This window comes from Anguilla rostrata, chromosome 6, assembly GCF_018555375.3.
Source record: "Anguilla rostrata isolate EN2019 chromosome 6, ASM1855537v3, whole genome shotgun sequence".
Taxonomy (NCBI): Eukaryota; Metazoa; Chordata; class Actinopteri; order Anguilliformes; family Anguillidae; genus Anguilla; species Anguilla rostrata.
In genome coordinates this window covers 42,861,812-42,967,710 of record NC_057938.1, presented here as the reverse complement: position 1 = coordinate 42,967,710, position 105,899 = coordinate 42,861,812, and the positions used below count along the sequence as shown (strand labels likewise).

Here is a 105,899-nt window from a genome sequence, read left to right as displayed (position 1 = left end):
TTAGCGCCGCGGTTCCGCTTGCCGTGCGGCCCCGAGACGAGCTCCTATCGCGAAATGTTCCCGTCGAGGAACTGGCTGTTCTGTGAAATGAAGAGCGTGATTAAATTAAAAGGCACGGCTCTTCGGCTCTTTTCCCCACCTGGTCGTTGAGACTGACTGCACCGTAAGTGCTCTTTACAAAGCCATGAAAAGCGGCTTCCCCCCTGTACCTCCAGTCCCTCTTAGTGAATGGTACATTGTAGCTGTGTGAAGCAGGCCATTTATGAATTATTTGAATTATTTGACCTAATTTCTTTCGATGGGTATGATGGTGTGAGCTCTGGTCTCTTAACTTCTCTACTGTAAACAGGCCTTAAGGCCCTTTATTCTTCTTTCTGCCCTCCTTGCCTCCACCAACAGGCCTCTGCAGCTAGTCCAGAATGCCAGCCACTCGTGTAGTCTACAACCTCTGGAAACACTCCCACGTAACCCTGCTCCTCACTGCCCTCCACTGGCTACCCATACCCGTTTACCTCAAATTTAAAACATTGGTGTTAGCCTACCAAGAGAAATGCCCCTTAATGGCTTCTGAAGATCTTCAGACCATACATGCTAGCACACTTTAGCCAGCCCCCTCTGTTCCAAAGCCTAGGCCATTCAACCCTGTTCCTGGAGATCTACCATCCTGTAGCTTTTCACTTCAACCCTAACAAAGCACGCCTCATTCAACAGCTAAAGATCTCATTGAGTTGCTAATTAGTAGAATTAGGTGTGCCAAATTAGGGTTGAAATGAAAACCTACAAGACGATTGATCACCAGGAACAGGGTTGTGCAGTCCTGGCCTAGGCATTTCTGGCTCCTCACCCTCTCCGAGCCCGCGCTTCACGGTCACGTGTGCTGTCTGTTCTGGGCCCTCATGGTGGAGTGTCCTTCCCATGGTGGTAAGAACAGCCGAGATGTTGGCCATCTTCTTACACCGACTAACTCACCTATTCAGACTGACCCTGGGTTCCTCCACCCTGACCCTCCAGTACTTTTACCCATCCCTAACATCTTATTAGGTCTCATGTATTGGCTGTTTTCATCCTATGTTTTTTGCTATTGTGTGTATAGTGTTGTTTAATGCATTTTAGGATGGTTTTATTCTTGTTTATACGACTTAGTTTAATGTTCAGTGGGGTTGTTGACAAGTTGTGAATTGAGCCTACACTTATTGCTCTTGCTGCCTCCTTTGGGATTATGTGCTGCTGAATTAATTAGCTTCGATCCCTGATCTTTTGTGTTTGTGTCTAGCAGATGCTCTGTGTAATGCCATTAAATTAAGTGATGGCGTGTTTGTATGGAGATTGGGGGAAGTAGATGAAGTTCTGTGGCTGTCCACAAGATGCCAGTGTGGAGCTGTTAGTGTAATGCCTTGTGTTTTTATGTCTGTTGCTCTCACCTTTTGAGTTGCACTACTGTTCTGTATCTAAAGTTTAAAAAGAAATTACAGAGAAAGCAGGAATGTTATACCATCTGTACAAACATTTTCAGGAATAACGCACCATTATGTTAACTAAAGTCACTTGGAGGGTTTATGGGAAAAGCTTCAAAGCAAAAGTGTAGATAAAGACGAGCTCGCTGAGATTAGATATAATCTCCAACAAAAACTTCAATAGCCAGATGCAAGTGTTTTTCAAACTGACAGTTACACTGTTAACAGTAAATGTGTGTGTGCATGCCGGGTGTGCCTGTGTGTGAACGCCTGTGTGTGCGTGTATGAGCATCTTTGTGTACGCGTGGCTGAATACGCGCAGTTGAATTGAATGGGAGCCCATCGCTGAAAGGGAACCGTTCCCACCTCCTTACAGCGGAGATTAAGCGAAGGAGGAGGTGTAAACGTTTCGAGCCTGTCAAAGTGCCAGACGCAGATGCCGCCCAGAGGACAATTACAATGCTGCGAAGGCCGTGCCAAGCCAGGGCAGAACGTGTCCCGTTGTCTGCTGTTTTCCATACGGGAAAGCCATCTCCATCTCTGTCTCATATGCTGAGAATGTAGGAAGATTTGAGGTACACTGAAGACTTTGAAGAGCTGGAACGATCTCTTTGTGTAAACGTACCACGCAGCGAAAAGGAATTCTCATGAAGAAATGTCAGTGTAAAAGGTCGCGCCGCTTTACGTGTTGTGTCTCACACTGGGGCTTAACTACGCTGGCAGGGGTGCAGTTATCTCCTCAGCACAGGCGGGCACAGGCAGGCACACGGCAAGGCAGGCATCACCGGTGGACAGGATGAGTCATCCCAATCTCGGCCCGCTGATAAGACTTCTCACATCACAAACATTACATTTAGCCAAGCACGTCCAAGATGTGATCTTAGTTTGAACCCTGCATGAGTGCAGACTAAGGTGCACAATGCCAGAACAACCACATACTGAGCAAGAAGTTTACACCACTTTTTCTTTCTGCTACTCTCTGATAAGGGGGGCAATGAGGTCCTAAAATGTATTGGAGGATCCAAAGCAAATATCTCAAATCCACCATGCCGGAAGGTATGCTGCACCAAATTTTGTGCATCCTAATTTAATCAATTTTCTGGTGCTTGGATACATCTGAGAGAGAAACTCTTTCTTGGGGGGCTTACCCATAGTTGGCTGGGACAGAGTCCCGGAGCATCTCCATACAAGTATATCTGTGTGATGCCACTTTGAGTTAGAATTGGATTTGCTTTAATGGTTACAACACGCACCCCCACCCCCCACCCCCCTTTGCGAGCCCACTTAGCAGCAAACAGAGGCTGTGTCTTCAAAAGCAAGTAGACAAACTACATGCTCATGCTCTGTGTTGTATGTACTGTAGCACATATACATCATTAAGTAAGAAAACGCTCAGTAACATGTCCAGTGTTCATTTGACTCTAACAAAGTACGTATGTGTCCAGAAGGGACCACAAGTGCTCTTTAAGAGTTGTTTTAACACTGAACATTTTATTGTGTGCAGTATGAGCAAAGGTGCTTCAATTTAAAATGCATTATCTCATCATCACTGGCTGTTCATGTGCGTATATCTTGAGAAAGCTACTTTTATTGAACATCCTGATGGAATTCAAATGAGGCCATTAATCTCTAGTATAATTTCTTGACAGGTATGGAATACTTCTTGATTAATTACATTTAATTTAAAAAATGCTTAATTGGTTTTATGGAATACAAGTAGTCTCTCGTAGCTCTGTCTTTGGGAAGGGCAAGTATGGATAAAGTACACAGTAGATCACGCTACAAGTTTTGTCCTTCCAAGGACATGAGAATTAATCGGGGGAATCTTGCTGCCACAGACATCGGTCGTGAAGCGCTCTATGTAGTATGCACGCTTGCACTTCAGAACAGTCAGGCATGAAAAAGCACCCAGGAGAAAATGATTTAATGTATCATGAATTTCTGCCCTCCTGCCTTACCCCTTTTGTCACTATTTTATATCGCTCCCTCACAAAATGAACTGCAGTCAATAAATGCCACTGAACATAAAGCATCTGCATTGTGGCTCAATTAATAAGGCTCAATAATAATAAAAAAATATCTAGGAGAAAACTGGTTTTAAGGTTCAACAAAATGCCTTTCGCTGTATTATTGCCATGTCCAATGACACATAAATAACCTTTAATGAAGGATACCGCATAATTTAATGGTCGATGATGAGAAAATGTCCAAAATAACTTCATTCCTGCCAGCCAAACCACTGCATGTCATGTGAAAGGACCGAAGGGAGTGAAACAAAAACGTTTCGAAACAAAAACTCTGCTGTTTTCTGCAGAGGGCAGCTGCTAGCCTTACTGCTAAAATGGAACTGGAATCGCTGTTGGCGTCAGGTGACACTCACACACACATTCCGTGGAGCGTCTGTGGTTCAGGAAAGTGTTATCACATTTACAGAGGATGCCAACGAAATGCTAGATGACACACCAGTTATTTTCTCTCTTTCTTCTTCTCACACACAATTAATGGGAGCGGGGGATGGGGGGGAGGGTGAGAATAGCACAACACTCTGAGATGTGACCATCTCAAAAGGATTCTCTAGGAAAATGTCAGTCTGTCTTCTCACGCAGATGCATTTTGGGTAACTTGCATGATTGATTGTCAGCACAAAGACAAATCTGTCAAAAACCCTTTGTGGATGAACCAGTTCTAGTTTTGCTATGTATTTTTCAGACAAAGAACTCAACTCAGTCTTTGACCGAAAGGCTCTTATTTTTGTTGTTTCAACCGAGAATGTGTGTCATTTTCTTTTTGTCAAACAGGCAAGTGACTGCTTTAGCAATCATCAGGTTAAGGACCATATTTCCTCATAGTGGGTTCCAGCCCTAAACAACAGTCATAACAGGGTTTTAAAATGGTATCCATTACCTTCCTGCTTATCTGATATACAGAATATGCATTTTGGCTGGGGAATCTGCACTACATTAGGACTACTGACATGGGGACAATGTGCGGCCATATCGGCATTGTGTCCTATGTATCCATGACTGTCAAATGAGTTGCGAAAATATTTGCCAAATATAAAAACTCTAAACCTAACTGTGAACTCAGCTGTCAAAGTCTGCAGTTAAAATGGCATGAAAAATCACTGAAATCGCAAATAACTACAAATATTTGACAATAAGGCAGGTGGAAAAAGGCGTATCCCACAATCCTCAGCTCCCTCAGAAACCACCCACCGTACATTGCTTCAATCTGGCCTAATCTATATTGTCAATATTGTTCTGCTTTGATGAGGGAGAATAAATATTAATGATCATGCATATCAACTGCCGACAGGCAGTTTGGTCCCCTGTGTGCCTACCCATCGCTGTCTTCCCTCCCTCATCTTCTTACAGTTTTGAATAATTGTATTTCTCGTTAATTTAGGCCGCTAAAACCCATTTCCATGTGCAATGAGATTAAATGGCTCAAGATGGAAAAGGGGGCTTGATAGGGGAAAAGCCAAACCGCTGAGGGCCGGTGCCAAACTCTCAGAGGGACAGCGGTAATGAGACAGCGCTGGGCTAGCATCTGTGACACCGCCGCTCACGCCGTGGGGTTAGAGCAGAATTTAGAAGACAGAAATATGGTTGAAAACACGCTGAGGACGAGACGTACTGAACAATGAGGTGGAGCAAAGTGCCTCAGGTAAAGAGGGCCCCAAACGTGTACCCCAGAAATAACAGAAAAATTTTTGTTCAGACTATCTTGTTTCTCCTTATTGTATGCATCATAGTAAAGGCTTTTTATCTACATGTTGTTCAATTGGACTTAAGCGGACTTGATCCTGAGTTTGGTTACTCTGTTGTAAGTCGCTCTGGATAAGAGCGTCAGCTAAATACCTATAATGTAATGTAATGTAATGTAACAGAGCACCCTCCCCCTCCAAAAAAAGCATGATGCGCCACAGACTACAATTACCCCCTCAAGACCCATACACGCGGCCCAGTAGGCCAATTGCCTAGAACGCTCTGCCCAACGATTCCCGAAACTGCACTCTGCTGGACTGCGTCTCTCTCCGAGCCGAAAACGGGGGGAGGCGGGGGGGATTTATGTGCACAAGCGTTCTGTCTGACCGCACGCGCGGCTCGCGTCCTCGGGGACGCCGCAGAAAATGAGAAACATGAACCCGGCGGAGCGCTCCCCGAGATTGAATTTCACAACTAAACGCAAGCGAGAACAGCTTTAGCCGCGTGTGAAGAGCAGCCGGAGAGACGTGGCTCCGTGCCAGAGAGCTCACAGAGGGGACATTGTGTTACCTGGCCAGCTGACGAGACGAGGCTTCGGTCTGCCCCGGCGAGATATTGTTCCTATGTGCACTCGATATCGGCCCCTGTGAATTTGGTTGTTTTTTAAAAAAAAGGGCGGGTAAGTTTTGGAGGAGACTGCTGTTTTATCAAGGATACCTCTCTCTGTTTGTCTTTGTCGCATACCGAACATTCAGCATGAACGTAGCAACCCCCTCCAGATTTATTCAAATACCAGTCATGTCAGGCTAGCCTGTAAAATTTAACAAAATAAGCCAAAGCACATGACCTGTTATTCTTCGAACATTAAGATGTTCATGCTGTTTTTATTGCCTTGTGGAAAACAGAAAGCACAATTAAGTGTGTTATTCTTTTTATGGTGTTTTGTACATGATGGATCTCTACTGCACTTCTTTTGAATGAATAAGCTCAGCTAATTAATGTAGCTTCATTACCCTGATGATCAGCAATTATGTGCAAGTCCTTTGCAACTAAGTATGTGTGCGTTAGTCTGTGCTCCAAAACAATTAATTTTGACCCAAAGCTCTTGGGCTTGTGTTTCTGAAACTACATCATCCAAATTGGATGTAAAAAGCCCAAAGTCAACATACTGTCGGTACTGGTTATTTTACAACCCGTGGGAACAGATCACATAATATTATGAGCACACATACATTGAAATACTTAGTCCTTAGCTTACTTGACACACCAACTGCCCTTGAGGCACCTACTGTTATGAACTTAAAAGCTGTGATTTGTCTTTGATTTATGTGGGAAGAAGAAGATTGCAGCTGAACATTGGGTCAAATCTTATTCAGTGTATTCCTTAAAGCCATCATGCCTTACATATAACACCTTCATTAACATGAGGTAACAATTTAATAAATCATTTATAACAAAATACAATGCTGTATGAAAAATGACTTATGTCAAGTTAAATGCTGGTATAACACATGATTTCACCTGAGTCAACTCTGCTCAAAATGCGTTCAAATTTGAATGGTAAATGGACTGCATTTATATAGCACTTTTATCCAAAGCCCTTTACAATTACAATTGATGCCTCTCATTCACCCATTCACACACACACTCACACGCCAATGGTGAAAGGCTGCCATGCAAGGTACCAATCAGCTCGTTGGGAGCAATTAGGTGTCTTGCTCAGAGACACTTTGACACGCCCAGGGCGGGGGATCGAACCGGCAACCCTCGGACTGCCAGATAACCGCTCTTACCTCCTGAGCTTTGTGAACAATTTATAAAGATGTGCTGTTGTTTTGAAATTGTTCTACATGCTTCATAATGGCTGTTGGAATGCATTTTGTGTAGCATGAATGAAACCTGCATGCCTAGATAATGACTTGAAAGTCGAAGCCAAATGATTCCATCCTGTGTTTAATACTAATACTAATGTTTAATGCTAATTATTTTTAACGAGACACTGGCAGGTGCAATAGTTTTCTTTCACTTTAGACTTTAAGATTCATATGTGTACGGTATAATAGACCACTCATGTTCAGTTAATAGAAATCAGGTCTTTCTTGTTACAACGTAATGATATAGAATTTCTTAATTGGTGATGGGGACTTTCCTCTGTACGAAGACAAGAAGCTATGCATGAATTCCTCATGTAATATACTTAACTTGTTTCGCCGTGCTGTGAACTATGGAGTCCCGTTTAAATGAATTGTGATCCTTTGTGCTTGAATCACAAGATCGAGAAATGGCAGACACAAGCCGCCTCAAATTAGCGTTTAAACTCTTCATGCGTTATGATTTGAAGGTCATTCCCCCACCGGCAAAATGGCATCCTTATGGAATTATGGTCAAAATATACAATGGAAAATCAGTCTTTTGAGTTCAGTTGAAGACAGAATGTGGGGGCTTAGCTTTTCCTACCTCAAAATGTCATCTTCATTTTTGAATCATTTCAACAGTACCAGTCAGTCGGTGTGCAAAATTATACTACACGCACACTGTGCAATATTTTCCATAAAATAAAAACCTTTGTTTGACAGCTGGTTTGAATGCCCAGAACTTTTTTTTTTGGACAGAGACCTGAATGTGTCCACAGGGTTTTATATATTGTGTCATTATGCCATTTTGCTGCCACAAACCAGGCAAGTTAACATCCTTCTTGGCCCTGCGGCCATTTCTGTACTGCCAGAGACCAGTAGCGAGACTAGCAGTGTCCTCCAACTGGAAACGTTATACATTTTTAATGGTCAGAGCAGATTTACCTCCAAGGCCGGACCACACCACATTGGTACTTGGAATGTAATGTGCTTTGAGATGGCAGGAAATGAAACAGGGTTTTGATTAAGTTCTGGTCCAAGGAGGAGTTTCACATGTTTATACCATGACTGTACAAACGGTTTCCCTGCAAACATTGTTCCTGTTTTTATGTTGCCTGTTTATCACAGTCTTAGCGAGAGCTACACTGTGTAATTTTACATTGTGCAGCTGCTATTTTAAATGTGCTCTTTTTGGCAAACACAAAAATGCTGTATTGTGCTTTGAACTGAAATAAAATGCTGCTTTTTGAGCTTTTCATGCAATGCTTGAATCTCATTGTTTACTGTAAATTGCTATGGATAAATCTGCTGCCAAACCCTGAATGGAAAATTTCAAATAAAGTCATAAATGACCATGTTCTTCTTCTTTGTGTGGTTATTTATAATATTACTAGCTGTGGTAACACAGGTTGTAATATTACACACAGGTAACCCTACACACAGGTACACAGGTTCTTGTGCTTGGCTTCCTCTGTCACCCTGGCCTTTGCTACCCTGTGCAACAGCACAAAAATTCTGCACAAGGCTCCTCCACTCCCCCAGCAGACAAAAGCCCAGCGTATCTGCCCCCATTATGCTCCACATGACCAAATTACCACAGCTATTACCCCGAGTGAAAGGGCTCTCTCTCCCTCTCAGTGACAGAGTGTGATGAACAGTGCCGTGTGATAATGGCTAGGCCGTACTGTACAATAGCTGCCACGGGGATTTTTTTATTATTTTTGTTCGAGAAGCATCCTTATCAAAGCTGACTCACAAAGCTGAGGTTTTTTTTTAAAACGCATTATCCATCTGTACAGCTGGATATTATTGGATACAATTCAGGTTAAGTAGCCTTTTGACGTGGACTCCGTGCCTTGCCTTATGACTGAACCTGGGACCCATAGAGTTCAACCTCGGTTTCACAGACTGTCCCTTATGCACATCTCATCCCCACCTGCAAATCGGCTTGACTGTAATTACCCCCCACCCTTAATATTAAAGGAGCAATCATTGCAGATTACACCGGCAGTGTAAATGTGAGATATTAGAGGGGATGCAGCCCGTGGGCTCTATTAAATGATTAGATCTTTGAATGGCATGATAGTGATCATTTTGACTATGACCCTGTTTCATAAAGCAGTTACAGGACAGTCTGTAACGGCAGTGGTATTTCAAAACCAGCAAATGCAGAAAATCCTTTAAAAATACAATTTCTTCTTCTAATTAAATATACCATAATATTACCACACGCTGATGAAATTGGTCATTAATCGCTGCAAATCGAGTGAAGGGCTTAAAGAAAGCATTGTGAAACTCTGTTATGAATCTCGGGATTCAAGGCAGAGCTAATGTGTGGTGTCAAATGACATTTCCTCATTCCCACCCACAACTGCCCAAGACATTTTTTTTGGGGGGGGGGGGGGGGGGGGGGGGTGTAGTATGTTCAAACATGGGATAATTGCAGGCTAACTGGCCACCCCAAGAACAGCCACATGGTAAACAAAGACCAGCTTATGCTCGCTTACGTTGTTCTCTCTGGTTATTTTGATCTCAGTACAGGAGCCAGCTAAATACTCTTCAGAGCTCTTTAGAGCCCCGCCCTTATAGAATGTGTTTACATTTTCATCAAAAACATTTTCCACAAATGCTGTTACTTCAACCATTGGTTAATGGTGCGCTTCAGGGTTAAGATGGCATACGTTAGTGATAGTTTTTGTTCTATTTTTCTTTGTGAGAATGCCTACATTATTACACCAGCGCAACAAGTAGCTATAAGATTGAAAGTCATTAAGGAGTAACACCATTCATTCAAAATAGAATATATTCTCTCGCAATTTCAAAAGTTACACTCATGTTTTGACTGGTAGGTTAAAACATAAAGTTTGTTAGTTTAAAGTAAAAAAAATAAGAACAGCATTTGTCAACAATGTTGTGGGTAGTAAATGAAAACAACAATATTCGTCAACAAATTTGCCTGACAATTGCATGTTTAACCCCCCTGTTGTTGCAGTGATGGCAGGTTGTTTGCGTGTTTAAAAGGTTGCATAGCACTTTTTTCTACCAAGCAATAAACCCCTAGAGAAATATTACCCTGTTAATGGAATTAACAGAGCATTTAATTAACCCCTCGGGGGGAAGTATGCAATGGTAAAGGACTGAATTTCTGATCTTTCCCCATGTCAGTTTCAATTTGACTCCAGTTTCAAAATCATCCAACAATAACATAAAATCTATTTTATCTTTACTTACTCTGTGTCTTCAACAAGAAAACGTATGTCACTAGTGCACTTTTAGGAACTTATAACGATTCTCTAGCGATTTCATTCACAATCATTTTGTTGTGACTGACTAACTCACACCAGAGAAAACCTGAAAATATCCCTAATGTTCTTGGAAAAATTTAATTGCTAAATTGTTTGTATGAAGAAAGTAGCAAAAGAATGTGTATGTCCATTTACTGCCAAAAAAAAATCACCATGAATAACAATCATAGCGCTATGTTTCAAGTTCCCCCTGACTTTGTACGGGACGTGAAGTAACACAAGTGTTCCGAAAGAATGGCCCATAAGCTACGATCAATGGTTTTAAATACATATTCAAATTAGATCATGCTCGCGCTCTTGTGATAGATGGATAGAGATGTCTGTCACATAGAGGTGTGGCTACCAGCAGAGCAGCATTGTCTGAGAGGAGTTGACATGGTAGTAGAGCTTGCTTAGTTAAGAAATTGTTGAGCATCGTCGTCCAGAACAGAACGCATGAAACTGTAGGGAGTGATCTGGAGCAAAACGAAGATAGACTTCTGCTGAAACAACAAAGCGAAATACTTTTTAGAAGTGAATGGAATTACACAAGTGTAGGCTACGTCACCGATCACCTTTTAGAGTATTCTTCAGGATAATTGTCTGAAACCGCTGGTAAGTTTGGGAAACGGGTGGTTTGCTGTTATAAGGATATGCAAGTAGAGATAATTTAGCAGTGAGAGCACATAGGTTATAGCTGCAAACGTCCTGCTTAGGTATTTAGATATAACTTGTAAACTTTTCGCTCATGCTTATCTAACACTTTTCTACGTTAATCGTACTTTTATGTGATGTAGGCTAGCCTATGTGGAATTACGATGCCAGTAATGTTTTTGTACTAGGCTGTTGCAAGTCTGCCGGATTTTGCATCTCAGGATCACAGCTGTTGCGTCTCTTCCCAAACAATAACATTACCATATCAATAGCTAATAATCCAATCTCTTTGCTTGGCAGAGAAGTTTTTACTTATTTAGCCGAAGTTAGCCTGACTCGAAATTTCTGAAAAGCTTAACGTTTAATATTATAACATGCAACATTATATTTACAAGTAGCCTACCCATACCCATATTAAAAACTTTTAGGAAAAGCATTTTGCTTGACTTCTGTTGTCAAAACTGATGATGAATGGGAGGCGCACTTGCGAGATTGAAAAGCCACCTGTGTGCCGAATGAGTTATTGCAACTTAGCGACTTTATGTTCGGAGAAATTGCACTAATACATTTCAGTAAAATCAAGAGGCGTCTAGCGAACACCGAGTTAGTATTTGTTGCGAAATAGCGTTTTCATGTCCAAGTTACTATTGCTAACGCTACTCGCACTTTGAACACAGGGCTTGCGTCCGGAAAAAACAATGATTCGGGTGTGTTCTAATGACAGTTGTTTATAAGGTTTATGATTGTTCTAACTGGTAGTCTCCTGAGTATAGCCTGCAGTTCGATGTATGGTCGCACTCTGCCAAACATATGCGCAGTGTTTGTCTTGACTCGACTCGGCTCCACGGCATTTTCAGTGCAGGGCTTTTTGGATTGTAATTATAGAGCAAAGCGCTTTGGACAAGACTTGTGGATATGTGAAACTGCCTTTTGAGGAAAAAGACTGTACCCAGACATGATTTTTAAAAAGTCTGTATATTTCGTCTGGAAAGGGAAATTATCGCATGCTTTTGTTCTCGATTTAGACTCCAACGTTGATAATTTGACGCCTAAGCATAGTGAGCTCACACGTTTACATCTTGCAAACTTGTAGCAAATTATCACAAAAATGAGCAAAGTGAGAGTAAAGCATTGTGTTGGAAATAGGCTTTGGGATTGATTAAATTCAGTTTAATAATGCTTTCCTAGAGCACAACTACTAGCAACACTAGGCTTCCTCAAGACGGAAGGGTATGAAGACTTGTAGGAAAGGTTTCTGTTCGTTCTTTCTCCAGGCTTGTAAAACATCCCCATTAATTACATACACAGCTGCTCTTGGCTGAAACCCTTTCTGTCAGTTAATTGTTGCCATACCAGTGGAGGATGGATGAAGACAATACAGAGATTATCAGTCAGAACCATTAATTGTGCAATTGACTTTTTGCATAATACAAAATAGGCCACTTGAAAGGTGTGTTGTTGCTTATCTGTTTGCCCAAGAGCCTTTCTGTTACTGAAAAGGCAACATGGTTTGACATGGTGTGAACCATCTCTAATCTGTGTTTATACTTACTGGATCATGGCTGTGAGTTCTGAGGGAAAAATACATGTCACCTGTGTATTCTTAAAGAAAAACAGAACTCTGAAATGGCAAATGGTTTTGTTTGGTAATTTGGAGTTTTTGATGGATGACAATAATGTATATTTTTCTCATTTAATGCTTGTGAGTTTTCGCAATTATGCTTATTTTCGTGGGTGACATTTACTTAAAATTGTGATGCGGTTATCCAGCATTGCTTGGTAACAATGTAGGCCAACAAAAAAACTTGTGAATGCCCTCCTGATAAAAGGAAGTACACCTTGTTGTATGACTATGGAATGTAACTTCCTTCCCTGCAAGCAACTAACTGATTCAGCATTTCCACCACCTGCCCCTTGGTCTTGTTCTTCTCCAAAAATGTCTCTGCTTTCTTAGTCTCTCTTTGTGATTTGGTCAAAGTAGAGCTTGTCTGATGCTTCCCTCCCTGTTTTTCTCTTGGTGTTTTAGTGTAGTATTGTCACGGAAGCTGTGAGTCACATGAGGGTGCAGCAGGAATGATTTGTAATGTAAAAAATTCAAAAATATTCATGGTGTTGACCAAAATTTTCCTAAAGAGTCTTTCTTTTGCTATGATATTGCATAATATTATGAAAAGAAGGTGTCTTACAAATATCACTGACCAATTTGTATCTTTATCCCAATTTTTTTCTGGAGTGACTAAGATAATATATTTTTCTCAGGGAACAGCAGCTCTGTCTAGCTCATTTTATGGTCAGATTTTCTGAGCACACACTAGTTCACCATCTGCTGATCAAACACTTTTAAACTTTTTAAACTGTTTAAGGCTGTTTTGTGTACTTTCCCAGCAAAGGCACCACATTTCATGAATGAGTCGGTATGCCTTACTTTCACAGTCATGAGCAGAGACCATATTAAAAAGAAAACATAATTTATATACTTGCCCAAAGAGGGAAAACTGGAATGGAAGTCAAATTAATTTTCGTATTGAATGCACTGACTATAGCCTAGTGCTTTGAATTAGCCTAAATGTAAATTGGTGTCTCAGACGCACATTACAGTTTAATTTCATTCAGATGGAGCTACAAGTTCGGCTGGGGACTTTTCCTAGTCAGAATGCGTGAGGCCATTTGTTTCTGCCAACAATGGCTAACACCCCTAAGGACTGTTCAGTACTTTTTATAAATTCATTATGACAGGACTGCCCCCTGTTCAATGTATACAATTACACTGCAGCTCGATGGGAGTGCGTTCAATGGTGGAGTGAGTATTCAGTCTGGAGGGCATTATGAGGTGTGTATCCTCTCGACAATATTGGTTTTCCGAGACTTTTATTACAGTTTTTTTGTTTCTTTCCACTAATTTATGGTGCAAGAAATCCTTCTAATTCTCCCAGTAAGCGCCCATCTTTGTGGCCGTCTTGTTTTTAAGTGATTTAACAGCCCCGCGTCCCTCCTTTCTTTGTTGTTGTGGAAACGGTGCAGCCGTCAGGGCGAGTGTGGGGGTGCCAGAGGCATAAAGTGCGCACAAAAGGACCTCTGGAGCCGTGGAGGGTGGAAGTGGCCAGAGCAAACAGTGCAGTGCGGCGGGAGGGCCCGGGCATGCCATTGGGCACGGAGCACGCTCTGCCATGGAAACGGAGCTTCGTGGTACAGCCTCACTGACGCGACTCCTTCAGGCCTGAGCTTCGTACTGGACCCTGCATTAGCCGCAGGGTTCTGATCTACAAAGATAATTCAAAGATACTTCACTCACTGGCAAGCGTATGTTCTGGCAGGTACCTCTTAAGCTGCAATGTACTATTTTCTTGGAATGAGTAAGCAGTGGAGCATTCCAGCTCCTCCATTATTTTCAGCACAGGAAATTTCCCTTGCGAGGCGGTCGATGCTATCTCTTGAGTGCGGCCAATCTGACTATTGTTTGGCTCAGATTGAGCGTGAACTTTTGCTGGCTATTGAAATCTGGCAATCACGGAAATGTAGCTCATTCGACCTGAAATCTCACTTTCGGTCACTGACATCAGCTCGCTTGATCGTGACTGTTATTATTGTAAGATTGCGGGCAAGCATTGCGCCGCAATAGTGCAGGAGCGCGGTTCATATTTCGGTAGTGTTTGGCTGTTGTCCAGGGCCGTTCAACCTTGTTTACGTTGCATGGCTGAGTTCTTTCAAATTTTCGAAGTTTGACTGAGAGTCAGTCTTTTTCTCGCGTCTGAATACCTTTTTTCAGAAGAAGGGGCTTATGGAACTTTGTTATTTTCTGTGTAAGAACGAGGGAGCCTTTTTATTATTTCTCACTGCATCGTAAACCAAGCTGAAAAAATGTGATACTGGTTTCTGCGGGCTGCTGTAAAATGCTTGTCTACACAGAGCAATATGCTCCTTTGTTTTTACTAGTTAAATTTTTTTTCTCAGAGAGAGTCAGAGTCAATATTGGGCCTTCTCTCTGCTTTTTTGGTTCACCATGGAAACTCTCCTATACAATATTGTTCTCTATAGTCTCCTTACATGACCCCCAGCCAGCAGTAGATTAGGGCTTTGCTCCTTTTCTGGTTCCTTCCATGGCCTCCCTGTTTGCGTTCAATCACTACAGAACCGCAGAGAACAGGCAAACGCGCGGCCTTCTCTTTCTTTAATCCAAAAAACGCCGTTGCCGCTTTCATAAAAGGTTCGCCGCAAGGTCCGAAAGCAGAGGAAGTTTTGCCTGGCGGACACGTGCCGCCTGTGAAAGGAGCGGGCGATTTCTCCCCCGGTTGCTCGGTGACAGTAACGATCGCGGTAACGAGGTTTCCCCGGCGATGCGGGGCGCCTCCTGCATGCGCCAGCTGCTCTTTGTGTTCAGAGGGCCGGGATGAAACGGGGGAGAGGGCTGCAGGAACCCCTGATATGCCTTCGGCTCTGGACAATGCTCCCGTTCCACGTTGCCAGTGAGGGGGCGGCGACCTTCTTTACCGGGGCATGAAGGCCGAGAGGAAGCGGACTGTCAGGTGTGCGGCGGTCATCTCGGCAAATCAAAGGATCTCTTGTGCCTGCACTTAATTGGCGTAAGGCTCATTGTTCCCACGGAGACGTGTGGTCTTGTACAAGTATTCACACAGGATTTAGTGATCTATTTTTATGGAATCTATTTATTTATTAAGAATTAAAATTGGTCCCTACTGACCAATATTCATCCAAGTACTGTTTGAATGTGACGTACCTACTTTCAATTGGCTTTCAATTGATTTTTTCATGAAAAAACACACCGCAACTCCATGACTTTATTTTTGTTTGCACTGCTTTATAATGTCTGTATCCTTCTAGCTTTTTGAATGACTGGTTGTTGTAATATACAACTGTATTCAACTGTGATGTTGAGACTTCTAGATCACGTACAATGGTGACAAATAGACTATATCGTTCTCTGTGTGTGCCTAATAGGTCAAAACACCTTTTAATGGGTTTTTTTTTGTTGAGATTTTGAAACGATTGCAGCCTTCAATTGTCTGAACACCTGTGGGTCTGAGAATTGGTTGCAGATAAAGACCGTGTTCATCTGGAAGATGTTTCCCGAGCGAACAGATGGGGGGAAAAAGGTTCATTTCGGGTTCAGTTCCCTGGGACCCATTGAACGACACGCGGAGGTGTTTAAAAAGATTAATAAGCTGCTTTTAAATAGTTTTATATCCCCTCGTGTCACGGCCGCTGGACAGCTGATGTGGCTTGTAGAAGAAAGTGCTGATTAAAAAAAGGGGGGGGGGGGAGGCGAATGCAGCTGACAGGTGCTAATGAGCCGGTTATTAGATTATGAATCCGGGTGATAAATATCTCAGATTTGTATGAGCATGGGAGTCGCCCGTGCGAGCGGAGGGTGTCTCTCTCTCTCTCTCATTTAGCCTTCTGGCGACCGTTGACCTCACAGCGGCCGGCCGTTGCCATGGATACGCTCCGGGCCAATTTCGGCGAGGTGTTCTGTTCGCCCGCCGTTTGTTTACTGCGCTCGAACACCCCGCTGAAGGCAGTCCGGTCTCCACAATGCTTCAGGACCCTGTCAGAGGGAGTCGGGGGCGAGATCCCAGGTCTGTATAGCTTGCCGTTTCTTCATCTGTAAACAGTGTGTAAACTTAGTAGTGACAGCTTATAGCAGGTAGGCCAGTTTATGCGATTTGTCACGTACAAGGCAGTAGATAAAACTTTAGGTTTATGGTCATGGGGACTGGAGTGGTTTTATACTGCTAGTACTGAGCTTTGCAGGATGCCAGCTTGTGTGATCGGTATTAGTGTATGATTTTCAGGATGGTTTTTTTTTCCCTGAAAGAGGCCAATTTTCTCCTCCTCCTCCTCACCCCCTGTGTTGAGCAGAGATGCCTGGCCCTCGCGGTTCTGCAGCTCTCCGGTCAAGCAGCCGGGTGATTACAGGTGTATTTTTATCCCGGCGATGTAAAATTAGCCCTGCGCCGTGTCTGCATCCGCTTGCTCGTACATCCGGCCTTATCCGTGAAAATGCCCCGCCGTTCCGCGGGCTCCGAGCGGCAGGTAATGCGGGCGCAGCTGGAGTCGTTCTGAACGTTCGAACGCCGAGTTCCAGACTCTGCCGCTGCTAAATTTGTTATCGCTCAGACACAGGAAGCGTAGGACGGTTGTGTCGTGTGCGCTTGCTTGTGCGTGCTTGTGTGTGTGCGTGTCTGTGTGCGGGCTTGCATGTGCGTGTGCATGTGTGTGCGTGCATGTGTCTTCAGCCCGAGGATGGGTAAGAGGAAGTGGAAGCGGTCAGGTCACGGGTCAGGGCTGTGCACCTGCGTTTCTTGCTGGTGTTTGTTGAATGAGTTAGCATCTCGCTAGCGGCCACGCCTGCAGAAAGCGTGATTGATTCACTCGGCTCTGTCCAGAACTGGACTGGAGTGTCCATACCATGGTCTCCTGCCTCCAGCCTGATGTAGTTAATCCATCTCCAGCAAAAGCCCATTGGAAAAGCAAACACAGCTGCGGGGGGAGCAGCAGCTGCTGTGGAACCCGCCGACAGCGCTCTTACTACGTTCTCGCTACGTCGCCGGGGAGTTTTTCTAATGTGAGAACATTGCTGCGACGTTACAGAAACTTCCCAGTAACATTATGAGAAGACTGTATTTTTGTCCGAGTTGGTGTGATGAGAGACGTGTGGTTGTTCTGAGATACAAGGAATTCAGCTTGTGTCATCGCTCTACCTGTAGCCAATCATTTGTTTGCTATGTCGCTATAAGGTGGCCATGTTTTCTAGCAGATTAACGCACCTATCATTTTTTCTGCGTAGAGCAAAAACTGTTGGGGGCGAAGAAGGACTGGAGCAGTTTGCGGAATCGAAAGGGTTAAACCTGCTTTGTTCCTGCAGTGCAGTGGATGTGGCCACAGGTTCGTAGGCCAGCTGCAGAACGCACACCGGATTGAAAGAGCCCTGGAGTCTTTGTAGGGTCGGCAGAGAAGAAGGGCTCTCTGTTTGGCGCAGCCGCCGCGGTGTGGAATGTCTGTGAGATTTTCCACCCAATTAACCTTCATTTTCTCGTGCAAGCAGGCTTTTCCACCCACCCACCCACCCCCCACTCCCCACCCTCCGTTTTTTGATCTAGGAATGCGATAGGCTTGGCCGTCTTGGCTTTTGTAGCTCTCAGCCAGCCAGGCTCACGCCCGGCGTCTGGCGAGGGAGGGGGGGGGGCCCATTGATTGTTTTTGGGTCAAAGGAAACGTGTAGCCCGAACGGGCGAAAATACGCTCGATTAGATTCACCGAGGGGCTAACGCCACAGAGAAAGTCGGCGCTGTGCTGATACGGTCTCCGCGGGTTATTCCTGCTGGAAGCAGCCTCTGATACGACTGGCTGCCGTGTTCCGAACGTCCTGGTACGGTAAGGTTTTGGTGATTACACCCAGGTTCTCCTCCACAGAATCCGCCTGTCGCTGAATCTGCCTCAAATTGAGTATGAATGTGCACTTTCTTCGGCCTCCGTTTTCACTTGAATGCCGGAAGTTTTCGGTTTTTTTTTTGTCTCATTCAACTAGAAGAACAGTGTCAGTGTTACCGGGCCGAGATAAATCATCACGGATTTTGCGCATCTGAGAAATGTGGGCAGAGTTTACTCTTTGTTTTTTCGTAACGGCCTGCTTCCTTGTTCCCTCCTTCAGAAAACTTTGTGTGAAGATCCCATGTCTATACGTGACCGGGTCACACATAGACACGCATTTTGACCCGCAGTCACATGGCGGTCAGTCAGGGTGCCTTTGCACATGAGTTTGAGAGAGTGGAACATCATGTCTCCAGTGAGCATCTTTGTTACACTGGTGATGGTGTGTTACCATGACCTCCAGTGAGTCATAGATTAAGAGCGGAAAGCCGCCATTTTCCCGCTGCTAAAGGGCCATTATGTCCATATTAATTATAACGCATGTTATTTGTGTAATGCCTCTCAGGTGCAGCCTGAAAGTGCTCAATATTGAGAAATTGAAGATGGCGTAGCCCCTGCAAAAATAGCGTGTTGCCAGTATACTGAAATCACATGCAGTATCAACATTTAACAATAGATAGTTAAATAGGCAAATTACCTCTGCTTTCAGATATTGCCATGAATATTTTTTTTATTGCATTTTTGTGAAGTGTATTTACCACTACATATTTTCCACATATTTACAGGATATTGCAGTGCTCCATTATCACAAGGGACTGGCAGCTATAGGTTCAAAGACTCCCAGGGGAAACCAAAAGGGGTCTGAATGACTTCTGCCATTTGCTTCTCAGCCATTTGCTTAGAACTGTTGAAGGGCTGAAGTGTTTCTTGTTACTGACCAGCAGCCTAAATGTCTTAAGGTTTTTAACAGTGTCATATTGTGAATTTGCCCTGTATCTTGTGTTTTCCCTTTCAGCTGTAACACAAAAAAATTAACATCAGGCAGTTTTTGATCTTTCATCCTGAAATTAACGCACAACTAATATACCTATAAAATACATTGACAGAAAAATAGTAATTGTACTCTTTATCTATTTATATTTTGTGTCTAGCTCACATAGTTATGTATGTATGGTAATCTGATTTATATGCTTTTAGTTACAATTGATGTCTATTGCAGAGCTTAGTTAGGTGCTTCGACACCAGGCGGTTTGAAGCACTCGTGCGACATCGTTACTCTGAGTTGTGCCATGTTGAGCTCGGTGTTTTGTGCTCAGATAATGTCTGACTTGGAAGCAATCAGCTACTTTATTGAAATAAGAAAGACATCCTAGGTGCTGTTTGACACAGAGTGCTCTGTTAGCGTCCGATAGCATAGCACCACTGTCATGTCTTGCTCTCAGTATGTGGGCACGTTAATGACTGAGAATAGAGCTGCCAGGAATGACTCATAATTATAACCACGCCAACCATGACATGGTTTCAGTTTATTTTTACGCAACAGCGCTACAGTACGTTAGCCTTGTGCACATTGTGGCCTAACGGACATTTTTGCGTTTACGTTTTTTCCGTCGCATGACAATGATGTCCAGCCCTCCCAATCCCACAATTCCGCAGCAGTCACTGCACCACCGCTCTTCTTTCACGCTCATGCCTCTGAACTGCCGGAACTCAAGGCAAACCAGGCAAACAAGAAACAGGACATTCAGACTTTTCAAAAACTGGAAAAGGTTGAATGAGGTGATCAAGACCTGACGGGCGGCCATTTTGTCATCCAGGCCCGGCCAAGTGGCTCTATTGGTCGGTTCCGTCCTGTCAGCGCAGGACGTGCACCCCCTACATATTGCCCGATATTTCCACATAGGAAAGGTTTACCGCACAGCTTTTGATAATGCGGATTATTATTTGCCCGCGAGTGTAATTTGCGAAGCCGTCCGTCTTCCCGTGCGGAGAGAGCGGCTTTCCCCTGCGGAGCTGAGGGAGCGAGAAGGCCCGGTTAGGCGCCCTACGGTCTGCCCGACCGACCGGCGAGGGGAAACCACAGCGGGGGCCCCGGGGTCTAATAATGATGCTTTACAGTAAATCTGATGGCATCGGTGGTCCCGTGTAGGATAATGACCACCCAGCAAAAACCCGTGCGCCAGCGCGTCGTCCATTTCGGATGACGTTATGGCGGAATTAAATGGTGGCCCGCTCCATTTCCTGCTAACGCTATGGATTCTCGTTCAGAACTGTTCGCCATAAGATTGAGTTTGTATAGTTTTGTATATGATAACCATTAATGAGCCCTTTGTGCGGTCGGTGTTCCTGGTGACCGCTGTGCATTTATGGTCGCAGTTAGCCAGAATGACATCATGACAGTTCCAGCGGTTAATCAACGCAAGAAAAACACGAGGGAAGCTCGTCTTCCCCCCCCACCCCCGAGACGTTGAAAACACAGTCTCCTAAATACAGTCTGTCTCGCTCAGTCGCTAATTTGCGGACAAAGAGCTGCAGTTATAAGGTGGTTGTTAGCAGTTGCGTATCCCCGTGTCAGCTATGCGGCTGTGGTCGCGCGCTGGAGAGAAACAATGCTAAGGAGCGGCGGACTGTTTTAAGAGCACGGTTGTGTGTAGAGCGCGGGCCCCCTCCCTGAGCTATAATCCCGTCAAACCCGCTGCTTTTTCACAGGCTTCCCTTGATTAGCAGAGGCCCTGCTCTGCTCGAGGCCCATCCCCCATTTCCATACCATAGTAGGGAATGACATCTTAGCCTGTCACATGCTGTGCCAGAGCTTCCTTTAATTACAGAGTCTTATATTCTGCAAGCCCCCCCCCCACCCTATTCCCCCTCCCTGCCTTTTTTAAAATAATGATCAGCCCCTTAACACCCCACCCCACACACACACACTCACACACACAGACACACACATTCACACATCTTACACACATTCTACGCAGTTTCACACAACATTGCATACACACACAGCACATATGCATATAACATTCATTACCTATCCTATGCACACACACACACGCAACACATGCATGTTTACACAAACATTTGCATAAACACACACAAGCACGTATACTCATATACACACACATTCATATGCACCTATTCACTCACATGCATACACACACACACACATTCACACGCATATGTACACACATTCCTATGCGCATGTTTACACACACATTTGCATAAACGCACACAAGCACGTATACCCATATACACACACATTCATACGCACCTATTCACTCACATGCATACACACACACACAAAGGACACTCAGACATGCTCAGACACTCAGCAGTAGGGCGGACTTGGGGCAGGGAAGCGAGCGCACGTGTGCACGCGTACACACAGACAGACCCGCACGTGGACAGGCACGGCGGCGGACTTGCGTGCGTACAAACACACACGCACACACACACACACACACACACACACACACACACACACACACACGCAGGCCGGCCGGCTGAGAGGAAACTCTTCGGGGAGACTTCTGGCAGCGCTTCGCCGTGGCTAAACGGTCCTTCTCCTTTTTTTCTTTTTTGTACTCTTTGTTTTTCAGACGGACGTTCCCGGCTCTGAGAGCGGGAACAGTAGAAATGAGGAGCAGGTGGCGGTGGCGGGGGCCCCGGTCGCGTTTCCTTGTTGTGGGGGAGAGGACGGCTCTGGCCCCCGGCCCGCGCCCCGTGTAGTCGCTCCAGACAGAGCTGGCCTTTGTTTCCGTGGAGCCCGCGGGGGTAAAAATGGCAGAGCCCCAGTCCCTAAAATCCTTAAGATTAAGGAACTTATACAGAGAAAATTGGGCTCCGCTACCCCTGCGTAGGATCAGTGCGACCTCTTCTGACCCCAGAACTTCGGTTTTCGTTGGGATTTGTCTGTTGTTTCTGGCGGATTCCAGGCTCGGTGCAGGCCAAGTTGTAACGGGGAGGCAGTGGTAGTGTGTGTGTGTGTGTGTGTGTTTGTGCACGTGCATGTGTGTGCGTGTGTGTGCATTCTGTATGCCCTCCCCATAGCACTGTAGTCCGATATGCTACTCAAGCCTTTGTGATTAAAACAAAGCCTTGCTCTTATGAGACGATGGTTCCTATCCCATCCCTCTTTCTCCCTACATTTTTCCTTTCCTCTCCCTTCCCCCCAAAGTTTCCTTTCTCTTCACTCTTCTTTTCCCTTTTGATTCTTCCTCCCTTCTTCCCCCTTCCTCCCTCACTCCCTCTCTCTCTCTCGGGTTGCATAAGAGCTGCTGTTGTGGCTTCCCGGACTCCCTTTGGATGGGGATCCGATTTCCTTCGGTTGCGACATTTCCCCAAAAAAGTTTTGTTTCCATTATGCTCTCCGTTCCCGATCCTTCTATGACATCGCTTTGCAGTTCCCTGTTACGTAACCACTTATGTGGATCTGCCCTCAGATTCCTTTCCTCCTGCAGTCTGCGGATGGCGGTCTGTCTCTCCCCGCTCTTCCTGGAACGGCACCAGCTCTGAACCCGCTTTTATCGAATCGTTCAGTCGGACATCGCTGAAATTCTATTACGAATATGTCAAACAGCCATCAGCAGCCCCTCTCTTTTATCCTGGCCCGGGCTGGCTGAATCGCTCGCTTGATCCAGAACATTCCTCCTGCCATTTTTCAGTCTTGCCCAATATGTTGTGTAACACAAGGCTGGTGTGTTTTTTTTTTCCCCCTCCAAAATTCCTTGTGGTCCCCAGTGAAATACACTCTTTGGCCTCAGACTCCCTTACTCCTTATATAATATTATATAAGCAAGAGGGGCTTGTTTGGGATTTATTTTACTCTCTCAGTCATGGACACTCTGCAACAGCTGTTTTCCTTTCAAAATATATTGCGAAATATGTTTGCATCGGGCTTACAATGAGATAAAATGGCAGGTTTGGGTTTCTTGTCTGCCATCGTAACATTCCCTGCAACAGAAATGAATTTCTACACTCAGAAAAAGGTAAACAAACTGATCATCGTTGTCTTTGTTGCTTAGGAGCCTGTCGGTCAGGTACGTCCACTTCTCCATTTCCAGCTTTTGTTGGCTTGAAACCGAAACTGCCAGCTGGTTGCCTTGGAGATCGCATTTGTCGAAGTTTTTGTAGCTCTTAAAAACATACGAATTTAGAATTCAGTTATGGGAAATGTAGTTGCGATGACATGAACTCAGGCCATGCGCTGTGTCTGAAGTTAATGTTGTGGGGCCCCTGCAGTTGGAACCAAAATGGACGCCTGCTGCTTTGCAGAGCCGGTCTCTTGTCTTGCAGTGGTATGCTTGGAACACCGTGTGTGTTTTCAGGCCAACAGTGGTCACATGGTTTGTCACCTGGTAGAAACCAGATTCTCATCTATATTCAGTGGGGTCTTTCCTGTTTCTTTGGCCAGGAAGCGGCTTGGTAGTCGAAGCCCGCAACGGGGTCGAGAGAAGGAAGCGAGCGGTCTGGGGGCCCACGGCGGAACGCGCCCCGCCCTCCCCAACAGCGGGGGGGGGGGAAGGGCCCCCTGTTTCCTGACCCCCCCTCTCCCCCCCGTCCCGTTTAAGGCTCTTTTAATGCTCCCAGTGCAGCGCGCTGACTCTCGAGGCACGGTGGCCATGTGTGACCTCATTGTGTTGCAGAGTCTCCCCCCCTGCGGAAACTTTAAAAAAAATACACGCGTAACATCCAACGCTTTTACTCCCACACCCCGTAAGAAGCGAACCTTTCAAACGGGGCGACAGGTCAGCTGATGGGAAGCGGCTGGCGATTAAAAAAAAAAAGAAAAAAAACGAGGCTCCGCCCGTTCTCTCGCGGGCCTCGCCCTGCCGCGCACACACAGAGAGGGACTGTGTTCGGCGCGCCGTGTGTGTGTGTGCGTGCGGCAGCGCGCACGTGTGTGGAGTCCTTCGTCGGGGCGGCCTCTCGCTTCCAGGAGAAGGAGCTCGTCAGCAGAATTCCTGAGTTTCTTTTTCTGGGCTCCGCCTCTGGCGCCGAGCCACCCCGAAAACCCTCGGCTCCGCGGGGACGCGTTATAGATGTTTAATCGCGGCCGACTGAACGGGTCGAAAAGGCCCGAGCGATCCTTCTTTTTTTAGATCCGCGTCGTTAAAACGACACCGACCCACTGACTTCAGTCTAGGCCTGCTGAGAGAATATGGTACAATCAAAAAATGATGATAAAATAGAAGCCCAAGATTTAGTGTGGACCTGGTCTGATTGTGGGGGAAATGGTAATGTTAAGGACACAATGCCAAAGTGTCTTTTACACCAATCCTTACTTGGCAAGGTTGAGCGAGGTTGCTTCGTTTCAACCACCCGGTGCAAAATACATAATTAAACTGACAGAATGTAAACGATGAGAGGTCATCGGCAAGTAACACAATAACTCGCTAAGAGAAGGGAAGTGCTAAAGCCATGCAGGAAGTAATGTTAACACGGTGCAACAAAGACCAACAAAGTTCTGCGGTGGCAACCTTATGTTTCCCGGACCTAGCAGTGTATATTATCACTGGCATCTGAATCAGTGATGGATTGATCCTGTTCAGGAGAGCCAAGATAAGCGAGCAGTAAAGAGATACCACATCAGCGAAAAGTCAGCGATGAGAGCGACGTGTTTTCCAGGTGTTGTAGGCCATAGGTACTTCAGTGATCTTCAGTGCTCTTTCATTTAGTAATTGTTATACAGTGCATTTGCACTTTCCTTCGATTATACAAAACATTTTATTACAAATGCACTTTTGCCCTCGGTTTTCACCCTTGATAAAATGGCGACTCCAGTTCCTTGAGTGAAAACACCTGTTTTATTCCTTTAAAATCCCACTGCCGCGTTAAAGCAGTGCGTTTGTACCCAGAATGGGGGTTAGTTCGAATGAACGGTTGGGGTCTCTGGAGGAGGCGGGACTTAGAGAAAGAAGAGAGGGCGGATTGATTTGAGCTCTCCAAGGTTTGCACGGAGGAGCTGGGCGTGTTTACACAAGCTTAGCCGCGAACCACCACATCCTGCCCATTAGTGCGCACGCTGCCTGCGTGTAATGTTTGCGCACATGCACATTAACCAGGTGCGCCCCAAAAAATGGGAGGACCTCGCCCGTTTCTTTGGGGGAAAAGTAAGCGGGGGTTTGAAGGGCGGCCGTGAATATGGCGGTTGTACCCGGCGTCTCCCTGGGGTTGTTTACCAAATGGAAACGGAACTGAACCGAAGTGGAGCTAGCTGGCGGTCGTCGGAGGGAGGCTGGCACACAGTTCTGTGACCGCCAGAGAATGCGGTGTTGACCCACTGTGCCGAATATGGCCAACGGAAAGCCCGCGGACCGCGCTCTCAGCCGGGCGTGTCGAGAATGAGCGTCCGCACTGAGAGACAGTCCAGTTTCTGAAGACAGGCATTGGGACAACCACTGGAAATCGACCATAGATTGTTGAAGATCTATGAACCAATTCACTGTGACATCATCCATTGATGGTGCCGCCATCTTGTGCAAATTGGAGCCAGAGATAGTGCAGTAGGAAAAAGGGGCATGAGGCCCAGCCGAGTCTGGTTCGTACAGTGACGCAAACTGTCCACAAAATATTAGAATATTGTCTAAATAAAACAATGACTTGGCACATGGGGAGACATTAGACGAATCATATGGTGTAGTGTGTAACAGAATTCATTAATCCACTTCAATTGAAATCGGTTTTCTTATTCTGCACTGGATAGTTTATGTGTTTAAGTGTTCTATGGAGTTTAATTCTCAATGTGCTTGTCAGATGTAAGCATGGCAGAGACACTCCAAACATTTTCACCATATGCTTTCTTTAGTCTGAAAGAAGCAGAGGAATGACTTGAACCTCATTAATGTCATCTGTGCTTATGTGACCACACATCAGCCATACCCCCACCCTCCCCCCCCAAACACACACACACACTCACACACAGCCACGTCGCTCTGTTATTAGCGCCGTTGGGTTCATGTCTGGGGTGTCTGAGTGTGTGAGTGTGTCAGGCTCTTCCTGATGGAATTCTGTGTGTAATGGTTCTTATGGGCTGTGATGGATGGGCCCAGCCCCCGGGGGAGGGGGACGGTGGGGGTTTGGGGTGGGGTGCGGCAGCATCTGGACGCTGAGTATAATGGCCAGAGCTAGGCACTCGCGCTGCCTTTGTGTCCCCCGGGACAATGGCGCATAATTTGATGTTTTGTGCGCCCCACTCGGCCAGAAGAAGAGGGCCGGGGGTGTGCGGCTCCTGGCAAGAGGTCCCCCAGTGAGGCGGTTAATGAAGGCGACTGAGCGTGAATGAAGAGACCCCCCCCCCCAATACAACCGCACACTCATGCTCGCACACACACACAAACACGCAACAGACACACGCATACGCAGATGGCACACACACACGCAACAGACACACACCCACACACACCCACACACGCAACAGTCACACGCACACACACACATACGCAACTGGCGCACGCACACACACATACACAACAGACGCACACATACACACTCAGACACACTCTCTCTCTCTTTCTCTCTTGCTCTTCACTTTTCTCAGTTGGAATATCACTGCTACGCTTAGTGGCACGCAGCTAATTTTCAAACAAAGTCCAAACTCGCAAAGAACAAAAACACAAATGCTAACTTATGGCTTCAGTTCTGGATCTCTTTTACAGCAGTGCTAATGCAGCTGAAGGTCGGAGGTGTGCGTGGGGAATATGTTAAACCTGCTGTCCCAACCCTTCTTTTAGCCTCCTCCCCTCTCCTGCTCCCCTACATACTAACTGGTCAATTTCACTGATGGATTGCGAAGAGGGCGCTCTAATTATTCCCCAACAAAACCCTGCCATATGGTAACAAGTGAGCCAAACGCTAATTTTATTAATCATTACACTTTCACCGGTGGCGACGGAGACAGAAGGGAGTCGACCTTATTCAATTAAGGCGCAGATAACGCATTTGTGCTCCTGTCCGTGCCCTTCCTGTCAGGCGTTATAAATGAGCCGGACCAGAGCGGGCGAACGCAGGGAGAGACCTACTGTAGCTCCTGGCTTTTAAACAAACCCGACCGAATTTTGTTTGTCGCGTCAAAGCGAAAGAGAGAGGAGAGAGCCAGACCAGAGCAGACGAGCGCAGCCGCGTGGATGAAAAGGGCGTCTCGTCTCTCTCTGGAATGTCTCCCGGGCGCGTTCTCTTTTTTTTTTTGGGCTCTGCCAGATCGGGGGGCCCCGCCCCGAGCGAGCACAAGGCCCTCCTCTGTCCCGGGGAGGAAGCGGGTCAGGCTTCCTGGTCCCGGAGCCGCGGCGCTGCTAGGTGTGGACCGGCGGCTTCCTCGCGCAGAAAGCGAGTCTCTCTCTCTCCGCTCCTTGGCGCCCGGCTCCTGTTTTTTTCGCCCCCCTCCCTCTCGCTAATGCTTCTGCCGCGCTCTGTAATCTCTGCTTCCCCGCTGCTTTCCCATGAGAAGCGGCTCCCCCCCTGCCCCCCCCCACCCCTCCACCTCCCCACGTCCTTCTCCTTCGACCTCCGCCAACCCCAGTCACTCCTCAGAGCGGCAGAGAGGGCTCTTTCTGTCTGGCTGTCGTCCTCGCGCGTCGAGCGCGTGGGAACGCGCTCGAACCGGGGGCCGTCGGACGCGCTGCGCGGCCCTCCTTGCGCCGTCTGGGTTCGCGCAGCGAGTCGGGGAGGGCGAACATTCCGAGCAGGCTCTCCTGGGGGGCGGAATATACCGGAACACCGAGAGCAGAATGACATCACCGACACACAAAGTAGTAACGACCCGATGACCGCTGCAGTGACTTGGCAGAAGCGCGCTGCCAGATCGGTGGCTGTTGGGCTGTCTCTTCGTCCAGGCCTGGCTGCACGCCGCCCTCCCCTAACCTCCCTCGTTGGGACAGCCCCGTTCCTCCCACGCTCGCCGTTACGCAGTGTAGCACAGTGGGTAAGGAATTGGGCTTGTAACCGAAAGGTCGCAGGTTCGATTCCCGGGTAAGGACACTGCCGTTGTACCCTTGAGCAAGGTACTTAACCTGCATTGCTTCAGTATATATCCAGCTGTATAAATGGATACAATGTAAAATGCTATGTAAAAGTTGTGTAAGTCGCTCTGGATAAGAGCGTCTGCTAAATGCCTGTAATGTAAATGCCTGTAATGTTACGGAGTCGATGCGATGGGGAAAGATGGCGGCTTTTTTACCTCGGGCCTGTAACGTCAGAGCAGGTGCGAAGGAGCAGGAGAGAGCGCCAAGGCTGCCGCACAGGCCCTGCACCTCGGAGATGAAAAAGAGGACAGAGGACGCGGGGGGTCATTACCAGGGCGGGGCAGGGGGTAATTAGGGAGGGACGGCACGATGTGGGGTCTGACCCCTCCCCCTTCCGTGATGCTTAATCTCCGGCTGGATTTCGAGCCAGACGCCGGCATATCAAAGGTCCTGGTTTAATGAAGTAATCAGCGGTCGTTCAGAAACTCCGGGAGGTGATAAGATGTAATATAAAACCAGAGCACATACTGTAGGACTCCTAAGTCGGGCCATAGGATTGTGTGAAAAGAAGATTGTTCCCGGGCCCCCCCGACACCATTAATTGCGGTTGTCACTGGCGGAGGGTTTGCGGAACAGGCAGACACCTGCTCTGTTATTCCCTTTTTTTTTTACCTCCCCCTCCTCGGGGGGATTTGGCCCGTCCCCTGGCAACCGTAGAACCCCGGGCCTCCTCCTGATGGCCGGAGAGGATTTAGAGAGAGGTAAATCCGCAGCGGCAGGGCTGAGGGGGAAGGAGTTTCCTCGCTGTCTGGCGCTCTTCGATCGCGTGCGGCGGCGGCGCACCCCGGGCCGTGGCGTCAGGGAGGCACGCCGCGGACACGGTTCCCTCTCAAACCTCAAATATGCGCATGGCAGGAACGTGTGTGGGGGGGGGGGGAAGGGAGGCATGGAAACCATAACATTTGGTCACCGCGTGAGGGACGTCAGTACCACAGAATGTCCTCTGCCTCCTTCCCTCCGTAATTAGATTTCTTGGCTGAGGGCTGAACACCGCAGTGCCACTGTGGCTGACAATACCATCTCCCCTCTCTCTCTCTCTCTTTCTCTCTGTTTTCTCTCCCTTTCTCCTTCTTTTCCTCTGCATTCTTTCCCTCCCTTGAGTTTTTCTGCCGACTGTGCCCCCCCCGCCATGAGCATGCTGTGTGGTGCGGTAGTCTTGCTCCTGGCTCTATGGTGGCATGCGGTGTCAAAGGAGAGCAGCAGTCTGAGTGCATCTCCCCGGTGGTCTGCCGCCATTACGGCTCCTAGTCTGGCCCAGTCGTTTCATCATTTCCCCCTGTGGAAAACCACATTGGCTAGGCCGTCGCAGTCCTGTTTTAACCAATGGAAGGAAATTGTAAAGGTCACAAGCACTGAATTCTAAGGGTGTGGATTACATAAATACAAAAAAAGGACTCTGAGGGTGTAGGTCACAAACAAAACACACAGCATGGGGAACTTTCGCTAGTGACATCATAACAGAGTAGTCATGCAGGAAGTGTGGAGCTGCTTAGTCCAGCCAGCTTATCCTGAGGGTGTAGCCAGAAAGCACAAGAAACGAGGGAAGCTTTGACTTTTCGACCTGTCTCTTATCCTACACCATCCGTCTCTAAGCTTCACACGAGGGCAGTCACTAACCCGGCGTCTGGATTGGTGAGATGTGCTTCCCCCAGGAGCGTTGACTGTGCCAATTTGTGTGTGTGTGTGTGTGTTTCAGCCTCCAATTAAGTCTGGGTGTGTGCGTGCTTGTTTGCGTGTGTCTGCATGTGACACTATGTGTGTGAGTCTGCATGTACAGGTCTGGGCATGTGGCAGTGTGTGTGTGTGGGAGTGTGTGCATGCGTGTGTGTGTGTGTGTGTGTGTGTGTGTGTGTGTGTGTGTGTGTCTGACTGTGTGTCCGAGCTGCGCTCAAGCTCTCAGAGTGCAGTGTGAGATTAGAGGCCAGTGCACTCTCCATGCATGCACTTCTGACACATGGCAGATGAAAGCTCTGTAGTAAGGTGAGGATCTCTCTCTCTATTTCCCTCTCTCTCTCTTTCTCTGTCCGTCTGTCTGTCTCTGTCTTTCTCTCTTTATCGCTCTCTCGCTCTCTCTCTTTGTTGGATAGTGTAGCAGGGAGAAGGATACAATGTGTTTGTTTGTTTTATTCAAGACTGCAGGTAGGGAACTGATACCTTTACATGGCTTCTTGGTTTCAGACTATCAAATTATGTCTTTGTTTGCATATTTCAGTCTCCAATATGCATTGCTCCTTAGCAAATGACAGCCATTTTGTGAATTATCACACTCTAATATCCTCTTCCAAGCCTGCTTTATTACTGTCTGTGGAATTTATTGTGCAGCTAGACGTATCTTCTCAATGAATCAGTCCAGACCAAACTGATTTTGTGGTTATTTATTTGAATGTGTCATGAGGGCATTAGTTACTGCCAGTTCACAGTGTGTGGAATTTTTCAATATTCTTATGCTGCTTTAGATCGAACAGTCTGACACTTGCATGGTATTTTTGGTTGTTTGCTGCTTTGAAAGTTGAAGGTGACGGGGGAAGAGAGACAGATTTGATACACGCCCTGCTAATTTATTTATTAGCATTAGCATTATTTATGTATTATTTTGCTCAAAGTTCAGCATTACTGCGGTGCTTTTTGTATTCGGCTGAAGAGAGATTAGGATTAATGACTTTATGCCCAGGAGACTTCCAGGTTCTTTTGAGAGGGACATAATTCTGAAGCGGGGTTTTAGACTGACGCTGTGGCGAATTTAGCGGCATAGAAAACTCACTGCCGAGGTCCAGGTTTTTAAACGTAAACTTTTTTGACTTGGCCGCAGTCTCCTAAACGAAACGCTCGAGACAGAAGTTAACCCAAACAGGGGCCTCTGTCTGTGTCGGCGGCGGCGGCGGTGGTCTGTCTGGGTCGTTGACGCACGCCACCTCTTCGCCTCGGTCTTTGTGCGGTTAGAAAGGCGCGGCGGTGCGATCGCGGCGCTCGCTCCTTTAAGAAACGCCGGCCAGGCGAAACAGGAAAGCCGGTAGGGAAGGGGTTTTGGGGGGGGGAAGGGGGGGGTGGGGTAAGGAAATCGTAACCGGGGACGGTGGCGTCATGTGATTGTGTAGTAATGTCGCCATCGCGGAGCACACTATTTTCTTTCTCAGCGGGGAAAAAAAACATTTAGCCGAGTTTGTGTTGGCAGAAATGTGCTATTGCTTCTGGGTAACTTCTGTGCAGACACACAACACAGTCTTTTGTTTAGCAAGCGTTGCAGTTTCTTATGAATGGCTACAGTGATCAAAAATGAGGATATAAGTATATTGGCTTTACCCCATAATGTCACATTTTGCATGCATGTGTTTCCCTAAACAGACACAGCAGTATTGAGGTGGCTGCAGGTTTGAATTTCAGGTGGGAAAATGCTGATGCACAGCACTCTCGAGTAAGGCGCTTTAAACAGATTTTGCTTTATTGAACGTCCAGCTGTTTAAATGGATTCCATGTCTCACATAATAAACAAGTGCATCAGTCTTATAATAATTAAGTCCACCGTTCCTCCACCTCGTTTTTTTATAGTTCATAGTTTGTCATAAACTTGATCCAGTTCATAATTTCACGGACTAAGCTCCTTTTGATGAGGTCCTGTGCTTGCTCTGCGTATGGCCGCGATTACAGTCCGTTGCCTGCTTTTAATGCTGCAGGAAAGCGCAATGATTTACGGCGTTACTGTACTTCTCCTGATTAGGAAGAATGCTGACAGGAGAGCGCTGGCTCTGACTCATAAAAGCCCCTCGTAAAAGCTGTTAATCAAGATCGCGGCGGCGCTAATGGTGGTGTAAACAGGTGGGGATTGAGGAGAGCCGCTTTGGAATGATGCGAGAGAGAGAGAGCGGTAGGTCCTGACTGAAGGGCATTTCCTGTCAAGCAATCTGTTTTCAGCCTGAGACAAATGCATATTTATTTATTATTATATTTATTTATTTTAAAAAGTTCAGAACAGCAGGCCAGTGTCCTCCCAAACGAAGAGAAGAAGGGCTTGTCCTCAGCCTCATCAATGATTTGTTTTTTTAAAGATGTGGTTCCTCAAGTTGAAGTTCAAGGACTAGGGTCTGTTACTCAGAAATGGCTAATTCAACAAGTGTTTGGATATATGGTCACACACACACACACACACACACACACTCTTGCCACAGTGCTCCAGTTGTATGCGCAAATGCACCATAGACGTGTCGGTATTGAAGGCAGGAGAGCCGCAGCAATCCCTCCCCCCCCTCCCTGCTAAACAAATGCATTCTGGTCCCCAAAGTGTGACCTCTCTGCTGCCCTGAAGCATTGTGGGAGTCTGTGTACGGCCGAAGAAAGCCGGGATAGGGGGCCCCCCTCGCAGGGAGCAGATGGCCTATAGGAGAGACACACAAAAGTCGGCTGCAGATGTTTGTGCGTGTGTGTGTGTGTGTGTGTCTGTGTGCGCATGCATGCGTGAGGGTTTGGGGGGTTCAAATCGCACCTCAGCCTTTCACTACAGCTTGTCCGAGCGCAAAGGCGACAAACGTGTGACAAAAAAGCAGCTCCGCCCCCCGGCAGGAGCCGGCTGTCTGGAGCTGAAGAGGCGGCGGTGCGTTTAAACCCCGCCCCCGGCCCCGCCCCCTCCGAAAGGGCCGCTCGCGGTAATGACACGGCCGTCCCGCGGCCTTTTGTGAGCCGGCCCCGGGAGCATATGACAGGCCCGTTTGTTTGGCCTCTCGAAAAAAACTCTCCAGAAACTTGGGAGAGAGTGACGTGCGTGTGAATGCACTCGACCGGCCCGCTCAGTGTTTTAGGACTAATGTGGTTCTGAGAGCAACCAGTTGTAAATCTGAAAGTCTCTAGGTCAAGAGAGAGAAAGGGTTTTGGGGGCTGAGGCTTTTTTTTTTTTGGTGTTCTTTTTTTTTTGGAAGACCTACTCTATCGAGGAGATTGTGTGGCATTAACTTCAGTTCTTTGGGTGACAAGATTATTCTTATTCTTCTGCCTAGTTTGGCTTTGCAGATGTTAGACCAGGATAGTGTTCATTGTTCTCGGCTAGAAATAGCTGTACAAAATAAGTAATTGTACCTTACTGAACCCGTGTTCAGCAGTTGTCTACGATCATGAAAATGCACTTTTGTACGTCGCTTTGGATAAAAGCGTCTGCCAAATGAATGTAATGTAATGTAATGTAACAAGAGCCCAGCTACGTTTGTAGGGCTGTTCCGATAATTAGTGGTCTTTCTCAGAGAGACCCAACGGCACGTGTAGGGAGTGGTGGAACTTGTTGACAGAGGTCGTTGGAATAAGGGGTGTCACTTTTTTATGGGAAACACTTTCCTTAGTCCTCGCTGTTGGCTAAATTTAGCAGTCCTGGGGAAAAAAAAAGATAAAAAAGGAAACTTGTAATGGAATTCTTGAGTTTAAAAATAAACAGCATACCAGCTGAAGACTGCGATGTGTGGCGGAGCAGGGAAAACCGTTGTTAACGTTTAGGCTCGTGCGCTGGCAGTTGGGCAGGGTACGGACGGGCAGTCGGACTCCGGCCCACCGACGCCGCACTGGCCGAGTGTCTGATACCTGGCCTTCGCCCTTCTGTGTCCCTGCAGGTGAGCCGAGGGAAGGGAGGAAGACCATGCATACCGCTGGCGTTCTCACTCAGGAAAAGCGTGGAAACTGGTAAGGGACCGCCGCAACGCCGTACCGCACCATACCGCACCATACCGCACCATACCGCACCGTACCGAGCGTGGCTAACCGCCGTAGCCAGGAGCAGAGCTCCCGCGCGCGCAGCGGGAGTAGCCGTTAGCATCCGCGTCCGGCTTCTTTTGTTTGCGTTTGCTCTGCTCATTAGAAGCCTGGGGTTACATCACAGACGCAGAAAAACATTTTTGAGTTCTTACACTCGGATGAGAGCGAACGAGTTTGACAACAAAACGCACTGTTTTACCAGCCTTCTGAACCTCCATTTCCAGTGTTCAGTTGAATGTGTTCTTTGAACTTAAAGCGCATAATTATTGACAGACGTTTTTCTTCCTTTGTCTGGAAGTCATTTAATGCTGCAGTCATAACACCTGTGAATATTTAAAGATTTCAGTCCGTCTCTGTATCTTCATCCTTTTAGTCATGTAAAAGCATAACCCTCAAAACGTCTGCATTACATTTTTTCCTCTCCACACTGCAGTTGATTAAAATCATAATGTGCCCCAGAATATGTGAAATGTCAGTAAGTTTCCATTTTCCTTTACAGATTGAGATGGGAAACTCTGATAGCATATACAGCATTCCGGGGCCCAAGGGTAACAGTTTAATCTTCCCCGGGAAGCAGAAGTCCTGCTCTTTAAGGTTCCGCTCAGCCAAAGAGGAGGCCCTGTCCCCCCACAGCTGGTGGAAGACCAGGGAAGGTTACAAGTCCCGGGCCGCAGGGAGGGGCTGCCTAACCCAACACAAGAACAGCCAGCCCTACGCCTCCCATCACTACGAATACGTAAGCAATGGGAGCAAGGCCGCAGCCAATGGCAGGCCGTGGGCCGGCTGCACCCAAGGGCGCGGCTCTCAGCTGCGTCCCGAGAACGGCTACCGCCACGGCTGCGACCAGCTGTCCCAAGGAAACGGGTACAAGGCGGCGGTCAACGGCCACGCCCTGAACAGGTACGGGGCGCTGGAGCGGACGTGGGAGCCCGCGGAGGACGAGAGCAGCCCCAAGGTGCTCCTGAGCGAGGACGGCAGCCTGCGGGTGGAGTTCACCACCAGCGGCGGCTCCAAGCCGGCGCCGGACGGCTTCTGCGGCTGGGGCGGCTCCGAGGGCTCGGAGGAGTCGGGCGGGCCGGTGCAGCTGCTCAAGTACTCCCCCGCCCTGGAGATGGCGGCCGCGCCCGGGCGCCCCGAGGCCCCCGCCGACTCCGCCCTCCGGACCAGCCAGGGCAGCTCCCTGAGCTCGGACGGCTCCTGGTACGACTCGCCCTGGGGGAACGGGGCGGAGCTCAGCGACGCCGACAACACCGGCTCCTCCGGGCAGGCCGCGGACCACAGCGGCGGCGGCGGCGGGGGCGGCGCCCAATCCTCCCTCCGCCAAGAGGAACCCGCCGCGGGGAACTCTGCGGGCCTGCAGGAGGAGCTGAGGGGGCTCCACAAGTGCGCGTCCACGCCGGCCTCCCGCTCCCACCTCCACGGGGGCTCGGGTTCGAGCTCCACCTTCCCCGCCTCCAAGTCGGCTCAGGCCCTGGGCGCCGCGTACGCCCAGCAGCGCTCCTCGGTCGCGTCCATCCCGGACGAGCTCCCGGAGGAGGACTGCCACGGGGCCCGGCGGTACGCCTCCTACACCCTGCCCTGCCGCAAGGCCCGGCCCGTCGTCGAGGGCAACAGCAGGAAGGACGCGCTCAAGAGCCGCATCAGGCGCATCAGCGACTGGACAGGAAGTCTCAGCAGGAAGAGGAGGAAGCTGCAGGTAAAGAGTGCCAACTTTCCACAGCCAGATTCATTACAGTTAGAATAAGTAGTTCCTCTGTGTAAAATGGACACTAAAAGCAAAGGCTGCTTATCGGTTTATACTGTGGTTGGAGGCATAGAGTGCTCTGAAGGACGCTCCTGTGATTAAAGCTTTGTATTTGAGCTGCTATCTTATGCAGCTCTCTGGTGTGGGCACTCTATGCACACTATGTACTGCGTCGGTAAAGAACAAAAGAACATGTGCCCCTTCAACATGTCCTATTTACCTGCTGTGATCATACTACCAACCATGACACTCCCTCTAAATTGCTGTCTGCTCAGCCTAAACTGCTGTCTCCTCAGCCAGCTCAGTTCACATACTGTGGCGATGAAGTCAAATCAGTACAATATGTCAAGTGATCTTTTGCATTAGTCACTAGCTAAGCTCCACTGAGCTTAAAGAACAAACTAATGGCTGAACTGTGCTTTTAGTGCAGGTATTTACTGTTCTGTGAATGCCTGCAGATCTTCATTGAAAAACATTGAACTACCTTTTCAACCCCCAAGTGTGCACTGAGCTTCTTAAATTCAAAGACTTGACAAGCGTGTTTCTTACTCTGGATTAGGAACAGGCCCGGGGTCAGCGATAGTTCAGCGAATTGTTTGTGTTGAGCTGATTAATTACAGGCCTGTACTGTGTTAAGAATTCCACAGCACGCTGAGTAAACATCCCAAATGGCTTATTTTGAATCTCGACAATAACAATATTCATGCTAGTGGTGCTCAGTGTACACTTTCTCCCTATAATTACCTTTGGCTAATTATTTTAGGGTATCGTGAATGCTTTGGCTGTTGTACAGACTACAATGAAATACGTTTACCTGAGAAGGCCAGCTGGAAGCTCCCTGACTATTTCCCTTTGCCCCTCCCCCTTTTCTCCCAGGAGCCCAGGGGCAGCGAGGCCGGCGACTGTTTCGACAGCGGGGTGGACGGGCTGACGGCGGACACCTGCTCCGTCTCCCAGATGTCCAGCCTGCTGTGGCACCCGGGCCCTGGCCCCGCCCCCGCCCCGCCCACCCACCGCAGGTCGTCCAACGGGCCGCCGGCCAGCCTCGGCAGCGGCGACGCCCTGCGGCAGAACATCTACGAGAGCTTCATGCGGGAGCTGGAGGCGGGCCCGGGGGCGGAGGAGCGGCCGGAGCCCTCCGAGGGGGGCACGGCGGAGGGGTCCAGCGGCGAGTCGCGCGGCTCCCTGGAGCAGCTGGACCTGCTGCTGGAGAAGGAGCAGGGCGTGGTCCGGCGGGCCGGCTGGCTGTCCTTCAAACCCCTCCTCACCCTGAGCAAGGACAGGAAGCTGGAGCTGGTCGCCCGGCGCAAGTGGAAGCAGTACTGGGTCACGCTCAAAGGTAGGGAAGCTGGGGACACAGTAGCTCTATGGTAGCGGCTCCCAACCTGTTCCCCGAACTCCTGTAGGTCTATATGTTCAACCCTGATCTGGCGCATCTGATTCTACTGATTAGTAACTCAACGATATCTCTAGCTGTTTAATGAGGTGTGCTTTGTTAGGTTTGGAGTGGAAACCTACAGGACGGTAGATGTCCCAGAACAGGTTTGGGAGTCACTGCTCTACAGGCATGAAAGTCAACACTTGGTTTTCAGTTCCCAGACTGTATTTTAGAGCCCATGGATAGCTATCATATTTATGATATGGTAGCCTTAGTAGTATAACAGTTAAGTAAACCTAGTGCAACCAATGACAGATTTTATACACAGGATCTGGGCACTTAGGTGCTAAATTTTCAAAAATTTAAACGTTGAATAATGATGCAACGTTGTTGTTTGTGGAAACTACTGCTTATAAAAGTGCAATCGATGACTTGCGTGATACACGATGTGTCATACGCAGTGAGTCACAGCCATTGGATGACTGTGTGTTGGCCACGTGTTCATAATGCTATGTTCCCATCAAACAATCCTAAAAATGCATATTATGTTGTTAGCGCTGCAAAATAATAAACAGACGGTATTTTTGTTTAAGCTAACGCAGATCGCTCGCTTCAAAGGTCGGCATCGGCGTCTCGGTTCCAGTGGCTTATTGCAGACGTTGAGTCATGCGTTGCTCACAGTGTATGTAGCGGTGTAACTGGAGAAGAGCTCTGTCTCTCCGTGAGAGAGCTGATAGGAGCCTGTTCTGAAGGCCGAGGGGGGGGGGGGCGCAGTGATAAACTCTAGCCAAGGTCAGGCCTGCTCGGTGCGTTACATTTACAGCGTACTCTGATGTCATATCCTAAAAGCCCCTCTGGGAATTACGCGCTCGCATTTATGGTTACGCCGTGAATCTCAAGACGGCGACCCCGCACCCCTTACGGTTCGCGGGATTACGTTCGTCCCCGAAGCCGTCGTTCTTCCCCTCTGAAAATTCGCCGAAGCTAAAAAAAAATGTTCTGCGGCTCTTTGGGAGTTAATTAAAAACGACAGCGGTGGCGATAATAGACTGTCGGTTTGTATCCGTCCGTTGCGAACTGTACGGACATCCCATCGCTCCGGACGCGAATCCGGGTCTACCCTAAATCCGGTAACGCGATGCGGGCGGTGCCTGGGAAGCATTTGCCGCGAAGCGCCGGGAGGTTTTGTGCCACTCCTGCGGTTCGGGTTACGTCCCGCGAAATCGCGAATGCCGTGAGCTGTCAGCGAGGCGGGAGGCGGCCGGCCTGGCTCGTTCCCCCCCCCGTAGTCGAGCGCGTCGCCCACAGGCGCGTCTGGCTGCGGGAGGCTGAGCCGTGCCAAAAGAGGCCGCCCCACCTACAGCGCTGCTCCTGGACGGCGCTGTGGAAACGTTAGTCACCAGCGCTCAGCCACGAGGCAGCTCACACAGCCACCGCAGCTGGCCCAGACACAATAGCCCCATAAAACCCAGGCAGCGCTTCCTAGGCCGAGCACGGCCGTCAAAGCAGCCTCTCGAGTTTCACTTTGTTAGAGAGGGGGGGGTCTCTGCCTCTTACAGCGCAAGGCCATTTGTCCTTAACTCGGACTTGCGAATGAAAGCTAAATGCTTTAGCTCACTGGCGTTTGCTCATGAGTCAGTGTTAAGTCACTTATTGACTGAATCCAGGCCTGTATCTCACATTTAGAAAGTGGTTTTCCAGACTAGTGATTATGTATTGACCTTTGATGTGTGAAATCCCAACCAGAATAAGTAAGTGTGGAGAGAGTGCAAAATGTTTCACATAACTAAAGTAGGCTATGTCCAATTGTTACACAGACCACAATGCTGCATTCACAAGAGATTCTCCCAATGCTTTACAACCATAAATATTCTAAACTATTTTGAGAACCAGCCTCATACGTTGGTGTTGTTACAGGATTATTTGTGTCATTTGTGACTGGTTAAATGGAGCTGTTAATGAGTGTAATTGAGTCTTTGTGTGCGCTGCGTATCTCTGTCCCCGCCCCGCAGGCTGCACGCTCCTGTTTTACGAGACTTATGGGAAGACGTCCGCGGAGCAGGAGCTCTCCCCGTCTTACGCCCTGTTCGCCGAGGACAGCGTCGTGCAGGCCGTCCCCGAGCACCCCAAAAAGGAGCACGTCTTCTGCCTGAGCAACGCCTACGGGGACGTGTACCTGTTCCAGGTGTGCGGGATACACACGCCCCCACGCACATGCACACACACACACACGCACACACATACACGCACATGCATGCAATCTCATGCATTGTCTTCATTCTCGTTTTTATGAGTTGGTAACGACTGTTGGGGCGTTAATAAAGCTGTTCTTCATTTCCAGCCGTGCGGCAGCATCGTCAGGGATCAGCTTTCCGTTTTGTTTTGGGATGTTTATCTGTTTCTTGGCTCTTTGGTGGCTGATCTCATTTCTGCTCTCTGTATACAAAACAGCATGAAAACCTTCCAACATTGGCCACGCTGTCAGTTTAGCTTCGCCGCACGCAAGACGGGGAAATAAGTAGTGCCTGTCCGATGTGCTTTAATAGCTTTACCATCGGCCTCCTGTACAGGAAATTGAACCAGGCCGTGTATTTTTGAGAGTGTGAAATTATTGATGCTTTTTTTAGACCCTCAAAAAAAATTTTTTTTACGCAGAGCAGGCAGTCCGTCCACCTTTCGTATTTTCTCAGACGGGGAAAGTCAGAAGGGGTTACAGATGGAGACAGCTTTGCAGTGCTGAATCTGTCACAGTCAGGACTCGAACCTCCAACCACGCGGGGAATTCGTATGTGGGGTCAGGAGAGTCAGCTCCCCTACACACTGAGCCACAGTCTTACACACACCCTCAACACTCGACAAACCCTGGTCTGAAACACGTCCTCCTCCTTCTCCCTCGTTCTCACGCGCTGGTTCCCGGTTCCTCCCCCTCCCCCCTCACCAGGCCACCAGCCAGACGGACCTGGAGAACTGGGTGACGGCGCTGCACTCGGCCAGCGCCTCGCTCTTCGCCAAGCGGCACGGGAAGGAGGACACGGTGCGCCTCCTGAGGAGCCAGACGCAGGGCCTGCTGCAGAAGATCGACATGGACGGCAAGATGAAGAAGATGGCCGAGCTGCAGCTGTCCGTGGTCAGCGACCACAAGAACAGGAAGGCCATCGAGAGCCAGGTGAGGGGACCGGCGGCTTTCACGCATGGGGCCCAAACTCCCCCCTCACCCCACCCCACCCCACCCCTCACCCATTCCTTTCAGATCCCCGCTCTCAGAGAAGGTCCAGGGTTTTTCATGTGATGAGTGTGGGAAGGGACATTACGGTTTGGTTTAGATCTGGTGCCACGCTCCCTCTCTGTTTCATGCCCAGTACGCTTTTGCTTGCAGGACCATCCAGCACTGCACGCTTTCATGAGGCTTTCTGGATTAAACTTACATTTTTATGGAATAAAATAAGAAATACAATACCGGTTTGTTTTGAGTGTTGAGGCAAAATTTCGAGTGGAGGTTTGTCTGTCCATCTCTCTCTCTCTCTTACACTCAACACACACACACAAGCACACACACGTATAGACATGCAAACAATACACACATGCATACACTCATGCATGCACACACATGCACACAAACATACTCGGATGCACACACAGATGCAAATGAAGGCACACATGCTGACACGCACACAGACACACGCACACGCACACACACACAGGCACGCACACACACAGGCACAGAGCCACTACACGTTGCACTGAGTTTGTATTCCAGATGTTTGTGGTAATGGCTCTTGCTGCACATTATCCACTTTCATAGCGTTCCAGCCTGACGAGAAAACCAGATGAAGTCATGGATCTGCGCAGTGAGAAGGGAATTTTTTTTCCCCTCTGTGTCTGTGCCAGAGAGGGGCTCTGAAGCCCGTGTATCAACAGTTCTTCCTAAAGCAACGAAAACAAAGGCAGGGTACGGAGGAAGGGACATGGCGGGAGGTTCATCTGTCCCTTTCTTCCACATTAAAGGCCTGGAACCCTGTCATGTTAGCTTCCAGGGCAAAGAGCGAGATCAAAACCCCGAGAAGGAGAATTCTTCCCAAACTGGCAACGCTCCACATGGGTTGCCAGATCCCCGCCTAGTCACAACCCTCCCCCCCATTTGGAGACTGCTACTGCTTTTTTTTAAACGGGGGGGGGGGGGGGGGGGAGGAAGTGAGGATTCACCCCCCACCCCCCTCTGACACCTTCCGCATCGGGGGTCTGCTTGAAGTCAACCTCTGCCCCGTCTGGCAAATTAAATTTTCATCGCTTTGCATTTGAAACAATTCGTCCTCTGTGGGAGGAGAAAAAAAAGGGCTTAAGAGGTAAAACCGTGAGCTAATAGGAGAGAGAGAGAGCAGGCGAGAGAGGGGGAGAGAGAGAGAGAGCAGGAAGGGCGGAGAGAGAGAGAGGAAGAGAGAGATGTTGTGCTGTGCCACGACGCTGTTTCATGAGCTTTTAAATGGCCGATGAAAAACCATGAATCGTTAAGAGAAGCGGAAAAGGTCCAGTTACAGGAAGCGCTCGCGGTTCATAATCCATCATGTCTGAGCTGCGCTGGCGTGATCACCAGCGCGCCCGGGGGCACCCAAATCCTACGGTTACCGGGTGACATTCTCAGCCCCTCTCACAGTAATGACGCTGGCATCGGTAGGCCTGAGGCGAGCGTTTGTCGAGTTCGGTCCGGTGCCTTTCCCGGTGTTACCTTACCGTATTTCCCTGCGCTCGCATCCTTTAGGTTACCTCGATGTTGATCGTTGCTCAGCGATTCAGTGGGGAAATTAGAGGCGCGAAGCCAGGATGTGGTCACTTCTAAATAAAGTCTGCCATGCTTAGTAATGAGGTCACTGTCATCGTGAAACATGACTAACGGCAAAGCTCACCTGATATGCTGGGGTCCTGAGTTGGAATCGCACCATCTGCGTTGTACTGGCGTTGTACTGGCGTTGTACTGGCGTTTGCCAAGCGTTCTCAGCCAAACTGCACTTCGAATGCGGACGGGCCCGGAGGTTGTGTCTGATGGAGTTTGTGTAGAAAAGGCAGGGAGGTTCATACATGCTCTTTAAATGAGTAATGAAGAACAATAGTAATGGATGTCTCCTGCTTGGGAAAAAATGTGGGTTTCTCTCATAAAACAGAGCCCAGTCAAGACCGTAAGCCCCCCTTGAGTTAATTTACGTCGTGTGAGTGAGTTCCCGGACTTCCCGGGTTTTTACTGGGTTTGAGCTGGGCTCTGCTGCCGTTCTGTTCCTTGTCCTCCTCCTTCTTAGACATGTCAGGAAGGGTTTAGAACCCCCCCCCCATCTGCCCCTCCCCCATCTCCATATCCCCTCCCCCACGTCCCCACCCTTACATCGCAGCCAGGCTCAGGGGCACATCTGAAAGCCATTACAGCCCCTCCCCCCCCGTGCCCACAGATCCAGCAGTGGGAGCAGAACCTGGAGAAGTTCAACGTGGACCTGTTCCGCCTGCGCTGTTACCTCTCCAGCCTGCAGGGCGGCGAGCTCCCCAACCCCAAGAGCCTCCTGGCCGCCGCTGGGCGGCCCTCCAAGATGGCCCTGGGCCGTCTGGGGATCTTCTCGGTGTCGTCCTTCCACGCCCTGGTGAGTCCTGGCCCGCCCTTTGAGATGAATTCATCCCCCTGGCTGTCTGTGAGAGAGTTCGTACAGAAAACCTTTGTGTTTATGTAGCCGTGACATTTAAATGGGATGTGACATTATTTAGTTAGGTCATGGTGTTCGTGCTGTACCTCTGAAGGAAAAAGTGTTACTCTTGCACAATGGTGAATCCTGTTCTCACTCTGTTCTGATGTGTGTATGTGTGTGTGTGTGTGTGCCTGTGCGTGTGTGTGTGTGTGTGTGCGTGTGTCTATGTGGTGTGTGTGTGTGTGTGTGTGTGTGTGTCTATGTGGTGTGTGTGTGTCTGTGGGTCGTCAGCCTGTGTTGTCTGTGTCTATGTGGTGTGTGTGTTGTGTTGTTGTGTGTTCGTGTGCGTGCGTGTGGATGTGTGTTGTGTGCCTGGTGTGCCTGTTTGCCTGTTTGTGTGTGTGTGTGCATATGTGTGTTGCATGTGTGGTGTGTGTGTGTGTGTGTGTGTGTGTGTGTGTGTGTGTCCTGTGTGTGTGTGTGTCTTCTCTGTGTGTGTGTGTGTGTGTGTGTGTGTCTATGTGGTGTGTGTGTGTGTCTATCTGTGTGTGTGTGTGTGTGTGTGTGTGTGTGTGTGTGTGCTCGCTCTCTCTCAGATCTGCTCCCGGGACGAGGCCACGCTGCGGAAGCGCTCCCGCTCCGTCTCCCAGGGGGTTCGGAACAAAAGGCGGCTGTTCTCCTCCCTGAAGGGGCTGGACAGCCTGACCAGGCGCGGCCGGGAGAAGAGGCAGCCCGTCTCACAGGTACGGGACCTGCCCTCTGCACACGCTCAGAGCAGCAGCGGAGTGATGCATATTCTGCCATAATAACACAATAATAATAACAAGTATAATAATAAAATGGATGAGGTTGCTTAGTGGAGCGTATGCAAGCATATGTTATTACTTCCATCAGTATGCAGAGAGGCACTGTGTTGTTTAAAAAAAACATTGTAAGTTTTAGTCACCAGTTTTTTTTTTAAAGTTATTTTTTACCACTGCTGCCGCTGCTGAATGCGATGGCTTCTCTGCGATCGTGCGAGACCAAACTGCTAAATCCACACCGACCGCTATTTAGTTGCATGTATTTTACTTGTAACCTGGCCTCCTGTTTGTTTTTTCATGTAAAATAAAATAAACATATATTTCAGTGGGTTGAGTTGGAGAACAGCTTGTCCTAAAATGCCATTACAAAGTGTATTTTAAGTACCTCCGAGGGATATCCTACGTACCCCGAAGGGGTAAGCCCGTGCTAGTTTGAGAACGTCTGTGTTCCGCATTAGGCAGTTCCACCTGAAGGCGGTTTTGTAGTTGAGAGCCTTGCGTTGTGGACCGAAGCCATTTGATAAAGTTTTATTTTAACCGCTCCCTGTGCTGCGGTGAATGGCTCACGAGAGCCGTGGCCCGGCAGTTACCCAGCCTGGGCCCTTTTTGATTGCTGAGAGCAGGGGGCAGTTGTAAAGCCATCAGTCACGTGAAGTGGCAGAAGCTGCAAACGGCGCAGGGGGAGAGAGACTTGTTTTTCCAGTCGGGTTTTTTTGCGAGGGCCATCGTCCGTTATTGATGTGTTTTCCAGCCTCCCTCTTTACTCCTCCACCTCCACCTCCTCCTCCTCCTCCTCCTCCTCCTTCTCCTCTGCCTTCTACAGCATTTTCCTCACAGGCTCTAGGGTGTCTATTTTTGGATCCGGGGGAGCATATGGTATCCCTGTTAATGCCTCTGTGTTACAGTCCCGGAGATAAATGGTCAGCGTTGTCGTCTTTACCGTCGGCTTCCCAGATCTCTCTCTCTCTCTCTCTCTCTCTCTCTCCTCTCTCTCTCTCTCTCTCCTCTTCTGCTCTTCTCTCTCTTCTCTCTCTCCTCTCTCTCTCTCTCTCTCTCTCTCTCTCTCTCTCTCTTCTCTCTCTCTCTCTCTCTCTCTCTCTCTCTCGCTCCAGCGAGAGGATGTGGAGTAGCCAGCTTTTGCTTCGCTGCGTCCGTCTCTCAAACGAAACGCTGGCGCGCGCTGTCATTCCCTCCCTAGCGTGTCACCCGTTTCCCGTCCAGCTTTTTTCTGCTGTGGATTTGAAAAAGAAATGTAAAAAAAAAAAGAAACAAAAAACAAACGGAAACAAAACAAAACAGTCCCGTCTCCGCTGGCCAAGAGATGACTGGCCAAAATCCAGAAACGCACTAAAATGTTCTTCGCCCACCCCCGAATCCCGCCCCCCCCCCTCCACTTTAAAAATGCATGCGGCATTGCTTCCTGGCATATGCCGGGTGATTAGAGATCCCTCGGTACTTATGACCCTTTGTAATGAGACCCGGTTAGCCGCCGCATAATTTCACGCGGAGCCGGCGACGGAAAAGCAAACAGAAATTGAGGATGAATTATTAAGAGCCGCGTGCGGCAAATTGCGGAAAGCTGCGTCGGTCTCCGCGGGGACCGGCAGATGGTTTGCGCAGGCCGCCGTGTCCGCTGATTATCAAAGGGTCCCTCGCTTTGCGGGGCCCGGGGCCTGGAGCTCCGGTTTTACTCGTCCGGGTGGTTTCTGACACAGCGGAACTAAATAAAAATACCTTTTAATCACCTTCGGGGGGGGGGGACGTGAGCGGAGGAGGTGAAGCCCGTACCGGGAGGCCCGCTTCCTGTCTGTAAAAAGTGTTTGGAGGAGCGGTAGGCTTCAGGACAGGCCCGCCTGGGAGTCTTACGCCATTTTGTTTCCTCTGACGTTGAGTGAGGGAGGGGGGGACTTCCCCCCCGGCACGCTTCGACGGCTCGTGACCGAACGCAGCGGGATAACGGAAACGCGCTCTCCGCCATCGCCTGCGTCTCAGCTCACGAGTGAGCCGACGGTCCACGCGGACCGCGCTGCCTGTTCGCCCAATCAGAGCCTCGGAACATGTTTCCGCTTTTCTGTCAGGAGAGCTTTTTTGTTTATGCGTTTGCATAACTGTGATAAGAAAAGTTTAAATGGAAATATTTTATTCCCTTTCAGGGAGGGGTGTAGTAGGGGAGGTGTGCTCTCCTGATGATGGGTACAACGACCGAACAAAAGCTGCTCCTTCCCATCATGCCGCACTTCGTCTCGGGGCGTCCGCTCGGCGCGCTGAACCGCACGCGCTCCTGAAACTCGACCCTCGGGCGATGAGCCGATGCTGCCCTCAGGGAAATCCACCACAGTCCCCGGGAAAGCCCCCGCGGGCTTAGCGCTCCCTCACGGAATACCTCACGTACCGCCGCGTGCGCACGCGTGCCAGCGGAACAAGAGACCCGCTCGAACCCGCGCCTCCGCACGGGCTGCGCCCTCCCCCTCTTTCCGTCCAGACGCACGGCCCAGCGAGTCTTGGCTGCGCGCAGTTCCGTGCGTCGACGATTTGCTCCGGAAAATTCCCTGCTTTTAAAAAAGAGGGGCTTGTATTAACAGCGAGGGGAACTTTCTCACTTCTTCTCTCAGGGGTGGTTCTCTCGTTCTGTGTCCGCTGCAGTTCAGACATGACGTGCTTTTGCGATACTTTCCATCAGCTTCCACGGCGCACGTTTCTGCTCTAATTCGTTTTACCGCCGTCGCTGTTCCCGCGGCGACGCTGGATTGGCAGCTCTCGGTTGGGGGGGGGGGCGGGTCGGGGGTGGTGTAGCCCTGAGGGGGCTGCAGCGGGGGGTTCCCCCCTCGCGCTTTCCGTCACGCCGAAAAAAGCGAACCCTCGGCGGCCGCGGAGCCTCGAGTTAGCGCCAGTTTCACCGGCTCGGTCACCCGCGCCGGAGGCTAAACGTCTGCGCGCGCCCACCGCAGCGGGACGGACGGCGGCCCCGAGCGGGGGAAGGCCCTGGTCGACCAAACTCCCGCCGTCGTCACCCCAACCGCCCGTTTCATCCACCCGTCGCCAGGAGCTGTAATTTCGACCGTCGCCGCGCCGCTTATTACATCCAGCGAAACCCCAGACGCTATTTTTTACTTCAGTCCGGATGAGAATAGCATCAAAGCTGGTGGCCGACATGGACGGTTTTTAATTAAGCGCAGAGAATAGGAACTGGCGTCTATTTACAGCGCTGCCCCGGGTTGAAGGGTTAGCTGCGATCGTTTTTATGGGTCTTGAGCGTGTGTTTTTTTTCTCCCCTCCCGTGTTGCAGATTTTCGAGGGTAGCAGCGGAGGACATCTTCCCCCCGGCAGCTCAGAGGTGAGTCGGACGTCCTGCAGGAACCTGTGGGACTTTTCCCGTCCACTGTGTCCTTTGAGGTCTGCAGTCGCAAGGGACCTTTTCCATCCACGGTGTCCTTTTGAGATCAACAGTCACAAGGGACTTTTCCTATCCACTGTGTCCTTATGAGGTCTACAGTCACAGGGAACCATTCCCATCCTCTCTGTCCATCTGAGATCTAGAATCACAGGAGACTCAGTCACCAGTGCGGTGAAGAATTAGAACTCTGCAACAGCGTATACCAGGGTTATCGGCTGTTGTTGTCCCTAACACTGGGCAGCCATTGACTGACAGGGTCTGAGGGTCGTACCTCCACTCAGGGGTCATATGCGTAGTAGGGATTTGAACTCGTGTCCCTAGGCATTATTGCAGCACGCTGCGTGAGGCACAGCACGTTCCCTCGTAAAACATTGCCCTTACGTAATTGGTGGTGGCTCTGTGTAGAATGTGTTTTTTCTCAAGGCTGAGAGACGTGTATGTTATGTTGATAGTAGCTCAAGCTGTAGTAGTAGTCAGGGCATCAACACATTGGCTTACCCTAGCAGGTAGGCTGGTGCCCTGGGTTCGACATACGGAGAGGGTGTCCAGTCTCTAAACCCGATTCACGCTGAGTACAAACAGGCATTACCGCGAGCACAAGGCTTGCCTTTCATACAAACCGGCTGTAATGCAGTTATGGCCTTTTTAAACCGCCTGCGATGTAGAGGCGGGCCCCTGTTTGTTTGTTTTTTTTCCTGGAGGTGATTCTAACTCTCCCGGGATGAGGTCTTCCTTCAGGCATAATGAAAAGCTTGTGATTTTCCCCGTTAGATCTGAACGGTCGCCCCAGCGAGCGTCTCTCCGCCCCGGATGAAAAGGTGGCTGTTGATCAGTCGATGACTGCGGCCGTTTTTAAAACCGGGGCCTGACTGTGACTGTTCCCCCCGTCCTCTCTCGTTAGAGAACTCCTCCTCGCTCCAAGGGCATGTTTTTTTTACTGCTGTGTTCTCAGGTGTCAGGAAGATTATAGTTAAGTTAATTATCTTGTGGGTCCCCTGTTTTCTGATGTGGGGGCACACTTAGTGGGGCCTAGGTATGCTGCGGATAAGCACCGCAGCTGTTTCGAAAGGCGAGTGATTTGTCGACGGTGTTCTGGGGATAAAGGCACAAGGCTGCCACGTGTACGGGCTGGGGTGAGGGGGGTTACAGGGGTTTTGGGGTGAGGGGTGCAGGGGAGATTGTTATGTCACTGGGATTCCTCAGTTACTCACGTATACCCCCCCGCGCTCGCGAAGAACAGGCGCTCCTCACGGGCCCGTTAGCCAGCGTCCCGAGGGACCGGCGGTTTAAATCGTCCCAAAATGTTTTCTTTCCCTCCGTAAGGAGAACAACCGAAGCGAACGTTTGGAAAGCGGCCCCTCTCATCCAGCGAGGGGAGGAGACCGAGGCCGGGTGAGGTTTAGGCTTTGAATCCTCCTATCGGGTTATTCGCCGGATGTGAAGCGCGCACACCTGGGGGGGGGGGGCGGGGGTTGGGAGGGGCTTGGCGGGGCCCGGCGGAAAAACGGCGCCGCGAATGAATGGGCGCACGGTAGCGTCGGAATGTTCCGGATGCTCCACGCCGGGGCGTGTCGGAAAAGGGGCGGGGCGCGGCGGCGCGTGCTGCCCATTGCGTAACCTCTCCCAGGGAAACCCCTCGCAACGGCGCTACTAAAAAAACCATTACCTCAGAAAGCAGGCGCATGGAAATTAACAAGCAGAATGAACTGCTTTCTGTCTGTGTCTGGAGCGGTTGTTCAGACGATCTCGGCCGAACAGCAGCGGCGTTCACAGAGCGCTGGTCTCTCAGGGTTATTTTTTTACCTCGTCGGCACTGATGTCACGGGAGCCGAACGTCTGTTTTATGGAGTTTGTTCAACTCCTTCGTTTTACGGCTTCGTTTTCTTGCCAGTTAATGAGTCAGGATGGCTCCTGAAAACCACGGGACCAATCCAGAGGCCTTCTCTCACAGGGGGGGAGTACCCTGGTCTACCTGCAGTACCTGTTAGGATTGTTGTGCCCAATAGTTTCTGGCCAAGATCAAAGAGCTGCTATAGATGTGGTACAACACCGATCTGCACAGGAGTGAATTTGGGCGTTTCTGGGCACTGCTCCCACAAATGGTTTCCAGGAGGAACCCCAGGAACAGTGGCCTCTATGTGCGCACCCCCGTCCCCACCCCGCCCACCCCCCCGCCCCTCACCCCTGCCAAATCCAAAATCCTCTTAGGCTACTTATGGCTGTGACTTATACAGACAAGCTGGCTTCACGCTATGACAAGGAACATACTCTGCTTTGAAGAATATATACTGCTTTAATGACTATAAAAAAGCCATCTTTTTTAAAAACGATGGTATTTTTCGGTATATCTGTTTAAATGATATTCATTGCATTATTTTCTCTTGTTTCTGTATGGGTTCATTGCTAGATTGTTTGAATATATCTTTGTTCCGTGGCGCACTTTTGTGTTCCCTTAGTATCGAAAGCCTGAAAAGTGCTCCCTTTGTTAAGCATTCTGAGCCACTGAACGCCAAACAAAAACCAAGTTCCATTACCCAGATATTTATAGGAGCAGTCTGAAATTACCGATGTCCCCGGATTACATGGCCGCTCACATGGGCTCCATTGTTGTAGTCCTTCCCGGAGTGGAAAGGCTTTGTTTGGAAACGTTTTATGTACCTGAGAATAGATACTGTTCAAATTCCCAGAGGAAGATGGTGTTGAAGTGCTCACAAATTAGGTTGCTGAACGTGGCTTTACGAACATTATCCTCAACCTTTCTAATAAAAGCTGACTGTCAAAAATTAGTAAATTATTACGCGGACGATGACCTCACTCAGACTATCAAGCAAATTAAAAGACTGCGTGATTAGTAATGTTCAGTAACCCTTGTGAGACGCGCAGGTCGTAAGTGGATTTATGTGACGTTTTAACATCGCTGAATGGGTCTGCGGTCTCGTTCTCCCTGGGATGCAGAGATTGGACGGCTTGGCCAACCAGTGCTCAACAGCACCACCCGATGGCAGCCACTGGGACATCAGTTCGGAGACCCAGGCCTGCTTAATGCTAATGCCGGACCAGCAGATCCTGTCCGTGGCCGTGAAGCAGGAGCACAGCGTGGAGGATGTGCTGTCCTTGGCCTGCAAGGTATGACCAGCGAGATGGAGACTTGTTAGAAATGGGTCCTAATTAGACCATTAATCATGAGGCTTGTTCTCAAGCTCACTTATGTGTCTCATTACTGCTCCCACTGTGACAAATTGGCATTGTTTTTCTGATTGTCCTTCCCGTCGCTATTGAAAAATTCCCAGAAAACATTGCTCCTTTTTTAATTTGGCTAATTTCTTTGATTGGTTATTTTTTATTTTTGTTGGTACGCGCAGCAAGCTTCGTCTTGACACAGTTGGCCCATTAGTCCTTATGGGAGAAAGAGAACACCGTGTCATTGTGCCAGTCCTCTTTGTGCTGTTGAGGCGATTGGTCGGACAGGATGACATGTACAGGAGTCCCGCCCCCCACCCCCGCACCTTTCATCACCCTGCCACCCTCCGGAGGCACAGCAGCTGTGCGCTTGATTGACAGCTCAGGTGTCTTCGGGCACAATGGCTGTGATGACTCACCCAGCAGCAGGCTGTCCCTCATCACCTGTCTGTGCCGAGTGAAATGGAAAAAGTGCTGCTTTGTTCCAGCTGTAATTCAGAAACACACTCACGTGCACGCACGCACACACACACACACACACACACACACACACACACACACACACACACGCGCGCACACATCCCCAGTACAGTGCTTGTTCTGCCTCCATTTTTATGGGTTCATATCATTCTTTGTAATTTCTTTGATCTTAGTGCTGAATGTAAAGCACTTTGAGCTACATTTTATGTATAAAAGGTGCTATATAAATAAAGCTTTATTATTATTATTATTATTATTATATCATTAATTTTATATTCTGCAGTCACTGTCTCAGTATAACCATACGTGTCACTTCCTGTGCCTCACAGGACCACAAAGTTCAGGCTGTGTATGTCATGAAGGTCACTTCTCTGTAGTGTAACTTCAACAGTCCCTACCAGGGTGGATATGCTACCTTTAGCCTCAAGCCGGTAACTCTGTAACTGTGTGTCACAAGACCAGGCTAACCCAGGTGCTGTCCCCTTTTGCAGCTGAAGCAGCTGGACCCCAGCCAGCACTGCCTCCGACTGCGCAGACGGGTGGGTCAGAACGCGGAAGTCAGCACGCCTGCGCCCAAGGACCTCGTGCAAGAGCTGGTGAGGAGTCTCAGCCCTTCCTATGCAATTCACTTCCTGGCAAAGCCAGGCCTCGCTGGTGCTGATGAGTGCTCTTTCACCCGTGAACCCCCTCACCCGCTGACTACTTCCTGTTTATAGCTGTATGACGAGCTGGAGGTCCTGCCCCTGAACGTGTGCACCTTATACATGTCGCGCCAGGACGGCGCAGCTGATTTTGGTGAGTCAACGGGATCGACCGGGTACCCAGCTAACACAAAACGTTTTCACAATGTTGCTGCCATGTAGCGGCAATGTTATAACATTGACAAAACGTTCCAGTAACATTGTGAGGTCACTTTGTGTTAGGGAATGCGTGTGTGCCTGTGTTTAGGCCTGTTTCCAGCGTGTACCTGTTAAAGCTAGTGAATGTGCATATTTAATCCAACGTGGTTGTAGGGGTTTTAATCCAACACGGCTGTTTTCTGCTTAGCATATAAAGAGTGTAGTGTAACAGATGAAGTGATGTCATTTGACCTTTGACTTTTGACCTCACCCGTCCCGCGCTCTGTGTGGCAGGGTTTGCCGTCACCGGCCACGTGGACGGATTCGGGAACAGCCGCGTCTTTGTCAGCGAGGTCCTCCCGGAGGGCCTGGCCTTCGCCGAGGGTACGCCTTGCCTTCGCGTCGATTTCCCCTTTGGATTCCGCGCTGAAATCCCGATTTCCTGTGCATGGAGGGATTCGTCAGGCGTCCGCCATTTGAAAAATTTGAGATCTCTGACCTTAGCGTGTATGCAACGTATGTTCAGCCAATAAGTGGAATGTATGTTCAGCCGATGAATGGAATCATTCTTTTTTTCATTTTATTCCAAATTGTTTTATAATGTTATTATTTTATATTGGGTTTAAATGTTACGGTCTGTCGACACTAGAGATGCAGACCAGCAGTTACGCAATATCCTAAGCACAAGAGTGCACTGATGGTGTAAAGAGAGGGGGATGTGGTTTTAGACCTCGGCGTTGGGCCTGGGTGGTGGTGGTGGTGTTGTTGGGTGGTGGTTGGTGGTGTTGTTTTTACATGGTATTGAGCACGTCCTCCTCTGCAGGACTACGAGCGGGAGATGAGATCACGGTCCTGAACGGAAAGGGCGTGTCCACGCTGGACCTGGGCCTGATGCAGGCGCTCTTCGGCGAGCGGACACTCGACTTGACCCTCCGTCGGGAAGACCCGGTCCCCGGGGGGCGGGGCTCCGACCCCGGCGACCTCTGCCCGCCGGCCCCGCCCCCCAGCCAATCCCAGCTCCTGGAGGAGTTCCTGGACCAGCACCACGGCAACCACACACCCTCAGGTACGACAGGGGCTCCGCCATTAGACTCTCTGACCCTGGTGCTGTTACGCACTGTTCATAACGTAGCCATGCAGCTACGCACTGTTCATAACGCAGTCCTGCAGTTACTGGTTATAAAAACGCAGCCCAATATTTCCCCCTTTTTGCAGTTGTATTGTTACAATAATCATTGTGAGTTTACAGAAAAATGGAATCCTTTTACTTTCCTGTTCATGGAAATTGGTACAAAAAGGTCTGTGTAGTCTGCAGTCAGTGAGTCAAACTCGGCCTTGTTAAAACCAACATGACGTAGTTTTGAGAGGTTTCAGCGAATGAGTTCCAGTGTATTAAAAGCTGCTCATGTGGTAAACCTGCTCTGCTTGACGTTCTACTTCTCCTGTCTCGTTTGATGGTTCCAGCTCACCACAGTACTGTTTATTTCAGCGGTGTTTTAGTTCCTCTTTTTCTTTGGAAAATAGCTTTTAGACAAAATGAAAGTAAATAATTAAAAATAACATTTCTATGTAGACAAGTTACTTTAATACAGTTACTTTAATATTTATGGTCATTTGAATTCACTCCTTGTGGCAAAGATAATGGTAACTACGAGCGGGCGAGAGATAAAGAACCTGGATGGACATTGTCACTCTATGAACATTCACTGGAAACAGACGAGTTGCCGCCCACTTCCTTCCCGTCACATACTGCGCACATAAAAGTGAAAACATTTCATCAGTCTCTTCCACACTGATGTGGACCGGCGTGTGTGATGCATTGAGAGTTGCTTATTTGACACAGTAATTATTTATCATAATGTGCAGGATTCGTTGTCTGAAGTATGAGTCATAGTTCCCTGGTGTCTGGGAATTCCGGCTGTGGACAGACTTGATAACCTACTGCTTTGTGAGACCTGAGAGGTCGGATCCGCGTGGTGTTTGGGTCCAAACCTCCACCAACTGGCAACTCTTTTCTTTTCGGGAACAGTAATGTACTGCCAGCTTTTTGCAGGGAGTAAAAGCTAAAAGGACATAGGTTTCTTATGAAAATACATGATTTAAGAGGATTTCATTTATACTGAAGGTAAGAGCTGTTTTGCATTGTTCAGTGCCCAGTTTGGCATGATGGTGAAAGGATGGCTGATGAAAACTTAAAATGCTTCAAAAATATGTTATTTGAAACGTCTTATTTTAAACACTCGCCTTCATCTTTTAAATTAACTCTTAAAAAAAGGAAAGTGTCAGTTTTTTGCATGCTTACAATGTCTGCTTATTGCAATAGCATATGCAAACAGCATGAAAAGCAATTTTTTTCATTCACAGTCATAGCATATGAAAGTATCAGTATGTTGCAGACATCATTTGAAAGATTCAGACGAATAATTAATGAAGTGAATTGTGCGTGTCATGGTAATTATAGTCTTGATGCAGTATTGCACAGTGGTTAAACCGCTGGCTTTCCCTGCCATCTAAACTAAAAATGGTAGGTTTGATTCTTAGTTGGTGTACCACTGTTGTACTTTTGGACAAAGTACTAAATGTACCGGAGGGAGAGAGGGAGGGGGAGAGATGGAAGGAGTGTATGGGGGGAAAGAGAGAGCGAGATTGTATTAAATTAAGGCAAGCGATGCAAGTTGTCCTATGTAAGGACTCTGCTGTCATTACTGCGGAAGTGGGATATAAGGAACAGGTTTCCACACTCCTTAGATGGTACTTAGAACAGTATGTTTTAAAATCCTCCATTAGGTGGACGCTTGACCAGCTAGTGTGATGTCTTATGCCACCTTCACATTCAGAGACAGACAGAGATAGACAGAAAAGCCAGTGACCAATCCTTGTCTGCCTGTCGTACTCCTCGTAGTAAAATATGGTGGAACAGGTTGCCTTTGTTTCACCCCTTTTACGGTTATATTTGTGTTAAATGTCATGTACCTGTGTTATATGCCTGTAGTGTATCTATTTGGCCACCAGAGGGCATGTTACAGCTGCACTGCACACCTCGGCCATGTAGCAGCCAGAGATTCATTGGGCTGTAACAGCAAAATGAGCAGCTTGTGATTGGCTAGGGTTGGATGAGCAGAATGTAATTGCTCCCGCTGTTTTAATTATGAGGAGGAAATGACGGACGGCGTGCTTCTCTCGCGAACACCGCTGGGTCATTTTGCCAAAATGGCCTTTCGAAGGATGTGGCTATTCATAGGACCTCGGGACGGATTGCTAGACAGTTCGGTCTGGAAACAAAATATTGCCCGGGGGATTTTTCTGTTTAGAATATGGGATTAATACGATAAACTAATCAGACCTCAACATATTCATGCTAATCGCAGAAGCGGGCAGTACGTGCGCTCTGTCTCCGTGGTCTGTGTAGAACCGCGGTACTGCCTCTTCAGTGTCGTGCAAAAGCAGTGGGAGTTTAACAGTTGTGTTAAACAATGAGACCTAAGCATTTCCACGTTTATCACGCTGTGCTCCAAAATTGGATTTCGGCGAGCTTTTCGGTCACGGTCTCATACTGCGCCGTGGTTTCGCATTTCTGGCTGTTGACCGCACAGTGTTAATCACTCGTTGTTTTGTGCGTTTAAGACGTCGCAGTGTGCTGTTGGTACGGAGTGAAAAGAGTTGTCCACAGATTCTTTATGTGTAGGCGTGAGTAGGCTCCGTTCTCTCTCCAGGCCCCGAGGAGAGGGGAAAAGGCCGATGAAGAACTCCCACATGCAGGGGGCAGTCTGTGTAATTAGATCTGTGCTCGTTTAATCCGGACTGGTGGTGCACTGTACCACCGATGCGTCTGTTTTCCCAAAGTGTGCTCTGTGTGTCAGTGCCTCCTCTGCAGTCTGTCCCACAGCGCTATACGTCCCTGTGCTTGCTGCTACTGACGGCGCTCCGCGCGACGCGCTTCAGCACTGCGTTTGAACTCCTCGCGCTGCTCGTTTACACTGCGTACGGCTCGCGACCAAATTAGGAAAGAAAGAGAACCGACTCATAGCCAGCCATTTTGGCTCGACATTCCAGTAGGCGCTCTACATTACATTACATTATAGGCATTTAGCAGACGCTCTTATCCAGAGCGACGTACAACAAGTGCATAGGTTTCATGATGTAGAGGCGCAAAAGAAACACTAGAGTGAAGTAAGGATCGTAGTGCCAGAAGTGACCACATCGATCAGGACTCCAACCCTGTAGAGTAAGCTTGTTCAGCAAGCAAGAATCCTACCAAGTACAAACTAGCACTGGAATCACACCTAATCATACAAAAACAATCCTGCCAGATACACTAACATAATCAAATTATCCTAGCTAGGCTCTAGTATTACGTTAGCTCAGTAGCGCGAACATGACCCCGTGTTGCATTAGGAAGGGGGTTCGAAAGATGGTTTTCGGTCATTTATTGGTGCAGCCTGTGTATTATACGTTTCCAGTATGGTTTTTTCCTCTGGTCTTCACAGCTAAGAGAGGTGAAAGTATGGTAAATAAACCGCGTCTTTTGGTTTTCTCGCTCCAGATATGGCTCGTGTCACAGACGTCCCTAGCGGATCGGTTGGGCCCAGCTTTGAGGACGGCCAGCTGAATCCTCGACCCGGCAACGGGACAGACCCCAACAAGAAGGTACGAGGGAGATGAGCCCGAAATCAGCACCGCTCTGTCCGTAGAGAACAGCATCAACGGCCCTGTTCAGACCTGGCATTAAAATGCGTCTTGGGCGATCCGATCACAAGCGAACAGCTCTAACTACAGGTGTGAATGCGCCCAAGACACATTGAGATCCGATCACTCAGAGCACATTCGGAGGTGGTCTGGGTCACTTACCTCCTGAGCTATGGGGCAACATAGCTCAGGAGGTAAGACCGATTGTCTGGCAGTCGGAGGGTTGCCGGTTCAAACCCCGCCCTGGGCATGTCGAAGTGTCCTTGAGCAAGACACCTAACCCCTAACCCCTAACTGCTCTGGCGAATGAGAGGCATCAATTGTAAAGCGCTTTGGATAAAAGCGCTATATAAATGCAGTCCATTTACCATATGGCCACATTCTTTTAGCGGTGTGTACACGAACGCGTCCTGGGCCACATTGAAGGACCGCCTAGTCAACTCACGTCCTCTGAGTAAGCGGAAGTACTCATTCGTGCGCCAACAGCGTTATATTATTATAAGTGCGAAACAAGAAAAAGAAGCCACAACAACGGTCAAAATAGATGGAGTACACACGAGACACGCTGTCTGATTTCCGTTTGGGCCGAAGAGTCGGTACAACGGAAACTCGTATCGCAACCGGGCAATTCATGAGGAGATTTTGAAAAAGATGGAAGGGGAAATGGCAGCAATGCCAACGTAAAATCAAACACCTCAAGACGACGTCTTTTAATTTCCGGCAGACCAGGCACAGGTAGCGCATTGCTGCCTCCTGCCTTTTAAAAACAACAACGCAAATTTGGTCTTTGCAAACAGAAATGATGTACGTGTTTATTTGCGTACTTAGCCGGGGAAGTGAGATCCGATCGCAAGTGGTCACTGGAGACGCATTCTGATGCCAGGTGTGAACTGACATCCGTCTCGACTGAATATAGACGCCATCTAGATATATCTGGATACAAAGTACAGGTCTGAGCAGGGCTAATCATAACCGTGTGAAATATCACTTCCTCAGAGTGATGCGTTGGCTTGCGTGTGAGTTTGAGTGGGATTTTGAGTGTGTACGTGTGAGTATTAGCTTGCATGTGTGTGTGTGCCTGCATATTTGTTTGCGTGTCTGCCAGCATTCTTAGGAAACGAATGTAAAAAAAATGTCAGTTTTTGATCTTTTTTTTAAACTAATTTAACAGTGGCGTATGACCAAACCGCAGCAGAGCTACAACAAGGCAGTGCAGCCAAACGCAGGGCGGTCCAAACCATGCCGCACATCTAAAAGCAGGGGGCGGTGGCACTTTCAGTTTCTCACCCTTGGAGTCAAACACATGCCGCGGCTCTGCGGCTCAGCCCTAGTGTTGCACAGAGAGCAGGAGCTGTGACATGGAGCAGAGCGCTTACATCACTTCCTGTTGGGCTCCCCGGCTGGGCGTAGCGGGGCCAGACGGAGCCGACGGCCAGAGCTGGAGGAAGCGGAGGCGTCAGGGGGAAAGGCTCTGCTCCCCCCCCTCCCCCGCTGTACAGGCCCTGTTCTGGGGCTGCGTTTGTTATCGGGCTGGTCGGTCCCTCCATGGTGGACTGAAAGAGTTGAAAGAGGACTTTCCTGGAAGAGGGCTTCTGAAATGCCCTGTCGAAGACGATAAGATACCCACGTCGGGGGAGACTTTTCTGTCAAGTTCTGAGAAAAAAAAACAAATCAGCCCCCCCTCCTTTGTCTGAACGGTGTTTAAAAAACGGTGACCTAAAACCTCACTGCTTCAACTCCAAAACATTTTTTTTTGCGGCATCACGTGAAACCCAGATCACTGATCTTCATTTGAAAGCTCTTGATAATAATGAGAAATCACAGTCATTTTGAAGCTGAACTTCATCAAATTCATCTCTGAACTTCCTAGCTCATTATATGCAGGGTCAGGCATTGTTGGCAGATCTTAATACTGTGCCCTGCCTTTCATTGAAAGCCTCCACCCTCCAGGCTCCTCTAGATCTCTCCTCCATTATGATTGGCCGCCGGCTCCCAAAAGAAGCTCCTGACACCCTTTTCGGGCCCCGCCCAGTAAGGCTCGCGCATCGAGGTCAGGTGGCCTAAATCGCTGGATCGAGCATATGGCCTTTAGCGTGCGTGTAATCCGGGCTTACAGCCACGCGACTGACGCGGGGACGGGGGCGGGGGAGGGGAGAGAGAGGCGGCGTGGGAACCGGCCCGTGCAGGGGGGGATTGGGCCTGGATTAAGGGGCAGCAGGGACTGAAGGAGACCGGCCTCGCTCGATCGCGCTCGCTCGCTCCCGAAACAGACCGCCGTCCCGAACCCGCGGTCCTACCGCGAGGGGCATCAACCACCACCACCCCTCAACCCCCCCCAGCCATGTGCTGGTTCTGGTGCGAGGAAGAGGAGGAGGAGGGCGAGGAAGGCACGGAGGAACTCTTCGGCTTCGCCGTCCTCTTCCTCGGGCGGCTGAAGGACAAGCTGGCGCGTCTCCTGGGCGACGTTTCCGACTGCGTGGCCGAGCAGACCGCCTCGGAGGGGACCGTTCTCCTGGTAACGCTGGGCCCCGGGTGACGAGTCGCCGCGATTCGGAGGCGTCTTACAGGGCTAGGACCGGGCCTGCGTTTCGGCGCGTCTGTCTTGGTGTTGTTGCTGTTGCTGTTAGCGGTGTAATGCTGCATTAGTGTTCAGGCTTGAGTGGATGCTAAACCTGAGAGCTTTGTTATTGGAACAGACACATACTTCAGTGCGCCTCTGACACTGACAGGAGGAATACTTGCTATTTTTGGAGAATAATAAGCTGGACTGTAAAAATAGCTTGCTTTTGCATGGCGTGGTCTGTGTTTTGCTTGAAGTAACCTTTATTCATTCGGGCACTGAAAACAGAACAGTAGCATGCCACATTAGTCATACACTCTTAAAAATGTTTAAGAGTTCATCGCTCATTAAAAATGAGTTTTTGCGTTTTTGGCTTTTTTATTTATTATTTTTTTTACTATATCTGAAGCTATACTCTTTAGTGAAGCAAAGGTCTCTCGGTACCATTTGTCTTGCTGGGTGTTTTCAATACTTGTCCGTTTCTGATGTATCTCTGACTAGAGATCAATATTAATCATTTTTCCATTGGTTTTCTGAGAAATAGCTTGTTGTAAATCATATTGCTTTGTCCAAAGATTCCTCTAAGTATTATGGAATCACGGAAGTTCACGTCCTTGTGTGTTAGCTGGATGTTGGGGGAAGTCTCTTTTTGCCAGACAGTTCAAAACATTTTAGTTTTTTTTTCCATCGTATGTCCTTCTCTGCTCTGACAGATAGTCTTGTCATTCTTAATTAGCTGGCTGTTTAAATGTGAGCTAATAGGTCACACGTTGGTCTTCAGTCAGAGGGTGTGAGTTTCCCTGTAGCCTGTGCTCACCCTCTCCACACGCACGCCGTGTCATTTCCTGCCTGGGCTCAGCTAAGGTGCTTTCAGCTGCTGTAACTGGATTTGTTTGCCCGTGGTTTGGTTTGTTTGCCCGCATAAACAGGGATTGAAGCCTGTGGCAGCCAGAGCGATTACGCTCGTTAGCTGGTCGTAGCGTGCCAGGTTTGGTCTCGCCCCTGTTACTCTACTCTGCTGCTCCACTGCTGGCCATTAGACTGTCACAGGTCAATTGCAGTTCAAGCCCTCGAAATATTAGTACATAACTTCTGTGTGGGTTCTGCTGCGGAGGGAGTGTTTGAGAACCGTGAAGCCATTTCAAAGGAGCGTGAACCGCAAGCGAATGCTGTGTTGTGTAGCTTAAAAGTGAGCTGCTGCTGTTGAAATCACACGCAGCAGCAGGGCGCTGGAACGTTCCGGAGAGTGACCCGCAGTAACCGTGCCTGTCGTGCTGTTCTCCGCCCGCAGACCGTCGAGACCGCCTGCACCCTGTACCACACGTTCCAGGAGGGCACAGCGGGCGCAGCGGGCGCAGCCGAGGCCCAGGGGGCCCCCCCGGACCCGCCGCGGCCCTGCCCCCGCCACATGTCCATCACCGAGAGGCTGCGCAAGGTCATCCAGGAGCTGGTGGACACCGAGAAGTCCTACGTCAAGGTGAGGCGTCGGCCGCCGTCTGGCTGTCCTATGCATCGTCCCTTCCAAACCCCGTTCCGTGTCCTCCCCTGCCCCCGTCCCGCTCTGTCTCAGCACAAACGGTGTCTAGCGTTTTTGTGATAAGAGGCGTGTGTGGATTCGTGGGCTACTTTGGTTACACAGCACCCTCTCGATCGACGACGCGATCGTCGCTAGTCGTGCTAAGTAGCCGTGGAAGAAGAGGCCGGTTCCTCCTCTAAGCGCTCTTTGGCTGATGACTTCGTGCGATGCGTCCATGTCCATGTCCATGTCCATGTCTCCGCACACAGCGTACCTGCTGACGGTTCGCGCCGCCGCCGCCGCCACGTCAGTTTTTTTAGCTTCGCTAACGGCGCTAATCAGCCTAATGAGAAAGTCGGAGCGTAAATGAGGGCTATCAGCGGCGGCCGGCTGCCGTCTTCAGACGGCTCCCTGGCAGCCGAACCCGGCCCTGTCCCGCTGAGAAACGGCGCTCTATTGAGACCCCGGAGACGCACTGCGCTTTAATTGAAACGGGGCCTCTCTGGCCCCGAGGCGGCTATCTCTCCTCGCGAGTGTGTGCCGCTTTGTTTGAACGGAGATAATGGGCCCGCGTGGCACGGGGTTCGGTTCGTCCCCGGAGCGCGCGTGGAACTGAGCGGCGAAGCGGTCGCCCGGTTGCATTGTCCGTCCGTCCGTCTGTGAGTGATGACTCCACCTCTCTCCTCTTTCCTCTGTCTCTCCAGGACCTGAGCTGCCTGTTTGAGGTCTACCTGAAGCCCCTACAAGAAGAGCCCTTTCTCAGCCTGGATGAGGTGTGTCTTTCTGCCTTTCATTTAGTCATTTTTGTGCGCTTGTTTGATAGGGACAAATATGTAGCTTTCAGCAGGGGTGCTGGTGCATGCAGCACATTGCACCATAGTCAGCTCGAATGTTCATTTTCATCTGTGACTCTCTGCACACATTTAGCTACACTGTTGCCATGAATTGTACGAGATTCAGCTAACCTGTGCTGTTCTAATGAAGTTACATAAATGAAAGAAAAACCCCGATCTAAAAAAACTTACATAAAAATAAATTACTTCCTCTGAGACCAGTAAGTGATTTAGAAAGACAGAAATAATTCATTTCTAAGTGGAGGAATTGAAGTCACTTACAGACATCCAAGGACAGACGTAACCATAAGAACCCAAACGCAACATCTGCATAGATACGGACTCATCATAGTCTGACTTTCCCAAACACAGCATGTAATAATGGATTAAAAAAATAAATAAATGTACAGATGCGAAATCTCCCTCAATGAGGTACCACACAGCAGCAGGCATAAAAGATCTGAACTGCTCAGTTGCGCATTTAGGAAATAAAATCGCACTGAAAGCACTCTGTGGTACATTGAGATATACCAGCCAGAAGACTTGTGGGATTGTGGGCACACATTTCCACATTGTGGTTCTGTGGTGGTTTGTGAGTCAGCTGCGATCTCCCCCTCCCCAGATGGAGTCTCTTTTCGGCAGCCTGCCCGAAATGCTGGAGTTCCAGAGGGTCTTCCTGCAGACGCTGGAGGAGCGCATCGCCTCGTCCCCGGACTTCAGCACCCTGGAGACCCCCGGCCAGTTCAAGGTACCGGCCGCCGTGGAGCTCCTGCCTTCCAGAGACTTCTGTCTGTACAGCACACGTGGATGATTCATTCTAAAAGCTACATCTGATCGTGTGTTATCCCTGCTGTATACTAGAGCTACTGAAGGTTCGTCAATGTGTGAGGGTTGAAGGCCAGAATAAAAATGTTGTTCTCTGTTAAAGATTACAGAAATTAAGTTGTGTGTCATGAACAGTACATTTAAAATAACAGGTTCCCCTCACATTTTATTTGAGCATCCTATCTACATGTGAGCATGTTCTCAGCAGGATTTGATATTCTGTGTCTCACTTCCTCTCCGTCTGTCTTTATTTCTCCCTCTCCAGAAACTGCTTTTCTCATTGGGCGGATCATTTCTCTACTACGCGGATCATTTCAAACTCTACAGTGGGTTTTGTGCCAACCACATCAAGGTCCAGAAAGTTCTGGAGAGAGGTACGGCAGTGCTGCAATAGAACAGGCGCAAATCTCTTTAGTCTGGGTTCTGTTGTATTGGTTTGTACAGAGTCACAATTTGCCTTTCCTCTTCCAAACCTTGGTTAATTTCTTTTGCCTCAGTGTACATCTTAACCTACAGATCTCTGTCAACAGAATGGGAAATGGGAGGAACGTGGAAAACTTTAAGTCTTGACTTATGGAAACTGTGGCAACATTTGTTTCAGATTCTTACTTTTTTAATGGCTTTCTTCAGATAAGCTGACCCTTACTGCTGGAGAAAATTTTGCATTTGAGATGTTCAGATGTTCTGTAGGTTGAGCATCTTTGCCATATCACCTAAAACACCATCGTCAGTCACGATAAAGCACCTGGTTGTCCAACAGCTCCAGCAGAGTTGTCAGCCTGTAAAGGGCAAAGCACTTAAACATGGCAGGGTAATCATCTGTCCAATGAGAATATTATTGGCTGTAAACATTGACCTTCATTCAGTCCGCCTCTCGGTGGCCTCGCTTCCCACTTTCAGACATTTTGTTTTGTCTGCACTGACTGAAAAGTTTCCCTGCAGAGGGAATACCCCCGCCAGCATTCATTATTTACGTCCGCGTCTGTGCCAATGGTCGTGGAAACCGGTACTGAAGTAACATAATACAGAGACTGGCCCTGTGAACCGTACTCCCCGCTACCCTCGCTAATAATGTCTAAGCAGTGCTCAGCGTGTCTCTAGTGTTGTGGATTGAGGGCGCGAGGGAGAGCTTTGGAACGCGGCCAAGGTTTTAATGAGCAGCATTAAGTCTTCCGAGCGATTCTTCGGCCTCGAAAACTTCAAGGGGCTCGTGAAGACCCGCCGCCAGCGGACGCACAGCGAATCGTACCTCCAGAGAGCGCTCGAGGGGGATGTCGAAATTTGCTGCTCTGAGACCGCGGCTGTGATGTAAGAGTAAGAGTAACAGTCGCTGAGAATGACTCAGACTCATTAATTTTTCGTCTCTCCGTGTCTGAAGCCAAGACGGACAGGGCCTTCAAGGAGTTCCTGGAAGCGAAGAACCCGACGAAGCAGCACTCCTCCACTCTGGAGTCGTACCTGATCAAGCCCGTCCAGAGAGTGCTGAAGTACCCCCTCCTGCTGAGAGAGCTGGTGTCCCTGACTGACAGCGACAGCGAGGAACATTACCACCTGACAGGTACGCACAGCCACGCACGTACAAACCGCATGCATAAACACTCACGCAGTAACATACACATGAGCACTTACATTACATTACATTACATTACAGGCATTTAGCAGACGCTCTTATCCAGAGCGACTTACACAACTTTTTACATAGCACTTTACATTGCATCCATTTATACAGCTGGATATATATACTGAAGCAATGCAGGTTAAGTACCTTGCTCAAGGGTACAACGGCAGTGTCCTTACCCGGGAATCAAACCTGCGACCTTTCGGTTACAAGCGCAGTTCCTTACCCACTGTGCCACACTCCGTCCCACTTACACATTCACTCAGAAACACACACAAACCGCACACAGAAACATGCAAACAAACACTCACACACGCACACGGAAACATAACGACGCGCACACACCACAAACAGAAACATACACATAACTGCCCACACACACTCAGAAACATAACCAGAAGAACATACGCCCACACGCCATTCACTGAAACATAATCATGTGCACACAGAAACACACTTACACACACTCAACACACACTGAGGCATCCCTCTCACCCGCAGAAGCCCTGAAGGCCATGGAGAAGGTGGCCAGCCACATCAACGAGATGCAGAAGATTTACGAGGACTACGGCACGGTGTTCGACCAGCTGGTGGCGGAGCAGAGCGGAGCGGAGAAGGAGGTACGCCGCTCGCCCCTATAATCCTCTTAAATCACCCATGCGCCTCACACGCCCCCCCAAAAAAGAGAAACTCTTGAGCAAGAAGGATTAGCATCCCCGACGACCCGGTCTGTTGCTCTGAGAGCGTCCGTGGGGAACTCTGGGCCAGCTTTAGGGAAAGCCAGGTCTGCCAGCCACAGGTAGTGCTGGTCTCACTCTGGCCCTGGTCTGTCTCTGTCCCCCCTTGCCCCCCCTAGGTGACGGAGATCTCCATGGGAGAGTTCCTCCTGCACTCCTCCGTGGTCTGGCTGAACCCCCTCCCCTCGCTGGGCCGCATGAGGAAGGATCCGGAGCTCACCGTGTTCGGTGAGTACGACGAGGCCCCCCGGAGGCATCATGGGAAGTGGAACGCAGCCACAGCGGCTGCCAGCGGGGCACCGTGCCCACTACTACTACAGGACCGCTCGGCGCAGAAGGGCTGGCTTTATTTAGTGGCGGTAACCTGGATCCGTGTCAAAATTCGGCTAGCAGAAGATCTGAGAGGCCAGATTGCGCGGTTGCGCAAGAGATCCCAGTATTAACTCATTTCCGTGTGCCTTCCGAGCCCCTTGCGTAGCTGGTCCACAATGCTGTGGCATGTCGACGAATGTCGTTTTCCGATAGCAGTTGTTGCTCCGTTTGTAGCGGTGATACCGCTGTTACAAAAGATTTAATGGCAGCTCCTTGGAGTGCTAAAGCAGCAGATTGTCTTGCACTTTGGTGAGTCTGTAAGCACGTGTCCACTCGCATTCGTTTATCTGAATAATTTATTCCGTTTTGTCGTTAAGTGGCTGAACGCAGTAAAACCAGAATCACCACTTGCACTCCAGTAATAGGGTTGACAGCCTTTCTCTGAAATTATTACAGGAGTCCTGGAAGTTCTGGCCAATTTCCAGGGTCTTCCTGTGAGACTAATACAGCCCATAACAGGGATCAGCAACTCACGGTCCTCGAGGGCCGAGAACTGCTGGTTTTCCACCCTCCCTTTGCCTGGGAGTCAGGTGTGAAGACAGTCTGGCCAATCAGTAGCACTAATTACCCGGGAGAAAAGAAAACCAGGGCCGGATTTGGATTCAAGGGCCAGAGTTGATGATCCCTGGCCTATAACAGAGCTCCTCGTAGTTTGCAGTGTGTGTGAAAGAGCTCACCTCGGCCATCTCTCCCCTCAGTGTTCAAGAAAGCCGTGATACTGGTGTACCGGGAGAGCAACAAGCTGAAGAAGAAGATGGTGAGCCTTCACTTCTCTTTCGCTTGCATTCTTCCTCTTTCACTGTGCCCCCTTCACCACCCGTTTCAATGCTAAAGTCTCCTCTCCGTATGGCTCCACGCAGGCCAACACGCGATCCGCCTTCTCCAACGGCGACCTCGACCCCTTCAAGTTCCGCTGGCTCATACCCCAGTCCGCGCTGCAGGTTCGACTGGGGAACGCCACAGGTCAGTGCTCCCGCGAACAGTTAGCCTCTCGCCTGGGAGAACCCAGAGTTCGAGAGCCATAAAACTAGCTCAAAGCCGACCGCAAACTTCTGGCTGTGTTTCCTCCTCGCGTATCTGTGTTGAGTGAAGCGCTTTTCGTCCACTGCTGCAGGTACGGAGGGCAACTGCATGTGGGAGCTGATCCACACCAAGTCGGAGCTGGAGGGCAGGCCGGAGACCACATTCCAGCTGATGAGCAGGTGAGGGAAAGGGGCTGTTCGACTCCCAGTGAGCTGATTGACAGGTTCCGGGGCCTACCGGGGTGTGCTGTGTTTCGTTTCAGCCAATCGCTTTAGAAAACAGGTTTACTGAAAACAGGTGTTTAATGTAGTTGCGCAATTTTGTCCTCAACCTGATGCTAACTCAGTTCAGGTTTACCTCACTGTCATTTGTGTCCTTTTTGAACTCCACTAGTTTGTTAGTTTCTGTAATCACATGTCCTAGCTTTACAGGCTGATAGGGGCAGTACAATTTCATCTGCCGGTCTCATAATTCTGTCAGTTTAAAAAACCGTAACTGAAGGAGTGTACTGCTGGGCATGTTTCCGAAATAGTTATCAGAGAACTCATCTAATTAAAATGCACGCTTGCATATGATGAATATGATGCACACATGCGTTTCTATCTCTGTCCTAATGTGGTCTTAAGAGGGTAAATCAGCCCTAATTAGACATCAGAAGTGTCTCGTTAAGAACAATTAACTGCTTGTAACTTTTCAGGAGTTGCAATTTATGGTTGGAATTAAGAACCAGGTTTCAAGTCCCCTGAGTCAGCGTCAACACAATGAAGGTTCACCTCGTACATGAGCCCAGATAGTGATTCTCTCTTCCAGCAATCTCCTTTTACAGGGGCCCACAGTCACTGAGCGTGCTTCAGTATGACTCAGACCTGGGTCAAATACGTATTTGTTTTGGATTCAAATGCTTTTCTGTGCTCTATTGATCTTGCCTAGTGTAATTGCGCCTGCCAATATGACTAGAAGGCGGGGTTTGTACTTTTTGAGAGTATTTCATTGGTTCCAATACACCAGACAAGATCAGTAAAGCGTAGAAAAGTATTTGAATCCAAAACCGATACGTATTTGACCCCGGTCTGGTGTGACTGTAGTGCGTGAGCAGGGTCCATCTCTCCTTTCTTCTCCGCCGTGACGTCTTTGTGTCCTCCGCGCAGCGCCCCCGAGTCCAAGGCCAACATCGTCAGGGTGATCCGCGGCCTCCTCCGCGACAGCGCCCGGAGGAGCGTCCCGGCCGAGCGGGCGTGCCGGGAGCGTTTCGCGCCCCCGCGGGGCGGCGTGCCGACGTCCGCCAGGATAGGTGAGCCCGCCTCGCCGCCGCGCTGACCCGGGTCGGCCAATCCCGCGAGACCTTCGCTTTCCCCTCACATCAGCCACCCGGGACGCTGCTCAGATGTGTATTCATACAACACTATTATTTACATCGTATTATTTACACATTCTTAGACATTCAGGGCACTTTACATATTTTCACCCATTTATACCCCTGGCTATAAATTCAGGGAAATTATGGGGTATACTATTGTGACAATTTCTTTGTAAAATTGGCTGTATAAATTAAATGTGATTGACTGATTGATTGCTATGCCTTGTAAAAGTACACAACATGAGATGTACCGAAAGGATTTAAACCTGCAACCATACGGTCACATTGCCGTATTTGAGTAGCCAGGTTACACTTGGCAGTGTGGTACAGCCATGCTCCTCTGTGCCGTTTCAGGTTCCTCCCGGTCCTCCTGGCTGTCCAAGCAGTCGTCTCCCGGCAACCCCTCCCACACGGACGCGGCGAGGGGGGGCCAGCGGGACTCCGACGAGGGCAGCCTGGGCAGCGGCGGTCACCCGGGAGACGACCCCGGCGGCCCCCGGCGCAGCCCGGCCTCGGAACGGGGCCCGAAGGAAGCGGACGAGGAGGAGGCGGACGCCATCGAGGCGCTGCTCCAGAGACTGCAGATCGCGGAGAAGGAGCCGCCGCCGCCGCCGCAGCCGGCTAACGCACGGACCGAACCGGGGGGCGTCAGGCGGGGCAGCAGCCCGTGCGGGGGCCAGGACGACGCCCCCTACGCGGACCTGAACGCGCTGCTGGAGAGGGACTTCAGCGTTCAGAGCCTGGCGTCCGTCATCAACGAGGACTGCTTCTTTAGCACGGCCGAGAGCTTGGAGAGGGCCACCATCCCCACCCTATAGGGCTGAACACCGCAGGGGCTGCCGTCACGGTGCTCAGAGACTCACCTATCCCATGAGGCACCTGTGCTGGACAGCGTTGACACTCCTTGGCTCTGTGGACTCCAGCGTATCCGCAGATGGGCCAGGGCTGGAAGCTTCTCTGCTTTTGGACTGAAGGAAGCACATTGCTCTTCCCTAGACTCTGCCTTGTTGCACCTTGTGCATTATCTGCCTGCATTTTTTAACATACATTTCTTTATATATATATTCTGATTTTTTTCAAGGTCTTTTTTATTTATTGATAGGTATATTTTTTATTTACTTAGAGAAGAAAGTGTTACACTCCGATTGTCTGAGGAGACTTTGAGGTGGGGAAAAAAATAGGAGAATTTGATAAAAAAGGATTTGTATAGTATTTTGTGTTGTTTTCACACATTCTCAATATTTCCGAGGCATTGCTTTTTCAAAGCAACATGATTGAAATTTCTGTTCTGCTTGGCGAAGGAGTACAACCTCTTTTAGGGTGAAGGATAAGGATTTATTCATCTTTCTTCAAAAATGAAGGATAAAGTGTATATTTAACTGTACTGTACTGTAACTTAATACCAGCATTTCATATTATTTAGACACTTAATGTACAGATAAAATAATGTTTCCTTTTTTTACTGCTTTGTGCTTTTCTCACTGTAAAACTGCCTTTAAAGCTAGCATACCAATGAATGTGAATGTCCCTTTTTATTTATTTTAAATTTCTTTTTTATTGAATATTATTATGAATACATTTGTGCTCTGTAAGCATGTATGTGGAGGACAAGAATATAATGATCCATTTTTAAAAAATAAATTGCTGTTTTATGGCAGTATATGTGCTGTATTACATGTTTCATATTTGTATATTTGCTCATATTTTGTGAATTGTTGAAATGCGTTTTTTTTTTGCAGTATATTCAATTTCATAAAGGGCATTTTCTTCTAAATATTTGCTCACAGCTCTGATAAAAAGGCACTCAAAGCAGTTCAGATGAACAGCACTGTAATTTGGTTGTGTTGAAGTGCTGGAGTAGCTTGCAGAGAATGTTACTGCTTGTCTTTTGTGGCTGTCTCATCAGATTCCTCACCAGACTCTACACTGGTTCTGCGCCTTGGGCCAACCAGAGCGCTTCAGGAATAAAGTGCTTGCTGACGTATTTACTGTTTATTCCCCAGGTGGCACTTCATAGAATGCAATAGAATGTTCCGGAATGGGGAAGTTATAGGGCAATCTTTTTGTCTTAATCTGATGTCAATTTCTTCTCAAGTATATTGTCTTCATAGAAAAAAAATACATACATTTGTTCACTGAAATTTTTTGGGGGAAATGTAATACGTTTTGATATGTAGATTGTCTAATGAGAATTTTTCTTTTAATATGTCACATTTGACCGAATTAAGATGAAGACATGAAGATTACTTCACCGCACATCGTGCATATTTGAGAGAGTATTGATGCAATGTCTCGTTTCCTATTTGAGTGTAATATAACTGATCACTGAAGTTGATTGCAAGTACAGGAATTGTGCCTGAACGCACTGCCATTTGTGACTGCGGAGTAACGGACAGGAAACACACCTGAACACCCTAATCCCTGGTCCTTGAGCACAGCGGGCTAACGTCGCCCTGGCTGCCGTCTCGCGCAGTGCGAGGATCTGAGCCTCTTGTTCCGGAGACTTCCTCTGGATTGTCATCGCGAATGCAAATGGTAGCAGTGTAGCCACTGCAGCGGCACAGGTTGGTTCTCTCTCTTCAGTACTTCTCTCCAAGCATGAGTCACAGTTGCTGCTTTTTTTTTTTTTTATCCCGGTCCTTATTGTCATCTAGGCAATCATGTTCTGTGCGCGTGTGCGTGTGTGTGCGTGTCTTTGTGTGTGTGAGTGTGTGTGTGTTTGTCAGTGTGTGTGTGTGTGTGTCAGTGAGGGCTGCGGGGCCATACCGAAGGTTACCCCTCAAAACACAAAGGACATAATGAAAATGATGTGTGTGGAGGACAAATGCTAATGAATCCATAGTCTGCAGCCCTTTCTTCAGAGAGCGTGCAGCACTGCGTATGATACTGCTGCCTCGTGGATTGACCCCAGTCAGGTGATTCTTCCTAAACACTTAGGCGCACACGTGAATAGATACACACAAACGCACACACCAAAATAAACCAGGCACAAACGCACGTACGCGCACACGGCTGGAATGCACATACAGCCCCGTCCACCAAAAAAAAAGCACATACACCCTTGAACAACGGTTACAAAACACACATGCCTATTTTCGCAGACTGACTAAGACAGACACATTGCGCAGGAGAACGTCAGCAGGTGGTTACGGCTAGTATGTAGAACTGGGTTTAAGTGGATTTTCCGGGGAGAAAAAAAAAAGGTGACGCAACATGCGATGGCAAGCCAGTTCTGGTTGCCACAGTAACCGGTCTGCGAAGGACCATAAAGGCAGCCCCCCCCCCCCCCTTCATACGAGAGCACCACTAAACAAGCCCTGTGTTCTTATCTGGCTTCCACGGGCGAAATTAGACCAATACCACGCATTCACACAGCAGATTACCCCTCTGGAGTAAGAGGTGACCCTGCAGTACAGCGACACAGAGCAAAAACGCTCAACCCTACAGGGAGACAGCACTACCGGGGAACAGCAGTGCAGCGTTACAACACTACAGAGAAACAGTCGCTCTAGCAGGACTGAGAAACAGTCTTACAGCACTACAGCTGCACGGAGAAACAGTCTTACAGCAGTACAGCTGCACAGAGAAACAGTCTTACAGCAGTACTGGGAAACAGTCAAACAGTACTACAGCAGTACTGAGAAACAGTGAAACAGTACTACTGCAGTACAGAGAAACAGTCTTACAGCAGTACTGAGAAACAGGAAACAGTGACAGAAACAGTGAGAAACAGTACTGCTATGAGCAAATATACAAACTACTACAGCAGTGCAAACAGCACTATGGCAGTAGAAGAAACAGTCAAACAGCACCACATTGTAGCTCTTCAGTGATAGAGCATCTGTCTCTGAGCACGAGGAGGACCCTGCAGACTGTGGGGCTGCTGGAATAGGATGCCCTGGCCAGGGCACGACTGGACAGGCCTGGTTTCCTTCCCCTGACTGAACGCTGGGTCCTGTTTCCATTTTACCACCCACCCTCCCTCTACTTTCAGCGCTAGGCTAATCTGACAAACTGTTGAAGTAGTAATTGTGCCAGACCCAGCTGAGCCTAGTTCCTCCCTCCCCCCACCTCCTCCCCCCCCCCCACGCTCACAGAACCCCTCGCCGCCCGCCGCTGAGACTCTCCTCGCAGCCTTCGCCTCCTCCTCCTCCTCCTCCTCCACCTCTCTCTCCCTTTCACTTTGGGTAATAAAGGGATTTGCGCGCAACAAAAGGGTCCGCACAACACAAAACGGGAGCCCCACAGCTGTCTCTCCATCTGCGCCCGGCTGCCAGGATCTCCCGCACGCAGACCTACAGCGGAGCCCGGCCGCCGCGCAGCTCGGAGAAACGCTCGCCCACCCGCCGGGGGGTCTCCCGTCCGTGGACCTCGCCGCGTTCGACCCGCGGGCGCCCGGTGAGTGTCGCGCCCGCGTTCCGGCCCTGCGTGCTCCTGGAAGACAGGTCCGGCACCGGCTCTCACAGGTTCCACAGACAGACACACACACAAGGAAACCCATAACACACAGGCTCTCTCTCTCTTTCTGTCTCTCACTCTCTCTTTCTCTCTCTCTCTCTCATACACACACGCACACAGAGGGGAGGAGGAAGAGAGAGTTTCTGTCCCGGCTGCAGCATCTCCCAGCAACACACAGTGGGACAGAGGGACGAGGGCCAGGCAGTACTCAGGTAGGTGCTGTGAGGTAGAGCAGGTCCTACAGCAAGTAGAATGTGTGTGCATGTGTGTACGTGTTTGTGAAATGCTAAACTGTGCTGTTTTCATTGTTGAATTTGACACGTTGGGATTTGGGAGAGCAGTGGGATGTGGTGTAATTAGGCTACTGGAGCACTCAACGCTGAACCAGAGGTTCATGGGTCATGTGGTACTTTCATGGTTCCTCATTTCAGTCCGTATCTAGCAGTGCAATGAATATCAGTGAAACTGCACAATACATTATATGTGTAGGTAAATCAAATGTCCAGAGCACTTGCCTTTTGCCTTGATCTGTATTTTCCCTGCTTTGCTGGCGCTGCCGCGGCGTAGGATTTATGCTGCCAGAAAGAGGCTGTAGCGCGACCGTAGTGTCAGGGCATGCCGCTTTCCTGACCACGGAGGGATGACTGGAATCCGTCGGCGAAAGGGAACCTCTTATCGGAACATTGGATAGGCTTTCAGCGCAGTGGATATTACCATAGAAAAAAGGGCAGAAAAGAATAACCGTGACAGGACCTATAACACAGAATTCATTCAATCACATCAATCGCATCAGACCACGCTTGCGTTAAAATCCATTTCGCCATCAATCGCTCTTCGGACGGTTCGTCTTTTTTTTCTCTTCATTTCTATTGTGGAAGCAGGCACTCTTTTTTAAAATATACTACTAAAAGAGCCGAGCACCCTCCACTATTGACAGGCAACAGTAAAGAATGCTTTTCATTGCTATCCACCGGGAGTAATAAGGTCATTTATATTCTCCCGCACTTGATGATTTAAGAGCGCAGCTGAGGTGTCCAGGCTCCTCGCTCAGGCACTGTTCTAGCCGAGGGGTCGTATAAAGCGCGTAACGTTCTGATTCATTACTGGCTGCAACACTGTTTCACGTGATTCGTCGCTGTAACTCACTCCAGATAAGTCATCTATATCCAGCTCCGCGAACCTAGCCTATGAGATGTTGAAACGTTCACCTTTAACGCGTTCATTTGTTTCACCGTCTTAAAATATGCGGTTTCCTTTCTTTGCATTTTAAAAGGCTGAATCCACCCGAGGCACACAAGAACTTCAAAGCAGTCCTTAAACAACGAATCTGATGTAGGCTAGTGATCCTTGCTTGTAGCATTATTTTCTCTCATATTCAAGTGTGTGCATATATATGCGTGTATGTAAGTCCTAAGTCGTTTGACATTTTCACCTATGATACATAAGGAAAGTAGTAAAATACATACAGCTTTTTATATAACATGAACATAACCGAAATTAATACACCAAAAAACGTATAGAAAATGTGTTCATCCTTTCCTTTCAGTTCCACTGAAATTATTCCAGAGACACTTAATGATCAAAAAACTTGTGGACTGGTGCTTTGGCCAGCATCTGCCGAATATAAATGGTAAATTCTATATATGTAGATTTTTGATTTAGTGACCTTGATTAAATTTCTACAACTGCATATTCTAAATCTTAGTTTCTTACTCGGTGTTACACTAGAACTGGGCATATAGCTTTACAATCTTGTATGAACATGGCATTAAAGAGAGAACAGCGAGCACAACCTATTACCTCTAATGAGTTCCAGATGAACCAGGCTCTAAATTGCCTGGTTATATAAGCATTGTTATTCCAACTAATAAAAATTCTTCAGATATCTGGTTTATTTTAATCCTATTTTCAGAGTAAAGAAAGACTTCAAACATTTGCTGAAAACTTCAGACTTTCACTTGCATGTTAATGTGCCCAGCAATTCCCTCAGTAGCGACCTGTCCGTCTTCATCTCACAGTGATAATGATCACCTCTGCGGAGACCTCATTTACAGTGAAGAGAAACTACAGTACCTGTCGAAATGACTAATCTCAGCTTTAAATGTTAATGAGAGCAAGTTCACCACTCTCACCATAATCTTTGTTGTCCACCTATTTCATATTGTAGATAAAATAAAAACTATATCTCTCTCTCTCACACACACACACACACACACACAACCTTACATACATAGATTGTAAATCATAGATGGACCATACCTTGGTGCATCATAAAGGAACTTTATTGGAAGGGCCAGTGAACACCAGATACAGTTAAACCGCATAATAAATATTCTGTTAAGGCACTGGGAGAGTCTCTCGGGGGGTATGAATACATTCATGGCAGCAACACCTACAATGACGGCCTACACGATCCCAGCTGTGCAGAGCAGGCGCTGAGGAGGGGTAAGCATGAGCCACTTGGAGAGCGCTCGCACTGAAGCAGCATCTCCCTTCCCACGCTCCCGAAAACCCGCCCCGGGCAAAATATGCCCCCAATTCACTCGTCTAATCTCATGACAGAGGGCTGTGCTGAAATGGGGGTGAGTGAGTGGGGGGGGGGGCGTGTGGTTAGAACCAGGGAAGTTTTTTTTCTCTTTTTTCCTCACTGAGGAATTGTTTGCTGACTTCACCACACTGACAAGTGGAGTGGATGAGAGGTTGAGAAAGATAAGTCCGAAATTCCACTCTGACTGTATTTTTTTTTTATTTGAGTACAATAAGCTGAGAGGGGATTGTCATTGATGGGTTGTCGTTTTGCCTACTCTTTCCTCTGACTGGCTATGTTCTAGCAGTGCTTCTCTCCTATTCAGTATCCTCTAATATTGTCTAATATCAGAACGTTCAGACAATGTTTGGTTTCTACAGGATATTTGTAGCATTAGATTCATTTTGATGGAAAATGCCTGGAAAAAAAAATTTGTGCTTGCATTGTGGTGTCACTTTTATCACTGCTTTCTGAATATCTCAGCCATATCACAAAGATCTCGCTACATATTTTTAATATTTACAGGTGTCAAAATTCTGTCACATTAGGCCATCTTTGTGTAAATACCACATCTTAAATCTCACCATTCTCATCAAATAGTGGAAGTGTGATATTTAAAATCTTTTACACAAGGTGACGCGTGAAAACCTTTGTTGGAGAACGACAGTTGGCCAGGCAGTCGACATAAACATCTGCACCAGAAATGCATTAAAAAGTGCATTTGCGTAAAGTGAAAAACCAAAGGAAGTGCGCATTAAAATGCCTCCTTTGGGACCTGGGAAGGCTTTGTGGCCATTCATGGATGAGAGAGTGGAGAGTGCCCGTAAAATATCCTGTCATGTCTTCTCACATCACAGCCTCACACATTGTCACTCCCTCAGTGCATGCTAACTGCATTATTAATCTGTTTCATACAGCATCATCCCATTATTGCTCATAATCACACACACATTACGCACACGCGCACACACACGCATATGCTCTGAGTGTAAACACGCACGGGATCGCACGCGTGTACGGCACGGACAAGATGGCGTGAAGATCGGTTATGTGCTGCTCTGAAGGTTGACAACTTCTCAGGAATTAATCTATTGCGCTGCATGTTGCTGTCAGGTTGCTTTCGCCTATAAAACGTGGCATTGTGGGGCATTTTTGTGGTCAAACAAGATAGCGGAAGCTATTTGCCTGAAGGGCACGGATTTAATTAGAACCGTGGTCTGTCCCTAATGAGGGGCTCGATCCTTCTTAATGATGAGGGTGGTATTTATATCTACGGGCAGGTACATTTATAGGGCATACAAAATCCAGTTGGGGGGGGTGGATTAGCTGCTTCCATCGCTGAGCCGGTAACGGGCGTGCAGTTGCCAGGCAATGGATGGGGCTTGCTCTGGGTCTGATGGGACATTTTCCTCACGTCTGCTTTTCCCTTTCCCCATTTCGCTTCCCATTGTCATTCGTGACTCAGGGCCATGACTCCTAGCCCCGCCCCTCTCTCTCTCTCTCTCTCTCTCTCTCTGCGGAGGGGGTGCGGAGGACGGAGCGGGGTTCGAGGGAGACTGGATGGTCTGAAGGAGCTGGCAGTCGCGCGCTTATCTTGTCAATAAAGTCCCAGCCACCCTCCCGCTCAAAGAGCCTCACTGCTGTCCAAGAACTACGCGGCGGCTACCTCGGGACTAGCTTTCGGAGTGCGCGCAACGACGCGAACCGCTCTGAGCGAGGGTTCAGAAGCTTAGCACGTCGCTACGCTCTTCGTCACCCACGTCATGATTCGCCGCCCGGCGATAGCCTCCCGGCCCTATCGGCCTCGTTTCCCGTAATAGTCCGCGTCGTCACCGAACGCCGCCTTTTAACCCAGCCGCGATTCGCAGAACCGGGGGGGGGGGGAGTTCTGCGATGCGGCTCCCGAAAACGGCAGGCGGCCGACTCTCTGTTTACCCTCAGCAAATTATCTGGGGGGGGGGGGGGAGCTGAGTTAATTAGGTAATATGCATCCATTTCTAAGGGAAAGATTTTCTCAAATAGGCAGAGCAAATTTCATATTTGAGCGAGATTGTAAGTTTGTGGCGGGAAAGGGGGCGTGCGGTGCCTCTCTGCTTCAGCGCTGAGGAGATGAGTCCCTCTCTCCGTTCCCGAGCCGGCGTGTGCGAGCCACGGCAAGCCGCTGTGGCTCCCAGACTAACGCGCTGTTGCTAAGGAAATGGATGACACGGGTGGATCGGTGCGCGCTGCGTTCTGAATCCTGCCACTCTCTGCTTCTCTTTGTGCGTGTGTGTGTGTGTGTTTAGAAACCACGGCAAGCAGCCCGACGCGCCGCAGAGCCCTCCTCGCACCGGCCAGAAGGTAAGGCTTTACCGAACGTTTTATGCTTCTGTCATCGTTCTGTCTATCGGCCTGTTCCCTGTCTGTGCGTGAGGGAAAGCAGCCGCATTGGCGGGGTGAATATCGCATCACTCTCTGTAAAAGGCTGTGGTTGGCTGGCTGGAACGAGATGGAGAAAAGCTTGCACGCGTCTGAACGGTGGGTGATGGAGTGTTTCCGCAGAAGCAGTTACCTGCAGATGTTAACGTGAAGCGAACTGTGACGGAACAGACCGCCGAGCCTCCCCCACACCCGCCTCCACCCCCACCCCCGCCCCCTTCCACTGTAGAGCTCTGCGGCTTTAAACACGTACACCAAGCCTCACAAAACCCAAAAAGTCATTCCTCCTCTTCAGTAGTCGGTCAGCCGAACCGGAACGTGCGGTCAAAAACAAAGGTGAACTGAACACGTTCCATTAAAAAAAAAACAAGAGAAAAAAAGAGACGTTTGCCAGGGAGCGGTCCTCGCTTCTGGTCTGTCTGACCGTCACGCTCGCTCGGTCATTTCTCTTTGCCCCCCCCCCCCCCCCACAGCCCGCCGCTGAGGAGTAATCGGCCATCACGTCCCTCGCCAGATCAACCGGGTGAGACGGAGCCGAGGCCAGCCGGCAGGAGGTGAAGCGAAGGTCGGGTCGGAGGAGGAGGAGGAGGAGGAGGGGGGGCGGCGGCGGCGAGGGGCGGCGGGCGGGATGGCGTCCGCCGGCATGCAGGTCCTCGCCTTCGTCCTGGCCCTGCTGGGCGTCTTCGGGGCGACGGTGGCCACCCTGCTGCCCAACTGGAAGGTGAGCGCCGACGTGGGCTCCAACATCATCACCGCCATCTCGCAGATGCAGGGCCTGTGGATGGACTGCACCTGGTACAGCACCGGCATGTTCAGCTGCACCCTCAAGTACTCCGTCCTCTCCCTGCCGGCCTACCTGCAGACGGCCCGCACCACCATGGTCCTGTCCTGCGTGCTGGCCGCCCTGGGGCTCTGCCTGGCCTCCCTGGGCCTCAAGTGCACCCGCTGGGGGGGCGGGCGGCAGGCCAAGGGGCGCACGGCGGTGGCCAGCGGGGCCTGCTTCCTCCTCTCCGGGCTCCTCTGCCTGGTGCCCGCGTCCTGGTTCACCAACGAGGTCATCGCCAGCTTCCTGGACTCCAGTGTGCCCGAGAGCAGCAAGTTCGAGCCGGGCGGCGCCGTCTACGTGGCCTTCGTGTCCGCCGGGTTCCTGTTCGCGGGCGGGTCCATCTTCTGCACGTCCTGCCCGGGGAAGAGGGAGGGGCCCCAGGAACTGCTCCTGTCCTCCCCCGACAAACTCCTCCAGCAGCAGCAGCAGCTGCTGCAGCAGCGTCAGGCGCACCGCCCGCCCCTCCGCCAGGAACAGCCGCGCCCGGACCAGCCCCCCCAGGATCAGCCGCGCCAGGACCAGCTGCAGCCGGATCAGCGGCAGCAGGATCAGCTGCTCCAGGACCAGCAGTGCTGCGGCGCGCTGCAGCCCCCTCCCCAGGAGAGCAAGGCCGGCTACAGCCTGCAGGACTACGTCTAGCCCTCTTCACCAGGTCGCCCTGCACCGTTTCCACGGAGGCGAACTTCGCACCCGTGAAAGGACGTGACAGGAAGAAGAGAAGGATGAGAGATGGCTTCTCCTTCACTTGCAACGTCTCTCTTTGTTCTTTACAACAGGCAGAGGTGGGTGTAAGTATTCCCAAAATCACGGAACGGACAGATTTGGGACATCGTCTGGTCGGGCAGAAGGGGAAGCTTAATCTGCACACCTCCGCCATTGCAATCAAGTTCCTTGGGAACAGGTTTCACCGACTGCAAGAAAGCATTGTGCGCTTTTACATGACCAAGGACTGGACAGAAAACGCAGTCATTCAGCAGCTTAAGAACCCAGAATAACCTGTCATTCAAGCCGGCAATACGTCAAACAGATGCAATATATGGAAACTGTGCTTAGCAAAATTGTAGTTTTGAACCATCTGCTAGTGTTGTAGTTTTAAATTAATATTTTATTTAGATAGCAAATAGAATAATGAATGTTCTGTGACCGCATGCTGTCTGGAGCATGTCAATAATGCAGAGGAATGCCTGGTAGATTCTGAGACTTGCTATAGCTACCCACTCCTGTACCTAAAGCTGTGTTTGTGTGCCACAAAAAAACTGTTTGAAAATGAAAAGTTAGAAGCAAAAAATGGATGCCAATCTTGAGACATACGCACACATACAGAAAATTCTGAAAAACAAATGTCTTTTAGTGCCAGCATAGAATATGACACAACAGGGAAATGGTCTGAAATAGTGATGTACTTTCCCCATCCCTTAAGTTCCCTTTGGCTGAACACACACACAGCTCTCCTGTTTTTACACGCACTCGTACACTTTCGCTCTCAGACTCAGACACACACACACGCCCACACTGAGGAATGTGCTTTCCCTTTACACTCTTGCCATCCTCAGCGCCATGGTAACGGAATCCCGAAACCAAACATCTTTTCTTTTTTTTTCTCCGAGCCCATCTGTGCAATGTGTCAGTACGGTGGGGGGACTGCCATCCAGACCAATTCTGTGAGCCAGTTAACTGCAGCAATCTGCTTTGCCCAAATAAGGGAACCTGTGTTTGGCCACACAGGCCCCTCACTGGCTTCACATGTGCAGAGCTGAGTTCTCTTACCTCTCTCACTGATTCTGTGGCTTTCCACCAAAACCCCACCCATACCTGTGAACCAGTGTGAACCTCACCACAGAAAACCTATCCTTACCACTCCATTTCCAAACCTACCATTGCCATATTAACTATCAACCTGTTCTAAAAAGCCATAGAGGGTTTTTAAATACAAGGTGAATATTTTATTTTTGGGTGACGGTCATACATGGGTTGGACCTGGCTGTAGCATTGCACTCATTTCAATAATAATAGTTGCCAAAGATTCATATGCTGTTACGTGACATCTGTTCATATGCAGATAATTTGGTCTCTGAAAATAATTTAGCCGAGGGGAAGCTCTGGTTGTACATCTACTTAGAGCCATTTAATGTCCATTTAATGTTCAAAACATACTCAGTGTCAATTTCAAGTACAAAACAGATGCCTTCATATCAGTTTCACTCTCCAGTTTCATGTCTGTGATGAATCATAATAGTATGTTGAAAATAATAATGCATAAGAAAATGTGAAATACTGGCTTATCCTTTAACTTTGCAATGCAATATTATCTTGGATGTTGTACTGAAATAATATGCACTTGCATGAATATGCTCTCTCTCTCACACACACGCACTCACACATTCATACACACGCACATACGTACACACACACACTCAAACACACACTCTCTCTGATACACACACATGCACACACACACACGCTCTCACATATACATACACATGCACACACTTACACATTCACCCACACACGCGCGCACACACACTCTCACATACACACACGCACACTGACACACTCTCTCTCTCTCTCTCGCACACACACACACACACACACACACACTTTCGCTCCTATATCAGGGGTATTGCGGTTTGCGATGACTCTGGGCTCAGGAGTGCGAGAGCAGAGCCAGGCCTGGCACTGCTGGGTAGCAGCCTGTCACACAGACTGGCCTTTGCCCCCTGTACAAATTCTTCCCACGCACGGACAGATGGCACCAGCCAGCCTCGGCCCCGCCCTGCTAGGACTCTACCAGGGCCCAGCCTGCTCAGTGAGATGAGTGGCAAGGATCCATGGGAAAGCTCAGGCCGGGCCATCACATGACCAGGCAACGGTGGCCTCCAAACAAAACAACAACATCTAAATCAAATAATATTTGAATGCGGACTGAAAGCAGCTTCAACTCACATAAAATAATTGTATAGTTTTTTTTTTCCTCTTCTTGCCAACTTCAGAGATTTTCAGTTGTGACAATCTCCCTGCTTTCATCTCTTCAAAGCCTACTGATGCACAAGGCACATAAACAATTCAGCTTCTGCGGGATTAGGGGAACATCCCAGTCTTGTGAGCGTGCCTTCTGAGGATTTCTAGAATGTATATATCACGTTTTGGTTTGGTTTTCCATTCATAATCTTTCTACCAAAGTACTTCCTGATTATTTCGTGCCAGTGCCATCCTCCTTTAAGTTTCGTGGAGGGACAACGCATTCCGAGTCTCATTTCAATATATGCTCATGCAACTCTTCTTTATAAGAAGACAAGTCGTTTACACTTTCAGTAGTGTAACATTTGCTCAAGAACAGATTGTCTCGAGAAGATGATAACCATAGAAGGCTCCTGTCAAAATCGCGTGAACGGCCTTAGTCTTTTATCTACCGGCTGTACATTGTACAATAATGCAGACGGCAGGCGCTGCTCATGGATACAGTAACTCCAAATTACACTGCAGCGAATGAGGTAGCCTAAACCTGTGGACTTCAATACAGACAAGTGGGCAGAGCACAACGAATGAGATGAATTGTTACTTTTCTGAAGTGGCTTATGCGCAGTACGGCTTTTGTATGCGACTGATTTTCGTTTGTTTTATTTGCAGAGAATTTACGGGCAGCTGAAACACGTCCCTGTCATTGCAGTATGCTTGTTGCAAGTTGTTATATTTTTACTATCAATAAAATTATTTTGTGGAAATGAACCTATGTGCAGCAGGTATTGAACCGTCCCTCAGATCTTCTGTGTCAACATTGCCTGCCGTTATTAAAATCACGGGTCTTTGCAGACAGAAGCACTACAAGATCCTGTAATACTGTTTATATTACAACCTGCATGAAACATCATAAAACCATTTCTTATACCGAAGCGGAATAAGAAATTATATACATAATTCAATAATGAAATAAGAAAACATGGGAGCCGAAACAAATCTAAAATCACCTTTTAGGTTTTTTTTATTCAATCCCTGCCATTGAACTGGCTGTTTAATAAATATTTCTGATATTTATTATTTTATGTTATTTATTTTCATCCTTTTGCACAGAACGCAACATAAAGGATATTCTGTAATACGGCGACATGCGCGATAACACATTCGGTGAAAGTTTTCATACGTGATCAGACTGCTAATTCGCAGATTTGGTAGAAATCAGTGAGGGCAAGGGTAGGGTCAGCAGGTCATTTTGGGAGCCTGCATCCCATAGATGCCTCAGATTAGCAAGGTGCTCACAAGGTGACACGCACACGCAAACACACGCACGCGTGTCACTCGTCTTAAACCGGTTTTAGAAGCTTTGCTTATTTTTACATAAATTATGCCGTACAACCTGGGTAATCTGAGTTACCCGTCATTCTGCAAGTGAAATCCTTTCCGTTAACAAAAAGCAACTGTTATTTTATTCTCTTCCAGAAGGATTTTGTTTATTCTCAGGACCATGAAAATGCCATTTCTGGAACAAATAATAACTGTTCTGCAATGCAAAAGGTAAGAATAAAAGGTTCCCTTTTCAGAAAGCAGTTTTGAGAAATCTAACTTAGGAACTTTCTTTATTCTGTGCAAATACAAGTACTTTCAAGCATTTATCCTGTTGTATAGCAAAATATCAGAAGGAAGAGCATTCTTATGTTAACTCATTTTCTAAAGAAATGTCAAATAAAGCCACATAATTCTAAGCTCTTAAATACGTGCAAGGAAACTTATTTCTGTCTTGTGAAAATGCTAGCAAGACTGACCCAACTTTGTGCATAACTGACACGTCTCCATTTTCCTTTCAGAAATTTAACCAAACCTTCATTATGACTCATCTCTCACAGCTCCGATTGCAAACCATCATCAGCAATCTCTTCTCTGGTCACTCTGTTTTTTCACTTCCAATCAATGAACTCACACTGCTAACTCTTGCATGATTTAATGCAAGCCAGTTCAGTCCGCTGTCAATACACACATATGATTCAATTCAGTAAACTGGAATTGATTCATTACAATAGGAAATCAATTACATTACACTGCCATTTGCTTTAGCCTGAAATGTGATCACTGTAACATCTATACACATATAGTAGCCGACAACATCAGCAACACACACAAATTCTCCCCACGTCATCATTCAACATGCATTAGTGCAGTATGTTTCCCCCCGGCGCGGCAAACACACAGCCTCTCCTTCCACCATCAGAAAATACACAGAGGCTGTCAGCAGGGCACCAGGATGCATAAAACATTCACAGCTCTCTGCCTTAAAGACTGACTATTGTGCGGAACTAATGGAGAAGCTAATGGAAGTAAATGCAAGCAAGTCATTAGCTGTGATTAACCGTGCATTTTGGATTAATGAGGCCCTTACAGATGCATTTGCTGAACCAAGAACGCACAGGAAGGGTCGGCCAGCTCCTTCCGGCTTGGCACGACACTCGGCTTTCCTTGAACGTCATGGGGCTTCAGGTCACTGCATAGAAAAAAGCAGCGTTGTCACGGTTCCCCCCATACCTGGGGTCGCGTTAAAAATTCTGACCGCGTTTCCGCACCCACCGACACATCGCGCTGAAGGTAATTCCTTGTGACACCCAATTCCTTCGCCCCTGTGTCTGCGAGGCATTTTCTGTACTCGGCGCAATCCTCTTGAAGGACCAGGTTTAACTGGTCTCTGTGCAATAATTTGGGTTTGGAGCTGGGTCCTACAGTTGGCGGGTCCTGCGCCAGGGTCTTCTGGGCTGCAAATGAAAGAAACACACAGGCATTGAGCTAGCAAGCTGCAAACTGCAGAGAGAAGCCAGATGGTAAGCCGATACAAGAACAAAGACTATAGCGTTTCTTTAGATTAGGTTTTTTCAAAATTATAGCTGAAGCTGAAAAAAAAAATATATAGAATGTCTCATTAAAAGAGTCGAAGCCTGATTTTAATTCTTCCTTTCTTATTTTGAACAAAAGTTTCAGGGGATAGATCTCTGACTTTCATTCTTTAAATTGTTTCCCTCTGAATGTGTACTTCAATACATGGGACAGACGAGCTGATAAAGATGGTGAAAGGCAGGCATCAATGGTGTTGCAACAGTGCAACATTGCTTTAGTGAGAATCTTTGGGTTGGGATGCTCGCACACTTTACCAAAAGGCCAGCCATACTGAGCAGTATATTTGATACTGGAAGTTGTTCTGTCACGTTACTACTGCCAGCATAACGTGATCATTTCACAATATGCAATGGTGCTGTAGGCAGTTTTTAACATGGGTGAAGTCGTTGAACTATCTGTTGTGTTTTTTTTCAATGGAATAGGCTGGAGCAGTGGTTCTCACACTTGATCCCTGTGGGTGCTGGTTTTCCTTCTAACCACAACTGCACTCCCTAAATTATAACAAGCTGTTAATTTTTCTTAATTAGACACTTCATGTTTTTAGGGATTTGAGGGACCCTCTTTAGCCACATTGTGTCAGAAATAGCTATGCCGTGAAGAATGAAAGTCCCATGTTCACATTGTGTCATATTGTACTGCAAATGATTGGTTAAAAAAGAGAAAAATTTTTTAACTGGTCCAATTAAAGACAGGTGAATCCATGGGCTTCTAATTAGAGTACATCTTGCCACTGAAACTAACTATTTGGTAGATAATGAAGAATTCAAACTCAAAGCAAATCATAACAAGCCAAACCTGCATAGTGTTAATAAATTTCAGGAAATAAATTCTCCAAGAACTTAAACACATGTTCAACAACCTTAATCAAACAATTGATTGGCTGCAGAAAAAAAAATCTACATACACAGGGGTCCCCATTTTAACCCTAACAGTACAAACCATTCTTTTAAGTCCAATTTCAGTCTTCTTTCAGATTCCATGATAAAAACCAAAGGAGACCACAATTTTGTTATTACAGCTCCTAGGATCTGTAACAGCCTTCTTGAAGAAATTAAGCAGCAAATTAATACTTTTAAGACAAATTTTTATATACTTGTATAATTTCAATATTTATCTTTTATTGTAGTAGTAGTATTAGATCTTATTCCTTTTCCTCTTCTACTTATTTTTAATATATTATTATTATTATTATTATTATTATTATTATTGTTACCTAAAACAGACACCATGCAATAGCATGCTGTACAAAGATGTCACAAACTATAAATGGTTAATTGCAAATTGTTGCATGTTGATTTTTCTTTCCCCCACGGGGCAATTTTGTATGTGTTTTAAATGTGATTTCCCTCCTGCATTAACTGCAGGTTGAAAGTGTAAGCTGGCAGGTCTTTACTCTGGTTATTTGGGAACATGTCTTCAGGGTGACACTCTAGACAGTGTGGGTAATCGCTGGGGACAGAACCCTTCAGAGCCAATCACTGTCACCGGCGAGGACCGGAAGCGTCCTCACAACAAAACGACTGACGAATGACGTGACTTCAGAACGGGCTTGATTCGTGGGTTTCTTTTCTTTCTCTTTTCTCCTTCTTTCCTCTTTTGCACTTCGGGCTTTACTGCGTCTATGACAACAGGGACTGGAAGCATCGTATGGGTTTGATATTAAAAGATTTTTCATTTTTCAGATTTGTCTTTCTTGCCTTTCTGTTGATTTTGACTAAATGCTGTTCGCCTGAGGTTGAGGCAAAAGTGCTTTGGCAAATTACAAAGCGTGATTCCTGTCTGATCTTTCAGCAGCTCCAGTGACATAAAATTACATTGCAAGCAAATCTATTGATGTGATGTTCCCAAAACAGTACTTCTGAGACCTCCAATTCTGCTAACTGTATGGTCATACTGGCTTCAAACTACTGATAACTATATGTATTCGGCAAACATATATTATGCTATGATCTCTCAGAAATCTCATGAGAATGTGTGTGTGAGCTAAGCATGAATCTTATCAAGAACATCCTGTGTTAAAGTGCACGCTGCCGTACTGTGGTTTAAACACTCCACATCTCCGGGGAGCTGGAGGCAGCTGCGCATTATCATGAAAACCTTTACCTGCACTTACATGTTCAAAAGGCTCACTGCAAGTACACCATAATTACTGAACCAATGGAGTCAGTCTTCAGGGAAAACAAGCAGAGGATTTGTGACAAAGGATGTGAAAGTATTCCATTTGTCTGGACGCTTTCTTACATTTTATGAGAACAACAAACAACGATTACCGATGCAGTACTGAAAAATAGTGATCATTTTTAAAATGACTTCATTCTATGTGTGTGGCCAGCCTACACCAGCACTGAGAACTGCGAACAACAACATTCTCAGATAAAGTTAAAGTCCTTGAAAGCAACAATGAATTTTCCCCACTAAAGCACTCAACATAACCCATTCTTTTTTAAAACGGTTACTTTTTTCTGGCTTTTGGAGGAGTCATTAAACCGAGGTCCTGAATCACTAATTAAAGTGGTGGCACTTTTCGAAAGAGCAGGGATTTAATTCTGGTGACCAAATTCCTACCAAACTGGGTCTCTACCACTGGGTCTCTATTTAATCATCCATAACATCTGCCTGGCTGCTCAGTCACTATAATTGCCTACCCACATTGACTCCCCAGGTACTGCAAAAGCAATTGAGCTGCCTTGTTAACTAAAGGTAAAAAAGAAGATATGATTCATGTGTATCTAGCAATCCAACAAAATAAATTATTCTTAGATTCAAGCTGCTATACAGTAAGTAAATAATACTTGATTTGATCACACATTAAAATCGTACACCATTAACCAATACTACGGATTTGCTGTTCTTTAGCTGTGTTGAATTCAGGAAATGGAACAAAAACTTGTATGGAGACCCAGAACAGAAAAGGATCCAACTCCCAACAGATTCTTTGAATGGACTCATTAATATCTACAAATGGTTCTAAAGTACCTTACCCACACCATTCTTGTGAAGAAGCCTTTGTTCTGAAGAAATGTGAGTGTTAACGAAGGCAATAATAACCAGGTATACAAGAGAAATAGTTTGTGTTCACTTCAGTCTCTAAGCGTGTTTGCAGAAAATAAAAGGTCTTAGCCAAAACCCGATTATCTCTTTATGGCAGTTGTAGTTTTGAAGGGGACCTTTCTGTTAGTGTGTGGCTTATGTATGGGTCCAGGCATGTTTGTGCAGACATACACACACACACACACACACACATTCACTCACATGCATGGATGCACACGCACACACACGTGCACACTCGAACACGCACACATGCACGCGCACACACATACTGTACAAACACCAGAGACAGGCCCTGTGTGAACAGTCAAATAATCTATTATAGAGGGCATTATAAAATCAGCCTCACTCTCTTTTGGCTCTTCCTATAAAATATTTATTAATGAGGGACCCATACTTCCACACATCTCCGAATCCAGCCTCAGAAATGATCCAAGCACTCTGTCTGGATTAAATATTTACTAATCAGAGCCAAGAAAACCAGAAAACTCTCTAAATGCTTCATAATTACTGATCTCTCAATAATTTTCATTGCAAATGGCTTGAAGAATGTAAACTTCTGTTAAAGTACAGTATACAACTTTTTCCATTCAAAATGTGCACACTTAAGTGTGTTTGAAACTATATCCAAATAGTTTTTTAAAGAGAGAATTTACATCCCAATGAATGGAATTGAGTGATAATTCTCAAGAACAGTGAGTTCAGCTTACAACTGTAATATAAACCACAGCCAAAAATATTCTATATTTCGCTTAGACTCCAGTGCTGTGATTGCTGTGGTAACTTTTTCAGTGATGACTGGTTTTTATTCCCATTTTCTAATTCCCATAAATTTCCCTCTCCAGCAGAACTATCAATCACCTCAGTTCCCACTGGAGGGCCACAAAGCACTTGTGTAGCCTATGATTTCGGCGTGTAATTGCACACTGCCAACAACATCATGTGCTGCCTTTGAAAACTAATCTCTGGCGCCACCCAGTGGCACCTATAGGTACCAAAGTTGGCCAACAAGTAAAATCGTATGAATTTTTCGCTCTAGCAGACTAGTAGCCATCAATCTATTGCAAGAACTAATCGCAGCCATGATTAGAATTATGGAAATGAGTGCCCCAAATGAGTCTGCAGCCCTAAATGGAACCAAAAAACAATATACGTTTTGGGATCTTTGTTTATTTTTGCATTGATTATATACATAATCACACACTGCGGTGTAATATATGCTGTTTCACAAAGCCAATCATTTATACCTCACTAAAAGCCATGCCATGCACAGAACAATTACAATTTTTGTTGTTGTTTTTATTTTAAAAATCACTCATCATCACTTAGCACTCCTTTGCAGAAACAGAATTAATTAAATTGTTTAAAATAAGGAGAAACTGGCTATCTGGAAATGCTATCGTTTACTATCCAACAGTGGCACAGAATTCCTTACCTGATATTAGGAACCTCTTGGCATGTAGCTCTATCTACACTTATTCCCTTTTGAGTTGACCATGTCAAAATGATACCGTTAAAATGTTCAGTAAATCAAATCTACATGTAATTTCCACATTAAACATGAGCAAGCCATGCCACCATGAACCCTGCTCCTGCTGAATGGCTGAAGCTATTTATGTGTGGACTTGGTTAGTACTTGGATGGGAGACCGCCTGGAAACACTAAGCTGCCGGTGGTGTTTGTAGCCCAGCAGGGGGCAATCTTTCCTCTGGTCAAATATACCCCATTGCTGTGAGAGGGACCCTATATTGTAGGAGATGCCATGTTTTGGATGAGACATTAAACTGAGGTCACTGTGGTCATTTAACATGACACTAATCACGAAGAGTAGGGGGTTCCCTGGTGTCCTGGCTAAATTCCCAATCTGGCTCTCTCAATCTGCCACCTAATTATCCCCTGATTTAATTTAATTGGCTAAAAATTGTTCAGCGTTCTGGTGCAAAATGGCTGCCGTGCATCACCCAGGTGGATGCTACATACTGGTGGTGGGTCAGGTGTTGGTGACATTTATACATTTTGTGATATTCTAATTCTAGTAATCAGAAAAAATCCTTTAATAGTGCCCTGATTCTGACAGGGCCTTTATAATTGACAAATAAACACGCATCCATCCATTGGGCACAGTTTCAAATATCAGTTGACAGTAAAAAAAAAAAATATATATATATATATATATATAAAATATAAAATATATATTATATATATATATAATCTATTTTTCTTAAATAAACTGATCTGCAAAAATTCATTATTTTTTGCAAATTTTTCGAAAAGTCAGACAATTCCTTTAAGAACTGACCACAAAAACATCAATGCTATGATTTGACCTTGTCATATGGTGAAAAGGCCATATGTTGGTGACTAGGCATCCAAGAAAGTATGTTTATTAGTCCAATTTAAATATATAATGAATGTTTTATGTATTTTAACGATAAAGGTGGTTGTGGATTGTGAAAACTGTAAAGTACTGGCTAATTTCTACCCAATCAAGCAAACAAGTGTGGACAAAGTACAAACATAGGCTTGGACTGGAACTGAGGATCAGTAGGGAAAACCGCGCTGGCTCCAGAGGCCATTCAGAAATATTTTGAAGATCTATAATTTAGAGATTTTACAGAATACACATTAATAGTTCAAATATTTGTGCAGATGGCCATCTTGCACTATGGGTGTTGTCGTTACAGATTGTACCCATTAGAGGGCAGTATTAACCTACCGTCCTAATTCAAAGTCTTGTTTTCCTCCGAAATATTTTGTGGTCATCCATTATTGCACCACTACCGCTCCATCAATGTTGGAAAACCCGCCACAACACAATTACACATGTAGCCTATAATTACATGCTTCAAAGCTGCGAGGAGATCAATAGTCTGCACTGGACAAACTGTTAAATACAATGTATGTAATGAAATACAGCAGTGAGGGGTTGAGGGAAGTTTCTTTTGAATGTTAAATGTATTCAGACTTTGAGACTGTTGCCGATTCCTGCTCCTGGAGACCTACCATCCTGTAGGTTTTCATTCTAGCCCTAACAATGCACACCTCATTCAACAGCTAGAGATCTCATCAAGCTGCTAATTAGTAAAATCAGGTGTGCGAAATTATGGTTGAAATGATAACCTCCAGGAGCAGGGTTGGCCAGCCCTGCTGTAGTCCATATCTGTAGAGCAGTGGTCTCCATCCCTGGTCCTGCTGATTTTTGTTTTCACCTTAAAATCAGCACCCAATTGAGACCCAAGATGCCAGGTGAGTTGAGTTAACTGTGTAATTAACTGCTCTAATTGATTTATGAAGATTTATGAAGTGCAGAGTCACTATGAAAAGCAGAAGACCCTGTAGCTCTCCAGGACCAGGGTTGTAGACCACCGCTATAGAGGATTACCACATTTATGATGCCTCCAGGCTATTTCTGAGCATCCGGTGTCATTTTTTCCCTCTCTACTGCCATTGTGCACCATTTACTCAAATCTTTAGGATCTAATCTTTAGGATGACATGGGCAGAATCTTACAGATCCTGTCAGGCAGGCACTCAGGCCTCAGTCCAGAAGTGGTGGGGTGGACACTGCTGCTTGAGGTGTTGTTGTCACAAAATGCGAGAGGAGGGCCCTGACATCTTCTCTTAAAAGGTGAGTTTGGCATGTTTCTCCTTATAAACCACTTTCAGGAAGGTTTGCCATAACTAGAGGTAGAGAGAACCGCATAAGGAATACCGGCAGAATCAGATACTTACAAAATGTCTTCCCCATTTCCCCCTTTCATCATAACCAAAACCTTTGAGGGAAAAGTCTGCTTCGCATAAAACTGAAAACACGAACACACTACTGAGACCATTCTCCGTGGAAGGCTTCGTGTTTCAAAGCGCTGTTTATTTTCGCCCACAGCTCGGTTCAGTTAAAAACCGCCATATTGCCAAAAAACCTGGTTCCTTCCCAAGACTGTTGGGTGAAGGCCATATCTGTAATCAAATCAAATTGAGATATAATTAATGCTGTATTTGTTGTGGTGCCGTACCAAAAGAGGAATTGCACAGCTGCAACAGGGGAAGCAGGCAAAAATAAATAAATATTTTGGCGCTGTTCGGGGAAGCCGAATTTATAAATGTCTGTTACTGCATGCTATGCTCATTTGTGCTCCCGCATTTCCATTTCTAAATGGTACATTAAAGCATTTACTCCAAGGCAGCCCGGCTGAACAGAAACAGTCCATTAGCAAATCAGAAATGATTCCTGTGATTCGCATTTAGCGTGGAGTCCTTCCTGCCCTGTCTTCCTCCTCCTTTCAGACTTTCAGACAGTGACAAATTACTCCTCCTTTGGCAGAGATTGGAAATTAAAAGCATTTAGAGTTGCTCATGCATTTGTGCTAATGAGAAATTCCAATATGATTTGCATGCAAAAGAAGGTCAAATGAAAGCTCATCATCTTTTCCCCCGAAGCTCCGGCATCACTTCATTTTTTTTTCCTCCCCTCCTTTAATTTTAAGGAAAGAGGAACGCACTGCAAATAGCCTGCTTAAGTTGTGGAAATTTTAGAAAAATATTTTCGGTGTTATTCACCTAGGCACCATGCTCTGTATTCAGGCTCAATCAGCGTCGACATAACCGAACCTCGCAGATTGGGATCAACGGCAATTTATAATGAATAAAATGTTTGATATTTGAACGGATGAAATGGATAAAATGATTAACACATGTTTACTGGGTGTAGCAAAAATAGTTCTGTCCTCTGCTTTTGAAAATGGTAACTGACACTGGGGAATATCTAAGTCGGAAAGCAGTCACTTCAGGGGAATTAGATAGGATCTAGGGTTCTTATTAGACTGAATCTTATATAGGATTGTATGGATGTGTAATCCTTTATAATCTGTGAAAACATTTCAGTGAATTTGGGATTAACTACCTTATTTGACAGTCCTGCTGAACTTAGATATGTAGGTTTACCTACATGTGATAAGCAATGTATTTTGACACAATGTTTTTGAGGACTCTTCTGAGTTTGCAAGATAATAATAGAATGATAATGTTAACAACCTGCCCTTTTAGGCTGTTTTTAAGCATATTTTCTCTTTTTCAAAACCAAATAATTCTGCTTTTTTGATGGAGTTTGTGTAAATTGCAGTTGTATCTTCAAAATATTAATATCATGCTATACAACTACTGCCGTACATCTGGCCAAACTTGTTTGTGGGGTTGACGTCGTTCCTGGGAATAATTCGGGGGTGCCCTTGAAAAGCAGAGATCATTTCCCAGGAACTGGCGTGAGCGTGGCAGGACACATCGACGGCCTGCTTTACAGATAAATTGCAAATTAATTCCATCCAGAGAGGGGAATTAATCACTTCATCTTCCTGAAGGTTGGAGCCAACAAGCAATTGGGCACAGACAGACTCGCGGAATAAAGCTAACATTAGCCGCGGTGCCCGCTGTTTCCTCTTGCCTCTGACCTGACTGCTTTCACCAGTAAGGGCTCGGATGTCCAGGCTCTCTGGGCTGTGCTACGGCTCCCAGGGCTACTGAAAGTCTGGTGCTTAGCAGTACAGTGTCTCACACAAATACTGTTGTTGGTGGATGCTCTGACTTGGAGGCTGTGTCTCAGGGTCTGTAGGTACAGCATGGATAATAGATAATGGTCGTCTTCAGACCTGGGTCAAATATGTATTTGTTTTGGATTCAAATACTTTTCTGTGCTCTGTTGATCTTGCCTGGTGTAACTGAGCCTGCCAATATGACCAGAAGGTGGGGTTTGCACTTTTTGAGTGTTTCAATACACCAGACAAGATCAGGAAAGCGTAGAAAAGTATTTGAATCCAAAACAAATACGTATTTGAACCCAGGTCTGGTCGTCTTAAAAGTAAAAGAGGAGAAGAACTTAATAATGTCTGAAGAAGAGGACGAGCCCATTTAGGCTCATAATTCTTTCCCAATTGACTGGACGGTGTCCAGCACCGCGTCACGCCTGTTCTCAAGGGTCCCACTTCTGCTACAGGTCCCAGTAAATTATTTCATGCATTAATAACGCTGCATGAAAAAATAGATCCTAGTATCAGCGCACAACAGACTCTAATTTAATATCCACCCATGCTGCTTGTTCTACAAGCAGAACTCACCCTGAGATAGCGTCTCTAATGCGTTTCATTAATCCATAAAGGAAAATTTTAAAACTAAATCATATCCACCGTGATCTCCTTTTCTTAGCCCGGAGAGGCAAATACCTTTGGGTTTTCTTCAGAACCTTTAAGCTGAATAAATGTCTTGTTGCCTTCTTTTCTTTTTCAGTTTCATAAGAATACATGCCCATGTAGCATACATGTTTAGCTGGCAAAAGGGACGCAATGTAAGGTGTGAGGAAACTTAAATACATTCGCTTCAGAGATACAGAGTTATAGACTGACAACGTAGAGGTACAGTCGCATACATCTAGACATAATACGCATCCGTGTGGCCATGGTAATAAGGAGCTCATATCATCATTATCATGGATACAAAAAATGAGCATGACACCGAAAGGAATCACACTTTAAAATGGAAGTGCTACAAAAATTTCCAAAGGTGGGCTATTGCCAAAAAAACACAATATGGGAAAAATCAATATTGTCTGATATGAAGGGCCAAAACAAGATCAAATGGTTCACAAAAATAACCAAAGGTTGTAGGTAATTTTAAGTTATCATTCATAAGGCTGTACACTGTTTTACTGAGATCCTGATAATCACCAGCTTAATGATCAATTAATCAGAGTTGGGCTTTTGGCCTATTTTTAAAAATAAGGAGAGATTAATGTCATGAAAGACTCACATTTTTATAAAATTGGTGTCATTTGACATCACTTTTAGTCACAAACTCTTCAGAGTCTCTAATAAACTCCATTTCCCACATGGCCTTGTCCTAGAAATGCAACTGTGTGTATTGTGCCTAAGTGCATATCTAAATATAAACATAAGAGGTGGCTTCTGAAACATTTGGCATTGAATCATATTCTGGTCATTGGTACCATGTTTGACTACATGAATATTTGAAGTTGAGACAAAGACCCTAGGCTCTTTCTAATGAAAAGCTTCCCCGCATTTTGAATTGTGAGAATTGACAAGAGATCTAGAGATCTCTTGTCAACTAGAGAATCTTGAGAACTAGAACTGTCATGCAAATTAATATAGTGATTAATAAATATTTCCATTTTAATGGTGAATTGCCCATAAAGCCTTTGATATGTTAATGTGCGAAAACATTATAGGGATAGGTTATTCATGTAATACAACAAATAAATACTGTACAACACGTGTGTTGGTATAACATAAGACAAGTAACAATAGAATTGTTTTCCATGCTATATCTTTATTGATTTATAAGGTCAATTATGGGCCAAATCTAATTGCACACTTTGTTTGCAGCATTGATGCTTTGGTGAAATAGATATTCATTGATTAAATGATATGTGATAGATCCAAGCTTTGAAATGACACATGCCCCCTGTTGTAATGGTCATACTGGAAGTGGGTTATTGTGAAATATATCAAGTCTGGGGATAGAGACTTTTTTTTTATCACATCAATCAAAGATGTAACTCAACTCTCATTCGTTAAAAATGCAAGCATGGTGCGAGATTATCTTTACTTCCATATATCCATGCACTGAAAGGTGTATTTTATTTACAGTGTATGTTTTTCTGAAATGGACACGGAGTGACCTTGTCAGCCTCCAGCTATAGGCTATATTAAGCGCATAACAGTTTCCCTGGCATGACCCCTTTTCGAAGTGTTTCGGGTTGCCAGAGCTGCGTCTGGTGACCAATGCAAAGCAGATGGTCAGTGTACGAAAGGCGACCTCCCGCTGTTAGCATAGCCTGTCCGTCCAGGCCTGCAACAGTGTAATGTACCGCAGCTATGAATCCTCACCAAGAACAGCAATGAGATCCAGCAAAATCCAAACTCATTTTTCCAAACGCATTTACAGAAATGTCTGATTAGACAAATTATATGCGTGATGTATTACGAACGGGAATGTCATATCAGTGAACTTCTGAATGTCCGTACAGGCAAGGGAGGACGTTGACGTTTTGTGTTTGTGTTTTCCTCAGTGCTGCACACCTCAAGGGCATCTCGTAAGCCTTCGCTGTCTTGAATGAATTAATTTCTACAGAAATAATAACCACAGATATTTCCTATCTAGTCATTTTTTCCCCTCAATGACTGTGGTGATAACATTGCAATAACATTCACTGTCAACATAGTTTAGTTTTATTTTCCAGTTCAATTAATTAAATATCACCAGAATTTACAATACAGCCCCGAGTGCTGATTATTCGTTATCAGCTGTTGCTTTAAAGCAGTCGTTTATATTTCTCCTCAATTTCTCATCTGTCGGTTGATGGTGTGTTTGTTGATGAAGCGCTGATTTGGACGATGAGTCTGAAACGGAGTGTTGTGAGGGTGTCAGCAATTCTAGCCTTAACACAACGCACAGGTCTGCACACGGGGGTCAGTATGTGGCATATAGTGAACAGAGAAATGACTGGATTCATATCTCAGGTGGAGTTTCACTCAATGGCATCGGTACACATTTTTTTGCTATGTAAATGGGTAAAATAATCATTATGCAGTCCAATAATTTAAATAATTAATAACGTCTGGGAGTTATTATTTCTCAGCCTATGTTGTGACAAAGGAGAGAATAAATGTTTGGCGAGGCACGTTAAAGAGCTTAAAGTACTTTTTTGAGAGTATTTAATTATACAGCCTTGGTAAAATGGTGCCCCATTTAAATTGCTGTCCCTTGGTCTCTTTTCTTTCCAAGTAGAAATATAGAGAGAGAGCTGTGTATTCCGCGCCAGGGACTGCAAACCCAGGTGAAGTCCTGCTGTTGAAGTAACAATGAGCAAAACAATGAACCTGTATTTTTCAGCAAGGCACGTTTCAAATTCGCTATGTAAATGACTGGCAGATTATTCTCTGTATAATTTTGCCCCTGCAACTGCTGCTAAACACATTACAACCACTATTATTACTACTACGACTGCTAATACAACTGATACAGCTAATACTACTACTACTACTACTAATAATAATAATAATAATATTATTAATATATAATAATAATAATATTATTAATAATAATAATAATAATAATAAGAATAATACTTTAAACAATAATATGAACTATTAATATTACATGTTATTGCTATTAGTAGTAGTAGAAGTATTTTAAAACAATAATACCAAAATTATGCAAGAAAAGCAGAAAGAAAGCTGCTTAAAAATGACATTCAAAAGCGTCCGTTTCCATGGTTTATATTTAACAAGGGTATCTGGAGCTGATCTGTGCTGATAGCCATGAATAAAACATGGCACGGCGAGCTCCGGTCTCTGGAAGCGAGACCCGGCGTGTCCTCCAGGGCGTGGCACCTCTCCTCCTGGCGGAGTCGGTGTCAGGGAGGGCTCAGTTTGAAAGGCAGCCGAGCGCCCGGCCGAGCGCGCCGGGTCACCTCTCCGACTCCGCCGACGCCGTGCGCCGAAGGAGGGCCAGGGGGGCGGGGGGGGGGCGGCCCAGGGGACTCGCCCTGCCGTGTCAGCCGGGGCCGTGGCACCAAGGACTCCGCCCGCGACCACGGGCACGGTTCAGTGGTCCGCCCGTGAGACGCGGAAACCTGTCACAGAGCGCCAGACAGCCGAGCGACAGCCTGCGGGGCGACATGGCTCAGGAGGTAAGAGCGCTTGTCTGGCGGTCGGAGGGTTGCCGGTTCGATCCCCGCCCTGGGCGTGTCGAAGCGTCCCTGAGCAAGACACCTGACCCCCAACTGCTCTGGTGAATGAGAGGCATCAATTGTAAAGTGCTACATAAATGCAGTCCATTTACCATTTAAGGAAAGAAAAAAAAAAGAACCGACAGGGTAAATAAAGGTGTTTTTTCTCATACCTAAAACAGCAGAAGCTGGTGTTGCACCCAAAGCGTTGTACCCTTGTATGCGTCTTCTCACTCAGTGTTGTTTGAAACCTCCAGACCAACACACAGCTGCATTACACAGTGCGAAGACGGTAGGTTTGGCTAAATAAAATTAGCCAATTTTGTGGCCTGGAGGAATTGTAAAATGTCCCAATATACCTTGGAACCCAGAGACTTTGCTATTATTAGTGCTTCCAAGTGTAGTACAAATTAGATTACCCTCCTATAAATTTGCACTTAACTCTGGCAGTCCAGGGAATACAAAGGACAAACAAAAAGAATGTGGTCAGTAGTTTAAAGTGGCTGGCTATTAAATGTATGACAAATTGAGAAATCATTGCAGGGCTGGTCTCATAAGCAGAGTACTGCCATTTCAAAATAAGAGTGGGATATTGCTGTTATCGTGTTCTACTAGGTGTTCAAATCTGCTGCTCTAGCTATCCATTTGTTAAAGGGTTAATATGTAAAATAACTGTGTGATGTACCTCTCAGTCATGTAAGAGAACCCCTACAGGCAGTCCAAAATTACAGTTCACTCTGCTCAGGGAACCTGTGTGTATCTCCATCGCACTGTTACCTTCCCTCCGCCCACCCCCCCAAACCCCCCCCACTAACGTTTAGCCGTATTTATATCTGTGTACAGGGAGTTGAGTTGTCTGGCATATCAACAACACATAGCTTCATAAATAATTCATCTCAGGCGGACGAAGAGAAAGCCCATTTTCGCCGCGTATCAGGGCAATTTAACTCCGCCTCGACCAGCCTTCGCAGTGGTTAAATGATTAATGTCGATCCCTAATGGATTAAAAAACATAGGTTGAGAGTTGCTGTCTACAGAGATCTGGCTGATGAGGGGGTTAAGCGGGGGGGCGAGGGAGGGGGGCATGGGGGCGGAGCCCACAGACTGACGGAAGAGGAGTCCCTCCCCCCCCCCCCCCTCCCAAGGACAAACAGCTCCCGCTTCTGAGTGACACGCTGACTGCTATTACCCATTCCAGGCGTGACGCCCGGGGAATCAATTAAAAAGCAATTCCAAACATTGAAACTAAAAGAAGACTTAAAAAGTCATGCTCAGGGGACACATTTGAAATGCTTACTCGCAGCAAATAATTCAATAACCGAACACAAAAGCGGTTTAACGACCGGGGCCTTCTGTCCACGCAGACTTTGATTCATCGCAGTGACATGCCGCCCTGGTTTCATCTGGTTTTAATGTTTCAGTTTACTCTGAAAAGCATGCTGAATCAGGCATTATGAATGAAGTCTTCTTAAGAACATTGAGGTTTCCTAAATGCGTGAGACGGAGCTCAACCGTATCAGTAAAAGCATGGGGTGCTGGGCATCACGCGAGGGCAACAGGACACTAGGATATATTCAGGCTAGGGAGCCCCAGCCATCATTGTCTTCAACAATTACACAGTAAATCCCGTAGCCTTATTAAGTAAGAAATGCCTATAGATGCAGAATTAGTACGGACAACTTTCCGAAATGAAGACCGTTGCAAATGGGAGAGAGAAAGGAAAAGACATGCAGACTAAACAAAAAATGGCTGATGGCACTCATTCAATCACCAACAGTTGGTCGGTTTTGTTTGCTTGTTTATTGATTGTCGGTCTTGTGAGCAGTTGCTGGTTTATTTTTCACGACCAAAGGTAATGAGACACAAAGTGTTGTCCTTAAAGCTGACCTGAAAGGAAATCATTTATACAGTGGGCTCCCTTCAGTTGAATTATGTCATGTAATTCCACCAAGAGGTTAATGTCTCGGTAAGAAGATGGACTTTTCTTTTTTCATTTAGTTATATAAATATTTTTATAAAATGATGTTATATAGTAGTAAGACCATTGTGCGTGCTCTAATATGAGTTTATTTAAATCTAAATTCAGGGATTTTGTTGTGTTTTTCATACCTCCACAGCCAAGCAAAATGACAGAAAACATGTTTGTTCTGTGGGTGTAAAATGAGAACATTGAATCTCATAGAATTTGACATTGCATGGCAAGGGATGTTTTTTGTTTTGCGCACCATTGCTAATAATGCCACAGAGCTCATCAGAGATATTGATATAGATAAGCAATCACTCATCATTATAAACTCTCAAATATCCTCAAATAAGAAGATTTAAATCCATTTCGAACAGAATATCTACTGTCTAGCAACACTCAAGTGCTGTGTACTTGAAATGTAATTGCTGCTAACTTGGCTAGAATTAAGTATAGCTCAAGTGCACAAGCAGAAATCAATAAAGACAAAAGACCTCTCAGAAGTGTACACAGTATGATGGGGAACAGCAATGCAGGCATTTCAACTCCCTCATTTTCAAGTTTCCCATAATTTACAAGCTAAAGGTAGTTTCCATATGCACAACTGTAAATCGAATGGTGGCATAAATACAGGATCAAGTGAAGGACAGTTGAAAATTTTGGAATGGATCCTGGATCAGGAGTACCGACAGACATTCAAGTGGACCTCCAAAAGACCGTGATGAACACTTCAATCTTGCAAGAGAGGCATAGTCATTAACTGTGATGCTACGAGCAATTTCCCACTAATCAGTTTCAAGGACGTAAAACTAAGGCTTATTTCATTATGTGCAAATTAAGACAAAACTTATATTTTAAAGTGAAAGGTAATCTGAGCCTGAAGGCAAGTTTTTCAAGATGTCAGTGTTTGAAAATTCAATCACATCTTATTTCCCAGAGCTTCAGATTTTCTAAATGCAACATGTTCACTTGGACATTTTTTTAAATCCCAGTTAGTTGATTAAATCGCTAGATGTTCAGATCTGACTAAATTACCTTCTGAATAAAATACTTTAGAAAGACTTAGTCAACACCCCTAAGTATATTCATGGCTGGTCTTCCCTTTAGCAGTACACAAAGTATGTATGAGGGGTGTGTGCAAGGTGTGCAGACACATACTCAGTAGTTCAATCTTATGTGAATTCCTGAGTCCTCCTGCTTCCCAGGATGCAGTGAGTCAGTCTCATACTCCTGAGATCTGATCAATGTGGAAGGAGGAAACCAGCAGATCCTCTGAAACCAGGAAGAGGACATGTAAATAGTCAAGACTTACAGTAAATGCATACATGTGACAATCAGTCCAAGCCTTTCAGTTGTTTTGTTTTAACACTAGAAAGAGCCGATGCCATTGGGTATTTGGACTTTAAAAAGCAAATTACTCCAACACCGCAAATGCAATACCCTCCTCCGTCCACATAGGAGGGCGTCAAATAATGGTCCCAATGGAATTGAGTAAGAGGAAAGATACAATACATATACTGTAAAAGCTCAATCAAAATAGCAGGAGCAAGGGAAGGGAGAAACAAGCAGAATTCATCATGACTGGAGAAATTACTTTTTACAAATATTGCACTTTGTATTTCTTTATCTACTTTCTCCATTTTGTGTTTTGCTTGTTTTGTACATTTTAGCGCTTTTCTCAATGGGCCTGTAATGCTCTTTGACACATTTTCCCTTACCTATATAACAAAATCGATATCATTTAGAAATAAAAATGTTGAAATTGATGCAGTCATGTCCTTTATTTTAAGAAAATAGTTTTGCAACATGTTTCATAATTTTTATGAAATTTGGTCGCTGTGGGTGCTGAAATCGATGCTGAAATGTTGGATGAGCCTGGGCAAGAGGCATGGCGATTTAAGGTAGTAAAAAATTCAGCCTTCCTCAAGTTAAAACATGACTTCAATTATTTAGAGATTTTACAAGGAGTGATTGTTTTTGTTGTATTTACTTGGACTTTGGTACAGTTAACTGGCCTTATGTTAAAATAAAAATTTAGTTTTATTATATTAAAATAAGAATCAGGATTTTACCATGTATGATGTCACTTATTGTGTAACAGAGATTGACAGGGAACCATTTGTTAGAAGGAAATGATTAGACACCACATAACCGCTATTTATGAATGCAATTCAGTGATTGTACTGTATTTTTGACCATAGTTCCTATGTGTCTGTTATTTCAGTGGCAGTACGTAAGAAAGTATTCTTTTTTCTGAGTCTCTGAGGGATTTAATTTAGGTATAATTTTACTTTTCACACCTTTTCTAAGTAGTATTATATTGTGCTGGCCCCTACAGCTGTTCCACATGACCGTGATGTCAAATATATACTTATATGAACACCTCTTGCTGCTGCAGAAAAGACTGCTCGATTAACAAGAAAAGCTGATACATTGCCAGTACTCAAACTTGGCAACAATACATATGTTTCACCCTCATAGAATGCTAGCTCACCATTTATTGAAAGCTTTTTAGAAAGCTGACTCACTGTCATTAAGCTGCATGGCTTCTTTGTGATGAGGCGACGTTGAGCAGGCAAGACCACAGGGAGCTGGACGGCCTTTCACCTTGGTCCTCTGAGGCGGTGTGGAAACTTAACTCTTAACTCCAAATATGGGTTTTCTCAAGTTCATTCCTCCTACCCTCACCTCTGTATGGAGAGAAATAAACAGTGAATCAGTCCTAGTATTTAAGTGGACATTACTTGCATGTCTGTAAAGTGCTTCACCTCTTAAGACTCAGCAATTCATTCTTGTCCTCTGAAAGGGACGAGTCTCTGGTCTTATTCTCAAGAACAATATAATCTACTATGCTGAAACCTACACTACAAGGGACATTCAATAAAATAAATAGAATTATGAAAATATTTTCACTGCAATATGTTTTTGTCATTGAAGGCAATTGCTATTATGTCAAAAAATGTGAATATTTCACCTTTTTCTGCCGGTTCTCAGGAGGGTAAAGCATCACATGAACACATTGACATGTTGAAACTCCTATCAGAGGAACACACGCATAGGGGAAAAACTCCATCCACCAGCAGGAGGTTACCCAGTTTGCGATATCACTTATATCACCTGGGGGATGTCAAGAATACTAGTCTTGTGTGAACAGTGTTGTGGAGCAGAGCAGAGCGATCCAACATAGAGAGAGATGGAAGAGCAGCGGGGAGCGAAGCAGAATATTTATGCAGAGGGCTCTCGCAGTGACAGGGTCAGGAGAGAGATGAGACAGCGTAGAATAAGAATAGCAGAAGGGAAAGATGGAGGAAAAGAAGACAAAATATTAAATTTGAAAAACTGAAGTTCGGGAGAACAAGGAATTCTTTTATCCGCATCTGCTCCTCCCAAACGATTCAAGCCAGCGAAAGCAATGTGTCCATTGCCTGTATTTGCATCAGGTGTTTGCTCAATCATGCCTGCCTCTCATTCTCCTGTTACCCTATCTGACCATCCCTCTCACAGGTTGGATCTGTGGACCTTCTGAATAGCTCCGCCCTCTCTCCAGTTGCTTGGTTGCTTCCAGGGTTGCACCATTTTTATCACTTGGTCAGAACCAGTCTCTTCTGCTCCTGCTGATGTTTTGGGCTAGGGTTGGGGGGGTTGGGGGGTATTATAGCTTCACTTGCCTACCTCCTGAACAGAACTGGTTCCAAAGCAAACCAAAGATCACGGCAAGCCTTCTCTTCGTTTTTCATTTTTATATATTTCTACCAATATGCCAGCTTAAATGCATTGCAGTTGTCTGGGAATATCTGTTATAGCCAATGAGGAGCTGAAATAAAAACAAAACAATGAGACATTAGCATCATAATCTTCTCCTTTCTTCAGGCAGAACCGAACTATAAAGCATTGCATTTTTGTCTGATTGCAGGAGAGAAAAAAATTAATGATGCTTCTGTATATTGCATGATATTCTTGAACATTTAAAAGCAAATGTCTGAGAGAGAATGAGTGCACTTATTATGTAGCTTCATTTTACTCATAAAGCTTTCAAGATTAATGCCTCTACTTCTGTACTTCTGTACTTTGGTCCAAGACAGCAGTACTTCTGCTTTACTGGTAATTAGGGGTCGTGCACTAAATGCTAAGCAAATATTATTTCCCCTTTTTGATGAGCAGCATCTAATGTGGCCCATGCCTGTTGGTCATGTGGTTTTACTACAAACCCCAATGTGTTGGCCACATTTGGACAGTGCAAAATATTTTCCAACAAATAAAGAAGTGAATAATAATTGTATTTTAGTTGGGTTTCTGAAATTTAATTTCACTTTTTTAATAATATTAACAAAAACAAAACATACCACCAATAATTTCTTTGAATCAAAGAGAGTGGGCAATTGTTTTACATTTAATTACACACTGCATCCAGGGTCACAACAGAGACCTCCAAAATGATGCCGATCCCATGGTGAACAGCAGAATCTTCTGGGCGGCAGTGTAGTATAATGGGTTAGGAGCTGGTCTTGTAAATCTAAAGGTCACAGGTTCAATTCCTGGGTGGGACACTGCCGTTGTATTCTTGAGCAAGGTACTTAACCTGCATTGCTTCAGTATATATCCAGCTGTATAAATGGATGCAATGTAAATGCTATGTGAAAGTTGTGTAAGTTGCTCTGGATAAGGACGTCTGCTAAATGCCTGTAATGTAATGACTGAAGTGAGTGGAGAGCTGGGACACATCTACATTATTTTGTGATGTCATTACTTCAGGGGAGCAGCACTTTTTTAAAAGAAATGGTGGTGGTTGGTGTTGGGGGGGGGGGGGGTGGCCATAAACTCGCGTTCGTATGTAGGGTGAATAGGACTTGGAAACCAAGCTATATAAGTCACTTTAATTTGTTCTAAATGGATGTGCTCCCTCAGAGATAAAAGCGTAGCAGGGACACGGTGGAGAATGCTACGGATGGGTTCCAGTGCTGTGCTTTCAGAATACTGAGAGGCTGCTCTGCCTGCAAACACTATTCTGGCCACGCTTGCCCACATTCAGTTTCATTTGGATAGACCGTTCTCAGAAATACAGGCTGTTTGTTTTAATATTGCTTGCATGGGTTGAATGCTAACCTCTTTTTCTGTGGGGAAAAATGTCCATTTTAAATTTCCTTCGTACGTTACATTCAAAAAGCATTTTCTCAGGGACAATTATTAGTCTCAGACTACCTGCACAAGCTCCTGACATGTTCTCGCAAAGAGAAGCTCTGCTCTGGAGTGTGAAGAAATTCGAAAAGCGTATTATCTTTTATCACAGCGTCCTTTCCTAATCAAGGCTGACAAAGTCTCTGTAATGTTAAGAATGCTCAGGGAACAGGGTTGGGCAATTCCAGTCCTGTAGGGCCAGAGTGTATGCAGGTTTTTCTTTCCACCAATCAACAAAGGCTAAATGTGCTAATTGACAGTACACAAACCCTGGTTCACAAGCAGATTGGATTACAGTAAACGTTTCATGTTGGGATGCAAAAACAGTCCTCAGCTGCCAATCATGCGCTTAGCAAGAAATGTAGCCAAAATGTCAGATGGCATAAATGCTAGGGGAAATTATGAAATTAAGGCCAGAAGATGGCATGAAAACCAGACAACAGATATGGCCCTCGTTGCCCATGTCTCTCATAGAAGAAACAGAGGTAGCGCTACCTCTTTTGGTAGTCAAGTGCAAAGTTTCTTGTTTTTGGAGAACTGCTCATTAAATACAAAACTGATTCTCAACTGGTTGTGAAAGTACCTATGCGTCATTCCTGCATGTTTATAGTATTTTGCAGTGATCACCAGTATCGTGTTTGCTTTGTCAATGGCTGTGTTGTGCTCTTGTCATTACCTGCACTTTGTCCCATGATCCTATTCCTCTCTGACTTTTGAGACATTTTGTTCTCACAGACATTAGCTGGATGTTGAACAGTTGGAGCATTTGTGTCTCTCTAGGGAAATAACCATCCAGTTGAAATACAGCTCTTGGGCACAGAGAACTGGGCAGGTTTGCTATTGCTCTCCACAAATAGATACGTGCTCCACACTTGTCCACATCCCCCGCCCCCCCCCCCCCCTTCCCACACACACACACACACACGTTGGATCTCCTAATTCAGAAATAGTTGCTTTATCCTTGTTTTTTTTGGTTTTGGTTTTTTTTTTTTTGCTCAGGCTGAGAAAATTCTAAATGCAAATGGGCCCCGATAAAACATAATTGCCGCCATGTGGTGATTACAACTGGAAACTAATGATGTCGCTACACCAAGGTCAGGCGGGGTTTAATTAGAAGAAACACAATCACCGCCACCTTCTTCACAGGTTCTGGCCTGGGCTTGAGCCAAGCAGGTACACGTGGGCCTGAATGAATGCTTTCCTTAAAAGCCTTTTTTTGCTCACTGTTTGGGTATTCAGGAAGACGTAGGCAGTTTATTTGAGTTTGTGCTGCCTCCTCCTCGAGGCAGGACTGAAGAACAACATAGTAACACAACGTGGTCCATGCTGAGACTGGTCTCAACCTGATCCTGCTTGGGAAATTGGACTTGAGAACAGCATTGCTATAGTCAATCAACAGCTATGCAGTATTATTACTGTCTACAATGAAAACCTCATCTAATGCCTGGTTTCTTCAGTCCTACTTAAACAGTAACAAATCATTAGAGTTAAATAATAATGTGTTTAAAAAGTGCATTGTCAGCTTTGTGGCCAAGGTCAGGACTGGGTCACACAAGTAGCAACTGTAGCTGGGAATGCGGCAAGGCAAGGCATAATTATTGCTCATTACATGAGTCAAAAAGCAACCAGCGACTCCTCTGAAAGGTCAGGCACCTCAGGTCTTCCTCAACCAGCAGTGCCAACTGCGTGGTCCTCTAACACAGAATCTGGTGTGCTGCTGGGGGGAAATAATTGGTCGGCTGCCTGCACACCACGAATGTGTATCGGAACCACGTGTTCATATCGATAGGCGATACTTGTATTAATTATAGAATGCTGAATTAATTAGAGGTTTTTGGGCTTGAATAAGAGTGTCTTCCTCTTTCCTCACCTCTTGCAAAATGTGCCTCTGTGAGAGGGAGATGAGCAGACCCATTGTACCATGTGGAAAACCTCAATTGTCCTCAGAGTCCTAAATAAGGGCCCCTTATTATCCGAGGCCACGCTGCGGACAGGTTTATAATGTGAAGATTGGTGGGCTAATGCATCTCTTCGAATGGAGTCCAATCCAATCTAGGAGCTGTCTGCCGAAGGAAAGGCCTTGTTTGTTAAGAATAAGGCCAATGCAATTGGACTGTAATTTTCTTTTTAGCTATTGGCCTGTCACACCTTGCTTATTCTCGCTTTTCTATCACAGCCAACGTCTCTGATTAATTTACAACAATGCTAAATGACATTTGGATATACCGACAATCACCTTATTCCGAGAAAGAGAGAAAAGAAAACAGCGAAATTAAGAGGAAAATGGATCTCCTTTCACTCGGCTGCAGTAATCTGCAGCGTTCTTCTGTTTCCTCTTCGCTTGGAAGGTCTGCAAGGTCTCGCGAAGCACCGGCCAAAATCTCAGGGCAGGGGATTTGTTTGGTATTGATTAAGGTCTGCTATGCCTCCACAGAGCTTGAGTCAATCTGGGCCGGGCCCTTTTTAATGAAAACCGCGGCCTACGGGACACATTAGGGCCTCTTCCTCGCGCTCGCTGTCACCATTATCATCATCATCAGCGCTGTTTTTGTCCCATCATCATTACCGCCATTATCACCTATCGACTCGCGCGGCTCTTCTGGCCGCGGCTCCGTGAACGCTGAGAGCGGTCCTGAGAAACGAGCGGAACCGCGCCGCATCGACCCCGGGCTCCCCAAAACACGCTGACAGCACGCTCGCCGAGAACACCACATCCGCCCAGCCCAGGACCTGGGGGGGGGGGAGGACGAGAGCACAGGGGGATGGGGGGGGGGGGCACG

General features: G+C 47.0%; 2 protein-coding genes and 1 long non-coding RNA gene across 4 annotated transcripts; 2 read left to right on the top strand and 1 right to left on the bottom strand.

Annotated features, from left to right (window-relative positions):
• Positions 1-10,646: 10,646 nt before the first annotated feature.
• Positions 10,647-69,079, top strand: LOC135257271 (rho guanine nucleotide exchange factor TIAM2-like). 2 transcript variants are annotated; one of them, XM_064339842.1, is made up of 27 exons: positions 10,647-10,913; positions 33,946-34,015; positions 34,587-35,783; positions 36,708-37,170; positions 39,222-39,394; positions 40,151-40,375; positions 42,645-42,830; positions 43,469-43,615; positions 46,962-47,009; positions 50,025-50,195; positions 51,221-51,325; positions 51,446-51,524; positions 51,863-51,952; positions 52,392-52,634; positions 56,112-56,215; positions 60,106-60,291; positions 61,035-61,103; positions 61,786-61,911; positions 62,254-62,362; positions 63,367-63,546; positions 64,108-64,226; positions 64,463-64,571; positions 65,414-65,472; positions 65,576-65,678; positions 65,830-65,917; positions 66,887-67,029; positions 67,450-69,079. In XM_064339842.1, the coding sequence occupies exons 3-27, from the start codon at positions 34,593-34,595 to the stop codon at positions 67,911-67,913; spliced, it is 4,980 nt and encodes a 1,659-aa protein (XP_064195912.1). In that variant the 5' UTR covers positions 10,647-10,913; positions 33,946-34,015; positions 34,587-34,592; the 3' UTR covers positions 67,914-69,079. The 2 variants fall into 2 exon arrangements, with proteins under 2 accessions (XP_064195912.1, XP_064195913.1); XM_064339843.1 differs by lacking the exon at positions 10,647-10,913 and adding an exon at positions 29,673-29,992.
• A 1,954-nt stretch (positions 69,080-71,033) lies between these two features.
• On the top strand, positions 71,034-81,050 carry LOC135257273 (claudin-20-like). Its single transcript, XM_064339844.1, has 3 exons — positions 71,034-71,765; positions 76,366-76,420; positions 76,972-81,050. The coding sequence occupies exon 3, from the start codon at positions 77,127-77,129 to the stop codon at positions 77,961-77,963; it is 837 nt and encodes a 278-aa protein (XP_064195914.1). The 5' UTR covers positions 71,034-71,765; positions 76,366-76,420; positions 76,972-77,126; the 3' UTR covers positions 77,964-81,050.
• A 1,603-nt stretch (positions 81,051-82,653) lies between these two features.
• On the bottom strand, positions 82,654-83,634 carry LOC135257274 (uncharacterized). Its single transcript, XR_010330629.1, has 2 exons — positions 83,453-83,634; positions 82,654-83,059 (listed from the first exon to the last, which is right to left on the bottom strand). It is a non-coding gene; the product is annotated as an uncharacterized LOC135257274 (long non-coding RNA).
• Between the last annotated feature and the right edge of the window lie 22,265 nt (positions 83,635-105,899).

Excerpts from the sequence above, each read along its gene's own strand:
- LOC135257271 (XM_064339842.1), top strand. The coding sequence starts at position 34,593 with ATGGGAAACTCTGATAGCATATACAGCATTCCGGGGCCCAAGGGTAAC. Across the intron at positions 42,831-43,468 it reads TGTCGTCCTTCCACGCCCTG|ATCTGCTCCCGGGACGAGGC; the intron begins GTGAGTCCTGGC and ends GCTCTCTCTCAG. Across the intron at positions 65,679-65,829 it reads TCGACTGGGGAACGCCACAG|GTACGGAGGGCAACTGCATG; the intron begins GTCAGTGCTCCC and ends CCACTGCTGCAG.
- LOC135257273 (XM_064339844.1), top strand. The coding sequence starts at position 77,127 with ATGGCGTCCGCCGGCATGCAGGTCCTCGCCTTCGTCCTGGCCCTGCTG.